The 144,179-nt window shown below is 36.6% G+C and overlaps 4 protein-coding genes and 1 pseudogene across 7 annotated transcripts in view; 1 reads left to right on the plus strand and 4 right to left on the minus strand.

The window, feature by feature from the left end:
- The first annotated feature begins 32,600 nt into the window (after positions 1–32,600).
- LOC149833930 (uncharacterized) lies at positions 32,601–44,440 on the plus strand. 3 transcript variants are annotated; one of them, XM_090011114.1, is made up of 4 exons: positions 32,601–32,707; positions 34,071–34,576; positions 42,918–42,961; positions 43,115–44,440. In XM_090011114.1, the coding sequence occupies exons 2-4, from the start codon at positions 34,225–34,227 to the stop codon at positions 44,051–44,053; spliced, it is 1,335 nt and encodes a 444-aa protein (XP_089867240.1). In that variant the 5' UTR covers positions 32,601–32,707; positions 34,071–34,224; the 3' UTR covers positions 44,054–44,440. The 3 variants fall into 3 exon arrangements, with proteins under 3 accessions (XP_089867240.1, XP_089867241.1, XP_089867242.1); XM_090011115.1 differs by lacking the exon at positions 32,601–32,707 and adding an exon at positions 32,844–33,079; XM_090011116.1 differs by lacking the exons at positions 32,601–32,707; positions 34,071–34,576 and adding an exon at positions 41,227–41,527.
- A 3,792-nt stretch (positions 44,441–48,232) lies between these two features.
- LOC149833931 (uncharacterized) lies at positions 48,233–52,686 on the minus strand. The gene is made up of 5 exons (XM_090009902.1): positions 52,649–52,686; positions 51,006–51,194; positions 50,548–50,828; positions 50,080–50,385; positions 48,233–49,672 (listed from the first exon to the last, which is right to left on the minus strand). Exons 2-5 carry the CDS (start codon positions 51,172–51,174, stop codon positions 48,566–48,568), a joined length of 1,863 nt encoding a protein of 620 aa, XP_089866028.1. The 5' UTR covers positions 51,175–51,194; positions 52,649–52,686; the 3' UTR covers positions 48,233–48,565.
- Positions 52,687–65,137: 12,451 nt separating this feature from the next.
- Positions 65,138–80,693, minus strand: LOC149833932 (NAD(P)-binding Rossmann-fold superfamily protein). Its single transcript, XM_090011118.1, has 8 exons — positions 80,396–80,693; positions 77,703–77,795; positions 72,083–72,197; positions 71,900–71,981; positions 67,335–67,374; positions 67,104–67,238; positions 66,209–66,346; positions 65,138–65,626 (listed from the first exon to the last, which is right to left on the minus strand). The coding sequence occupies exons 1-8, from the start codon at positions 80,614–80,616 to the stop codon at positions 65,350–65,352; spliced, it is 1,101 nt and encodes a 366-aa protein (XP_089867244.1). The 5' UTR covers positions 80,617–80,693; the 3' UTR covers positions 65,138–65,349.
- A 2,303-nt stretch (positions 80,694–82,996) lies between these two features.
- On the minus strand, positions 82,997–83,541 carry LOC149833933 (peroxidase 2 pseudogene; annotated as a pseudogene).
- A 9,277-nt stretch (positions 83,542–92,818) lies between these two features.
- The window catches only part of LOC149833934 (25.3 kDa vesicle transport protein SEC22-1), a 52,804-nt gene continuing 1,443 nt past the window's right edge, over positions 92,819–144,179 (minus strand). The window contains exons 2-6 of one of the 2 annotated variants that reach the window (XM_090011119.1): positions 142,206–142,470; positions 124,839–124,999; positions 124,591–124,737; positions 123,216–123,292; positions 92,819–93,218 (exon numbers count right to left, since the gene is read on the minus strand). In XM_090011119.1, coding sequence (XP_089867245.1) covers positions 93,135–93,218; positions 123,216–123,292; positions 124,591–124,737; positions 124,839–124,999; positions 142,206–142,393 — 657 coding nt within the window. In that variant the 5' untranslated portion in view covers positions 142,394–142,470 and the 3' untranslated portion in view covers positions 92,819–93,134. Of the gene's footprint in view, positions 93,219–123,215; positions 123,293–124,590; positions 124,738–124,838; positions 125,000–142,205; positions 142,480–144,179 lie in introns of both variants that reach the window. The other variant, XM_090011120.1, reaches the window with a different exon arrangement.

The raw sequence follows: 144,179 nt of genomic DNA on the forward strand, positions 1-144,179 counted from the left end.
GAGTAGAGTAGTGATTTATAATAGAAATTAGATAAGTGAGTAGTGATTTACAACAGAAATTAGATCAGAGAATAGTGATTTATAGTAGAAATCAAATCAAAGAGTAGCGATTTACAGTAGAAATCAAATCAGAGAGTAATGATTTATAATAGAAATCAGATCAAAGTGTAGCAATTTACAATATAAATCAGATCAGAGAGTAGCGATCTACAATAAAAATCAGATCAAAGAGTAACGATTTACAATAGAAATCAGATCAGAGAGTAGCGATTTACAGTAGAAATCAAAACAGAGAGTAGCGATTTACAGTACAAATCAGATCATCATTCGATTTGCAACATCCTTCAGCAAATTGTTGTTTGACTTGCTATTTTCTTTAGCAAATCGCTATTTCAATTTGTGGTATCCTTCGACAAATCATCATTGTGATTTGTAGTCCTCTTTAGCAAATCATCATTCGATTTGCGACATTCTTCAATAAATCGCAATTGCGATTTATAATTTTCTTTAGGAAATCACAATTGTGATTTATTGTGTCTCTTAGTAAATCGTTGGGCGATTTATAATTGTCTTCAGTAAATCACTATTGTGATTTACAATGCCTTCGATAAATTGCTATTGCAATTTACAGTGTCTTCAGTAAATCGCTATTGTGATTTACAGTGTCTTCAACAAATCATTATTGCGACTTATGGTGTTATTCAGCAAATCGCTATTCAAATCAGGGCCAACTTGCCGGAGGCGTATCTCCCTAACTAGAGATCGTATTTTTGATCCATAAAAAGTGGTGCCTTTATAATTAAATCTAGTTTATTTATGCCAATTTGCAGTTATTTCTATGATCATTTCATGCCTATTTTGATTAAAAATCAGACCCCTATCATTCTACATTATTTATATTGCATAAATTTTAGTCCATTTTCCCAGAGTCATATCTCCTCAATGAGAGATCATTTTCCAGATCTGTAAAAAGGGTTGTCTTTCTTTATGCGTCTAGTTTATTCCTGCCAATTTTTATAAATTTTTATATCTATTTGTTATTTTAATTCTGTTTAAAATCAGAACTGCTTACAGAACTTTAGGTTCTGTAATAGGTTCATTTCCTGAAATAGAACGATGACTTCTCGAAGTCACCATTTCTAAACCAAAACTGATTTTCCCATTTTATAACTTGAAAAAGTTTTCTAATCATGTTAGAAAACTTTTCCCACAAATTTGGTATAATTTGAATTCGTATGGCCTCTAAAACATTTAAATTACAGAAGTTTGTTCACTTTTTCTCAATTTCCTGTTTTTGACAAAAGGCCTTCAATTTCGAATTTTCCTTCCATGATTTCTCAAAAATCTTCAATCTTAAATGGTTTTAAGATAAGTCCAAAGTCTTCATAACGATTATGAATATTTTGATACATCATTTATTTCATTTTGCTTAATTTTCCTTATTTTGGAGCTCGAAAGGCCTATTCTGGATGATTTCCTTCAATTTTCCAATACAACAAACAACAACAACTACGCCTTCATCCCAAAACAATTGAGGTCGGCGATATGAACCAAAAAAGAAAATCATTTTGGGTCTTCCACATGAATCCTTCTCCTCCAATCATTTCTATCCAATGCCATATCCTCGGTGAGGTTTAAAGCATTCATATCCTTTCCTATCACCTCCATCCATGTCTTCCTAGGCCTAACCCGACCTCTTTTAACTAATATATTTCCCCATTTCTCCATCCTTCTAACTGGAGCATCATTAGGCCTTCGCCGAATATGTCCAAACCACCGTAAACGATTCTCTCGCATCTTATTTTCAATGGGTGCAATGTCTACCTTCTTACGTATCTCCTCGTTCTGAATCTTATCTTTTATTGTATTTCCAGACATCCATCTCAGCATACGCATCTCAGCTACACTCATTTTTTGAATATGATGTCTCTTGGCAGCCCAACATTTCGTACCATATAGTAAAGCGGGCCTAATAGTCGTCCTATAAAACTTTCCCTTCAACCGCAATGGCATTCTACGATCGCACAATACTCCAGTTGCACTTTTCCATTTCATCCACCCAACCTTTATCCTATGATTTACATCTCCATCAATTTCTCCATACTTTTGAATGATAGATCTCAAATATTTGAAACAATCATCCACCGGTATTTCTTGCTCACCAAGCTTCACTACGCTCCCATCACTACTTCGTTGCTTACTAAACCGACATTCCCTATATTTTGTCTTACTCTTACTCAACTTAAAACCTCTTGCTTCCAATGTCTGTCTCCATAATTCTAACTTAGCATTAACTCCGGCTCTAGACTCATCAATCAAAATAATATCATCAGCAAACAACATACACCACGGCACATTTTCTTGAATTGATCTCGTAAGTTCATCCATCACTATAGCAAATAGGAAAGGGCTTAAAGTAGATCCTTGATGTAACTCAACCGTTATAGGAAAATTGGTTGTCACCCCTCCACAAGTGCGGACATTGGTTACTACTCCTTCAAACATATCCTTAATTATACTAATGTACTTGAGAGAAACACCTTTCTTCATCATTGTTCACCAGAGAACGTCCCTAGGTACTCTATCGTATGCCTTCTCCAAATCAATAAAAACCATATGCAAATCTTTGTTCCTCTCTCTATTTCTCTCAATAAGTTGTCTAAGAAGATGTATAGCTTCCATAGTTGATCTTTCAGGCATAAAACCAAATTGATTCTTCGATATCATGATAATCTTTCTCAACCTAGACTCAATCACCCTCTCCCAAAGTTTCATAGTATGACTCATGAGTTTTATACTACGATAGTTTGTGCAATCGTGTATATCACCCTTATTCTTATATAGAGGCACCAAAGTACTCTTCCTCCACTCATTAGGCATCTTATTTGTCCGCCAAATCTTGTTAAAAAGATTTGTCAACCATTCTAAACCTTTCTCTCTCAAGCATTTCCAAGCCTCGATAGGTATACCATCTGGGCCAACTGCCCTACTTGATTTCATTTTCTTCAAAGCCTCTGCAATTTCTTTCTTTTGAATCTTGCGCATGAAGTCACGATTCATCTCATGAAAAGGAATGGACAAGTCTCTAAGATCTTGAGCATGACTTTCATTAAAAAGCTTATCAAAATAATCTTTTCATCTCTCCTTAATCTCCTCGTCTTTGACTAAAACCCTTTACGTTTCATCTTTGATACATCTAACCATACCCAGATCCCTCGATTTCCTATCTCTCATCTTTGCAAGCCTATAAATATCCTTCTCGCCCTCTTTGGCATCCAATTCGTCATAAATCTCCTTATATACCTTATCCCTCGCATTCCGAACTACTTTTTTAGCTTCCTTATTTGCTATCACATACTTCTTCAAATTCTCATTATCACGACTCTTACTTAGATTTCTATAACACTCTCTTTTAACCTTAATAGCTAATTTGACATCCTCATTCCACCACAATGTATCCTTACCTAGCGGTGCACCGCCTTTAGACTCACCCAATACCTCCTTAGCCACCTTTCTCATGCCACCCGCTATCTTATTCCACATTGATTCTGAATCCTCCTCAAGACACCAATCAGCTTCCTTAACTACCTGCTCTACAAACATTCTTTGTTTGGCTCCTTTAAGTGCCCACCACTTAATTCTAGGATCTATCTTATGTCTATCCCTTTTGTGGCATTGTCTAATTCTAAGATCTAAAATTAAGACTCTATGTTGTGTAGCTACACTTTCTCCCGGTATAACCTTGCAATCAATACAACAACAACTATCTCTCTTTCTAAGTAGGAAAAAATCTATCTGACTCGTATTAACCCCACTTTTAAATGTTACTAGGTAAGACTCTCTCTTCCTAAACCAAGTATTTGCTAAGATCATATCATAGGACAAACCAAAATCTAAAATTCTTTCTCCACTTTCGTTTCTTTCTCCTATACCATAGCCTCCATGGATACTCTGAAATCCGTCCCCACTAATGCCTACATGCCCATTAAGGTCACCGCCGATGAAAAGCCTTTCTCCATAAGATATCTCTTGTACTACTCCATCTAAATTTTCCCAAAATTGACGCTTAATGGAATCATCTAAACCTACTTGAGGTGCATCAACACTAATAATATTAATAATCTTTGAACCTAATACTAATTTAATAAGTAAAATCCTATCACCCTTCCTACGGACCTCAACTACATTATCTATAAACTCACGACTCATAACAATCCCTACTCCATTCCTATTCCTATTTATTATTGTATACCAAATCTTATATCCCCAAGGTTCTATCACTTTTGCTTTCTCACCTACCCATTTGGCCTCTTGTAAACATAAAATATCAATCTTTCTCCTACACATAACATCTACTAACTCTACCAACTTACCAGTTAAAGATCCTATGTTTCAAGTGGCTAACCTAATTTTATGGTCTTGGACTAACTTCTTTACCCCCACCCCTCCAACAAAGTAAGGGAATGTGTATTTGACACCACACCCGGGCGCCGATGTGACGCGTCGCTTCTGGGCGACGACCTAGCAACCCTTGCCCATTTATCACTGCCTCCGGGCCTATAGAGTACAACGCGTTGCTCAGTAAGGAACGCCCCAACGAAATTCTCATATTGGTTCATATTCATAGGGTATGACTAAGTTTTTATGCTGGCTGTCACAGGCCTACTGCAACCCTCCTTTATCTGGGCTTGGGACCAGCCGTGGATAACTAAACAGTTATACACAGGCGGAGTTTTCCTTCAATTTTTCAATATTGAAGGAAAATCCGACTAGGCCTACATTTATTACTAATATGTTTGCTCAATTTTGCAGGTATTTTATTTTCTTTATTATTTTTCTTTTCAGTTATTGTATTCAATTTGAGGGTTATAATTAAATACTCAATGAGAATTTTTACTTTATGCTTAGTTTAGGAATGAATGACCATTTAGTTTAAGCTTAATTTCATGATTACCTTGTTTCATTTCTTTTTTTTTCAAATATACAATGGAAAAACATGAATGACACGCGCACCATTCTAATAAGAGGTAAATAACCCTAAGTAAGCGATTCACATTTATGGCCATAGTCAAAATGTGAACAATACTTAGGATTTTTATCTTTCATGGGATAAAATTTGACCTCCACTTCAGGTCGCTTTTTGAAAATCATCATACTTCTCTAAAAAAAATTTTCTTTTCTTCCTCTATCAGAGTTTAAGATATAAATTAATTTGAGATATATTTGTGGCTATAGTCATAAATATATTCAAAATTGATTTTGTTTTAAATCTTATAAAGGCCCAAAATTTTATTTTATTCTTTGTTAGAATTCAAATGAAGATTAGACAACAATATATTTGGTGACCACAGTCATGAATATATTGAAATTTAATATTTGTTTTTAATTCTATTAAAGAATGAAATTTGTTTTTAATTCTAATTTTAAATAAATTCTTTTAATGCATTCATAAATTAAGATAGAATTACATCATTATTTTTCATCTTTTTCAAATTATTTCAAGTTATTTTAAAATTTCCAAGTGATTTTCGAAATAAGTTTTCAAAAACAATTTCCATTTCTAAATTCAAAGTCATTTTTTATTTCCAATTATAAATTCAATTTTGTCTTTTTATTTCATTTTTCAATTTCATTCAATTTGAAATCTTATTTCAAATATCTATTTTTCAATTTCCAAAATTTTGACTTTATTTCTAAATTTTATATTCCAATAATAAATTCAATTCTTTATTTCTTTCAAAATTCTAAAATTTAAATTCTATTTTCATTTTAAATCCAATTTTAAAATTTCAAATTTAAATTCTGAATTTAATTCTAAAATTCAATTTTGAATTTCACTTTGAATTTCAAATTCCAAATTCAATATCATTTTCGAATCTCAATTTTGATTTTTTATTCCCAGTTTAATTTTCAAAGTTCAATTCCATTTTCAATTATAAATTTTCATTTCAAATTTCTAGATTAATTCCAAATTCTATTTCAAATTCAAGTTTCAATTTCAAAAATTCATTTCAATTTCCAATTTTTAGATTTCAATTCCAAATTTTATTTCATTCTTTATTTTAGATTCTAAACTTCAATTTTCAAAACAATTTCAAAATTCAAAATAAAAAATAAATTCAATTCAGTATTAAACTCCAATTTCAATTCTAAAGTTCAAATTCGATTTTCAAACTTCAATTTTGATTTCAAGTCAATTTCAACTCTGATTTCAAGTTTCGAATTCAATTCTAATTTTTAAAATTCAAGATTTTCATCTTAAATTCAAATTTTAAACTTTGATTTCTAAGTTTGAAGTTTAAGTTCAATTTCACATTTCAAACCCAATTCTGATTTTCAACTTCAAAATCCTAAAAATTCTAAATACAATTTCAAAATTCCAAGTCGTATTTCCAAATTCAATTCTCAACCAAACTCCAATTTCGATTTTTCTTCTTTCAAATCAATTCAGATTTCAAAATTTTAAAACTTAACTTTGAATTCAATTTCAAAATCTTCAATTTCAAACTTTCAACTCAAATTCATTTCAAGTTTTGATTTTTCAAATCAAAATTGATTTCTAAAGTCATTTCTTAAAAAGATATTTTCAAATCTATTTCAGAATCACTTGGAAAACACTAAATTTCTGAAGCATTTCCAAAAGCATACATATTTTTAAGTTCAAAATCATAGCACAAGCCTCATTCAATGTGCATTTAGGACTTTGAATAATCACTTAGATAAATTTAGGTAAAGCAAAGACATGAATTCGATTCTTGGTCCAATTATCCCTGGTAAAGGTGCCAAGAATGGTTGAGTCTTGTACCGACGAGGGAATCCCGTCTCTCTATTTTTCCCACAAAATTTCAAAATGAATGTGAGTAATTTCAAAACATCTTTTTCAAAAGGTCAAGTGAGACCTTGCAAAGAGTTTCTCTTCTCTCTTCTGCTTTTTCCCCTAAAAATGAAAAGGAAGAAAGGGAAAACGGAAAATTTTTGCAACGATCACGACTTGGAATTTTGAAATTGTATTTAAAATTTTTAGGATTTTGAAGTTAAAAATCAAAATTCGGTTTGAAATGTGAAATTGAACTTAAACTTCAAACTTAGAATTCGAAGTTTAAATTTTGAATTTAAGATGGAAATCTTGAATTTTAAAAATTAGAATTGAATTTAAAACTTGAAATTAGAGTTAAAATTGACTTGAAATTAGAATTGAAGTTTGAAAATCAAATTTGAACTTTAGAATTGAAATTAGAATTTAATACTGAATTGAATTCGATTTTTATTTTGAATTTTGAAATTGTTTTGAAAATTGATATTTAGAATCTAAAATAAAGAATTAAATGGAATTTGGAATTAAAATCTAAAAATTGGAAATTGAAATGAATTTTTGAAATTCAAACTTGAATTTGAAATAGAATTTAGAATTAATCTAGAAATTTGAAATGAAAATTTAGAATTGAACTTTGAAAATTAAATTGGGAATCAAAAGTCAGAATTGAGATTCGAAAATGATATTGAATTTGGAATTTGAAATTCAAAGTGAAATTCGAAATTAAATTTTAGAATTAAATTCAAAATTTAAATTTGAATTTTTAAAATTGTATTTGATATGAAAATAGAATTCGAAATTTAGAATTTTGAAAAAAATAAAGAATTGAATTCAATATTGGAAATGAAATTCAAAATTGGAATATGAAATTTGAAAAATGAGAAATTTAAAAATAAAGTCAAAAATTTGGAAATTGAAAAACAGATATTTGAAATAAGATTTTAAATTGAATGAAATTGAAAATGAAATTGAAAAATGAAATAAAAAGATAAATTTGAATTTATAATTGGAAATAAAAAATGACTTTGAATTTAGAAATAAAAATTGTTTTTGGAAACTTATTTCGAAAATCACTTGGAAATTTGAAAATAACTTGAAATAATTTGAAAAGGATGGAAAATAATTATGCAATTCTATCTTAATTGATGAATGCGTTAAAAGAATTTATTTGAAATTAGAATTAAAAACAAATTTCATTCTTTAATAGAATTAAAAATAAAAATTAAATTTCAATATATTCATGACTATGGTCACCAAATATATTCTAGTCTAATCTTCATTTGAATTCTAACAAAGAATAAAATAAATTTTTGGGCTTTTATAGGATTTAAAACAAAATTAATTTTCAATATATTCATGACTATGGCCACAAATATATCTCAAATTAATTTATATATTGAATTCTGATAGAGGAAGAAAAGAAAATTTATTTTAGAGAAGTATGATGATTTTCAAAAAGCGACCTGAAGTGGAGGTCAAATTTTATCCCATGAAAGATAAAAATCCTAAGTATTGTTCACATTTTGACTATGGCCATAAATTTGAATCCTTTACTTAGAGTTATTTACCTCTTATTAGAATGGTGCACGTGTCATTCATGTTTTTTCATTATGTATTTGAAATAAAATAAAAAGAAATGGAACAAGGTAATCATGAAATTAAGCTTAAACTAAATGTTCATTCATTCTTAAACTAAGCATAAAGTAAAATATCTTATTGAGTATTTAATTACAAACCTTGAATTGAATATGACTGAAAAAAAAAATAACAAAGAAAATAAAATACCTGCAAAATTGAGCAAACATATTAGTAATAAATGTAGGCTTAGTTGGATTTTTTTTCAATATTGGAAAATTGAAAGAAATCATCCAAAATAGACCTTTCAAGCTCCAAAATAAGGAAATCTAAGCAAAATAAAATAAATGATGTATCAAAATACTCATAATCATTATGAAGACTCTGGACTTATCTTAAATCCATTTAAGATTGAAGATTTTTGAGAAATTATGGAAGAAAAACTCAAAATTGAAGGCTTTTTGTCAAAAACAGGAATTTAAGAAAAAGTGAACAGACTTCTGTAATTTAGATGTTTCAGAGGTCATACAAATTCAAATTATACCAAATTTGTGGGAGAAGTTTTCTAACATGATTAGAAAACTTTCTCAAGTTATAGAATGAGAAAATCAGTTCTGGTTTATAAATGGTGACTTCGGGAAGTCACCATTCTGTTTCAGGAAATGAACATATTACTGAACCTAAAGTTCTGTAACCAGTTCTGATTTTTAACAAAATTAAAATAATAAATAGATATAAAAATTTATAAAAAATTGCAGAAATAAACTAGACACATAAAGAAAGACAACCTTTTTTACAGATTTGGAAAATGATCTCCCATTTGGGAGATATGACTCTGGGAAAATGGACTAAAATTTGTGCAATATAAATAATGTAGAATAATAGAGGTCTAGTTTTTAATCAAAATAGGGCATGAAATGGTCATAGAAATCACTGCAAATTGGCATAAATAAACTAGATTCAATCACAAAGACACCACTTTTTACGTATCAGAAATACGATCTTCGGTTAGGGAGATATGCCTCCGACAAGTTGTCCCTGATTTGAATAGTGATTTACTGAATAACATCATAAATCGCAATAGCGATTTGCTGAAGACACTGTAAATCACAATAGTGATTTACTGAAGACACTGTAAATCGCAATAGCGATTTATCGAAGATACTGTAAATTGCAATAGCGATTTACTAAAGACAATTGTAAATCGCACAATGATTTACTAAGAGACACTGTAAATCGCAATTGCGATTTACTAAAGAAAACTATAAATTCCAATTGCGATTTATTGAAGAATGTTGATTTATCGAAGGACACTATAAATTAAAATAGCGATTTGCTAAAAAAAGTAGCAAGTCGAACAACGATTTGTTGAAGGACACTACAAATCGAACAACAATTTGCTGAAGAATGTTGCAAATCAAATGACGATCTGATTTATACTATAAATCGCTACTCTTTGATTTGATTTCGATTGTAAATCGCTACTCTCTGATCTAATTTATATTATAAATTGTTACTCTCTGATCTAATTTATATTATAAATTGTTACTCTCTGATCTAATTTCTATTATAAATTGTTACTCTCTGATCTAATTTCTATTATAAATTGCTACCCTCTGTTCTGATTTCTATTGTAAATTGCTACTCTCTGATCTGATTTCTATTGTAAATCGTTACTCTCTGATTTGATTTCTACTGTAAATCGTTACTCTCTTATCTAATTTCTATTGTAAATCATTACTCTCTAATTTTATTTCTATTGTAAATCACTACTCTCTGATTTGATTTCTATTATAAATCGCTCTTTTCAATAAAGAGAATAAAAAAAATCATGACCGCTCAGAGAGAAATCTTATTGCTCTTTTCAACAGTTGCAAAAGAGAAAGAAAAGAAAAAATTTATACAAGGCAAAGGCGACAACCCTAAACCTAAACAAGTTGGGTCTGATCCATAAGAATTGAGTCTCAAACATAAGCCCAGAAAAAAATCTTCTGGGGGGGCGCTGCCCCCCACGACTCCCCCTAGACCCCCTCTTGCTTACCGCGCAGCAGGACCCGCGCTAAGGGGAACCCTCAAACTCCCTTTCTGTAAGAGAAAAAACTATGAATCAGGCTCTACAACTCATTAGGCAGGAACGAGAATGCGGCCATGTGTTGTAACACAAGCTAAAAACAACGGTGAAACATGCAAATCTATTTACGGGGAGTGAGAGGACATTTTCATCAAACGCATATCTATCTTACAGGAGGACATTTCCGTCAAAAGCATATCTACCTTTTATATGTTATTTTATTATAAAGTCATCATGGGCAACATTGGCATATGAATTATCACGGTTTCCAAGATATTCCTTCGTACACACAGGAACACGCGAATTTGTGTTTCGGGGAGAACACACACCACCCTCTCATCATCCAACGACCGCAAAACTTGTATGAGCATGAGTACCATGTGATTGGTTGCCATCCATATCAATGATGGATTATGACCCATCCTAATGATAATTCTATGGAGGCAGAGGCATTTGTTTCATTCCCTTTCTTGTGAAAGGGACCTTTCTTTTCTAGAAAAAAAAAATCTGTCTTGTGTGGCTGAAAGCAAACATGTTCATGAAAAAATATGTAGTGAAACCTACACAATAAATGCAAAAATATCCTTATCAGTGTGTGTGGTGTGGGGTGGGGGGGGGGGGGATAACAAATGCTCATTATGGTTCTTCGGAAGGTGGTGGAACCCCATCTTACTCAGGATCAATTCTCCTAAAGTTAGACCGATGGTTTGCCGAGTGGGTGTTCTTTGTGAGCTAGGGCACTCACTCGGGGTTTTCTGTGTAGAAGGGAGGCCCATTGGATACTAGTTGCTTAGCTTGTCGTCTATTCTCCATCATCGCAGTCCGTACGCACTCACATGCAGAGACACACATGAACTAATATGCCTAGATATGATTTATCTCGAATCCTTAGTAAAATTAGGGTTTCTAAGGTTTTCTTCTCTTTATTTTACATGTTAAATGAATGAATTGTGAGTGATTTTTTTTTCTTTTAATTTTGTATTATTTTCTTGTTTTTAGTAGTTTCTTAGTTTTATAGCTGTGCTATGATGCCAATTCCGAGTTCAGGTACAATCCTACTGTCCACTGCATCATAAATGAAGTCAAATCTCGCCTCCATACAAAGTCAGATTCAGAGGGTATATTTTACTGGAGATGTGATGACATGAAACTGAATCTGATTTGATTAATCAATCTTTTCACCAAGTCTGAATAAATGATTCTGCTATGTCAGATATTCAACCCAAATCCGTACTGTTTACCTTTGTTGGCTCGATCATTCTCCGAGATACTATCCTATAAAAGACAATTTCTGAGATCCCCAAGTATGGATTTTGATCCTTCTAACTAAAGCTGTCTGCCTAGATTATGTATATAATAACATTTGTAGTACACATACCACATGATTTTCCATGCTACTCAACGTAATTCACTGAGATCTGACAGTTGGTGATGTATGCAATTTTGTTATTTTTGTTGGACCCACTTGTTTATGTGGCTGATTGTAACCATAATCACAAATACCGTTTATTTTTTGAAAATCTCGGCGTCCTTTAAAAACCGATATAATTAAAAAAAATTGATATTTTCAAAATATCTCACATTATGAAAATATTTTTGTAGTGCGATATTGGCATGGCACTAATATATATATATATATATATATATATATATATATATATATATTAATGTTTTTACTTATATTTTGATATAATTTTAAATTTTAAATATGTCAGGATTTCTTAAAAATACAAAGATTCTTCAATTTATCACAAGATTTTCCTTATACCAATAAAATCCCGACAATGAGATTTCTGACTATCGTTCTACTCATGTATTTGGAGTTCCCTGTAGACTAGGGGTATCAACGGATTAGGTTTGGTTCGGACCCAGGTAGAACCATATTTTCGTGTATGGTATCAGGTCCAGACTAGTGTCTACTATAAGAAAAACCATACCCAGACCCAATAATAAGTACATGAACCTGACCCGGACCATACCCGGTAATTAAAATAATATTTTTTTATCATTTTTACATTGAAAATTTGTGAGTCTTAATTGGAACTCTGGACGGGCCCGAGTCTGGTATAAAATTTCACAAACTATACCCGGATCCATGTATTAATCAGACCTTTGGGGTCCAGACCTGGGTCTTAATCGGGTCTTCTTATTTATCACCATAGCCAAACACTAGAGGATTTGGTCCGGGTTGGGTCTGGGTAAACCCGACCCATTGACACCCCTAGTGTAAACCCACAACATTGGGTTGGGAGTCCAAGAGTAAGAAAATGCTCCCTAGCTTTGTCACCATGCAGAACCAATTTGCTTCCATAGCACTACATTTTGTTGTGTGCCCATGTGGAGTCTGAGTTCTTGAGGGAAAACCAGATGGAGCATATGCATTGTGAGCCAGCTAAGCTGACCTGATTAGTGAGTTGGCTCGGGTCAGAAATTCGACCTACTTGAATCCATGGAACTACAGGGCGGATCAGGTGCAATCACATTTCACAAAAAAAATGATACCTTGTAGAATGAGTAACACGTGTTTGATACGTTTCATGGAACTGCTTGGTGGGATTAGGAGTGAGATTTGATTAAGTTGGATTAGATTAGAGTCCTGCTGCCTGGATCGTGGACTCGGGCTCCTTGTTCCAATCCAACAACTTCAGATCCTATTAGTACGGATTTGTTATGCATAGGACTAGACCAGGTCTAACCTGTTTGCACACTTAGAAGCAAAGGAGGGTACTTTCATGGGGGAGCATCATCTTGGCAGCACTTTGTTGTTGAGAAGATCCATATCGTAGGCGTTCGGATCCGGGAGGCCGAGTTTCAGGTCCTTTTTTCATAGATGACCTGATCTGATCTTTGTTTATGGTATAAACGTGCACACAATTGAACACAATTTGAATAAACCTCTTCCTAAATGCGCCCGAATTTCGCTTGAACCTATGCTACAGATTTTGGTGAAGTTTTAAACTTTGTGATTTTATCGTGATAAATTCACAAAATGTAAAATCCCCGTAGCGTCAGAATAACTTCAAAGGATCATCTCCTTTCAGCATTGGTGCAAATTTATCACTGTTTTAATGGGTTTTAATTTATTTATTTATTTTGAATTTTCCAATATTTTTTTTATATTTTCTCAAGAGAAATAAAAATTTTCATTTCATGACAAGTTGTTTCTTTCCTGACAAAATACCAATACAATATATGCAACCATGGCTTGAGCTTCTTAATCAAAACTTGAGGAAAGGATTTGTTTTCCAAGATGATTGAACATGTTTGGAAGTGAGAAAATGGTAGGAAAATGCAAGTAGAAAAGAAAATTGGCTACTTTTTCAACCGTTCCAAACGAGAGAATTTTTTAATTTAAGTTTTTCTAAAAAGTTTGATTTTTTATAGGAAAATTTCCTTCACCTAGACGGGTGAAAGAATTTTTTCTATCAAAAAATCTTTTTGCATTAGGACAAACGTTCACAATACACCTCATTCTATGGGATTTCTACAAGAAGAGTTCTGTTCATCTCGATCTTCCTCCTGCCCACCACCATTTTCAGATCTCTCTCTCTCTCTCTCTCTCTCTCTCTCTCTCTGGGTCAAACTTCCTTTCTCTAAGAGCTGCCCATGCCTATCTCACTCTGAGAAGGGGCTGATCGACCCTCTCTCCCTCCCTCTCTTATTTTTTACATTTTTTCACTCTGTTTTTTCTCATTCTACACAAACAAGTGAAAACTTTTCATTTAGAAAAGTTATCATATCAAAACATCTCAGGCAAATTATTTTATGAGAGTTTTTCTTGCTTCAAAACGTTGGTGGGGAAGGAAATGGCCCACCACTATAGCAGCAGGTTTTCATTGCCTAAGTAAAGCTGTTAACTTGACTATCCCCAGCCTACTTTTCTTGGTCTTTTTGTCTAGAAGAAGGAAGAAAAACTTGCCAGATTTTGACTTTGACTCGGTGGGCGCAACATTCTTGACTAGATTATGTTTTTTTCTCATATTTGACTTTACTTGCTAGTACTCCACCTTTGATGCCTTTGAGTCAAGGTTTGAATCTTTTTGGGCGCCTATATAAAGTTAAAAATAGATTGGATATGGATCTGACAAGGATATGGATCTGACAAGGTTTGGCCAACATCCATATACCTCTTGATTGAAAGTACCATGACATCTTTATATGAATTCAGCTTTGAGTTGGGTATATTTGATCATCAAATGCTAGATCTAGATCTTTAGAGGCATTTAACATGGTTTATTGGCAATTTATGCCATAGAATTGACCCAAGTAGATTTTGTCAGCCATTTTACAAGCAGTGTTGCACCAATGCGAACACTCCTTAAATCACAAGGTCCCCTGTCTTTTATCTAACCTATCAAAATAGCAGCAAGCTAGAAACATAATAAGCAGAACAAGATGAATACATCCAAAAGGTTATATTTGGCATAATATTATACCCAATCAACTGAAGTGCATGATAATTAGGTATTATGTATTGATATCATAGTATGGGGTAAATATTTGGCACTAATGAAGGTACTATTGAGATAAAAAAATTATTGAGATGAAAATTATAGGTGCAAGATGTATGAATGCAATATGATCACATAGATGTCTTCAACATTATTTGTTTATTAAGAATTGGAACTTGGGTCATATTTTGCTGTCATGAAGTTTTACATTGTGGGTTATTGATTTTTAAAACTCAAACATACAGAATCACATTGTTCAAAGCATTTTTCTTACTAAAAACAACCGTGTACATCACATTTGCAGGGTTTGATTTAAAAAATAAAATAAATAAAAAGCGTCAAAAGTAAATGGCTTATTTCAGGTTCATACCCCATAATATAATGAGATAGCATTTGCTACCCTCGGGGGTAAGGAACCCCTTTTGGAACTCATAGGGGAGGTTATTTTGACCAAATCCGACTACATGGATGTGTTCAGCATAGTTAAAATACTATAATTCGTCTCTTGGGTCATGCTTTTTTTCATGTAATTTTTTTTTTGAGGTCTGAAAATTTGATTCATTGTGTAGGCAGTTGATCTTTCAACATTCATGAAAACATGTACTTCAGAAAAACATGATCTAAAGTTCAATTTCTATTAAATTTAATATGTAGATCACATATGAAGGGTGAGATGTGCTAAAAACTGAAAAAAAAATATTACATTTTTCACTAGGGTCTTCTTACCCGCGAGGGTACCAAACATTACCCTTAATATAATGGGTCAGATTTGGTAGAGTTCCATTACAGCATAGTCATAAACATTACTGGTAGTTTGAAAATATTGTGATGTTACGAGGATATCCTCAAAAGATGATATTACAGCAAAAAAAAAATACTTTTAACATATCGCCTATTCTAAAAATATCATATTTCTAACTTGATATTAATGCAATAAAAAACCTATTTTGCATAGCTTTTATATTGTTCATATGATCCGCTTTTTATATTTTATATATTGATACGATATTTTTCAATAAAACATGACTTTTTGAAATATCATGATATTTTCTTTGTTGACATTCTCTATAGAGCGAGATTTGTGAATATGCTCTAGGGGTGCTCAGAGAGAGTGTATTAAGGTTAGGCTTAACTTGCTTCTTCTTTCTTTGTTACCTTTTTTTTTTGAAAAATAACAGTGTTGTACGACAAAATGATATATTTTTCCAAATGTCTCAAAAAAATTTAATCCTCAAGAAGATTTGCAAATATGTGGCTGTCTACGTAAATTTTTTGCATGTGAATTTTCGTACATTCGCTTGCTTGTTAAATCATATATAAAGCCTTCTTTTCATTTTGTTTTTTTCGTTTATTTTTACAAAAAAACCCTAACCATTTTTCCTTTATAACTCTCAACATTTTCTCTCTCAAACCCTTTTTGTGAGATACCTATGATTTATATGAAATATTTTTTCTATATTTTGATGAGGTTGTGGTATCCTTCTCATCGACTTCCCTGATTAAGTTGAAAGGTGAGATCCATGCAAATAATATATATGCATAGTATTTTATTTCATTATGAACTTTTTTTTGTAAATATAAGCATTTAATAGCCCCATGTGTATTTGTGTTTGGTTGTTGTTGTAGATATTTTTTGTATTTTTTTTATTTTATTTAATATTTGTCATCAGATTTATCATTTAGGGTTTATTATGTTTAAGGTTTTTTTATAAATATATATTTGTTTCTTTTGTAGATGGTTTATGTTTGTTTGTTTATCTTTTAGTAAATATTTGGTATTTTCATGTTGGAGTAACAGGGCTAGTGTTGACTGTGCACAAGCATTAAATAAGGGTTAAGAGTTATTGTGGATAGTTGGTTTTTAGAATGGTTGTTGTAGATAATTATGTTAATTGATTGTATGAAGTGTATATGGAAGAACTTTTCTCACATGTTATTTTTGTTAGATGAATTATATGTGTGGTTGTTGTAGACGGTTAATGATGGCCTCTTAAAGGGTTAAAATATATTATCGTAGCACAGATCACCCTACTTGAAGATCTATAGTGGTCTTTAAAAACAATAGCTATAAGAAATGTATAGCTTTGATGTCCCATAAAACCAGATATGCGAAAGAGACAATGATCCACTGGTATAGTTGTTCTCCAAAATTAGATGGTCAATATATATTGATAGATGTATTTAATGATAATGATATAGAATTGTTGTTATTTAATATCGACATTTATGTAGTTGCTCGTAAAGTTCAACAAGAAGTTGTTACTTGTGAAGTTGAACAAGCAATTGGAAGTGATGGATAAGAAGCAATTGATGAATGAAATGATGAAAATTCTATAAAGAATGTTCATCTATCTTAGGCACCATGATCAAGCTTAGTCCTTTGGTGAACATCCAACTGTCCCAAACTATGAACAATATTGATATCCCAAACATTAAGTTCAAGCACGTAAAGGGCATGCAGTTGCCTGAACCAACTAGAGATATAGATGTTCGATGTACATGCAATGAAGAGCTTTCACGAATAATTAATACTATATATGATCAAAGGATCACTGCAATGAATGCAGAACTACATGAAAAAACCAGTGACTAATTTTTATCACAGTAATATTGTGGATGACATCCAACCTTCTAGGGCAGATAACAAAATTAGGTATAAGTTGTTTGACTTTATAATTTATGCTTGAGATGCAAGTGCGATGATGGATATTATATTTTTATGGTTAATCTTGAAAGTTGAAAATGCATGAATGTTGCATGCATATAAACAAAGGAAGTGATAGATACGATACATTTCGATTTAGTTTATACAATGAAACATTCAATTAAACGTAGCATTGATGATATAGGCAGTGGAGAATCGAATGATATCGATAATGATGATTATATCATGTTTGTTGTATCAGACTCAGAAACTATAGGAGAGAACCAAGACACTAATGACATGGGATAAATAATGGTGAGTGAAAATGATGCATAAATGACAATTGCGCAGTCGAACTCTTGGTATGTTGTATAAGTTATATGAGCATTTATTAGTGTAGACACCCAAAATTTCTCCTTTGTCCCATGTATCTGACCACCTCTAATCTAATGTAACAATCTGGATGGTGGATGTTTTGTCGTGCCCCCCCACCCCCCACCCCCCACCCCCCCAACACCCCAACACACACACACACACATACACACACACACACACACACACACTATTTTTGCCCTCTGGTCGGAACCTAGACGGTGGAACACTCATCATCTGGCCCATTCTGTGGACCCAGATGACAAATGTTCTATCATCTGGGTCCCCCCCTATTGCCCTCTATCTGGGACCAGGATGGTAGAACACCTGTTGTTTGACCTATTTTATGGGACCCAAATGACAAATCTTCTGTCATCCATGCCCCCTTTTACCCTCTGTCTGAGACCTGGATGGTGGAATACCGGTCGTCCAGCCTATTTTGTGGGACAAGGACAACAAATATTTCATCGTCCAGCCCTCCCCCCCTTTTTCCCATTTGTCTGAGACCTGGATGGTGAAACTTTTGGCCTCCCTTAGTCCTTTTTTTATGGGACACGAGCGGCGGTACTCCATTGTCCAGTCCCTATTTGGCCCCATATCAAGGACTCGAACAACGGGTCCTCACGTCATCATGTCTTCCTTTGTCCCTTGTTCTGTCTATTCCCTACAGTCATGCCCAGGGACAACAATACCTGACATCATCTCCATCTCGGGATGATGGTTGGTCTGGCCGTCCCACTTCTAGGATGAAAGTGTGTTTGATTGTCTGTGTTAGGGATGACCAAACTATTTCATTGCCTCACCCATCGAAGGAGAGGATAATCCATTTGGCTTGTCCTCATCTTATCTATTCCAACCTTCTCTCCTTCCTGCACGATTTTCAGGAGAGGGGACACTTCTTAGATAAGACTTCCAAGAATGAGGACTCTTTTGGATGAGTCATATCTTCATTAGGGATAGACTTTGATTCATTTGAACCGGATCCAAACTCAGAAAATCTAGTGATCCATATCTCACTCAAAAAACTATAAATAAGGCTCCATACCTATAGTCTGATCATCTGAAAATCCCATGTCGGATTGTTGGCCCAAGAGAGAATGATCCCTAGCCCTGTCATACCCTTTTCTCTTGAGTCGTCATACATATGCAAAAGTGTTGCTAAAGTGATTGAAGAAAACTCATACCTGTGTGAAGGTACTGTCAAACAAAAAAAATGAGCCTAAAAGCTTAACGGACCCTCAAGTCTAAAAAATATAATTTTTAAATTATTTTTTAACTCAATTTTTATTATTTTAAGAATAAATACTAATACACTTTGATCTTATTTGCATACTTGAATCTGCGATGGTGCGCTTCGAAATACGGAGATCGAGAAACTGGTCTAGGCTTTACCTTTCTGTCCAACGAAGGACGATCGAGATCTATATACAATGTCCCCATAATTTCTCAAAAGCACTTCAACTAATCCGGGTAAGTCCATCCTTCCCTTATTCGAAAAACTTTTATTAATAGTTTTGGCAATCACAGTGGGACATCGTAGTTGTTTCTTTGATTTTCTATAGTTAGAAAAGCATCTTAGGATTCAAAAAGTTTATTTTTTTACTCAAATGGCCAAACCCTATGACTGTCTGCCTTTATTGTTCGGACCCCGCTGTCTAGACTTCTGAAGTCTATTGTTGCTCTATCTACGAGATTTGTCATTTGAACCAACTGTTTGATCCTATTATCATCTAGATTTTTGCCATTCAGACCGCATTATCTAAATACCCTCTTATCTGGACTCACTATCCAGCCCTCCATTGTCCCAGGCTTGGTCCTTTGACCCGAGTTCCTCAAGACCCACCGTCTGATCTTGTTGTCGTTCGGCCTCTATCGTCTGGAGTTTTGCCATCTGACCCTTTGCCATCCCAGACTCGGCCATCTGGCATAAGCTTTGCTGCCCTTCACCCTCTCTAGAACTCTATCATCCGGCAACCCTGCTAGACTTGCTATTCAACAAGATTTTGTTGTGCATCTTCTGTTGTCGAGACACCTGCCTGTCTAGACCCACCGTCCAAGGCTCAACCCTTTGACCCAAGTTCCACAAGACCCACTGTCTGACCCTGTGGTTGTTGGAACCTCTATTTTTTGGACTCCTGTCGTCCAGGACCCCTGTCATCCAGAGTTCTGCTGTCTAGGCCCCCTGCTATCCGGAACCTTGCTACGGAATTCCACATCCACTCCACTTTGTTGTTTTAGTGATTTTCTTAATAGTTATTTTTATTATGTTTTAACACCATTTTTCTTTTTCATCACCTTATGTATAGGTTCTTTGTATTAGTTGCATTCGTTCATAATATGACTATGTTTTATAACATTGTTTAAAAAACCCTTACTGAAGAATATCCTGTCATATAAAATTTAGAAAAATATCACCTCATGTAAGTCAGGATTTTTGCGGTGAAACATTATTTAATTTCTTTTGTGTGCTTTTGATTTTTATCCATCGTTTAGGAATTGCACCCTTTTTTAAAAAACAAAATTTTAAAAATCATATCCTATCATTTGGATCTCTAAATCCCCACACTAGTACTCTTAAGCAGTGAGCTTGAGTATATCAGTGGTGGTACCTTTTGAAGCCGGATAATTCATCTATCAATATCTTTAAGTAGTTAGCTTAGGTATATTGATAGTGAATCCGAAAGGGAGCGCTTATCTGTAGAACCCGAAGAGACCTCTCAGATCACGAAGAGAATTAGAGTACTCACTGATTTTAAAATCTATCATTACTTGTTTGGCATTGTTGAACCATTGTTTGGGGTATCATGAATACCCGATCAAAAACCTATAAATTCAAACCTTCATCCATTCTAATGGACTCATTCTTGAAAAATCCTACCTATGAGATGCCATCTATGGAAAATTTTATGTACAGGATGCCATCCCATATGATGTTGAATACCCTCTTTAATGTGGATCCTGAAGATGAAACCCACATGGATATTCTTGATGAACCTAAGCGAGATCCAAGGAAATGAAAAGGACCTAAGATCCTGAAACCTCACTTCAGAAGGACTTCATGTCATTCTTACAAGGATCCTCCAACAGATTATGAAACGGATGCCTGCAGCTCATATGGGTCCACAAGAAGGAGAGCTTCAAGGATCCCTTATATCAGATCTCTAGTCATAGGAAAAGATCTTTGGGCATAGATGAGACAATATATGGAAAGGATGAATGCAAAAATGATAGAAACTCAATAAAGGAAAGAGTATGAATAGGCCCAGGCTACAAAGGACATTCGCAAAAGAGTAGAGTATGGACAAATTCGAGCAACGGATATAGACAAAAAGGTTAGGCAGGACCAAGAGCAAGAGTATAGCCAACACGGTGAATTGCAAGCCTCGAATTGGAAAAGAATAGTTCGTAGACTTCGGTTAACCCATCCAATCCAAATAGTGTCATTTAAGTCAGATCAAAAATTAAAGACCCAAATTAAAGGCCCTGGAAGACATGGTCCAAAGCCTCAGCACCAGAATAAGGTATATGAATATGGATTGTAGGGAATACTCCTTAAAAGATTTTTTACCTTAAAGGTATGATGATGAGGATGATACTCCCCCTAGGTTTTAAAAATTTAATGAAAAGGGGAATCAAATAACTCATATGGCTCTATTTATGGGAAGTATATTCAAATATAGAAACAATGATAGAAGCCTAATTAACTAGTTCTTCTGGAGTCTGAAGGGAGAGGTATTGGAATGGTTTTCCACCATGGACCTCCAAGGTGTTAGGAAATTTAAACAAATCATCAACTACTTCATGGATCGATTATGATCAACCTTGAGGCCCTTTCTACCATCAGTTAGTTATACGACTTGAAGCAAAAGAAAGAAGAAAGTGCTTATGAGTTTATTAATAGATGAAGGTCTATAGCCAACAGAATGAAGAAACCAATTTCTGACTCTTATACACTAGTCATGATAATAGATAATTTCTCTCAACCCTTGAGGAGCCTGATCAACATGGCTCAGGTAAAGACATGTGCCAAACTCATCAAAAAGGTTGTCTCCTTTTAAGTATGCATCAAAAGAGGAGCGTATGATGGGTTCCTGATGCACAAAAGGGATAATAGCATCTACAAAAAGTCAGACTCGTCCATGGGTCAAGTCAATGTTGTTTGAGCCTCAAGGCAAGGTCACCAAAAGCAGAGCAATTAGGGACAGAAGGTGAGCAACCAAAGAACCACCCCAAAGAAGGCAAACTCAAATGAAAATGGATATGGTGGAAACCCAAAATAGACAAGGGACTGAACAATTTTAAAGTTTAAATAAGCCCAATCACAAGTCCTTGATCTTCTACTAAAGGATGGCCTAATGAAGTTGCTTGAAGTATTGGATCCACCACAGATGAAGGGTAAAGATCTATCCAAATATTGTCTATATCATTGGGCGGTGGGTCATGATACTGAAGAATATGTCATTCTCGAACACATTATATAATACCATATCGAGAGTGATGAGTTGTTGGTTGACGAGGAACCACAGAACTAGAGCGACAATGACCTGAGCATTTTTCTAGAACCTTTCTCTAATCATATTGCAGAAGAAGGGGTCCAAGCCTGCGAATCAAAAGAAAATTGGTTTTCAGAAAAGGTTATAGAGTACATATCACCTGCCAACTCAGTGATATGCCTTCCTCAAACCCTCATATACAATGCTGGTTTTTGTCAACTACCGATGGCACATCAAGTCTACTATTAAGGAGGCATGAGGGTACAAGAGAGGCATGCTCCGGAGAATCGAAAAATTCTAATAGAGTTCCGTCAAATAAGTGTGATTTGTTTGAACCATCCAAACAATAATCACACCAAGGTTCCTCTTCTGACGTTAATCATAAAAAAGGATGGTCTCCCTATACAGTCTCCATTGTCCAAATCTAAGGGACAAATAAACATATCTACAGTTCGAACGAAGGAGAAAACGATCTCATCATCTAGTTCAATCGTGAATGTGGCATCGTACAGTTCAGGCCAAGTGTCAGTTAGAGATCTCTCCAAAAGGACCAAGGCTTTTAGGTCCAAAAGACGAATAGATGACTCACACCTCAAGAGTCATCACATGTATCAATATGTGCAAAAATGTGATAATGAATAGAAGATCACTTTGTACATGGGGTATCAAACTTTTGAAGGGTTGAAAAAAGGAAACAAGGCATAAGAGAGTCTCACACCTCAAGAGTCATCACATGTATCAATATGTGCAAAAATGTGATAATGAATAGAAGATCACTTTGTACATGGGGTATCAAACTTTTGAAGGGTTGAAAAAAGGAAACAAGGCATAAGGAGAAAACGATCTCATCATCTAGTTCAATCGTGAATGTGGCATCGTACAGTTCAGGCCAAGTGTCAGTTAGAGATCTCTCCAAAAGGACCAAGGCTTTTAGGTCCAAAAGACGAATAGATGACTCACACCTCAAGAGTCATCACATGTATCAATATGTGCAAAAATGTGATAATGAATAGAAGATCACTTTGTACATGGGGTATCAAACTTTTGAAGGGTTGAAAAAAGGAAACAAGGCATAAGAGAGTCTCTCTTAACAGTATCAAAAGTAAAAACCCAAGGTCTAGGATACAAAAGACCTAAACAGAAAAAGGGCAACTAGGAAAAGCTCACGTGGGTCTTGAAGGAGCATTTAAAAAAGGGGTCCACAATCATCAGTTCAATAAAGAGTCTGGTTGCATCTTAGAACACAAGACTAACACTTCCTCTACATCAACTCAATCTATGCCTATAAAAGTCAAACAACCCCTCAAGCCCTTCCATCTCTCATTCTAAAAAAGATCAGCATGTTCAGAGAAAGGCCACACAGGTCAGGGCAAAGTCACAATGGTATTTAAAAAAAGGGTGTCACGTATGAATTATCATCCCACGGCCATAGGTAAGACTTCAAAACCTGGATCTTGTAAAATAGTTTTTTGAAAAAAAAACCCACAATCCCAAAAAAATTAAAAAGTTTTAAAAATCCAAAAAAATGAGAAAAGCCAAGAAAATCTAAAAATATTTTATTTGCCTAAGTCTAATATATCTTCTTCATTGCAAGAGCATGTCATTTCTGTTAACAAGACTAAGGAAACCTTTGTCAAACCCTTCTTTATTTTCAAATCATTCTCAATGATGTCTTTTGTCAAAATCATGTGGAGGCATGTTAAAGGAGTTTGAACCAATCTAAAACTCAAGCATAGTTCATCATAAAGTCATCCAAAGTCCAAATCTTTTAGAAAAAAAGGAACCGCTAACAACTAAAGATACAAATCTCAAATCAACTCATCTTAGAAGCCTGGTTTACCCCTGGACACTGGCACATCATCATTCAATAGGAACCACATCATTCTCCACATCCCAAATGTCCTTAAAATGGTTCAACCTCGTTTAGCAACACCCAAAATGGTCTTGACAGTCTAGTTCACCTTTACTCCAACAATCATAGGAGGAGGATATAGCTTCATTATTACACAAGGCATATCATTGAAAATTTATTAAAGGTCAAGAATCATGTTCCAAAACGGATCTAGCTCTCTTTAAAATGTTTTCTCTGCCAAGCATATCCCTGCACCCGAAAGTCTACCACATAAGACATTCAAGTCTTAAGGAAAGATAGGAAAATATCATAGTGAGGCTAAAGCACTTTAATCTGATGCTTCTAGCCCATGAGCCTATAAGAATGAATTATAAGGGCATGAGATCATTATCAATGCATAAGTGTAAAACTTGTGGGACCCACCTAGGCAACCAACTCTCCAAAAAAAGAGTTAGTTGTTGAAAACATTTGGTTCAAATCTACTTCATAGATTGGCCCCATATGGAGTCTTTTTTTTTATATCGATAAGGAATGACATTGAAAGAGCATGAAAAAAATAAAAAAGAAAAAAAGTATAAAAAGGTAAAAAAAGAAAATAAAGTACAAAAAAGAGCAATCCATTTAAGCTAACACCTACCCTAAGTCCATGGCGAGGTGGCAGGCTTTGATTATAAGACTATCTTAGGGGTAGAGGTTAGAATAAAAAGGTGTGTGCTAGGAGAAAGTCAATACTTACCTTTAGACCTATTAGAATATGACAAACTTCGATCATATGGCCTTTTGTAGCAGAAGTTGTCTAGCTAGAGGCATCCCTCCTAGACCAAGAAGTCGTGAGACCCATGGTTGTCAGGTCTCAAGTCAAAGGATGACAAAAGTGAGAAATAAAACTCATAAGCTAAAAATAAAGACTCCAAAAAACTTACGTAGGGGCAGAAGATGCATTTGAAAGTATTTTCATAAAGCCTCAGTCCTTTAAAGTTTAAGCTTTAGTGTGGACTATTAGACCTAACATGAATGCCTTGAGACCTAATCTCATGTCCCTATAACTAGTCACTTAAAAACCAAGGCAGAATTAGAGGATAAATTTTCTAATGAAGCTAAGTGTCGCTATATTATACCAACCTAAGAGGAGGAAAGTTTAAAGTGTAGGAATCTCAATTGCAAAAATTAACTTGTTAGAAATATTCTAATTTTCAAAAAAAAAATAAAAGAGCAAAAATATATGACCTTATATGATCAATCATTCATATTTATCATAAGCTACTCACTCTACTACAAATACATGAGTCCCATTGAATATCATAAAAGATAATTGCATGCATTAAATATTATAGTCATATAGATCCTGAGTCTGAGGAGTACATATGAAGATCTACTCTTTCTTCAGTGCCATCAGACCAAAGTATGTCTGACTTCCATCATTAGGGCAGGAAGTTTCATTTCTAAATTGATTGTCTTAGAAAGGGTACCTTTGCCCTAAGACCTTACTGGGACAATTTTACCCTATTCATGAACCTGCAAGTGGTGTAAGACTAGTGGTATTTGCACCTATAAATTCTCAAAAAGAAGATCATCAAAAGACATTTAAAATCAAAATGGGCCTAAAAAGTATGAAAGGGCGCTACATTCCTCTTGTTCTACCCCTGCCTGAAGCCCAACATTTTTTCTCTGTACTACAAATAAAGTATTTCTCGAACTGGCCAAACTTCATTCGGTGAGACCAAACGGTCTCCATATTTCAATTATTTCTCTTTTTTACACTGGCATTGACCTCATTCGGTGAGGCTACCAATTGGTCTTAGCAATCTAATTGTCCCTGCATTGGTACCGACCTCGCTCGACAAGACCACCAAACAATATTAGTAATCTAGTTATCCTTAGGTTTACCTATCCTCGTTCGATGAGATCCATAATGGTCTCAACGGTCCAACTCCCATGTTCAGATGTTGGCCTGACCTCGTTTGGCAAGACAAAGCACGGTCTCGGTAACCCAATTTTCTATGGAAAAAATATTTGATTGATCTCGTTTAGTGGGACCTAAATGGTCTCCAAAACCGAGTGATCTTCAAACTGACCAGACCATATTTGGCGAGACTAAGCACAATCTCAATAACCCAGTTTTTTTCTAAAAAACACTAGCCTGACCTTGTTTGGCGAGACTCGAACTCGATAACTCAGTGGTTTTCAAACTGGTCTGACCTTGTTCGGGGAGACCAATCACAGTCTTGGCAACCCAGTTTTCTCCTAAAACACACTTGTCTGGCCTCGTTCGGTGAGACTCAATCTCGACAACCTAGAGATTTAAAAAAAAATGTGTCAAGGTCTAAAGTAATGTTTTCTATATATGACCTATATATCATGTTGGATATTACATAAAGCACTTGACAAAGAACTTTACTAAGAAATTTTATTCAGCAATCAATGATCTTTGGTAGATTGCAACTCGAACATACACAAAATAATAATGCACTTATTTTCTTAAAAAAAAACTTGGTGCAAGACTTAGCCACTTGCAATTATGTTATCATTAACATGAAACTGAAATATTGGACTAACAGTCACTTTGCAACAAAAAAATATGAGTTTTTAACATCTAATATAGCAAAAAGCTTCAAATCATAGATTTTTGTCATATATGATAAGCCTTTAATTTATCTTATTGAATGACTTCATCTCATGGTGACAAATTTTTTTATAAAAAAAAAGAATATTGTGCAAAAAATGTCAGGCATTGTGGTGCTTCCGATAAAAGAAAAGCTAGAGAAAATAAAGAGAAATACATAACAACTATGTATGCAAGTAGTACATTGCCACCAATACCGGTACAAATCTCGTGATTGATCTCACAATTACAATTTTGTTGTTGAGAAGTAGTTATGATCTTGTGAAGAGTGTCAGATTATCGAGATTTTATACGATTACATGCATTTTGTATGAAGGCAAGCTACCAAAGGATTATTGTGATAATTTCTTCACAATTGGATCTATTTAGTCTCATATAATACATATTCATTTCTTCTAATGGCCTATAATGTCTTATACATCACTCTATCTACTCTTATGCTTGTCTATCTACCCAAAGTAGTTCGTAAAATAGGGTGACCTAAGGTAAAGAGACAGAGAACAAAACATAAGGATGTTATATCATACAAGTGCAGTTATTGTGCTAAGGTTAACCACAACAGGCAAAAGCACAATTAATAGTAAGTTTGAATACATGTGTTTTGTAAATATGTATTTGTTAAGAGTTGTTTAATGAATTACTTCTTTATATTTATCTATTATTTTTTAATAAACGACTTTAATGTCTTATGCCTTATATTTATATCTTAGGCATTTTACTTATATACATAAAAGAAAACGTGACAACAGAAAGGAAACCAAACCCTCACCCCCACCCTAAGCGATTTTTCTCTTAAATATGTAATTTTTTTCTTAAATAAGCTAATTATTATATTTTATGCATGTCCTTGTTATAGAACAATAAACCTAAAATGAAGTTAAAAATACAAAATTTGCATAACTTCTATCTATTTAAAGTGCATACAAAATTTATAAAACATAATTACATAACATCAAATATTTAAAGTATTAAAAATTTAATTCATAATTTATAAAATAATTCTATCATATTTATATCCAATGTTTGACAATTCTGTCAAATTTATAATAGTAATCAAATTGTGGTTCCTAAGGTATAATGAATATCTCGAGTGAAGTGTGTATGCAACCAGTGATACTAGCATTTACGTGTTTATATTCAACTTTAATTGGTGATGAAAACAAGTTAATGAGAATGAAAAAGATGTACAACAACTAAAAGAGCCAAAAGAGCATGAATTTTATGATGAAACTATGTTGGCAATTGACGTAAGTGTTATATTTGTATGTTTATTTGTTTATTCATTTGTCATGTTTATATAAAGACTCATTTAAATCTAACATAAATGTATCACATATTTTGAATATATACTATTTAGTAATATTCATAGAAAAACTTCAAATATCTCACAATAAAGACATGGCAACATAAGCAAAACTGCCAATGATTGTTTACCTTACCTTGTATTTCTCTGTGTCTCAAAAGTGATGTTTCTATTATTTTTTACTCGACTAGTAAAAAATAATTATTCATAGCAAATAGTCAAAACTAAAGTGATGCAAGATGGAGCTCATGGATGCTTGGAGAACGGTGAATTGCCATATCCTTTCTTTGAATATGACAAGGTATCTGTTGGACAACTTTGCATACTTACAAAACATAAATTTTCATGTACACAATGACCTTAAACTCGATTTATGTTGTATATCTTAATTTCTATCAATTAGAGCAATCAACAGAGTTCTTTGAAAAATTAATATGAATGTGAGGGAATTCAAGTTATATAATTCGATGAAGTCCACAACTAATACAAATAAGAATATTAGAGCACTAATATGATAACATTATTTATTCAATAATATGCATATTGTGCTCTCATACTTGGTAGGTTTCATGTTGTATTACAGGGTTTTTTTTGTAGAGTGGTTTGGCTACAACTGTTATACCGATTGGATGGCCTGTCCCATATAGAAAATTCTTCAACAAGAGAATGAGTAATTATTTTATATATGTTTGTTAACTTAATTCGTACATAGACATATTCTTGACTTGGTATATGATTGTTATAAGTATGATTATAGTATATATGTTATACTATGTATGCAGTACTTTGGGCAAAAATACAAAATTGAACTTCAAGTAAGTACGTGTTTATATATCATGTTTTGTTGTATTTTTTTTATGTAAGATATAGTTAATTGTTTACTATATCTTTTTTTTATAATAATGTAACCGATTACAAAAAGTGTATGATCAAATTCTATAAACACATGAGGAGAAAACAATTTTAAAGGATGTCAAAGAGAAGACTGAAGAGAAAACAAAGAACAAAAAAGGATTATAGCATAACACAAAAGGTTAAAAGGCCAAACAAAAGGCGAAGGATGAGGTGACATTGAACAATGAGTTGTCAAATGGCAAGATATTGAAAGTTGAGCTATGAACAATTATAGAAAGTATAGGAAAATCATATATTTAAGGTGAAATCACATATTTAAGAAAAAAACACATATTTAAGATAAAATTTATATATTTATAAGGAAAATCACATATTTAGGAGGAAACCCACATATTTTTTGTTATAAAAGTTCTGAATATCCTTATGTTTCACAAATATTGGTCATTGTTCACAAATTTTTTTTGCAGACTTTTTCATCCTTGCAAATCTTAGTCATTATTTGCTTACCTCCTTACGTAAAGTTGATTAACTTTAACCATAGTGTGTGAAGTTATATGTAACATTAAAATTTATAATTCAATAGATATACAATTCACCTATAAAATTTAAATTTATATTGGGTAACATTCAAATGTATAGTAGATACACAATTACCTATATCAATCAAATTCACTTATAATGTTCAAAATTACATCGAGTAACATTCAAATTTACCGTAAATATACAATCCACCTATAAAATTCAAATTTATATAAGGTAACATTCAAATTTACAACAAATACACAATACCTGTAACATTTAAATTCACCTGTAATATTCAAATTTAAAGCATATACACAATTCACCTGTTATATCAAATACAAAATCATATATATTCATTCACAATTCAAAGTTAAGTTGTTACAATCACACATGCATATACAATTCAAACTTGACATACATTCAAACTATTTAAATTGTTATAGATATTTAAATACAAAACTATATACATTCATTCACAACTTAAAGTTAAATTGTTAAACACAAAATCAATTACAATTATATTTACAATTATTTACAAAACAATAAAAAATATAAGTCATTATTTTGGATGCGTCAGGCATGCTCGTAGCTCCTCAATGATCTTATTATCAACGATAAGGTCAACTTGAGTTTGTATAATAGTCTCTTTGCTTGAAACAACTCTTAGCACATGCAATTTTCAGCCAGTGCAAGAGTGAACTTTGCATCCCCTCCACTTATAGTCTTTTTATTCTTTGGACTCCTCATCCCAAGTTCCTCCTCCTTAGTGCTCCTCTTTGTGGAGGGACTGCTTACAAACTATATGTTGTTTGTAGCTACATTATCATGCTTGCATGTATGAACCATAGATGACAAACTAATGTCTTTGTCATTATTTTGTCACTCTTCAAGTTTAGAGAGAAACATCATGGGGTAATCCTTCATTCGATCCTTTATTGTGCTTGAAATAGTTCTGCTAATTGCGCGAGGGACACATGATGGTTGTTGACCTGCCATGGATTGTGTAACCAAATGTCACTTGTTAAAGATTGGGTTTAAGTCAACTTGTCTATTGAAATAATATTAATATTAATATAAATATTAATATTATTAATAATAATAATATATTTGGTTAGAGAATATGAATTTTAGTTCAAAGGTTTTGTCATGAAGCTTGAATTCGGCTTAGCTAGGTACGAGCCCCCACATCCAATGGTAAATGAGTTGAATCCTATGTCACAATGATACACCAAAAAAAGACATGAGATACATCATTTTGTGGATTTCTTCATTGAAAATAGTATAAAAGTAGAGTATCCGTGTGACATAGGCTGAGTCTGAACAGCATGTGTTTGCATCATTCAATTTGTTTACCTGCCATGGATTGTGTAACATATTAACCTATAGTACCTATAATACCGCAAACTAGTTGAATATAGATCGGATCTGAATCTAGTTAAGATCCAAATCTAAAACCACATTGGTATGACAAGACGCTGGCTTTCCTTTTTTTCATATGAGTGTTAAATATGCACCCCAATCCATATCTTTATAAAGCATATATTGGCATGGTGGGTCCAAAGTCCCACCCGTATAGTGCTGTCATGCCCAAGGATGAAAATGGTTAGTTATGGATCAGGAAAAATTTACTGGTTTCTAGCTAAAAAATGTAAAATGAGGTTTAGACTCGATTTTGACCTGATTTGATTGCTAATTCGTACCCGATTCTGACCCAGATCCAAATCGTCCAAACCAAGATCTGATTTGGAATCAAATAGCATTTTACTATATGAATCGGATCCTCCCACCCGTTTGTAATTACGAGGGTATTTTCGTCATTTCCAAAGTAAAACGATTTGCGCGTCGTCCTTTTCTCTCCCCCAAAATTCGGTGAGGTCAATTATTTACTTGTTGGGGGCATTTTGATAATTTCTTTGAAAAATAGAAATTTTACTTAGTTTTGTAGTAAGAAACACATTATTGGACTTGACTGCAGGTATCCGTAAAATTTTCGTAATTCCCAAACTACCCCTTCACTAGAGACCAAGATTTGGTTTGACGGTTGACTAACATCATGTGGTCCCTTTGACTTGTTTGGACTTGCACCTTTCTGTCCGTTAGATGACCAAAGAAGCATAGTACGAATAGACCCACTGGGTTCAGCCTGTCTTTCGGTGGGCTCGGACAACTAGGGGCCATTTCTAACGGTTAGCCAATCTTGTCAATAGCTTGACTGGCTGAACCCAGTTAGAATGTGGATCTACGATTAATGATTTGTGTACATTACATTACACACTCCAACCTGGCTAAATTGGCTTGACTCGGTTAGACCGCTGATGGCCTAAGCTGGGACCGGTCACAGGCATAGTCAAGCTCAAAGGCCTTTGTCTGGTACAAGCATAGTCTTTGGAACCTTCTAAGCGTGAAGACGGACCGGTTCAGATCCAACCCATTTGTTTCCAAAATCTATCATAAACCAGTCAAACCGTGATAGGGTTATACAAGTCTAGAAATATTAAACCGAGTCCAGTCTGAACGAGCAACCGGATCCTGTTGACCTTACTTGATCAGCTTACGTGGGCCCAAATAACAAGGTCAAAACCGAACAGAGCGATCCCAGAAAAGAAAAGAATCTTTAATTTAATTTAGAAGCCCATTTTAGTAATTTTATGAATCCATAGTTTTATATGTAAATTTTATTTCCGACGTGGCACGACGCCGCTACTTCCAAGCATACCACGTACGCTTCCATCAACTCCGTCTAACGGACGGTTAACGATGTTGGTGCCATGGATCGAATTTTCGGTCCAAATGCGACACGAAACATAAGCTCCAAAATTGTATTCGGATCGCATTCAGAGTTCCAGAGTTCAGACTTACATTTTCGGGCCTTCTCCGGGTCTGGACCAGTGTTTTTCCATCATGTGATCAAGAACAAATTGCTTCTCCGGATTTGGACCATTGCTTTTCCCATCTGCTCTTTTTATTACAAGTAAAATCTCTTGTTTTTAACTGTTTTTTTTATCGGCTCCTGGGTAGTAATCTAGAGAGAGAGAGAGAGAGAGAGGGAGAGGGAGATTTTGTTCTGGTGTTCTCTTACTCGCCGCTTCCTTCTTCCCCCACTTTCCGAAACCCTAAGAGAGAGACAGAGAGGTAAGTGTCAAATTCCTCCTCGATCTCTCTTTTCTTCTTCGATTTTCTTCCTCTTTGTATTTTTTTTTTGTTCGGTTGATTTTTCATGCTTCGTCTTTCGACGAAGATACGGTTGCTATGCGATCGTCTTTGGTCGATTTCTTTTTTATTGGTTTCGCGTTGAAAATCGGTGGATTTTTCGCCTGACTTGAAAACCCTAGTTTTGGTTGTTTGGGGTTTGGATTCGACATCGGTATCTTTTAGCTAGGGCTTTCTTCTTCGGCGAAATTCTTGCTTTTCGTGGGGTTTCGATCGCCTTCTGAACGTCGAGGGGCAATTTCTGATGTGAGGCTCTGATGGTCTGCTTGGGGTGTTGTCGCGCCGTGTTGAAAGGTTGTGTCTTGAATTCATCAGGGGATGAGTTTCGAATGGATTTCCAGAGCTGCGTTTTTCTTGGATTTTTGGATTACTAGTGTCAAAGTTAGGATTTTGATGTAAAAATATGTAGTCCAATATTTGAGTGCAAAAGGATTTTGAGGGTGATGGGATGAGTTTCGGTTGGATTTCTAGAACTCTTATTTTCCTGGATTTTTGGATTGTTAGTGTGAAAATCAGGTTTTGATGTAAAAATATAGTCGGATATTGGATGAAGGAAGAAATTTGGGGCTTACAGGCTTATGTTCTTCTTCTTCTTCTAGGTTGAGTGTCTTTTCCTTCATAAAAATAGTGTTTTTGGGTGCATAATATGGGAAATTTTAGGAATGAGAATTATTTAGGGTTTTGATGTGAATTTTGGCTAAGGAACAAATTTAGGGAGTATGTTTTTTTTTTATCGTTAGATTTCGTCCATCGAGGGTTTCTCCTGAACCTGATTTTTAGTGTGATTGATTTTCTTTCACTTCTTTTTTAATGAACATTATATTTTTGAGATTTTTTTGGCTTTCTTCGTACTTTTCTTTTATCATTTCTGATGATCAGATGTTTATTGGGCTCTTCGAATAAAAAGGAAGTGTTTCTTTTTTCATTTCTGTATTAGAATTTATTTGCTTTATTGAATTAGTATGGAATTTAGTTCTTTACGCGATACTTCCTATCATGTATTTGATGTGACTGCATGTCGATCCAGTAACTTGAACGGTAAGTTGTTCTTGTTTCTATGTTGGTCATCATATAAAATTCGCCAAAAAAGAATTTTCCCTTTTTTTGGGTGGTGGGGATGTTTATATGTTTTTGCTTTAGGTTTCGGTTTCTCTAGGATGGTTGTTTCCCAAACAGTATCTTAGTTATTTGGTTCTGCTGTTCAGTGTAACAATAATTGTAGAAGAGTTCCATTCTTGAGCCTCTGTTTGGGATTCTGCTTTAAAAGGTTTTGGTCTATTTGCAGGCGGTTAGATACTACTGGATGAGGTATTAATAGGAGGACATGTCGATTTTAGAAGGGATGGCTTTTCAGTGCTGTCTGTTCTAAGAATCGACCAGCCTTGGCAGAAACAAGGGTTTTCCTATGATCTGGGTAGATTGTTCTTTGATAACTAATCATGGGTTCAGTTTGTTGCGTTGCTGCCAGAGAGAAAACTGTACCTCATGGAGAAAATACTGGATCCTCTCTTCGTCATGCATATTCACATAGGAATGCCATATACTCACCCTCATGGAGCTTCCGGTGGGATAGCAGATCACACATGGAGAATAGCATAGATAGTTCTCTACAGTTCCATCATGATCTCTCCTTGAGCAATAGTGGGAACACGGTTGGAGAAAGCAAGGGAGGTTTTGCAATCGATACTCTATCAAATGGGGGAAGCCCAATGGAAAATTTTCAGACACCCACTTGGCCAAAGTCCCCCATTTTCTCTGATACTGTTGAGGATTTTGCTGCTGGCTGTCCGGGTAAGTGTCTGATGCATGACATGGTTATCTTGGTACTGCACTTTTGGATTTTTTTAATCAATGATTATGTGGCATTCTTTGGTGATGCTCTTAGTGCTTTTTCATGGAATGTCAGTTCACCTTTATAAGGGCTTCATCTTAGAACAATTTTCTCCCCGTAGAACCATAATCTCATATGGAAGTTACTAGATGCAGTTTTTTTTGGGGAAATTTTACTTTAGGGGCAATTTTCTCAAGTACTGGGACTGGTATTGGTACTCATGTTGACATGATACAACACGGTACTGGTATTGGTAATATTGTTGTTTCCAGTCTGACCTGATCCAGTTCCAACCTGTAATATGGAAATATTTTCATCCATTTTGATGCACATAATGTGTCGTTCTTGTTCATGTATATATATATATATATATATATATATATATATATATATATATATATATCACTGTCACCAATATCAGCGATATTTTGAAAATATCATGAGAAATACCGATAATTTAAGGTAGCAGATATTAAAGGGAATATCTCACGATATTTTCAAAATATCGTGATATTATCACGATAATATCACAATAATTTTTTAGAAAAAACATTTTTTTAAGTTTGTATTTCCTATTTTTTTGTTTCTTTTATATTTTAAAACCTTTAATACATGTTTCTTTATAGTTTTGGAAGAAAAGTAATGCAAAACGTATTATTTTCTTATCCTTTTTGTTGTTATTTATATTTTTTTTTCAATTTTTTAAACTCCCAAGATTTTCAACTTTTGAAAATCTATCGCAGAAACATCATCGCCAGGAAAGGGGACCGTCCAACTAAGGGAAGGTCCAAAATCTATAACCAACATGATCAGATGCTCCCCTTGTCCAATGCTTGAGCATCTCATCAATCAGACCTCATATATTTGTTCTTTATAATTTATTGAGTAAGAACCAAGGTTGTAAGTAGTGTATCATTACTCGTATCGGTTGGGCCCATAGTTAGATACGTATCGTAGTGTATCGTAGCGCATCGTAAATATCAAAAGTTTTTAATAAAAAAAATTCTAAAATTTTCAAAAAAAAATAATAGCAAAGATTCTAAAAAAATCATTACACATGAAACAATGATGAATTGCACAAAATACAACTATGAAATCACATATGTATGTCTCTATATGCTGCATAAGACATTATTAAGCATCAACTAATATAGATAATATTGCATGCATATCTCACAAGAACAATGCAAAATATTAAATATCTTATCATTAAGAACATGGCACAAGACTCATACTTTTATATTACATAAACAAAAACAAAATAGCCAAGTTTATGAACACTTAAGTGTTAAATAATCAACTTTTTTAAAACTATAACCTCAATCATTATCATCATCATTATTTTTTTCTTCTTCTCCTGATGTTATACTAGGGACTTTAGGATCAGAAGTAGGGTGTTCATCTTCGTCATACACATCCTCCTAGGGTTGTGCATACCCCATTTTTGCATTTTTCTTATTTTTTTTCAGACCAGTGATTAATTGTTGGCATTGCCATTTCACGGCATCCGACAAATCCCTTGACATGCAAGGGGCAACATTGTGATTTGCTCCAGCTAAATGATGCTTCTACCAAGAGATACCACCTGAAACAATATGAGTGCAATAGTTGCACTCATTTTTTAATCGGTTTTCACTCACTACTTGAGTGCTCTATTGCCATGTCGAGTCATTTGATGTCACCTTCCCCCAAAACAATTCAATGAGAATCAAAGAGTACGAATTTGTTACCTTAGCCTATTCCTTTGAGTGAAAAAATGATGAAAATCCATTCTTACGTGAAAAATCCGCAAAAGCTCTCTCCCTTGCACACAAATCAGCTCCCAAATCACTCTCATGCCTCTTAGGGTCCTTGGATTCTCCTCTAAAAGCCTCTACACAAATGAGAGAATCGGCCCTAGGAAAATATTCAAAACCCAAAATTAAAAAAGTTGAGTTTCGGCAATTTAAAGTACACCAAATACATGTACGGTACACCCTGTATTGTACATTACGGTACGATACATGGTTTATCGTATAATACAACCAATACGAATACGATACACACTCATATCGTGATACGAGTGTGTATTGTATCGTGTTAGGCCATAGTTACGATATGTACCTTATTGTACAATACGATATGGTACTTACAACATTGGTAAGAACTATGCTTTACATAAAGACTTTACGACATATAGACATGTTTTTCGAAACGTAAAAAATCGATGACTCACAATGTATTTAAAACTTTACAATACAAAGTCTTGTGGGTAGGGATGGCAGTGGACTGGGGGAAAGCGAGGCCCCGCCCCGCCCCGCCTCGCCTTGCCCCGTTTGGACCGGGGATGAAGGGTATGAAACGGGGATTGAGGCGGGGACGAAGGTTAAAATCCATCCCCGTTCGGGGATGAAGGCGGGGATGGACTGACACTTCTCCCCGCCCCGCCCCATCCCCAATCCTTCTAAAGGATGGCAATAGACTACGAGGAAACGGGGCCCCGCCTCATCCCCGTTTGAACCGGGGATGGAGGACATGAAACGGGGATGAAGGTGGGGGTGGAGGTTAAAATCCATCCCCGTGCGGGGATGGAGGTTCTAATCTTGAGACGGGGCGGGGGTGGAGACCCTATCCCCTGCCCCGGTCCATTGCCATCCCTACTTGTGGGCTGTTGATTTTTAGCACTTTAAAAAGCACATCTAAACATCGAAAATTCATATTCCAAAATATGACACTAAATAAATGATAAAAATCCAATATGTAAAGTCTGATCGATGAAAAACTCAATCGTTAGAGAAGGAACACTGTCGATTATAATCAGTTATAGATTTTGGACCTTCCCTTGGTCGGTCCCCCTTCCCTAAGAAAAGGTCCAACCAAGGGAAGGTCCAAAATCTACAACCAATGATGATTGGACAAGTCTCCTCCAAAGTTTGAGCATTTCATCAATCGGATCTTATATATTTGTTCTTTATAATTTATTTAATAAAAAATATTCTTTGCATGAAGATTTTACAACATCGAGATATGTTTTCAGAACATGAAAAGTCAATAGCACAAATAGATTCAAAGTTTTACAATACAAAGTATCGTGGGCCGTTAGTTTTTAGCACTTTAAGAAACATGTCTAAAAATCGAAAAATCACAATCTAGAACATGTTTTTTACTAAATAAATTATAAAAATCTAACATGTAGAGTCCCATCAATGAAAAGTTCAATTGTTAGAGAAGGAACACTACCTTTGGTTGGATGGTCCTCCTATATATATAGGATTAATATTTGTTCCATTTGAAGGCACCAAATTATATGGAACTATTGAGCTAAAAATCATAGGTTCAAGCCTTCTCAACTCAATTCAGGAAGGTTTGTTTGCTAAGGATCAAGCCTTGGATTGTGTTATTTTGATCCAAAAAATTGATTTAGACCATTCATTTTTGAAGCTCTTATATGATTCAAAATTCATTTCCCACTAAACAAACATTGTAGATCACATCCATAAGATTTAATTTGCAAAAAACACTAAAAATTATGATTTTCAGCTCAATAGTTCCATATAATTTGGTGCCTTGAAAGGCATCATATATATATATATATATATATATAGAGAGAGAGAGAGAGAGATTATCAATGTGGCACAGGAGTGGAACCATCTTTATAAAGTAGAGTAATGATCCTGTCTAAAGTTCTTTAGGCAGAGAGGGGTGGTTCTTTAAGCAACAACAACCTTCTTTAAAGAAGTGATTAAACTTTATATTTTGAATCTCCCAAAAGCAAGTTTTGAGGCTTAAGCAACCTGTTTTTGTCAGGAATAATGATGTGGGTGTATAGTCTGTGACAAACCCTAGTAGCTATTCCCTGTACACTTGTTTGTTTAAAGACTCCTTGAGGAAACATTGTTAACTTTAGATGGATAAAGCTTCCATCTTTTCACAGTATTTACTGATAAGATGATTTAGGTGGTTGCAGATTGACTATTTTACTGAGAGTTTTTCATAGTCTAACCCATGTTCCTGTTTTTATGTATTTTGCCAGGGGACATAACAAATATCTCTTTGTTCCATCAGCTCTTAGTTTTTCTGTGAATACCTGTTCCATCAATAGCCATGCTTTTGGAGGTTGAGATACCATTTCCTGAGTTCATTTTTTGTAGACTGCTTTAATTACTTTTAGAATATCAATTCTCCACTTTATCGAATTGGCTGCCCAATTGAACGGTTGCCATTTGCAAAATTGCTTCAGTTCAAAATTAAGAACATGAGTGAGGAAATTTTACTTGAGGGGCAATTTTCTCAACTAGATACCCTGTTCCATTTGATCTGACTGCACTCTTTTGAAGGCTACTCTCATAATTTGTGAGCACAGGTGACCTTATCTGTAGCTGATAAAACTCATTAAAACACATGAATGTGTTTTTCAATTATATTCTTTGAATGCTAAATGCTAAATGCATTTTCAGGCAAGCTTTTATTTATTGTGGTCAGAATCCCTTCTGTGAATGAGGAATTAAAAATATACATTCCACTGGTGGCAACATTTAGCCACTGATTTTGTATTTGGAGTTAATTTTCCAAGGGGATGGCATGGTTTCTCACTGGATCATAATAATATCATTCTTGCTCATCTATTTCTCTTTGGCTAGGCTAAAGTAAAACCTGGTTCTTATCAGCCACAACCTGGATAGTTGTGAACCCAGCTGATTCTAGAGTAGACTCCACTGATAAAAAACTTTGAGGTCCAGCGTGTCCCTTGATGTTGCTGTATTTTTTCTTTCAAAAGGAGAGGAACATTTGGTGAATCAGAAAATCTGAAGGGGACAAGCAATCACCATTCATTGGAGTTGCTAAGGCTCAGAAGAAGTACAATATGAGCTGATCCAGCAAGGATCTGAATTTGGATATCTAATAGAGGCACAAAAACAAATCTCTGACTGAAGCTGCTTATGTAATACTAGAAAATGGGAAGATTTGGCCTGGAATAGTCTATTGTTCCTCTCAAGCCAAGTAAACCATCACATAGTCATGATCCACCACTTCTACACCATCTTCCACCCCTTTAACCTTCTGAAAGACTTAGGTCCCAGCAGAAAGTCTCTGATGTCTCTAATGCAGGAAACTTCTGTTACTCAATTCGTAAATTGGGTCAAGAGAGCCTGAATAACCACTGAAAGATTTTGCAATACTATAGAAGGTGGCCAGCTGACTCCTCAACCTCATAACACATGTAACATCTGCTAATAATTTGAATCCCTTTGGATTTCAAAGTGAGTTCATTGTTTATCTTGACAAGTGACAAAAACCGTGCTAAGGTTCTCACTCTGTGCTAAGGGGCCCAACTGTTAAAATACATTGTATACATCTGATATACATATATCAGAGGCATTTTGGTCTTTTACTGTCCTGTAATAAATACAGTCCAATAGGGACTGTATTGTCTTTTTATTTTATTAATTTTTCTGTTTTTATATGTTAGTCAAAGATGACTGTTGACTGCCTCCTCGTTTTGTATGTATGTCTCTATTTCTTGTACAGTAAGCTCCTTACAAGCTTTTTGTGAAGTAATATAAAAATATTTTGTTTTTATATTGTTGTTGTGATAGTGTGATATTGTGTCTCCTTAGTAAGATTGTACTTGATTCATTTGAGATCCTTTTGTGATTGTGCACTTGTGTAGCCCTTTGTTGGCATTGTAATTGTGCACATCTTGTTTTCATTTCACCAACCCCACCAAATATAGTTAGGATGCTACGTATGGTTCAAGCAGAATCTATAAAAATATGCTACCATAAGAGCCATAACACTGGAACACATCCAGATTACCTAGTCTTTGCCATCTATTGGCTGAAATAGACTGATTGGATGAGGGCTATCCTCAATAAGGTCCTTGCAGAGTATGATAGCCTAACTGACACCTTTATAGCATTAGTGGTCCTTAACTTCTGGATTGGGAGCCAGCTTGAAGATGGATGAAAGGTGAATGAAAGGGAGACAGCTTGAAGATGGATGAAAGGTGAATGAAATGGACTGATCACCACCACACCATGGGTCCAGTCAAAAGGACAGCTGATCTCCCCTCCCAGTCTAACCATATCCCAAACCACACCTCCATTTTGTGTTTGGCTTCCATTGCCAAGGTCATCCCACTAAATAGTACGTACGTTTCATAAGCTGTCTCCATGACTTTTCCTCCACACATAGTGACCACCACCACTTTCCCAAGAGGGCATGGTTAAATGCATAAGTCTCTTGATTCCCAAACCCCTTGAATCCCATGCTGCTCTGATGAGGTCCCACTTAACCAGAATTTCTATGGTAATTGGCTCCCCAAAGAAAGGCCTTCATTAGTCTACTGAGGCACCTCCCAATCTTCTTGGGAAACTTGAAAGGAGAAAGGTAAGGGATAACGTCCAATGCATGTTGTACCAAAGTGACTGTTGTTGTGAAGGAGAGATAGCAGCTGATCCATGATTGAAGTTTCTTTGACATTCGGCTCTCAACATCAGTCCATGGAGAGTCCCTTGAATATCCCTTAAATGCTTTCATGCCTAGGTATTTTAAGAGGAGGCTACTTTTCTTACAACCAAAAATGGATTCTGATGTATTTGTCAGCACCTTGTCTGCATGGAAAACAATAGGTCCTGATCATCTGTGTCAGTAAGGCTTCACCAAACATAAGAATGTTATCTGTGAATTGCAGTATGCTGATGATTCCTCTTCCATGCGCAACAGCCCTGGCAGGATGTGAAGGTCTTTCACCTTATTGAAAAGGGCAACTAGCCTTTCGTTGGCTATGTTAAAGAGGGGAAAGAGGGGGCACACCATTGTCGAAGTCTTGTCACGAAGCTAAATCATTTCCGCACTTCCCGTTGTCCTTAACCACTAGTAAGTGGTTGTGATGAGCTCCTGGATCCAAGAGGGAATTTCCACCGATTCTGGTACACTTCAGTCTATTAAAAAGGAACTCCTAGTTTATTTAGTCAAATACTTTGTAGTGTCCACTTCAATTAGTCAAACTGATGGAATGCAAATTCATTTGCTATGATACCACATTTTGTAATCCTCTGTGCTTCCGTGAAAGCGCATTGGGTTGTGGATATAGACTTGGAAACTTCTTTTTAGTCTTGTGGCAAGCACCTTAGTGATGATTTTGTATAATGATCCTAACAAAGAGATTGACCTGAACCATGATATATCATTTGTCCGTCCTCCTTGGGTATGAGGTTCAAATAGGTTTTATTGAGTTTCTTCAGGAGTGAGCCATTTGCATGGGATTCCTGTATGAAATCCACCTTTCCAGTTCTTCCAAGACTACAGAAATTGGGTGGTAGTCCTGCCTTGCATTTAGATACAGTCCAGACTGCATCCTTTTGTATCCTCTTTGCCTTCACGTGGTCCAAGGTTGCAAGGTTGCTCACCCAGAACAGCCTCGGTCCCCGCACAAGCCTGAAATGTGATTTGTAATGTCAGTTATGGACTGCACAACCTTGACCCCTTGTACGACAAAATCCCTGATTTTTTGATATGTGATTAGATTCACCCTGCATCTCTAGGATCTATTTGGTGAAAGTATCTGGTATTGGAGTCTCCATCTCTTGGCTAGTTGATTGGAGACTGTTGTGTGTATTTGGTTTATTTGTGGGCGCAGACCTGAAATGTGATTTGTAATGTCAATTATGGACTGCACAACCTCATTCCCTTGTACAAAAGAATCCATAATTTTTTGGAGATGTCATTAGATTCACCTTGCATGTGTAGGAGCTATTTGGTGAAAGTATCTGGTATTGGAGTCTTTTCTTGGCTAGTTGATTGGAAACTGTTGTCTATGTTTGGTTTATTTGTGGGTCTTTCAATCTTCGATTTTCTTTATCAGAGCCTGCATTTTCCCATCCACTTGAGGCGGGGCATCCTGCTACTGTGAAGTCCACAAACTATGTCACTCAGCTCATCTTCCCAGCCTTCAATCGTACTGAATTCAGCGTGCCCCTCCTCCCTGATCCATTGGTTAAATATTCCTGTATGAACTGGTTCTTTAGTTTTTGTTGTTAGTTCTTTAGGGTGTTTCATTAATTATATGTTTCTTTAACCCTACTTAGCTAGATTCCATAATCTACTAGTCTTGCAACCCCGTAGTTGATGTTCACTCCATATTTCAAAAATTTTCACCAGATTTATCTCCTGATCAGAATGTTACTTTTAGTTGTCATCTAAGTTGTCTTTTCTTTTTGGATGTTATCAATTCTTATTATTTTCACCTAATCCGTTCTCAATCCTGAATTCCCTGTTTAATACTGTATGGTTCATCTGACATTCCGGTGTATGTGACAGATTTACTTTCAAGCCCATGTGCATCAAACAAAGTGTCCACTGAGGTGAGCTCAACCTGGTCAGGTGGATTTGGTTTGTTCTACCAACACCAGTGTATCCCTGTCTTCTTTTCCTTTTTTTTTTCTGTTTTAGCTTATTAACTTTTTAGATTTAAGCTCTGCCAGGAACTTTAATGTGCTTGTCTTATATATTTATAGGTAAAGAATTTTGTAAAACCATCAGGAGTTGAGGACAAATTGGAGTTGAATACTGTACCTTCAGGTTCTTCATTAAAGCCTAAGAATGATCCATCAACTTCTCGTAGCCCAGCTTTTGCTTCCAATTCAACTCCTTCAAGGCAAACACGACGGTCACCTGGGCACCCACTTTCTAGACAAATTTCAGACGGTCGGATCTTGGCACTGAAATCCTTTGAAAGTTCTACATCCGAAGGAAGGCCATCATTTGTTTTATCTGTTTGTAGCAATGATCCAACCTTGGGATCACAGGGTGGCTCGTCCGATGGTTGGTCCATGCGCACTTTCTCTGAGCTTGTTGCCTCTTCTCAAAGAGAGAGGTGGTCTTTCGATAGTGAGAACTTGAGCTCCAACCCTGGTAAGATAACAAGATCTAACAGCATGCAGTTCCCTTCTTCCTCCATGGATTTGCAAACGTGTGGACTCTGCTTGAAGAACGTGGTGGATAGGTCTCCCTGGTTAAGTGGTAGTAATGTTTCTGTAGTTGCAGTTCTGGTCTGTGGACATGTATACCATGCTGAGTGTCTTGAAAGCACAACATCAGAAACTGAGAGGTATGACCCTTGCTGTCCTGTCTGCACATCCAGTCAGAAGTTGCCTCTGAAAATACCTCCAGGAAAGGCATTGAGGGTTGAATTAGATTCAAGGGGTAGAAACAAGATCTCAAGAATTGGAGTCGCAGATGGTGATCTTGAACAGGTCTCTTTCTCTGGGCCTATCAAAGGCTCAAGGCGCGAAGGTAAAGGTCCAAAGATGGCAGCAAGCTCCAGCACAAGGGGTTCTTTTGCAAAGCCTTTTTTGAAAAGACACTTTTCAATTGGATCAAGACCATCTCGGTCACTGTCAGAGAATGATTCTACCCGGAGGAAGGGGTTCTGGGCAAGGTATTTCAAGGAATAATCTTCTCCCACCAAGGAAAATATGGTGAGAAGCTCTGTTTCTTTACAGATTGCTTTAGGCCATATATAAATATATTGTTGGAAAATATCTTTCTTGAGATAATAAATCCAGTATATACACGTCCAATATGTGCTCGAACTCTAGAAATCTTATAGTTCAAAGCTCATTCAATCTGAAAATATGGATTCCACACTGTTTCTTGGGAATTTAATCTTGTAGTATCATGCCTGCTTGTGTATCCAGTTGTAATTGTTCTCTCTGCTACACTGCAGACCCATAGATGCCAATGAAATTCTGTATCACCAGGGATCTCTGAAACTTCATTGTATGCTGAAACGAGATCAGCATGGGTGATTTTGGTTATTCATTCGATGTTTTGGTCAATGGTACATATTGCTGGAAGATAGTAAGTGTTCATAGAATTGTCATTTCTTGTTCTATCTTGCTTGAGATTGAAATGAAGCCGTTTTGTGCTGTTGAAGTTTATGCACTTCATGCTTTACATGATTCATTCATGCCCCCATTTCACTATAATAATTGTTCTGTACCGCGTGTGCTCGGAGTGCAATTTATTGTTATTCCCTTCATCCAGATAAGTGGATCGATCCAATGATATCACTGAATAGGGCTGGGAAATGAGCGGAGCTTGAGGTGCTCAAGCTTTGTTTGTTCTTGCAGCGTGCTGAACTGAACTTGAGCTCGGAGAGAGAGAGAGAGAGAGAGAGAGAGAGAGAGAGAGAGAGAGAGAGAGATCATGTGCGAGTATGTCATGACGTGCACACGTGTGTGAGGGCATATCCAGTTTTATTAACGGCCATGAGCCTCACTTAATTTATGGTTGCATAGCAGTGCTTTATTTAACCCCTCATCACCTCATCGTATTGGATCTTAACAAATTCAAGGCTTTTGATTGGGGGAATAGGTGCTTCAGAGGCGGCCTCTTCACTTGTATATATATAGAGAGTAATGTGTAGCTTTCAGACCAGTCCATTTATCTCTCGGACGCTCTTAGACCCTTTTAAAAATCATACTTTCATGTGTTTTTTGTTTAATCCAAACCTGTAACTCCATGCTTTATTTAGTGGAAAATATGTATTAGTTAATTTGCTTGACCTTCTTAAGTGCACCAACCCCAATCTTACTTCTCTCCCTCTAAATGCCTTTCTCGCGTAAATCTCTCTGTACATAAAAGACACAAGAGTTGGGATCCAAGCCTAGAATGTATTATGTGGCAATCTCTCGGTTTTGAACTTAATAATTGAGAAGGGGGATAGTCCTACTACCCCTTTTTTCTCCTCTCTCTCTCTCTCCTTTAGCCAAATCTCTCTTTTATAACCAGTTTATCATCCACATTCAATTCATTCCATTAATTTCCTCATTGATGAGAAGCTTATTTGTAGAGATTCAGTGATATCCGTGCCCAATGACAGTCAAAGTTTTGCAATATATTATGAGAGGTCTTGAATTTTGGACCCTGCTTCGATCCATAACCCAATCTGTCAGATTTTGATCACTGCACAATAGGAAATTCCAATCAAGTTTATGGAGGTAGCAAAGGGCTTGGGTCGATAGGCCCAAGGTCCAAGCTTGAAGCCCACCACAAAGTTCTCCCCGGAGTGTAGGGGTAGAGCCTTTGCAGTATGAATGTGCCTTATTTTATAGTTTTTCCTTATTTACCAGCTAGGGTTTTGTTCTCTTTTTCATATATGTAGCTGCCTTCTTTTGAACTTAGATATCAATGAAGTAATATTAATAAGTTAATTAAATATATAACATAAACTAACCTTATGGCAATGATGGACAAGGCAGAGCGGGAGGGATTTATGTCTGGCATTCGCATTCATGGTGCCCAGCCTTTGCTTATTCAGCAATTTGCAGACATCTTAATTTATGGTGTTGCATCTTTGCATCAACTAGACCTGGTTCATCCTTCATGCATTTTCGGCGCTCTGGTATGCATATAAATGAAGCTAAATGCAGCCTAGTAATGTTCAATGTCGTTGATGATCTGAAGGCAGCTGCAGAGTGCATCTTTGGGTGTAAAAATGAGTCGCTTCCAATTCTATTTCAAGCCTGGAAGAGTAAAGTATGCTCGGCCAAAGGTTGGGATGGGGATGAAGGTTGGGTTATTCAATTCAAACGTCCAGTTACACGCCTGAGATTCAAGAGTGGACATTATTGCTGACTATTCTTCAAACTCAATACTTGTCTTCATCTTCGAACATTGTAACCTGGTCAGTCAACCAAAAAGGTAAGTTCACAGTCCATTCATCAAAGCATTCAGTCAAGCTGGTCCGAGTCCCTTCCCCGTTCACCCGATTCATGAAATTGGGTCATCAAGGCTTTCGCCTGGCTTGTTTCTCTGGAAAGAGTCAATGCCCAGCTGCATCTAAAAGCCGAAGGACTCACTTGGGGGGGGCTGCAGAGGCGTCCACTATGCATATTTTTGCGCACCCTCCAGCCTTTCGTAGTCTTCTTCAATTATCCTGGCCTGATTATTCCTTCTGTACATTATGGTTTGAGATATCTGATTACTGGCTCTCCATCACTGCTGCGGGGAGGAAAATGGCGTCTTATATGGCATCGGTGTCTCTATTTCCGCATGGTGGTATGTGTGGTTGGAACGCAACAATCGCTTGCTTTCAAGTACCCATTCTGTTCTCTTAAAACACACTTTTGTATTCAGGGTGATATACCATCATGCACAGCATTTAAATGACCTAAATCGGATATAGACTGGATCGGAAAATCAAGATTGGTGTTGTATTGGTTCTTTGTTTTTTTTATCTTCGTTTCTGTTTCTTTACCCCTCTACCTTTCTCTTTTGTCCCTTTGCTGGGGTGATCCCTCACCACCCCCTTCTGAGTAAAATTTACTTTTATTAAAAAAAAAATCAATTTAGCTTGTTATTCAAGTTCAATGCCAAAAAAGCAGATCCCGTTTCTCTTGTTTCACACTTTGGTAGATGTCCATAACTTGGTTTTACCTATCAGACTTACAGAATGACATGCTAAGAGAATATCATTGATCCAACAAACAAAGTGAAGCACGGCCACCATTCAGAGCGTAGTAGGCACATACATTCAACTTCAACACATGTTAAGGTACGTCCTAAATCTGGAAGGATGGCCCCTAGTGGCATTCAAACTAGACCTCTCACTTAGGACAATGTAACTAGGCTCATCCAGCTATCACATTCCACCTTTGGAACTTTTGCACATAATGACATATCCAGCCCTTAAACTTTGGTGAACTTGGTGCAATGGATAGTTAATTTTTCCTAGATTGAAAAAATATCACTGCGAATTCTTGAGTGAAAAAGCATTGACATGCCAACACAAAAAACCATAACTTGCTCATCTTCAGTTAGAGTGCTTGGTCCATGTAAACAGCTTTGGGGATTCAACTTTTCAAATTCTTCGAAAAGCCCCAAGGGAGGTTGGTGTAGTGGGGTGGGGCCTGACTGCTAGATGGGCAGTCAAGTTTTGATTCTCATGGACGTCAACCCTCTGTGCAAGCCAATGCATAGCGTAGGCCCCGGTGGCAAGGATTCTAGCCTCGGAGTTTTACACGACCAGCATGACAACCGTAGGTATGGCAGGCTGAGCTAGTGCGACCAGGTCTTCGTGCCGGGTGAGGTTTCTTTGGGTTATAAATTCCCAAAAAAAATCATTTAAAAAATGCCAACGGGCCTGAACCATGCGATGCAGAAATCATCAATAACCCTACCATAGTTCAAACAATCACAACAATTCTGTAGAGCATTTTTGAGTGAGAGAGAGAGAGAGAGATTTAATACCTCTTTTCTTTTCTTTTCTTTTCTATTTACAAAAAGTTAAACCAAAAAAAAACTAAACCAAGCACGACTCTCTGACATAGCTGCGACATCAACCATATGCAGAGGATGGGTTTGGTGGTACCCGGAGGCCGGTTCGACGACCACACAAGCTAACTCTCACACTTGGTAACACACTCGGTTTGCACACCACAAAGAGCTCCATCCATGTACAAGGTACACCTCTCACCTCTCTCTCTTCATTTTTTATTCTTAATGGGGAGGACCAATGTACAAGTTATGTAATTAGTAGATGACTGTACCTAGTAGCACTGGTCGATCATGAGTAATATAGAAGCAGACACTGACACGAGGGTAAGTTGTAGTAACCCTGCAAATAGATGAGAAACTAAAACAACCTCTGCAGGAAAACTGTAAAATAGATGAGAATCCAAAACAACCCTCTGCAGGAAAACTGTAAGCACCCAACTGGTAATAGGTGTCAACAACAACCTAGCAGCAGAGACTGCCCAACCCACTGGCAGCAGAAACTAAGCAACGGATTAGCAAACTGTGAATGGCACCAAGCAGCATCTGTGATACCAGAAGTACTAACAAGTTCCTGCTTGCAGCTACCATGCAAAGGAAACAAGAGTTAGCCCCATCAGCAAACTATCAAGCACCACCGTGGTGAATTAGATCAACGAATCCAAAAAGAATGAATAACTCCAGCCCTCCTACAAATTGAGAGTGGATGTTCCTTTGACATGGAGGCATATGTTACACAGGAGAAAAGAGACCAGCAGCAGTGAGGTCCCAAGGATGCAGGCAGCTGGGAACAGCCTACTCAAACCGATTGAGAGGTATCGCTGTAGATGAACCATGAAGCCACAAACTCCACCTCGGGCCTGCTCGCAATCAGTAGTGTTGCTTGCAGGGTTTTCATTCTTGCTTGATAAGAAAGATGATATCCATCTCTGAGCAGGACCAGAAACAGAGGCTGGACCTGTGGATTTCAAGCTAACTGCTGCTTTCACGCATTCATTTGGCATGGATTTTTCATTCTTTGATACTTCTTTTGATGCAGATTTAGTGCCACCTGCAGCTGTGGTGAGACCTGAATCAGTATCTGAGGTGTTCCATTTGCTTTTAGTTTCAGATCGGCCAGTGCTGAAGTTTTCCACCAGAAGCAGTTGCTCCTGAAGTCCGTAATCTGAATCGTCATGTTCATTAAGAACTCTGACGGATGGATCTTTGTATGTGCAGGTTTCCACTGTTCCACTTGCAGCTGATTCCATCTTATGGATCTGCAATCTGATCCTCTGATCTATAAACTCTTTCGGCAACTCATAATTGCTTCTCCGGATCAGAATTCCAGTCTCATTGTTATCAAAGATGCTATTTGTAGTTATTGGATCCACTGCCAGCAGTATGTCATCATAGCCAAAATCAGATAGAGAAACACCATCGTCCATTGATGGATAGCTCAGGGGCTGTCCTGTGGCAGCCATGTGTGTTTCTTCAAGATTCTGCCTGTCATATGCAGAATCAATTTTGGAATAATTTTCAACATGGAATTCAGTAGGGTTCTCGAGGTTGCTAACGATGCTGGATTTTATTTCCTGGTATGCAGACTCAGCAGCAAGCTCGTGATTGGAGGTTGCAGCAGCAGCCAAGTCATCCATCTTTGGAAGGTCAAGGTCGAGCTGCCAAAGCGTAGTGTGATTCTCAAGGTTGCTAAAGAAGCTGGATTCTGATTCCTGGTATGCAGATTTGACAGCAAGCTCTTGATTGGAAGTTGCAACAGCAACCCAGTCCTCCATCTTTGGAGAGTCAATGCCGACCTGAAAAAGTGGTGTAAATTACCAGTCATCAACTATTTATATATACTGCTCCCCAGAATGGAACCACTCCTACCCTAATACTAGGGATGTCAATGGATCGGATTTTATCCGATAACCGACTGAATCCGACTTAGTTTAGCCAGACCGAAACAATACCTAATTATAATCGGATGCAGATATGGTTTTGGTTGTTTGCTACAGAATCCAACGGATATGCAGATTTGATGGATATCCTAATCCAATTACATGAAAAAAGTGGATCTTGTATGAGATTTTCACCATCTGAATTTGAATTCAAATCTGTTTCTGGTATTGACCACATCCAATCTGAATCCAAACCGTTTACATCCCTACCTAATACCGCTACTAAATATGCTAAAGCTTGAGACAGAATGGGTGGAGCATACCATGAGTTCACTTTCACCGTTTTCCAAGTAAGAAGCTGCCCATGGGTCATGATCATCAACAATTGAGTTCAGGAACTCCTCAAGTGAGGCTTCAGTGAACCCATCTACCCAATCAGATGAAGAAGTTACAGGTGCTGTCTGTACTACCCCTTTAGCAGACCCCTCTTCCGCTCCCAGTTCACACTGTGGAACACTTGAAGTTTCTGCTGAAAAGCAACTGTTTGTTTCAGTCTCTACAACATGATCATCTTTGTGACGTGAATCCAACCCATTTTTCTTTGAAATGCGACAGAGGACATAAGAATCCTGTTCCATGGAAAACAATTAGAAAAGATCCACCCCTGAAAGAAACAAAGCTTCTATAAGCAGAGTGGCACGATAATAAGTGCCTACTAGAGAGAAAAGTTTATATTTGCAGTAAAAGAATAAGCAAACTAATGGAAAGAAGTCGATAAAGAAAAACCATACATGTATGCCAGGTACTACAGCTTGACATTCTTTCTCATTGAGATGGTACTCATGCATGACCCAATCTGTACGCTTTCCTTGAGGAGCACGGCCTTCATGGAACACTAACGTTTTCTTGGTCCCTACAACACACTTAGCATCACAGACGTTTCTGTCCTTTCCAGTAGCTTTCCAGTAACCAGCTTCAGTTGCCCTGTTCTTACGAGAACCATTTTGATACTTTCTATCCCTCGGGCTGAAGAAATGCCACTCGCAATCTCTGCTAGGAATCTTGCATTTTCCTGAAAGTAATACCCGTTGAATGTTCAAAACAGCAAGGTCTTAAAGATGTTTTAAAAGGAATTCATGCCTGCATTGATCCAAAGTATAGAAACAGTGAAATGCATATTCATGCACGGATGAGTATTTCAAAGCAAATGAAACGCAACAGCAATATACTTCTGCGAAAGAGTAAATACCTGGTAGATCCCAAGGTTCGTATTTATACAGGTTGATTTCTTGTATGACCTCGAGGCCTTTCAGCTTTTCACCCAGGATTTTCCCCTTTAGATAATAAGAAACTAGTTGAGCATCTGTTGGATGGAACCCAAAACCAGGAGGCAGTGACAGAATGTCTACCATAGCCATGATTTGAAAGATCTTTAAGACTGAAACAATGGACAAACAAAACGTGTTAACAAACGAGTTCTGAAGCAAGAAAAACCCCATACCGATGATACAAGAAAAGCTACAGGTTCAGATGATAAACATGACAGGTGCAATGAAGGAACATTATTTGAGTATAAAAAATCTCAGGAACCACCAACACTAGGAAAACTACCACTAGTGCAAATCTTTACCCGAATCTTTAACCCTGAATCGCAGCTCCTGAGATATTAAACCCCAAGAGCGTTTTAATGTCACAGCACACTGAAATAAAACATATAAACACTCACTTGCGCGCACACACAAAGAAGCACACGCTGTTAACTTGTGAAGGCCTATAAAATTTAGCACCAAGTAAACATGCCCATTGAGAAAGCCAAGAGAGACATCAATATGAGTTGGGCTTGAACCATTCAATGCAAAAGAAAAAAAACATGAACTACATTCAGAAAATGGATATTGAAATTCAAGAAAACTACCACTAATATATCAAGTTGGTTGGCACGAATCTGTCTATATTGAGCGAAACATTACAACCCTGTATAATGTTGGCATAAAATTGTCAAAAATCATTCATTCAAAAGAATTATATGCAACTCCTATGCCTGATCAAAATACTAGCTACCAAAAAAAGAAGAATCTAGGCCAATCATACCAACAAGTATATAAAATCGCCATTTTTACCGTCAAAAGCACAATATTACACAACCAACGGGCTTGTGGCCCAGCAAAAATCAAAATTTTGAAAACCTCATAACAGATCGAACCAGTAAACAATCAAAGGATAGCCAACAGACATGTTTCAAACCCCAACCTTTCTACAAGAACAAAAAATTCATAGCTACACAAGATTGTCCAGCAAAACCTACTTAAAGTTCAAAATTTTCGAACCAGAATGCAACAATTTCCGATACAGATGAAAAACAGCAGGGCAAAGCAATATAGACAAAAAGGAACTACAGCACGTAACCTAATCTATCCGATTTTCATGCATCAAAATCCAACTTTTTCAAGCAGTACATCAAGAACTCGAAGTTTCCCCAGACTTTCGAGCAAAAAACCGAGAAAATTTTTGAAAAAAAAATCCTGCCAAAAGCCCCACATAAAACCACACAACTCGCCGAAGCAATCCTCGTCTGACTTTTCATTATAACGATCACCATAAAACGAAGGTCCCCTCATTCTTTGAGAAATTAAACACAAATATTTTTTCTGAAAATCAATACTAGATCCCAAAAGACACAAAATCAAACTCAGGCCTTCAATTCCCAACCGAATCAGCGAAAAAAAATCATTCATCTACTAAATTCAACTACTTCCCAAACCCCCGATCAGGGCAAAAGGCGGGAAACCCCCAAGAGAGATCCCCAAAAAATCGCGACATAAAACGAGAAATCCAAACTCCCCAAGAAATCGAAACCAAAAACAATAAGGAAGAAAGAAGAGGAAAGCTCACCAGAGGGTAAGGCGATAATCAGAGGAGGAGGGGGAGGGGGAGGAGGAGGAAGAGATACTCAGAGCTGCAACCCGATTTTAATGACCAAAACCGCGTTTCCGTACCATTTCCTCGTATTTCCATTTTGTTCTATAAATTTACAAAATGACATCCAATTTATATAGATAGTCAGGTTGCTGCACAGATTTTAGATTATTACAATTAACTGCCTATCTTTTTAATCCCCTTGTCACAAAAAATATATTGGATATATTGGGTTGCCGTTCATCACAACGGATGAACGGCTGCCTTTGATCTGATCCTGTCGAAAAAAAAATGGGAATATAAGATGGCTCAAAGGTATGTTATGCTACATGAAAAAAGAGGTTAAACGTAATAATGAAAGATTAAGGACATTTTTGCGAATTCTGCTTTTTTCTAATTTACTCCAATTTTCACAAAGGGAACGTCATTCTTGGGAACGTCATTCTTATGGAAGCTTCGTTCCATCATCAGCAGTGACGCCATGGTCAGTGGCCAGTGGGACTGAGCCACGTCGTCATATTGATGTCATCTCTCAATCATTTATGGAAACCCCATAGGGATGGCAGTGGACTGACGGGAAACGGTTTGAACCCCGTTTGAATGGGAGATTGTAGGACATCAAACAAAGATGGAAGGGAGGATAAAGGTTAAAATCAAAACCCGTGCAAAAATGAAGTTGGGGATGGACTTACTCTTTCTTCCGTTCCACCCTATTCTCGTCCTGATCCCCGCCTTGTTTTGTCCTACTCCCACCTCACCTCACCTCACCCATCCCTAATCTTTCTTTAGGGATGGCAGTAGACCGAAGGAAAATGAGGCCCCAAACCATTTAGCTCCGTTTGGATCAAAGATAGAGGACATGAGGCAGGAATGGAAGGGAGCATTTTGAGATGGAACGGAGGCAGAGACCTTGTACCCTGCCCCGCCTCGGTCCAAGGCCATCCCTAAAACCCTTTTCATTATTAAAAAGAAAATCTAATCTATCCTTCCAAATGGCTTTTTAGCTTAAATCATCGTCACAAGCCAATATATCAGTAACTTATCGTGTTTATCGGTTATATATAGGATCCCAAGCCCGAATAAAAGAGGAGGGTTGTGGTAGGCCAGTGATAGCCAACATAAAAACTTAGTCACACCCTATGAATATGAACCAATATGAGAATTTTGTTGGGGCGTTTCCTACTGAGCGACACGCTGTACTCTATAGGCTCGGAGGCAGTGATAAATGGGCAAGGGTTGCTAGGTCATCGCCCAGAAGCAACGCGTCACACCGGCGCCCGAGTGTGGTGTCAAATAGGCAAGGGTTTCCTTACTTTGTTGGACGGGTAGGGGTAAAGAAGATAGTTCAAGACCATAAAATTATGGTTAGTCACTTGGAACATAAGGTCTTTAACTGGTAAGTTGGTAGAGTTAGTAAATGTTATGTGTAGGAGAAAGATGAATATTTTATGTCTACAAGAGACCAAATAGGTAGGTAAGAAAGCAAAAGTGATAGAACCTTGGGGATATAAGATTTGGTATACAAGAATAAATAGGATCCTACAGGATATCGCAGGATAGTGGGGATCTTCAATATCTCACTTTTACTCGCCCTGATATTGTCTATTCAGTCAATCAGGTATCTCAGTTTATGCATGAACCGCGTATTGGACATATGGAAGCTGTTAAACGCATTCTTTGATATTTGAAGGGAACTATTGAAGATGGTCTTTTGTACAAAAAGAGTATGAATGAACATAATATGCATGAACTTCTTGTTTACACAGATGCAGACTGAGCAGGAGATACAGATGAGCGTAGGTTAGTGTCAGGATACTGTATTTTCGTTGGCCTAAATCTTGTATCTTGGAGCAGTAGAAAACAAAGGGATATTGCCAGATCAAGCACAAAAGCTGAATACAGATCAATGGCAGCTGCTACAGCTGAAGTAACATGGATTAAACATTTGTTGACATAAGTAGGAGAATCAATATCTAAATGTATTCTCCTATGTGACAATCAAAGTGCCATCAACATGTCATTCAATCCTATCTACCACAGTCGTGCCAAGCATATTGAAATTGATCAACATTTTGTAAGACAGAAAGTCGAAGAGAAAGAAATTGAACCAAAATTTGTTCGGACTACTGATCAAGTTGCTGACTTGTTTACCAAAGGACTTATCAAGGACCGATTCTGGATGTTGAAAGGCAAGTTGTTCATGGTTCAAAACCATGTACAACTTGAGGGAGGATGAAAAGGAGTGTGTACACACGACTGGGTTTGGATCTTATCCAAACCCAATCTGAGTTCATCCAACTAGCACTCTAATTAGCACATGTTCATTAAAGTCACTAATGACATTTTGTAATTTACATTTCTTGTATGATGGGTATTTTCGTACCCTAGTAATTGTAACAACATGTATTTATAGTGAAGCCCAATACCACAGTCGTGTGATTCATTTTGGGGAAAATCCTGCAGCTTTCTCTTCTCTCTCTCTCCCATTCGACTGCTCTTGTGTATGAAACAGAGAACCACGATTTCTATCAAAACCAAGAGTATACACAAGTTACTTATTAAATTAGTATTAGGTATGAATATTATTAGTGTTTATGCACCTCAAGTAGGTTTAGATGATTTCATTAAGCATCAATTTTGGGAAGATTTAGTTGGAGTAGTACAAGGGATATCTTATGGAGAAAAGATTTTCATCGGCGGTGACCTTAATGGATATGTAGGCATTAGTAGGGATGAATTTGAGAGTATCCATGGAGGCTATGGTATAAGAGAAAGAATTTTAGATTTTGGTTTGTCCTATGATATGATCTTAGCAAACACTTGGTTTAGGAAGAGGGAGTCTCACCTAGTAACATTTAAAAGTGAGGTTAATACGAGTTAGATAGATTTTTTCTTACTTAGAAAAAGAGATAGGGGTTACATCGATTATAAGGTTATACCGGAAGAAAGTGTAGCTACACAACATAGAGTCTTAATTTTAGATTTTAGAATTAGAAAATGCCGCAAACGGGATAGACATAGGATAGATCCTACAATTAAGTGGTGGGCACTGAAAGGAGCTAAACAAGGAATGTTTCTAGAGCAGGTAGTTAAGGAAGTTGATTGGTGTCTCAAGGAGGATTCAGAATCAATATGGAATAAGATAACGGGTGGCATGAGAAATTTGGCTAAGGAGGTATTGGGTGAGTCTAAAGGTGGTGCACCGCTAGGTAAGGATACATCATGGTGGAACGAGGATGTCAAATTAGCTATTAAGGTTAAAATAAAGTGTTATAGAAATCTAAGTAAGAGTCGTGATAATAAGAATTTAGAGAAGTATATGATGGCAAAGAAAAAAGCTAAAAAAGTAGTTTGAAACGTGAGGGATAAGGTATATAAGGAGGTTTATGATAAGTTGGATACCAAAGAGGGCGAGAAGGATATTTATAGACTTGCAAAGATGAGAAATAGGAAATCGAGGGATCTGGGTATGGTTAGATGTATCAAAGATGAAACACAAAGGGTTTTAGTTAATGATGAGGAGATTAAGAAGATATGGAAAGATTATTTTGATAAGCTATTTAATGGAAGTCATGCTCAGGATCTTGGAGACTTCTCCATTCCTTTTCATGAGATGAATCGTGACTTCATGCGCAAGATTAAAAAGAAAGAAATTGCAGAGGCTTTGAAGAAAATGAAATCAAGAATGGCAGTTGGCCCAGATGGTATACCTATCGAGGCTTGAAAATGCTTGGGTGAGAAAGGTTTAGAATGGTTGACAAATCTTTTTAACAAGATTTGGCGGACAAATAAGATGCCTAATGAGTGAAGGAAAAGTACTTTGATGCCTCTATATAAGAATAAAGGTGATATACAAGATTGCGCAAACTATCGTGGTATAAAACTCATGAGTCATACTATGAAACTTTGGGAGTGGGTGATTGAGGAAGGTTGTCATGATATCGGAGAATCAATTTGGTTTTATACTTGAAAGATCAACTATGAAAGCTATACATCTTCTTAGACAACTTATTGAGAGATATAGAGAGAGAAACAAAGATTTGCATATGGTTTTTATTACCTAGGGATGTTCTCTGGCGGGTAATGATGAAGAAAGGTGTTTCTCTCAAGTACATTAGTATAATTAAAGATATATACGAAAGAGTAGTAACCAATGTCCGCACTTGTAGAGGGGTGACAACCAATTTTCCTATAACGGTTGGGTTACATCAAGGATCTGCATTAAGCCCTTTCCTATTTGCTATAGTGATGGATGAGCTTACGAGATCAAGTCAAGAAAATTTGTCGTGGCGTATGTTGTTTGTTGATGATATTGTTTTGATTGATGAGTCTAGAGTTGGGGTTAATGCTAAGTTAGAATTATGGAGACAGACAATGGAAGCAAGAGGTTTCAAGTTGAGTAAGAGTAAGACAGAATATATGGAATGTCGGTTTAGTAAGCAACGAAGTAGTGATGGGAGTGTAGTGAAGCTTGGTGAGTAAGAAATATCAGTGGATGACTGTTTCAAATATTTGAGATCTATCATTCAAAAGTATGGAGAAATTGATGGAGATGTAAATCATAAGATAAAGGTTGGGTGGATGAAATAGAAAGATGCAACTGAAGTGTGGTGCGATCGTAGAATGCCATTACGGTTGAAGTAAAAGTTTTATAGGACGACAGTTAGGCCCGCTTTACTATATGGTATAGAATGTTGGGCTGCCAAGAGACATCATATTAAAAAAATGAGTGTAGCTGAGATGCGTATGCTTAGATGGATGTGTGGAAATACAATATAGATAAGATTCGAAACAAGGAGATACATAAGAAAGTAGGCGTTGCATCCATTGAAAATAAGATGAAAGAGAATCATTTACGGTGGTTTGGACATATTCGGCAAAGGCATAATGATGCTCAAGTTAGAAGGATGGAGAAATGGAAAAATATATTAGTTAAAAGAGGTCGGGGTATGCCTAAGAAGACTTGGATGAAGATGATAGGAAATTAAGGATATGAATGCTTTGAACCTCACCGAGGACAGAGGACATGGCATTGGATAGAAATGATTGGAGGAGAAGGATTCATGTGGAAGACCCATAATGATTTTCTTTTTTGGTTCATATCGCTGACCCCAATTATTTTGGGATGAAGGTGTAGTTGTTGTTGTTGTATACTACTATTAAAATTTAAATGATTTTGATTAGCTAAATCAATTTCAGTGGCTAAAACTATCATTTAATCTTAAGAAAAACACATAAAATAGAGAATGTTTGTAATAAAAGTTTCACATAAAAGCTAAATGAGTTGAATTTTTTACGGAATTGTAGATCAAAACAAATCATTGGTATCAAATTCTGATGCATAAATTCTATGTAGTCTTTTGAAAAAAAAATCTGATAAGTAGACCGAGAAAGAATGTCGTGTACAGTTTTCTCTGCAACTAATTAATAGTTCAGTCAACCGTAAAACTGCCATATACAAACTATGCTCAAGTAGTGTAATTAAATAGTTAAATTTTCACAAAAAGAATGAAATAAAAGGGAAAAAAAAAGTGACTACTGTTCCAAGCGCAATTCAGAGTATTCTAGAATTCAACCATTTTTTGCCAAGGCCCCACCCACTAGGCAAACCTCCCTTATTGGGATCTCCTATTACATTGGAATTTGTTTTATTAAGTCCAACCCATCCCTATTTTTCTATTCGATTAGTATTTTGATAAAATGGAAAAATAAAGAGTGAGTTGTACGTATAAAAGTTTAGATGTTATAATGCATGGGCCCCTCCCTGGTTAAACTCATCAAATCAGCCTTATTGCATCTCAAAGATGCTAGGCTAGTGGGTACAAACGGCCAATTCTTTGATAGACACATTTTAATTATTTAGACAATTGAGTTGTTGACCAAGGCAGACGGACCATAGATGAACGAAGAACTTAACGTTTAGAAATAAGAAGCAAACCATGGATAAATTCAAGTAACACTTAAGAATAATCTCAACTTTCAATCTCACAAGCCCAAAGCCCTTGAAAAATAATTATAATTATGAAAATGTATAGCTACTTCTAAGTCACTACATGTTTTTGATATTTAAAAAAAAAAGGTCAAGCACAATTTTTAAAAGTAAGGTATTTTATAATATAAATTTAAAAATAAAAATAACTCTTTTACCTTATATATATATATATATATATATATATATATATAAGAAAATGAAAAATCCTCCCAAACCTCTTCAATGGATGTTTTATTGTATCTTTTGTATTTTTTTCAAAATTACTTAATTTATATGCTTGCTTTTATAGGAGTCAGTTCTTGGAGCATTGGATTTCAATGCATGGATAGGTTTTTATAAGTTTCAAAATCAATGGCGTGTAATTTTTATAAATTTTTGAGGCTCCAAATACTATTTTTTTTATTCAAAAATCATGATCCAAGTGATAATTTGTAGTAAATCAATCATGTTGAACACATCAGAATTTAAAAAAGAGCACAAAAAAAAAATCATTGGGAGGGTTTCCATTGGGGAGGTTTTCATTGCATATATAGAGTAATGGGTAGGTGTTAAATGAAATATGCTAAATGATATGTGGTAAATGAGTTTTTCAAGGTTTTTTTCATTTTAGTTTTAAATTCTATGTACTTGATTTTATAGGGATCAGCTATTGAATTCCGACACATGGGTGGGTTTTCATAATGTTCAAAAAATCAACTGTTCAAAAATCTTTGTAAATTTTTGAGGTTCCAAATATCTTTTTTTTTCATCGAAAACATATGATCCACTGTGGATTCCTCGTAAATCAACCATGCCCAACACATTTATTTTTGTTTAACTGTTATTAATTTAAGCAGGCTAATAAATGCATAGTCACTTCTTAAGGTAAAAAAAGTCGCACAATTACTTTTAACATTAAAAATACATAAATAATTTTCCTAACAAAAGACAGTCAATTAAGAGCCTCTCAGTCCACCTAAACTCTGCCGACCTTTGGATGCAAGAAAGATGCAGGAAAAGTAATGTAAAATAGAAAATCAGTATGTATTTTGGGTACTTCCAAACAAGAGAGACTTTTTTGTTGAAAGAGTTTTTCTAAAAGGTACACTTTTTTTATAGAAAAGGGATGGAAGAATGTTTCCTAGAAGTGGTATCCTATGTGAGCCCTATGCCAAGTTGAAGGTCTAGGTTCGAATCCCTCTGCCACATGGGGCTTAAGAGATATCTCGTAGGGGTCTCCCTAACCCCAGCTTGACTATATATATATATATATATATATATATATATATATATATATATATATATATATATATATATATATACTTGTTTTTTCACTCCCCATTACCCACCATCTCACCATCACCCTCCTCCTCTTCTCATTTTTTCACATTTTTCTACTCTATTTTTCTCTTTAGAAAACTTCTCGTATCAAAAACTCTCATAGGCAAAACGTTCTTTTTGTGTAATAGTTTTTACTCCCTTCCTATTTCAAATGATGGGATCCGTGTTCTACATGGTGGTGCCCACATGCATAAGTTGGACAACTTTTCTTGGCATGGACTCAGGGGGGCCACCTTGTCCCCTAAAAGATTTTCCCTCTTTTTTTCAACTTAAAACATTCTCGTTGGTGGACAATTCTAGAGAAAAATAAGCTAAATTGAAGGCGGGCAATGGCATCTTCAAAGATTTACATTGTAACACGGCAGACCTACACTTGACTCATCTTACACCATTCATCTACCAGATAAACGGTGGGTATTGAAACTTGAAATTCTTCTTCTAGAATGTTCATGAAAGCATACATCCATAATAGTAACCTTGACTAAGGTAGTGCCAAAAATTCAAACATGCTATTGTTCAGACTCTTGATGTGAATGATGAAGAGTAAGCTATATAAGAAGAAGCAGTAATGCATATAGGATGGTGTTGCTATTTTAATTTATTTGGCGTCAAAATATTAGAAGAATTTAAGTGTTAAATATATTACATGCATCTATCTACTCTTTAGTTTCAAGATTTGTGCCCCTTACACCAACTTTGTTCTCAGTGGGGACTCCTCGTGGGGTCTGGCACAATGTGGTGTATCAAACGCTTTACTCCTGTCCTGAATAAGTTATTTTTTTAATAAACATAAAATATTTAAAAGTATTTTTAATATTATTTTAATTGCTTTAACACGTGTCATGTTCTAATTGACACATAATATTTAAAAAAAAAAAAAAGTTGACCGATTCACGTGAGGTCTCTGTTTGACCACAAGATTTTTAAAACGATAATTTCTCGCAAGATTTTTTAAATATTGCAAGATTTATGAAAAAACATAAGTACCACGATTTAAATGTGATATTTACCTTTTAAACGGCTATTTATCATAAAAATCATGTATTTTTATTTTTAAATATTTTTTATTACCGAGATTTTGCCAAAAAAATAAGCGAGATTTATGATTTTTTTTTTAATTCTCATGAGTTTTTGAAAAATGAGATTTTACCGTTTTTAACGTTTGTCACTATGATGCTAATGAACCTCCGATTTGGATCAAGCATTTTATTTCTAAATAGGGATCTTAAGGGAGTACAAATAGGCGACACCGGTCCGGCCATTTCCGGACCGGTGGCTGGCTGAAAAATTGTCAGCCTTATTATTTATTTATTTCTTTTATTTTTTTAGTTTTTGATGACCAAAACCTTAAACTGGGATTTTGGTCACCCAAACAACCCTAAACGTTTAGGTTTTGGCAAACCAAAAACTTGGTTTTTAAGCAAAACCCTGTATTCGGCAAATCAAATTTTGCTCGATGTCATCCAAACAGGGCTAGGAAGGAGTTTTTTTCTGGCATAGCTGAACAAGACAAAAGCCTATTTTTGTCTTAGTAAAAAAAAAATCTGATTATGACTGCACATTTAAGCGGTCAAGTATTTGCCACTAGGGATGACAACGGGTCGGATCTAAGCATTACCGAATCCGACCTAATCAGATTCGGATTTGAATTGATGAAAAAAAGAAAAAAATGAATCCGAGTCCAACTAGTCTAAAACCCTCTATTTACACTTGATCGGATTGGGTTTTAATCATATTCAGATTCAGATTTTAATAAAAAAATAATACCAAATCCAACTAATTGGATTAAGATTCGGGGCGGATGTCAGGTTACATCCGACCAGTTATCCCTCTTTGCCACCGCTTCAAACTATGTTACAGAGGTACCTCATTTTTTGTACGTATCCCGTATGATACGGTTTGACACGAGATCCGTTTGAACACGATCAGGACACGTTGTTGACCATCTCTCTCTCTCTCTCTCTCTCTCTCTCTCTCTCTCTCTCTCTCTCTCTCTCTCACCTATTAATTTATTATGAAAATTCCATCACCTAAGCTCCTAAAGTAAATTTTAACTATAATATATTACAAAATTTATATACACCGGGTTTTATTTTTATAAAATTTATGAATTTGTGATTCATATGCCAGCCATGTACGTGTATGTGTTCGTGTCTTTGTGACATAAGAGTTCAAAGTCTACGCAGTTGATTGCAAAAATGGAATTATTACTCTTTTTTTAAAGGCAAAAAATGGAATAATTACTCAAGACGGTGAATGTGTAGTTACTTTTTAAAGGTAAAAAGAGGCTATCGTTTTTCATAATAAGGGATTATTACAAAAAACACCCCTCACTTTCTTAAACGTGCATTATTTAAGAATTTCTTTTTCCTTACAAAACAAGTGACCTGAGATTAGGGGGCGGGGCGGGGCGGGACGGGGGCGGGGGCGGGGGGGCCGTCTCAAGATTGGAACCTCCATCCCTGCACGGGGATGGATTTTAATCTCCACCCCAGCCTTCATCCTCGTTTCATGTCCTCCATCCCCGGTTCAAATGGGGATGAGGCAGGGCGGGGTGGGGCCCCGTTTGCCATCCTTTAGAAGGACTGGGGGCGGGGAAGGGCGGGGCTAGGCGAGGATTGTGGCAGGGACGGGATGGGGCGGGGCGGGGAAAAGTGTAAGTCCATCCCTGCCTCCATCCCCGAACGGGGATGGATTTTAACCTTCGTCCCTGCCTCCATCCCCGTTTCATACCCTTCATCCCGGGTCCAAACGGGGGGAGGCGGGGCAGGCCCCGCTTTCCCCCGGTCCACTGTCATCCCTACCTGAGATACCCCTAGAAGAAATTATATGTTTTTTTTATATATTTAGCACAGTCTACTTGAACCAAACAACCTTTGTTCAATATCATGTTTCAAAAAAAGAAAAAGAAAACATTTGTTAAATATTGACTTTTTGGCATAATGACATCATCATTGAGCTGGACTGAGCCAATTGCCAGCCCTAAAAGAGTGGAAATTGATCAGGAAGACTTGATAAGACTTGATTTTGTAAATGCAGGGTGGCTTTTATCATTTTATGGCATTGGCCTCTTAGAGGAGAATCTGCATCCTGGTCAATCTCAGTCCACCCAGCCCAACTCTAGTGTGAATAGGGATGGCAGTGGACCGGGTCGGGGGACAAGGTCTCCATCCCCACACGGATCTTGATTTTAACCTCCATCCTCGCCTCTATCCCCGTTTCATATCCTCTATCCCCGGTTCAAACGAGGAGAGGTGGGGCAGGGCAAGACGGGGATTGGACATGGGGACGGGGCGGGGTGGAGAAAAGCATAAGTCCATCCCCACCTCCATCGATCCCCACATGGGCTTTGATTTTAACCTCCATCCCCATTTCATGTCCTCCATCCCCGATCCAAATGAGGTGAGGTGGGGCTAGGCCCGGTTTTCCCCCGGGTGCCCACATGCATGATAGCACCATGTCTTGGCATGGACTCATGGGGTCCACCTTGGCCCTAAAGAATTTCAATTTTCCAGTTGTATTTTTTTTTTCAACGCAATTACAAGGGTATGTCTTTATGGCATAAACAAAGTTTTCATTATGTACAATTCGAGGGAACAATAAACTAAATTGGAGGGCAGCATTGGCATTTTCAATGATTTTACATCCTAACAAAGTAGACCGAACATCTGTCTCATCTTGCACCATTCATCTGCGAGATAAACAGTGGATATTAAAACTTGAAATTCTACCATTATACATGCTTATGAAAAAACATACATCCACAAGAACTTTTGACTGCTTATGAAAAAGCATACATCCATAAGAACTTTGACTAAGGTGCGAAAGATCCAAACATGGTACAAATCATACTCTTGATATGGACGACGAAAGGTACATTTAACATACAAATTATCATAGTGATGTATTCCACTCAATTTTATAAGTAACTGAATAAATAACATAATTTATGATTTCAATAGAGAATATGGCCTTGATTATCGTTTATAAATTTCTGCTTGGTTCCTCATTGTAGAGCCCTCGAATCTGGGTCCCACATTGGCTGCTGGAACAATGATTATTTTCCATGCAACAGTACCTGAAAAGCCCTTTTGCTTCGGTTTTAAGCAAACGATGAAGATTGAGCACCACCCTGCTCTTAAGTTTCATGGTTGGTATTTTAATAGCTTTACTTGCACCGACCATGTTATGGTGGGGGACTCCTTGTGGGGTCTGGCATCGACTCCAAACTCCTTTCCTGAAGTTCTAGAAGCCTCTTATCTCTTGGCTGTCTATAAACCAAAGTTTGTTTGTTTTTTTCAGAGAGAGCTGGGTTAGGCAGATCCCTACCAGTTATACAACCATACCACTGGGATTCGAACTAGCAACGTACCAAAACAAGGTGACGTGCCCAGACAAGCACAGTCCCCGCTGGTCTATAAATCAAAGTTACGAAAACACCAAGATGAGATTTTTTTTACCAAGATGACTTTTTTAGTAGATCAGACCTCACAGATGTGATCTAAGGGTACGTTTGGAAGAAAGAAAAACCCTCATAAGAAAAGAAAGTTTTGCCTATGAGAGTTTTTGATACGAGAAGTTTTCCAAAAGAAAGCTTTTTGTCTGTTTGTATAGCATGGGAAAAACAGAGTGGAAAATGTGAAAAAATGAGAGAGAAGGGTGGTGGTGATGATGAGATGGTGGGTGGTGGTGGTGGTGAGATGTGGTGGGGAGTCTAAAAATAAATTCTCTTGATAGGAAACATTTCTCCACCACCCCCATGGAGGAATGTTTCCTATCAAAAAGTGTACTTTTTAGAAAACTCTTTCAGTGAAAGTCTCTCTCATTTGGAAGGGTCGGAAAATCCATATGGATTTTTCATTTTGCATAGCTTTTTCTACATCTTTTTCGCTTCCAAACATGCCCTACATGTTTTATCGTAAGAAATAGGTTTTGAATCATGGGATTGTGACATGTAAACAGTTTTTTCAAAGACTTCACAAATTGACAGCCTACTTGGCGACTGAAATAATGTACTTACATTGGAAAAACATGAACCAAGGTCTGATCCTTAGCAAATAAATTAAGTGTCGAAGAGCGATATGGTTAGATTGAATTGTTACAACTTCACATCTATAATACATGAAGTGGGTATAGAGCTTTTTAAAATCCAATGAGTGAGGAATATAGTAACAAAATCACTAATAGTCGCCATTATATACATGTATAGAACCACCCTTCTGCTCCATACCCGTACAGTCAAATAAATGGACCAATAGCTACCCTCCCCCTGGTATGTGCTCGTGCACACACAGACACACAGAGTTTCATGTGCGAATGTACTTGAATGCGTGAATGTACTTGAATGCATGCAGTGCACAGCCAGCTATCTAAATTGACACTCCATGGTTTGAGCAATGTTTTTTAGACCAGACCTGTAACTTGGATGCAAAAGATCGACCCCCAGTTCAATCTTCATACGGGTGTTGGACACTAGCTTTTCTGCAATATGCTCTCCTCTCTGGAGATGTAGATTCACAGGGTCAGCTGCAATACTTCCATGATCCAGCTTCCCCGGCCATCTTTGCATGATCAGGGCATGTGCATAGGAGAAAACTTCTGAACGTGGTGCGGGGTCATCATCGACGATATTAAAAATTTTCCTGCAATGTGCAAGAAAGGAATTTGTAAAGGATGCTTACCATGAACCCAAAAGTTCTTCAGTGCCAGCAAATTTTAAACAGAGATGAGATCAATCATCCGCTGGTTATTTCATTGAAAAAAAAAATGCATTGGCATTTGGACTTGTGCAAACAAATTCCACTATCTAAAATTAGAAACAATAAGGGGGCGTTTGGCTGATGCTCAAAATGGTGTGTTGGGAATCAATTTTTCTCAAAACACCATTTTGGACGTGTTTGAAAATGTTGTTTTGGTATTCCAAAACGATATTTCCAAAAACAAGGGGCGATTGGCAAAGGGAACATTTGAGCTCGAGAATCCTTCTCCAATAGGCCCTGCATGGCTGGTTTCCTTTATCATCCAAAAACAAAAGTCCTAAGAACATACTGGCCAGTTTGTGGCTTATGAATGATTGAGAATACTGTAAAAACCATCTCTAACCAAGGGTTTCATATTGATTAGCCAAATCCACGCGTCCCAAACTAATGACCTAAAACAAAAGCCTGACTAAAATTAAATGCTAAAACAAAAGTAAGCAAAGGCTAACTAAAAGAGAAACATACCTAGTTGATGGTCTGCTCATACTGGCTCTGATTGCTTGACACACATCAGCGACATGAATACGTGCTGTGTAACGCCTATGCTGCCGTATCTGCTGATCTTTTGACAAAGGCCTTTGTTTAATTATGGTATCCAAGGCACTGCAAGAAAATGAATTTTATTCATGATAAGATGGAGCCAACAAAGCAGACAATCCAAATGCAAGCTTTACCAAACTAACAGTCTTAGCTCGACATCAAAATAAACCAAAGTCAATAAAGACAAACCAAATGTACCATAGAAGAATAGTCAGACTGGTGAGTAGGTATACAAAGGCATGAAGCTTGACAAAAGCACAGTTAACTTTGTAAGTGCAACAATTAATTGACAAATGGATATCATGTACAACCACAGGAGCCTTTCTATGAAAACCTTTTACGTTCAGATAGCACATTATTTAGCTCCAACTATCCATCTGGTACTGGATGTGATTATTGACAATGGCCGATAGGAATAAGTGATGATCATTAGCATTATGCTCTTGTAATTTTAAAAAAAAAATGTGAACATCCTATAACAAGCAAAGGCCGTGAAGATAGCAGCAAGGAAAATGAAAAATCAATTATATTTAAAGAAATAAATATCCAAAATCTCTGGAAAACGCCACAAACTTAACAGTTGCTCTCTCTTAAAGTTGTTCATTTTGCATTAAATGCAATATGAAGTGGATTTAGCAATTCTCCAGATCCAATGAATATGTAATACTTCCACTTGTGACCATGAAAGGAGTTTGCATAAAAACTGATTGAACTTCCAGAGGATTACACACTGAATCAATGTCAACCATCACTTTAGGAATAGGATAAACATGCAGACATAGTGAAGCCTAAAATAAGACATAAGGCACACAAGTCAGACCTCCTCCCAGGGCCATAAACTCCTCCAAGCCGAAACACATACACAAGCACACCGATATCACAACCAAACCTGAGCCATGCATTCTCTGCGTCCAACCTTGCAACAGCCAACTCATTCTCAGGCTTCGGAGGGAAACTGAGAAAAACCATGAATAGAAACATAATGTTATGTATGTTCGACCTAAGATAGACAATGGCAAGAGAAGCATGCCTTAATGTACATGAGCCTTACTCCTCATCAACCCAAGAACCACCATGATCTCCATAAACACCTAAAAACATTAAACACATTCATTAATGGAAATGCCAAATATTCTTGGGATGTGCAAACAGTACACTTTTTTTTTTCTGTAACACATGATTATGAATGAAGATACCATGTACTCACTATTAGATAGTAGTAAAGTAAAACACTGGTATGCTCAATGCATTTAAGGAGAAGCTTTGGATTCAGTTCAGTTATTAAAACTAATCACGTGATGGACATATCAAACTGCTTGCAAAGCAGGCACTTGAACTATGTAGCATCATCAAGTCACTTTAATTTAATTAGCAGATAAGGAAAATGCAGAGACATGTTTAGTCATAAGCAGTAAGTCCAAAATCCTACTATATGACCATGGGAAATCCACAAATTTTGGTTCAAACAGAGATGGCAAAAATAAAAGCATGTAATACTAAGGAAAAGTGGTAGAAAGGAACACACTTCTAGTCAACACTCTCAGATGACAACAGCACTGATGACCTACTTGAGAAAAACTCAGGATTGTAAAAGTTAAGACTATAATGTCCTTAAACATTGTTGAAGAGAATAGAGAGTAAAGAACAAGAGGAAAAAATATGCAAGATACACCTGGAGAAAAAAACAACATCAAGTAATCAGCATCAGTTGGGTTGTCAAGTTTAAATAGAGAAAACAAGACTGCGCGCTAAACACCAAGAACAAATATATCAATTCTCAAATCAATGAGGAACAAACACTCCTATATCACCTAAAAGGAAAAATAAATTTGAAATACAATATCTAATCTCATAAGCATCTTTTGCTAACTATCTAAAACTTTAGAAAGTATGTACCATATCTAGTTTCTCTAATGAAAGATGGCTATGATATCCATATTATCAAATAAAAAAAGCAAACTCAGAAATATGAATGCATGGTCACATTATCATCTAAAGATTAAGGCCCTGACATCTTACCAAGTGGTGTCAGTTTCAAACTCAACAGTAGCTAATTAGAAAAGTAACACATTGAAAAAGGAATCAACATTAATGTGTTCAGTATTTACAACAACAACAATAACTACGCCTTCATCCCAAAACTTGGGGTCGGCGATATGAACCAAAAAAGAAAATCATTTTGGGTCTTCCACATGAATCCTTCTCCTCCAATCATTTTTATCCAATGCCATGTCCTCGGTGAGGTTCAAAGCATTCATATCCTTTCCTATCACCTCCATCCATGTCTTCCTAGGCCTACCCCGACCTCTTTTAACTAATATATTTTCCCATTTCTCCATCCTTCTAACTTGAGCATCATTAGGCCTTCGCCGAATATGTCCAAACCACCGTAAACGATTCTCTCTCATCTTATTTTCAATGGGTGCAACGCCTACCTTCTTACGTATCTCCTCGTTCCGAATCTTATCTTTTATTGTATTTTCACACATCCATCTCAGCATACGCATCTCAGCTACACTCATTTTTTGAATATGATGTCTCTTGGCAGCCCAACATTCCGTACCATATAGTAAAGCGGGCCTAATAGTCGTCCTATAAAACTTTTCCTTCAACCGCAATGGCATTCTACGATCGCACAACACTCCAGTTGCACTTTTCCATTTCATCCACCCAACCTTTATCCTATGATTTACATCTCCATCAATTTCTCCATACTTTTGAATGATAGATCCCAAATATTTGAAACAATCATCCACCGGTATTTCTTGCTCACCAAGCTTCACTACACTCCCATCACTACTTCGTTGCTTACTAAACCGACATTCCATGTATTCTGTCTTACTCTTACTCAACTTAAAACCTCTTGCTTCCAATGTCTGTTTCCATAATTCTAACTTAACATTAACCTCAGCTTTAGACTCATCAATCAAAACAATATCATCAGCAAACAACATACACCACGGCACGTTTTCTTGAATTGATCTCGTAAGCTCATCCAATACTATAGCAAATAGGAAAGGTCTTAAAGCAGATCCTTGATGTAACCCAACCGTTATAGGAAAATTGGATGTCACCCCTCCACAAGTGCGGACATTGGTTACTACTCCTTCATACATATCCTTAATTATACTAATGTACTTGAGAGAAACACATTTCTTCATCATTGTCCACCAGATAACGTCCCTAGGTACTCTATCATATGCCTTCTCCAAATCAATAAAAACCATATGCAAATCTTTGTTCATCTCTCTATTTCTCTCAATAAGTTGTCTAAGAAGATGTATAGCTTCCATAGTTGATCTTCCAGGCATAAAACCAAATTGATTCTCCGATATCATGACAACCTTCCTCAACCTAAACTCAATCACCCTCTCCCAAAGTTTCATAGTATGACTCATGAGTTTTATACCACGATAGTTTGTGCAATCTTGTATATCACCCTTATTCTCATATAGAGGCACCAAAGTACTCTTCCTCCACTCATTAGGCATCTTATTTGACCGCCAAATCTTGTTAAAAAGATTTGTTAACCATTCTAAATCTTTCTCTCCCAAGCATTTCCAAGCCTCGATAGGTATACCATCTGGGCCAACTGCCATTCTTGATTTCATTTTATTCAAAGCCTCTGCAATTTCTTTCTTTTGAATCTTGCGCATGAAGTCACGATTCATCTCATGAAAAGGAATGGAGAAGTCTCCAAGATCTTGAGCATGACTTTCATTAAATAGCTTATCAAAATAATCTTTCCATCTCTCCTTAATCTCCTCATCTTTGACTAAAACCCTTTGTGTTTCATCTTTGATACATCTAACCATACCCAGATCACTCGATTTCCTATCTCTCATCTTTGCAAGCCTATAAATATCATTCTCGCCCTCTTTGGTATCCAACTTGTCATACACCTCCTTATATACCTTATCCCTCGCGTTCCGAACTACTTTTTTAGCTTCCTTCTTTGCTATCATATACTTCTCCAAATTCTCATTATCACGACTCTTACTTAGATTTCTATAACACTCTCTTTTAACCTTAATAGCTAATTTGACATCCTCGTTCCACCACGATGTATCCTTACCTAGCGGTGCACCGCCTTTAGACTCACCCAATACCTCCTTAGCCACCTTTCTCATGCCACCCGCTATCTTATTCCACATTGATTTTGAATCCTCCTCGAGACACCAATCAGCTTCCTTAACTACCTGCTCTACAAACATTCCTTGTTTAGCTCCTTTCAATGCCCACCACTTAATTCTAGGATTTATCCTATGTCTATCCCTTTTGCGGCATTGTCTAATTCTAAGATCTAAAATTAAGACTCTATGTTGTGTAGCTACACTTTCTCCCGGTATAACTTTACAATCGATGCAACAAACCCTATCTCTTTTTCTAAGTAGGAAAAAATCTATCTGACTCGTATTAACCCCACTTTTAAATGTTACTAGGTGAGACTCCCTCTTCCTAAACCAAGTGTTTGCTAAGATCATATCATAGGACAAACCAAAATCTAAAATCCTTTCTTCACTTTTGTTTCTTTCTCCTATACCATAGCCTCCATGTATACTCTCAAATCCATCCCTACTAATGCCTACATGCCCATTAAGGTCACCGCCGATGAAAAGCCTTTCTCCATAAGATATCCCTTGTACTACTCCATCTAAATCTTTCCAAAATTGACATTTAATGGAATCACTAAACCTACTTGAGGTGCATAAACACTAATAATATTAATAATATCCGAACCTAATACTAATTTAATAAGTAAAATCCTATCACCCTTCCTATGGACCTCAACTACATTATCTATAAACTCATGACTCATAACAATCCCTACTCCATTCCTATTCTTATTTATTCCTGCATACCAAATCTTATATCCCCAAGGTTCTATCACTTTTGCTTTCTCACCTACCCATTTGGTCTCTTGTAGACATAAAATATCAATCTTTCTCCTACACATAACATCTACTAACTCTACCAACTTACCAGTTAAAGATCCTACGTTCCAAGTGTTCAGTATTTAGCTCGCAAAAAAAGATATGCAACATAGACATGTTCTAAGCAAGGAGAAGTCACAAAAGAATTTACTTCCCAACCTCAGAAACAGTTATATGTACATAGTCATTTAATAAAAAGGCATCATTCTGAAGATTTCCATAGCCACAGATATGAAAGGAGCTGAAAGGGGATCAAAGCACATGGGAATGAAAGATGCAAACGCTTCTGAGACTCAAGTAGTAGGAGCTTGTGCATCTTACGTATGGGGAACATTTTGACCACATTTAAGCTTGAAAGACCAGGACAGCATAGTGCTGAGCAAGCATTGCCTGCACCTAAGTGAGCATCTACTTGTAACAGCCTCCAATTGTATACAAATATGCCTTTTAAAAGCTTCCCTACCTAATGAATAACTAATCAAGTTGAAGAAACTAGTTTTGCAGCAATGAATGAAATTATTTTGCATATGCTTTAACAGTAAATGCACAGTCAATAACATTAACATTCAGGATAACCTTTTCGGCTATTCCTGTAGAACCAAATGATCATGAAAGAAAACCTTAATGAAAGAGATCTTAAAAGCATACACCAGTCAGATCAAGGATCTGTGCAGATACATACCAGTTGAGGATAAGTAGCACAACCAGCGAAGGTTGCCACTGCCTAATTTATCCAATACGAGGTCCTGATGAAAGTGCAACACCTTCATAATAGAAACAAAAATCATGAAAAACAATATTCTCAAGCAACTATTCCCAAAAAGGAGAAAGATGTAGAAGGATGGATAAGATCTTATTAGCTCACAGGATCCCCAAGGATCACGGAGGGAGGGATGGAAACCAGGAGGTGTGTTGCATCACGCAAACTGTGCAAGCTTCTGTGTTGATGAAGAAAGCAAGATGACGTTGCACTTGAAGTACTACAGATGAGAAATGAGTTAAAATAAATGAGCAAAGAATCAGAGAGAAGAAGCATCATAACTAAAACAAAAGCTGCCCATTAGTTAATGCCATCATCAAAGTATGCAAAATTCCCTCCATTAGTATCCCCATGCATGCTGACAATATCACTTGGTGAAATTGTCAGTTTTCACTGTTAAAACAACCAAGCAGAATTAAGAGAACATAACTCTCACAGTGGAAAGTTATCCTAACAATAGATATCACCAATGATTGGTAAAAGACAATCAACTGATCAATTACGCTGACCGTAAGTACGGCAGGCAGAGCCAGCACGGCTAGGTTTCTGATCTTGGGGTGGTTTCTCCATGTAAATATCAAAAACTTACACCTAAGTACACACCTAAGCCATTGGGAACACATTTTCTTGTTTCAGGCAAACAAGTTCTAGATACTCGTACAAAACCAGTTTCATGTACTGCCATGTATCTTTCGCAAGGACAAGAAACTGTTATTCGGTATCAAAACCTAGAAATATGAGAGAGAAAAGGAAGAAGGAAGAACAGGTAGAAGAAGATGGAAGGAGTAAGCTGCAGCATGACCACTTTCACTATTCATTAGGTGAGGGGAACACCTCTAAAAAGATTCATTTATACTACTTCACATTAGGGTATATAACAAATAAGCCTGCATTTTAATTAATATTACAAAGATGCCATTGGGTGTTGCATATGATCTACAATGACTAATATTACAAGAATTACACCAATTATAACCTGAAAGATTGAATTGCGTCAAGTATGGGTTGCCATTGTGTGTGTGTGTATCATCATATGGAAAGTATTTGCTAGCCTTGTGGATAAGGAACTCCTTGGTTGAAAATCATAAAGGAGGTTGTTTTGACCAAATCTGTCCTCATGGATGCATTCAACATGGTCAAAATAATAAGAATCAACCCTTCAATAGTATCTTTTCAATGTCAAAATACAAGTTTTTGAGGATTGAAAATTTGTATATCATAGGCCATTGATTTTTCAATCCCCAGAAAATCCGACACACACATCAGAAGAACATGATGCAATGCTGATTTCCCTTTGTACCTGTGTCCTATGTCACACAGGTAGTCCATTTTGTCCCTGTATCATGTCCCCTTCTATACTAGTCATGTTGAAAACTTCATAAAAATGGCCATATCCTCATATCCGCAGCCATATTCATGTGACATAACCAACAACTCATCTCCACTTCCACCATTACAGTCATTGCCACCACCAACTAGATTCCAACTCCACCACCACTACCACCATTCAACCATCAGCCTTGCTTTCATGGACACTACCACTTCATAGCTTAATGCCATCATCACCACCACCAATCAAATCTGGTGAACCAGCATCATCCCCTCCTTGGCTTCCCTTTTTTCTTCATTTCATTCTCCCCCTTCAGCCTCATGGGCTACCATTATTACCTTCAAATAGCAACATGCATGATGACATTCATGTCCAGCAGCAGCTAACTAAAGCAAGAAGGCCACGCATGTTTTATTCAATGTCTTGGGTAACCAATTCAAGCAATTCATCCATGTTTTTAGTTGAAAGAGTTTATACATCCAAACAACAAAAATTTTGCTTTTAATCTTTAAAACTATTTATAGACAAAAAAATGGGGAGACCTTTTTTTATATATTTCTATTTTTCTAATAAAGAGCATGATTTTTCCCTTCACGACATGTTTTTCTTGAGGTACCCTCAAAACGAGGCTATGCATCAATGAGATGGACTCTGAAATGTTGTCAAAGAGGTAGTTTCATCCAAATCCAGCTACCGAGCTCGTTTGCCTGAGCCAGTGAAGTTTAGGAGCTTACATTGACTAAACTCCAATGCAACCTAGAACTTCTTTCGGACGGAGGCCACCTTGGAGTGTTGCTCTAGCTTGCTTCTAGTTGAAGAGGCCGTAAGGGAATAAATTCTTGTTCAGAATTTTTGGATGTCAAAGAATTGTCGATGGAAAAGGAAAAGGGTTGTAGAGGTGGTTGATGGACTATGTAACATGAACACATCTAAAAGGTCGATGCACCTGTGTTGCACTCACGTCCAAGTGGGTGCAACACTTGGACATGGCTTTCACAGTGTCAAGTGTCAGGTGCGGTCAGCTACACCGCAGTCGATTTCTGTCCAAAACCGGACTCAGTTAACCCTAACCAAGTTCAATTTTATCTATAGTATATAGTATATAGTATAGACATAAATATGTATATGTTAAAATAGGTATATTTTTAATCATATATATGTACTTATATATGTACTTATATATATATATATATATATATATATATATATATCAAGTACATTCAACCCTGTGATTGGTAATGCCCATCAGAGGCATTTTTTTCTTTTCACAGCATTGTAATAGGTTGTGCCCATTAGAGGGCACAATAGTGTTTTTAATTTCTTTTTTATTTTTTATTGTATTATAATGTCCTTTAGCTTAAAGCTAAAGGGTATTAATGTAGTTGATCTTAGAGTCGTTGGGACTAAGGGTGTCAACGGGTTGGGTTTGGTTCGGACCCAGGTGGGACCAGACTTGGATCAGATTTCGGGTATGGTATCGGGTCCATACCCAGGTCTAATCAGGTCTACTATAAGAGAAACCATACCCGGACCCGATAAAAACTACATGAACCAGACCCTGACCACACCCAGTAAAATAATATTTTTTATCATTTTTACATTGAAAATTTGTGGGTCTTAATCGAAACTTAGGTCGGGTTCGGGTCTGGTATAAAATTTTACAAACTATACCTGAGTTCATGTATTAATCGGACCTTCGGGTCCAGACCCAGGTCTTAATCAGGTTTTCTTATTTATCACCATACCCATACCCTATAGGGTTTGGTCCGGGTCGGGTCCGGGTAAAATAGGCCCATTGACACCCCTACTTAGGACCTCCCAAACTACTCTATTTCTAGCCATTGGGGATGGTCCCAAGATTCTAAGTTTTTGTGTCTGGTGTATATATAGGGGTGAAACCATGGTTGGCATTCTCGGGACTCAGTATCGGATCGGCCACAAACAACTTGTTGACTCGGATGAGAAAACTCGATAACTCAGGCGAGTCAAGAATTTTTATTTAATTTATTAAAAAATAAATAACAAAAATAAAAAATAACATATTGGGTGTGATTTATTATATAGAGTAATAAACATAACTTAAAAAACTATAATAATATATTAGTTAAAATATTAAAAAAATGGTATTTTCACTAATTGAATTAAAAAAGTGTGTTATTTGCAAAATATCATAATGTACTTGATAAAATGTAAATATCACATTGTAATCATGATATTTTATATTCTAAACATAATTTGTTTTGAGAGGAAACATTTCTTTTTTGAAAATTTTCAGAAAATATAAATAATTGCATGAGAGTTAATTAGATGCATTAAAATAGTTATTTTGGTCAAATACCTGTTTATTACCATTATTTCACTATCAAATATTATCACTTAATTCTCTCTCTCTCTCTCTCTCTCTCTCTCTCTCTCTCTCTCTCTCTCTCTCTCTCTCTCTCTCTCTCTCTCTCTCTCTCATAAATTTTCATCTACGTACCCGCACTAAATGCAACTTTGAAACTTGAAAGTAAAAATATTTTCAAAGTGACCCTATATATATATATATATGGAAAATATTTGCTACTAATGAAGGTACAGAACTAATAAGCTAGAAATCATAGGCGCAAGTTGTAATGTGTTCAACATGGTTTGTTTGCTAAGGATCAAGCCTTGGATCATGTGTTCAGCATGGTTATGAAGTTTTGGCACATTGTGGGCTGTTGATTTTTGGACCCCTTTAAAAACCTAATTACTTGTCATAATCACATGATTCAATACAAGTTTCCTACTAAACAAATCATGTAGATCACATCTGTATCATTTGATTTACAAAAAATTAAAAGTTTTTGAAGAAAAGAGTGATTTTTACTCATTAGTTCCTTACCTTCATTAGTAGCCACTATTTGCCCATATATATATATATATATATATATATATAGGAAAAGTGGTAGCGTCCTACCACTTTTCTGGCATACCACCAGCGAACAGGCATTTTTGAATTGTTTGTCATAAATCTGACCCTGCAAATGTGTTCGACATGGTCGATTTGCTAGGAAATGGCACACTTGGATCATGTTTTTTGGATAAAAAACATGATTTTTTAAGCCTTGAATATTTATAAAAATTTTAGACTGCCAATTTTTAAATCTCATAAAAACCTATCTACATGTCAGAATCAGATGATCCAAAAGTTGATTCCTATAAAATCAAGCATGCAGAAAACATCTATATGGTAAGATTTAGGCACTGTTTGGGAGCCCACAGTCAGAGAGGAAGTGGGGAAAACCTAACATCTATCATTGTTTGGAGATGAGAAAAAAGGTAATTAAGGGTGTTTAGAGAGAATTTGTCAACACCATTTCCATAAATGGACTGCCACCACAGGGAGGTGGTAGTTTGCAACTACCATGCTGATCCCATCTTTGATGGCCTTCTGATTGTCTTTGGCACTCCTGCCAGCCATAAAGAAAACTTTGAACACGCTATTGGTCACAGTAAAGACACAGGAAGAGTGCTTGAAAATGTTATTGGTCACATTAAAGGCATAAAAAGGCTGTTTGAAAAACTTTTTTTTTAAGGATTTGAAAATGTTATTGGTGTCCCAAATAGCTTCCACTAGATTTGGTGAATACCTGGCCCAACTTTTTAAGGTGCTCCCAAACAACCTAAGATGAAACGGGGTTTCCTTACTCCTTGTGGATTCTAGAGTTGCTCAACCAGCTACCTTCGACGACCGGCTCCCAAACAGAGCATTAAGGAAAACATAAAAAACTCTTCAAAAGCCCAATAGGCTGGCAGTAGGCCAGAAAACTATATATATATATATATATATATATATATAGAGAGAGAGAGAGAGAGAGAGAGTAGGTGGTAGCCGCCTACCGGTTTTCTGGCCTACTGCCAGCCTATTGGGCTTTTGAAGAGTTTTTTATGTGTGTGTGTATATATATATATATACACACACGCGCACTCCCACATCCAAGGATTTTGAACTTGTCATGCCGTACCCTTCGCACCCACACTTACATGACATAGTTGATGGAGAGGAAGAGACACCCAATGCTCAACAAGATGGTAGCATCTCCTACAGACTTTTAGTGACTGAAGATCTCTCAAACCAAGTTGGGGATGTTATGGAGGCCATTGAGGTAACTGCCAATTTATCATTATAAATAGCATTGCATCCAAAATTTGTTGTGGTTCACCAATGCTAACAAACAGCCATTTATAAATTTTGTTTTTTCATTGTTTATAAAAATAAACAAAAATACATTTAAATAGGGCCTAAGAATATAAAGATCATTACTAATGAACTGTCATTGGTAGTGTAAGATATGAAACAAAGAATGACTGTATAAGGCTCCACATAAGCACAAAAGGATCAAAAAATAAATTTATATGATATACTCTTACTCATTATCTTCTGCATTGTAAACGAATATCTCAAATCCGCTTCCCTCAAGCTTTTTCTTTTTAGTCTCATCCGAGCATGTCCCTGAAACTTTCCTGAATTTGAAAAAGTAACAGTCATCCTTTTAATTGAAGAGTAGAGCACAGTTAATTAAATTGAAATCTAAAATAGTATCTGAAAATATTTGAGAAAGCAAGTGCCATCGTCCTCGGCATGAACAAATTGTATTTTCATCAGGCACTAAATACCAAATTGTTTAACAAATATTTCCCAAAAAAATAGCTAGATATATATGAAACACTAAAAAATTAGACCCAGTAGAGCTTGTGGATACTACGTTACACCTCTTTAACAATGAAAAGTTATTGAGCTCTTAGACAAAAATTTTCAGCATTCTATCAAAATAATGAAAAATGAGTGTAGCTGAGATGTGTATGCTTAGATGGATGTGTGGAAATACAATAAAAGATAAGATTCGAAACGAGGAAATACGTAAGAAGATAGGCGTTGCATCCATTGAAAATAATATGAGAGAGAATCGTTTACGGTGGTTTGGACATATTCGGCGAAGGCCTAATGATGCTCCAGTTAGAAGGATGGAGAAATGGGAAAATATATTAGTTAAAAGAGGTCAGGGTAGGCCTAAGAAGACTTGGATGGAGATGATAGGAAAGGATATAAATGCTTTGAACCTCACCGAGGACATGGCATTGGATAGAATTGATTGGAGGAGAAGGATTCATGTGGAAGACCCAGAATGTTTTTCTTTTTTGGTTCATATCGCCGACCCCAATTGTTTTGCGATGAAGGCGTAGTTGTTGTTGTAATGAAAAATTAAATGACAAAAATGAAAGATAAATGAATAACTAAGAAGCTTTGTGTAACTCGCTGGCACCATATAGACAAAAGCCTTCATAGTTTTTTTTTTCTTTTCGATAGGCAAGCTGGGGTTAGGCAGACCCCCACCAGTTATACAACTGCACCATTGGGTTTTGAACTTAAAACGTCCAAACACAAGTTGACGTGCACTAACAGCTCCTACCAAACAAGTGGAGCCCCGCATTGGACAAAAAAAAAACTTCATAGTTGGACAAGAGATACTTCACAAAAGCAACCAACTGTACTAGAAATCATCACCGGCCAGTCATAATGGAGGAAACAGCTTAGAAAATATCGGTTGGCAGAGACAATCTTGACATGTTCAGAAGAACCATGAGTCTAATCCATACTTTACGGCAGCGGTACAAAGAAATTCCGTCCAGTGAGAAAAGCAGAACCAAAAAGCAAGAAGTCAAAGCTTATTCAACTAAATGAAATGCAGACAGGTAAGGTGACAGTGCAATCCAACGACTTTGGTGCAGAAGCAATGCAAAAGAAAGACAAGCTCTAAATCTGTAGGATGTTAGGAAAACGCGAAACCTCACTACCTCTCTCTCCAGCAGCAGTTTCATAGATTAGCTACTGGTAGGCAATTTCTACAAATTTATCAGTAGACAAATTCTACAGTAAATAGAAGGAACAATAAAAAGATTACAGCAAAATCCCTAAATTGAAATGTCTTCAAGTTTGATGATAAGCATATGATGGTTGAATGGTAGAGCTGCAACTACCTAGCCAAGGGATGATGGATTGGCAGTTGCAAAAGAAGTTCATATTCACGTTCTGCTGTATGAAATGAAGTTGACTTGTAAGTCTACCATTAGTAAGAGAAAGACAACAAAATCACCTTCTGAAATCAATGTTGTTGATTGCTAAGTGAAAGTAAAAAGATCTGACCCTTTGAATCAACGCATTAACATATGGGGCTACATTATATCCCATTATTCATGCTCCTTAGATATAAATGCAAATTATACAAGGGAAGAAAAACATACCTACGGCTATTCTCCCAGATCCAATTGATTATAGATAGTAGTTCTCTATATTTTTGCAGTAGTATACTTCTACCACACTGACTATGAAGCAATTTGCTAGTTTACACGCCCAGAGCCATCTAATCAATTCCCTACATCAGGGATTATCTTTGTTTCAGAAACGCACCAATGGGCTCAAATTTCTGTGGAAACAGAAAATGCCAATACTGAAGATGACTCAGCTAGTTTCTGAAAAAACAACCATGCTAAGTAGCTCCGCAGATCAAATTTCAAAACTATATCTAGGAAGAGAAGCGACAAAAGGGAGAAAAATAATTTCCGGAAGGATCATCTCAACCCTAGTTCAATTTCACCAAGAACTAACATTCTAACGACCTTCTCTAAACCCTAGCTCCTATTACAGAAGCATCCCCCGCGAAATGAAATAAAACCACAACAATCGAAAACCAGAAACAAAAGAATTCACGCTCAGATCAACAATTTGTCGATTTGTTTAACCCCAAGCTTGCATACAACACAAGGCCCTATTAGGTTGGTCTTCGAAAGCTAAATTCACGACCAGTAGAATAAAAACGGAAAAATAACTCCAGTTTTTCATCCTAATCTACCTTGAACTGAACGATCCACACGTCATGAAAGAAGAACCCATAAAACGGATCATTAAACATATAAAACCATGACCGAAGAGAATAAAAAGAACAAGCAAAACTACAGATTTTTCAGCATAATCTGCCCTAGAATACAACGATCCATGGACAACAAAATGGAAAGCGCGGGAAGGTGGAAACGTCAAAAGAAGATAAATTAGGGGCAAAGTTTACCATCCGTCGTCCTTCAATTGTCGAGCCAAGAATTGGCCGACGAATCCCATCCCTAAAATGAATATGTGATTCTTGCTTTCCTTCTCAGATCTCGATCCGGCCGCGTCGCACCGTAAGTTCGGAGGACGCCGAGCACGGAATCGAAAAGCATTAGGGTTCAGAAGAGGAAGAAGTCGATCCGCACCGATCCTCGTTACGCCGGAGACGACGAGACTCGACATTCCTTCTGCAGGAATTCGAGGGTTTCCTCTTTCCCGGCGGGAGAGAAGAGGAAGACAGCGAGGGCGACCAGAGAGTATCTCAGTTCCTTCCCACGCGCCCTCGCTCGCTCGCTCGCGAGTAGATCGGGTTCCACTCGACCCGGTCCGAATCCAACCATTTACCCTACTTGGGTTCGGATTCGGAGTCTTCGGACCCGCACAAGGCTGGTTTCTACCAAACCAAATATGTAAATCAGATCGGGAGGGTCAGACCTAATTAAAAAAAATAAACAAGAAAAAAAGAAGCTTCTCACTCATGGGTTTGTGCAGCCAACATTTTTCCGTGGGCTAAAAGAGAATAGTTAAGGTCATATTGTATATAGCCAATGGTAACCATATACAGGAAAATATATTGGCTATACTCTTATGTTCTGAACCCCTTAGTTTAAAGTTACAGAAGTAGGTCCTTTTGACCAAATTTGAACATAGTAAAAAAATAGAAGGAATATTCAATCCTTAGATCATACTTTTTTTTATGTACAAATATAATTTTTGTTGGTTGAAAATGTTAGAAAAGTTTCAAAATATAGCACATTTTGTAAAGTTTTTGTGCTTTATTGTTTTTCATCAAAAGTGCTTTGAAAATATTTAGTCTTATATCTAAGAGAGAAATTTTTCTGGTGGTTTAAATAGGTTTGTTCTCTATTCTTTACTTTAGTTAATTTTGTATGTTAGGGTGACTTGCGGACGTTGTTGCTCTTCTCGTAGGAACGAACGTTGCATACGCACGCACGTGTGTGAGCAAGGGCGTCTGAGGCGCAATGTGACATTTTAATGAAGCACTTTGCAGAGGTGCGTGTGAGGTGCTGAGGTCCACTTTGATCAAGCCATCTTTGACTTTTTGTTTTCTCGAATAGCTTATGAGAGGCTGTATGACTGTTGAATGGTTTTGAAAGTCCTTGATCGTTAGTCAAAGGCAAGTGATTGTTCAAGATCATTTTTGTTCAATTTTCAAAGTGTTGGATTTATGACCTTTAATTTCATTTGTCACAAAAATGTCTTAGCCTTCTTAAAATCTATAAATTTCTTCATTTTCATTTTTTGGTTCATCAGATTTTTTTTATTCTCAAGTTTTCTTTCTTTCTATCCTTTTGTTTTTTATTTGGCTTGCCAAGTTCAAGTGTGAGAGAAGTCACTTGATCTTGTGAAGAAGTGACACTCTTGAGGTTCAAGCCTAGTTGTATCTCGAGAATTCAATCGTCAATAAAGCCTTTTCATATCTTTAGAAATCTCAAAGTAGAGCAATTAAAGTTTTAAAAATAACGATCTTAAGAATGTGCCTCTAGGCTTGGGATCTTGATTCTCCTAAATCTTACTTTTAGTCACCATTTGTTTCAACAACAAATTTTGAATATTGTAGGCTCTACAAAAAAAATCAAACATATATACTGGTCAAAAAATGATTAAAAGGCCAATTTCTGCTAAACCAACCATGTAGATTACATTTGGAGGGTTGGATATGCAAAAACAAACAAATTAATTAATTAATTAAAATTTTCACTAGTAATTTTAAAACGCACGTGTAGCTAATATGTTCAATCCCCACCAAACCTCTCACTTAGAAATCGTGAGGTCTCGTGCACATCTCGGAGATGTGCAGTGGTGATGGAATGTAACATCTCATTCATTATGATGGTACTATTCTTGCTTAAAAGATGAGTCCTGATTTGAAAATGTCCTGAGCCTTGTGAGATTGGAACCCCAGACAGGATTTGCTGGTACTCAGCTCAACTAGCTCATATGAGCAGACCTGAAATTGTGCTCATGCAAGCTCAAGCCTAACACGAACTGGCTCGTTTAAAAGAAAAAATCCCTTTTCTTACATGTCAGAATTGAACTACTCATGACTGCAAGTTTAGCTGAATACCAATCCAACCAATTGAATTTTCTTATTGTTTTTGACATGCAACGTACATAAAGTTTATATAAAACTCATCTAAACAAGCTGAGATGAGGCGAAACACTCATTGTTCATACTGGGCTCATTTGCGCTATATGAGTTGCTTGTAGCTCGACTCACCAAGCTCATTTGACTAATTTGAACTGGCTTTTGGTGAGCTTAAAGAAGCTCGAAGCTTGTAGATGCCCTTTGTGCACTTGGTAAGCAAAGAACAATACATGAAACATGACATACTACAAGTTTTGTTGTAATAATCAAATTATAAATCGTACCATTATTTGCAATGCATGCTCACAAATTATGAATATTACAAAATGTTCACTTTAGAAACATTTAGTAAAGAACATACACAATCACCACTCTAACCCCTGTGGACCTGACAACTTAGTCTGATCTTGCTGATGTTTCATTTGAGAAATGAAGTAAAAAAAAATGAGGGTTTCATAAATTCACAGCATAGCACCTCTTCCTTATCTCACCATGGTGCCCAGTCTTCACTTCAATCTCTCCCAATCTGATCATGGATTTGATGAACTTTTTCTTCCACAGGTTAGGCTTATGGGCAAAGGACTCTACTAGCTTCTTTGTTGATTTACTAGTAAGAAGTGCTGCATCAGATGTGAACAACAGAGCAACACCCACATAGTATTTATTGTCCAAGACAAGTGGAGTGAATGGCTCCATCGCAACAAGTGAGTCTGTCTTGCTTTCGGGTGGGCATTCTTTCCTTAGACTTGCTGCAAGCTTGGGATCAAGGGTGGGGTCAGGTTTCCCGGTGTTGTTGAAGTTACTGTGCCTCCCTCTAATAGCGGAACAGTGGGAAACTCCAAGGGAGTGGGCACCTAAAGAGAGAGAGAGAGAGATTGTTTCTTCAAGTCGTATATACCTGAAAGAATAACCATATCCTTAGCAGAGAGCCCTTTGACAGCAAAGAAATTGATGAGAGCACTGATATCCTCTAACTTTGTAGCGTGGAAATTTAGCATCCTGGTAGTGGGCAAGCAAAACAGAAAAATCAGCTCCTAACATATATCCAAATAGTACGTGCCACCGGCGGATCTAGGTAAGGGTCAGGGCGGGACCACCCTGACCCAAAATTCCCCAATAGAGGCATTTGGGTATTACACTGCATATCAAAAAAATACTTTCTACCACTGTACAACAATTGTGTGAATGGTAGAATGGTTTACACAGGTTGGTTGGAAGGTTCTTTGTTATCTTGTATTTCAAGTTTAAACCTTTTTAGTAGAGAGGGTGGTGTATGTTCACCCCCGATGATTCACTGAATCCCACGTCCGTGTTCGGGGGTCCCAAAAAGCACCACGTATATAAGCACATGGGGCTCGTATTCCCGTGTATGTTGACATCACTCAGGATTGGAGTCTTGGTTCGGTTGCAAAGACTTAAGTACCCTTTCTTGTTATTCTTGCCATAAAACGACAGTTTGAGAAAATGAAAAAAATGTCCTTCATTCAAAAAAGGAAAACAAACGGTTCAAAAAAAGAACAAACATGTCCTTCATCCAGAAAGTCGAGGATGATGTTGACTCTTCAAAGTCTACGCAGTGAAACGAACCTTAGTCGATGATCCGATGGTGATCCGGCGAAACAATGGTGAGTCGACGATCCGATGGTGAGTCGGCGATCCGATGGTCATCCGGCGAAACGAACCTGAGCCATCAAAATTGTCTGTTTGAACTTTTCATCGTCATCTTCTTCTTCTTCCTTCTCCGTAAAACACTGTAACCCCCCCCCCCCCCTCTCTCTCTCTAGAGAAGAAATCAAGGGAGACACAGAGTTCTCCCTAGAGAAGGCCATGAACATCAACCATCTCACTCTCTCTCCCTTCTCTTTCTACTTCTGTGCACATCCAGCAGACGATCCTACATTGCTCCATCAAACACCGACTGACCTGCACACTGACTGTAGCATCGTTCAACTTGATTCGTTATGGAGCCTGATTCACAGTTTTTGCCCTTACAAGAGGGGGGTTTGGGGGCTCCTCCCAGCGTGGGTAGCATCGTTCAATTTGATTCGTTGTGGAGCCTGATTTAGAGTTTTTGCCCTTACAGGAAAGGGGTCTGGGGGCTCTCCCCTGGCGCAGGTTCCGACAATACTACAAATCGTTGTTGGAAGACCGAACAACACTATAAATCGTTGTGGGGCTCGTTGGAGACCGGACAACACTAAAAATCATTGTAGAGGAGTCATTGAAAAAATCGTGGAAAAGAAACAGAAAAAGAAAAATAGAAAAATCGTGAGAAGGGGTGTTACGAAAACTTCGAGCAAGAAACAACTGAAGGAAACATATGCCCCACGATTAAACAAAACGCTTTATTGCTCTTTTTCGATAGTTAAAAAAGGAAAAGAAAATAAAAAATTTATACAAGGCCCCCAAAAAATTTAGCCCCCCGCCAGGGGCGGCCCCCCTGGACCCCTGACCGCGCAACGGGACCCGCGTCGGAGGGGAGCCTCCGGACCCCCCTCCTGTAAGGGCAAAAACTCTAAATCAAGCTCCACAACGAACCAAGTTGAACGATGCTACCCACGCTGGGAGGAGCCCCCAAACCCCCCTTTTGTAAAGGCAAAAACTCTTAATTAGGCTCCACAACGAATCAAGTTGAAGGATGCAATCCACGCTGAGAGGAGCCCCCAAACCCTCCTCCTATAAGGGCAAAAACTCTGAATCAAGCTTCACAACTCATCAAGTTGAATGATGCTACCCACGCTGGGAGGAGCCCTCGGACCCTTCTTCTGTAAGGGTAAAAACTCTGAATCAGGCTTCACAACTCTTCAAGTTGAATGATGCTACCCACGCTGGGAGGAGCCCCCAGACCCCTCTCCTGTATGGGTAAAAACTCTGAATCAGGATCCACAACTTATTTAGTTGAATGATGCTACCCACGCTGGGAGGAGCCCCCAAACCTTCCTCTTGTAAGGGAAAAAACTATGAATCAGGCTACACAACAATTAATGTGCAGGTCAGTCGGTGCTTGATGCAGCAATGTAGGATCTTCTGCTGGATGTGCACAGAAGCAGAAAGAAAAGGGAGAGAGAGAGTGAGAGGGTTGATGTTCATTTATATATATATATATATATATATATATATATATATATATATATATATATATATATATATATATATATATATATATATAATGTGAGTGTAAGTGTGTGTGTGTGTGTGTGCGTGTGCATGTTCAACATGGTGAATTTGCTATGAATCAATTCTTTGATCAGGCATTTTTAATGAAAAAATGTAATTTTTAGATGCTTGAATATTTATGAAGATTATGAGCCGTCAATTTTAAAGCTTTAAAAAATCTTGTTTACAATCGTTTGTACATACAAACAACTTAGCAAATTTAATTATTATTCTTTTGTTCAGGTGACCCCAAGGATTTGATCTATATGTTGTATACCAGGAACAAGCTTTTGAACCATAGAGATCCAAACGGTGTATAGGATTTTCTAGTGCTGCAAAAATGGAGGGTTGTAAATGTATCATTTTTTAACTTTAAAAACATGTGTTTTGCACCAAAAAACATGATCCTAGGATCATTTCCTACTATATTGAGCATGCTAAACACATCTACATGGTTTGATTGAGTCAAAGCTATTTGTATTATGAGATTCAAACTAGATTGTACCTATAATGAAAGAAATTACCTCTTTACTGGCGTGACTCATATGTGTGTCACTAATGACACAAATTATTCTCGCACCAATAAAGAGTTATGTAATACTGGTACGATATACATTGCGCCAGTATAATACCTTTACTGGCTCGAAATATTTTAGCACTAGTAAAGTAAACACCTTTACTAGTGTGAACATATTTCACGCATGTAAAGGTTAATACTTAAAATTGTAAAAAAAAAATCCTAAATTGGTTCCAAATATGCTTGCACCTGGTGCAAAACTAAATCGTGCTAGTAAAGGCTAATACTAAACAAAAAATCTTAAATATATTTTTTTAGCCTTTACTAGCATGACATTTTTTTATGCCAGTAAAATCATCATCATCAAACATTAAGAAAAAAAGGGTTCGAGAGACGCGAGAAGGTCGCATCTCTCGAACCTTCTGGTCTCTCTCTCTCTCTCTCTCTCTCTCTCTCTCTCTCTCTCTCTCTCTCTCTCTCTCTCTCTTCCCCATCTCTTCTCTCTCTCCCATCCTCTCTCTCTCTCTCTCTCTCTCTCTCTCTCTCTCTCTCTCTCTCTCTCTCTCTCTCTCTCTCTCTCTTGCTTAGATTTTAAAGGTTTTGTGTATTATTTGTCTATTTTGTGATTTATTTATTGAATGTGTGCTAAGTGTATTTTTTTCATATATGATTTAGATTTTAGGAATTTTATATATTAATTATGTATTTATTTATTTATTAAATACATAATAATGTATTTTTTGTTTAATATATGACTTAGATTTTAGGGGTTTTACCTATTAATTTCTTTTTTTATGATTTATTTATTAAATACATGCTAAATGTATTTTCTTTATATATGATTTTGATTTTAGGGGTTTTACATTTTAATTATTTATTTTCTGATTGATTTATTGAATACATGCTAAATATTTTTAATATATGATTTAAATTTTAAGGGTTTTACATTTTAATTCTCTATTTTATGATTTATTTATTGAATGCATATTAAATATATTTGTTTCATATATGATTTAAATTTTAAGGGTTTTATATTTTAATTTTTTATTTTATAATTTAATTATTGAATGCATGCCAAGTGTATTTTTTTCTCATATATGACTTATATTTTATGAGTTTTATATATTAATTTCATATTTTATAATTGATTTATTGAATGCATGCTAAATATGTTTTTTTAATTATATAATTTAGCTTTTAAGGGTTTTAGATTTTAATTTTCTATTTTATGACTTATTTATTAATACATGCTATATATATATTTTTATATATGATTTAGATTTGTAGGGTTTTACATATTAATTACTTATTTTATAATTTATTTATTAAATACATGCTAAATATATTTTTTTCATATATAACTTAAATTTTAAAAATTTTACATATTAATTGTCTATTTTGTGATTTATTTATTGAATGCATGCTAAATGTATTTTTTTCATATGTGACTGAGATTTTAGGATTTTTATATATTAATTGTCTATTTTATAATTTATTTATTTAATTCATGCTAAATATATTATTTTTATATATGATTTAGATTTGGGGGGTTTTATTGAATGCATGCTAAATGTATATCTGTATATAGTAGTTTAAGAATTTTAAAGGTTGTAGATTTTTTTTCTCAAATTAAGCAAATATATGTATATAGTAGTTAAATATTTGTACACAATACCTAGGTAGGCAATAATCTTTGAACTTATGCATAATTGAAGAAGTGTGCAGACATTATGGATGACAGAAGTTGGATCCAAATTTAGAAGATAATTTTAAGTATTTTTTTGAGTTGCCTTATATGCAAGTCTGATTTCTACTATAAATTGTTACTCTCTAATCTAATCTTTTTTGTAAATTGTTGTTCTCTATCTACTCAGTTCGACATTGGCACCATTATCTCTTCTCTAAATCACTATTTTTTGTCTACTTAGTTTGACGCTTGCACCCTGGTATCATGATGAACAATAGACAGAATGTTGATTCCTCTGGTAGTTCAATTATTTCTCACGAGCAGACAACGATAAAGGGTGTTCTGACGATAATAGACGATGACAAAGGATGCTCTGTCGGCAACAGATGATGGCAAAGGGTGCTTCAGCGGCAGCAGACAATGACAAAGGGTGCTTCGACGATAGCAAACAATGACAAAGGGTGCGTCGTCAAAAGGAGTTCATGTTACAGCAGATGGTGCGTTGTCAAAGGGTGATCCAGAACATTCATTGTCGAGTTCATTTCCTGCTGCAAAGCAATTCTATATATAGTTGATGATACATCATCTCCAAGCAAACAAGCTCATTACTAATGGCAACCCACTAGACCATTTTCCTCGAATTGAGGCTGATTCTCAAAGACTCTAGTAATGGTGTACTCTTGAGAATATGCTTCACAAACTTTAGTTCAGGCATTGTCCCTTTGAAGGAGCCGGTGGGCTCCGACTCAGGCGATGATAAGAGTCGTGGGAATGTATAAAGCTATTTACGAGAAAACATTTTCGTCAAACGAATATCTATTTTATGGGAAGACATTTTAGTCAAATGCATATCTACCTTTTTTTATGTTATTTTATTATAAAATCATCATGGGTAACATTGGCATATGAATTATAGTGAGTCCCAAGATATTCCTTTGTATGTACCAAAATACGCGAATTTATCTTTGAGGGAGAACACACAACACCCTCCCGATGGGTGTAGTGTAGATCTATCACAGGGAAATTTTGGTGGTGTATATTGATGAGATAAGCTTGGATACGTGAACGTGGACACTGACACATATAGATATTATTTTATTGTTGTTTATTATTTATTATTATTTTAAAGGTTTATTTTAATAAAATACATTTTTTAACATTAAAATAAAAAATTTATTTTTTATTAATTAAAAACTTTAAAAAATTGTATCCTCATGTCTTATTTTTCAAAACATTTTCAAACTTACAAGTAGAACCTGCTCATGCATCCTCACATCGAGGACATGTCTTTCTAACATAATTTGAGATAAATGGTCATCGGAGTAGAGTCGTATGCTAAGCATGCAGTACCATTGCAAAAAAAATGAACTTGTTTGGTTAACCCGATGTCGTCCCACGACACTTCGAAAATATCACCAGAAAAACACAACATTTTAGTGATGTTTAAACAATCAAAATATCATGATACTTTCAACAAATCGTGATATTACCATTCAAATGGAAGTACGGATGTTGATGGATCAGGTTTTATCTGACATCCCACCAAATGGAATTCAACTCCGTTTGGTCGAATTTCGTAAGCCAAAACCACATCCAATTATAATTAGATTCGGATATAGTTTTAAATTTTACTACCGAATCCAATAGATATCTGGATTTGATGAATATCCTTATCCAAATACATGCAAAAGTTCAGATACAGTATTAGGTTTTCTCCATCTCAATTTGGTTTCGACACGGATTAACTGATATTTGATTAGTTGGATACGGTATTAGTTACATCTGACCCGAATTCAAGCCGTTTACATCCCTAGATGGAAGGCAGAGTGATCAATATCTGATCAGAATAAGGTCAACCATAAAAATCTTTCATTAGGTACTCAATCATATTGTGATTTTATTGTGGGGGTAAATATTGGCTGCTAATGAAGGTATGGAACTAATGAGCTAGAAATTGTAAGTTCAAGTTGTATCAACTCAATCTAATCACATAGATACATATATGTTTTTTTTTTCAGCATGGTTTGTTTGCTAAGGATCAATCTTCCTGGTGTAAAAATGTTATCTTTTGAGTTGACACATTGTAGGCCATTGCTTTTTGGAACTCTTTAAAAACCTAATTACTTGTCATAACCACATGATTCAAAACAAGTTTCCTACTAAACAAACCATGTAGATCACATGGGTAACATTTGATATGCAAAAAATTTAAAAAAAAATGAAGAAAAAAGTAATTTTTACTCATTAGTTCCTTATCTTCGCCAGTTATTGTGATATTTGCATTTACAATGGCATAGTAACGTTTAATATACTGACTATTTTACTTTTTCATATTATTCAAAATTTTACATTTTATTTTGAATTTATTTATTTTCTTGAGATTTTAATGATAAAAAATCTGAAAAAACAAACAAAAAGGTTAAAGGAAAGTTTTCAAAAAGGCACCTAAGTTTTGAAAATTTTTAAAAATGCACCTAAAAAATATCGTGGTTAACAAGTTTTCAGTTTAAATGTGATGTAGAATTACCATTTGACCCCAATATCATATTTTCAAAAAATGCACCTAAAAAGAGGAAGAAAGACTTTGAAGGGTTAATTAGTAAATTAACTCTCTTAACTCTTCTTGGGTTAGTGTTAACCTAGGTTAAATGGATAAAAGTTTGTTTTTTATTAAGGGTGCACAAATTTAAGTGCCTTTTTTAAAAAAATCAAAACTTAGGTGTCCTTTTTTTTTAATGCCCGAACTTTAAGTGCATTTTAGAAAAATTTTGTTAAAATATCACGATTTTTTCACAGCTGTTAAGTTGTCCTATAATATGTTAGTCTCTATGCTCTCAATTGGGCTTGTCAACAATTGGGACCGGATCTGAACCCTAGATTTCAGGTTCACGTTCAATAAAATGGATATGAAAATAATAGGGTCAGATCTAAGATATCCAATCATAGATGGAACTGGGTTTTGTTTAGAGGTTTATAAATCAGACCCTAGTTTGATTAAGATCTAACTTTTCATAATCTAAAATAATAGCGTTTGATAAATCAGACCCTTGGTTTTCCGCGCTTGAGAGAGGGTTCTTTGTCATAACAAAAAAGCTTTTTACAAATTGGAGCCTGCATTATAGCCCATTTGCAAAATAGTCTCTGCCTTATGCCATTTTACAAATGGGTTTGTAAACTGTGAATAAGGTAGGGAATAGGGACTAATTTGTAAAAAAACTAATACACAAACAACTATTTGATGAAGGGCATTTTAGTGACCAGCTAACCATGGTCAAACTAACAGCTGTTGTCAGAAGGGTCAGTTTGTAATAACAGTGAGAAACGTGAGGACTGATTTACAAAATGACATAAGGTAGGGACTATTTTGCAAATGGGCAAAAAGGCGGGGATCAATTTTCAAAGAACCTTAATAATAAATTACATAGTTTCTTGATCTGGTCTTAGTATCCAAACCCGAACCCAGATTTCTTACAGACTATGCCAGATCTGGTCAGATCTGGATGTGGGCCCGGTGTTAGTTATTCAATGTTGGATCTAAGTCCAGACTTAGTGGACCCACTTTAGAGGTGGCAATATAAAATTGCGGTAACTTGTACTAAGTTGACTTCGTAACATGCAACTATATTTTGTTTTCTTTATTTTATTTTTTGTGTTACTTTGTTAGGTTATTTTTATTTTGTTAAGTTAACGGGGTCAACATGATCATGGGCGAAACACTAAACTATCAAATTGCAAAACTTGTTTCCAAAGTAGAAGTTCGAACATTTTTGTGTCTTTTTTACATTTTGTTAAAAATTTAAAGATATTTTTTGTGTTTTAATAATTTAGAGTTTAGACTAGTTTGCATATTCATACTTGAGCTATTTGAACCTTAATAAATATATGTTTATATACAAAATACTAAAGAAACTTGATTCTTATAATTTAAATACTAAAAATGCTTGCTCAAGGGGGGTTGGCATAGTGGGGTGGTGCCTTGGCTGCTAGGTGGGCAGTCAAGGTTTGATTCTCATGGGTGTCGCCCCTCCCTAAGAGTTTTATGCTGCCAGCACGACGACCATAGGTATGGCAGGCTGAGCCAGCGCGACCAGGTCATGGGTTATAAATTAAAAAAAAAATACTAAAAATGCTTGTCGTCATGTCATTTTTTTAAATATGGTATAATTGTGTCTCATGACCATATCAAATCTGTCTTGATTTTTGGCTAGGAGAATTCCTACCCTCTTGGTAGGATCAAAAGAGAAGAAAACCCTAAAATTCAACAAGAATGAGACCACACAAACTGGCTCAGTATAAGAGGCATGCAGTAATCCTATAGCCTGAATGTAGGCTCAGGAAATAAAAAACTGACTGCACTCAGTAAACAACTATGGTTAATCATATCTAAGTGCATGAACTTAAACCAACCTCATCATTTCATGTCTGATGATCAACCTGCCATATATTGCGAAGGATATATTAGTTACCACCGTTGACTGCATGTGCAATCGACCTAAGAACTCATAGTTGCAAATTGTCTTGACTCAATTCAGCATGGTTGATTTATTGGAGACCGACCCTTAAACCACATTTTTAACGAAAAAATGTTTTATTTCAAGTCTTGAAATTTTGATGTATTCACAGTTATCCATCTTTTAATAGCCAGAAAAACCAGTACACGTCAGAATCTGGTAATTCAAAAGCTGATCCCCAAACTTGACCATCTAGATCACACCTGTAGGGTTAGATTTACTAAAAAAGACCAAAAAAAGGTCATGGGTCAAGCACACCGAAACAAATATATCCTATTACTAACAAAGCAAATTCTAAATTCATTATAGTTGCTTGAGAAAAATAAGTACAAGCATCTCCATAAACTTCAGTATTAGGAAAGAATGATCAAAAGAAATCCTTGTTAAGAAAATCACAGATCCCATAGGAAAAAACATTCATGGATTCACAGTTTTTACTCTTGTTCAGCACGCCGAAAGTGAACTTGATGTTCATCACAAAAAGAATATAGGTCTAACATTTACCATTTATGTGTGTAAAGCTACAAAATAACTCATGAGATACAAACTTGTCCAAACTGCAAAATTTTGGTGCCAACAGTCACTTCAGAAGCATCATCATCTCTCACCCAATCAGATCCTCTGCAAGAACTTGCTGCACCAATTCTGTGTTGAAAACCCAGCTTGCTCATGGATATCAAATGTTTGAGTGCCTGATTCTGCACTTGCTAAAAAATTGAATCACCATAATTTGTTGCGCACCCAAAGAAGCAGGAAGACTACTCCTAACACAACAGCAACAGGAGCCCACTTGCGGATCAAAGCCTGCAGTTAGCATTATGGAGTTAGCTTTTTGAGTATAGGAAATTGACTGAAAGACCCAATTATTATTCCAATTCGGCTGATGAAGCCAGAACCATTGTTTTCACTAAATCTAACCTCATAGATGTGTTCAGCATGCTCGATTTAGTAAGAATCAACTCTTGGATCATCTATGGTGTTAGATCTGAGAAAAAAAAACAAAAAAGGGGCCCCAACACTTTGCTAAGTCGATTGCACATACAATAGATTGTAGCAAATAATATTCCTCTCTCTCTCTCTCTCTCTCTCTCTCTCTCTCTCTCTCTCTCTCTCTCTCTCTCTCTCTCTCTCTCTCTCTATATATATATATATATATATATATATATATTAAAGTTATTTTTAGGTTATGTTTTCAGTCGAAATTTTTTCTTTTGTTCAAAGAAAAAAGACTTGTCCTTGCACATGCAAAAGGGGCCCCAACACTTTGCTAAGTCGATTGCACATACAATAGATTGTAGCAAATAATATTCCTCATATATATATATAGTGAATTTATTTTTAGGTTATATATATAGTAAAGTTATTTTTAGGTTATGTTTTCAGTCGAAATTTTTTCTTTTGTTCAAAGAAAAAAGACTTGTCCTTGCACATGCATGCCAACAGCATGAAACCAAATACTTTGTTTCTTAATTTCCTATTATGCCTCCTGTATGCACCAGCATGCACAAAACACAGTTAACACGCATGTTTGTTTGCATTTGCTTGCATCAGTGATAAGTATGCATTTCCCCAGACTCATGAGCTTCCAGTTGCATCCAAACATATGCATTAGCTACGTGAGGGAGGCACATTCTTAAAGCAGAAAAGTTGGCAACAAAGTTGATGTTAGGTAGCTATATGGCTCATCATTTAGTAGTCATATTAATTGCAGGAGCACAATGAAATGGTATAAAACATTCTGATCGTACTAAGAAGCGCAATTTGCATGAAGCTAATAATGTGATTCAGGCCACATTAGCTCAAATAAAAGGCATGTCGCTCTAATACTAACACCGCAGCATCAACTGAATTTACTATTGATAGGAATTATCTTCTTGAGACCCTATGAATCAATTGAAACCTCAGATTCCTACTAGAACCACAATGATTCAACAAAGAACAAAACAGAACAAAAAAGTTCTCTGAGTAAGAATCCGTTCTTTTGATCATCACTTCATTTATTCAATGAACAGATATAATAACTAAGAATCCATAGAAATATTTGTCATGTCCCTCGTCAGCTCAAACTAAGCATGAAGGTAAGAATGAAATCACTAAGCTTCACAAGCATCAGTTCTCAAACCATGTTGACACTCACTGTTGTGCAACTTGTTATGTAGCATGACCTAGATACCATTCCTCCAAACTCTCACAACCCCATAACACCCCAGAAAAGCAGGAAGTGGGACAACCATGAGTCTATTACATATTTACTGTTGGGAAGGGCATATTCTAGGTATGAGATTGTTTGAACCTTCATAAATCTATTACCATCTAAAGTTGGCATTCTAAAAGCAATGATAGTTCTGTTAATTCACAAAACCACAACAGGAAATGTTATGAGATTCAAGTACTTGAGATTAATAACCTTGCAGCCCATCATCATTATTTACATGGAGCACTTTCTGTTTTTCATTTAACGGGTGGGCCATTGGTCGGGCCTGGTTCAGGATGGCCTATGGACAGATGCCAGCTTACTGTCCACCCATTAGGCTTATGGGTCTAATTGATTCTGGCCTAGCCTAGGCCCAGTTTTGGCCAACCAGGCTGCTGTGCCATTTGACCCATTGCTAAACCCCTAATTTTTATGATATTTTTCTCACTGACTTCTGCGTTAAAGTTGTATTTCATGTATCCTACTTTTATTCCAACAATTCTTGAACCATTTTTCTCTAATGTGTTCCTCTAAATTTTAGTGTATTCTGTGCAGCTTCTCTATATTGACTAACAAGCACTATGTCATCTACAGAGAGCATACACCCTAGGTCATTCTCCTAGATAGGGGATGATACTTTGTCTATGATTAACGCAAAAAGATACGGGCTTGAACCCCTAATTTTTTTGATATTTTTCTCACTAACTTCTGCATTAAAGTTGCATTTCATGTATCCTACTTTTATTCCATCTATTCTTGAACCATTTTTCTCTAATGTGTTCCTCTAAATTTTAGTGTATTCTGTGCATCTTCTCTATATTGACTAACAAGCACTATGTCATCTACAGAGAGCATACACCCTGGGTCATTCTCCTAGATATGGGATGATACTTTGTCTATGATTAACGCAAAAATATACAGGCTTAAATTGGATCCTTGGTGTAACCTAACTCTAATTGGGAATATACTAGTCTCTCTACACATTCCCTTAACAATAGTTTACAGTTCCCTCATACAGATCTGGAGCACGAGATGTTCAGTCACTATTTCACCATCAAGGCATCTTGAAAGTGATTTGAGTGAAAATTAGAATGAAGGACTTTCAGAAATTTTCAATATGTTGCTTTAGTAAAAATATAGTTTTTATTGTCCATCTTCATGGCATGAAACCAAATTTAATTCTCCAATATATATGACTCTCTTCTCAAATGTTGCAGTATTATTCTCTCCCAGAACTTCATGATGTGACTCATAAGTTTAATACTTTTACAATTAGAGAATTTTTAAATACTACCTTTATTCTTATATATACGAACCAAAATACTCTTTCTCCATTCACTTAGTATTTTTTCTATATATAAGATACTATTAAACAATTTTGTTAACCATTTAATCCTAATCTTACTCATCCACATCCAAAAGACAAACAGAGACATTATCTAAACCTAATGCTTTATTTTTTCATCTTTTTTATTGTTATTTATACTTTATTAATTCTATTGATCATTCCCTAGTTAGGTTTCCCTTCTTGTTCTACTTCATTTTTCTATTCTTCATTTAGCAAGCGACAATAATACTTTCTCCATCTCTTCTAAATTCGGTCATCATTGTAATACCGGGAAAATTTAAAGCGGTTCTATATGATTTGGGCTTAGGATCCGTTACCCGAATCCATAAGAAACCTACAAATATGTATTAAAGTATATATAATAAATAACTAATATTAATTATTGTAAGAAAAATATTAATTAAAATTGGGTATGATGGATCGAATCCACAGTTGGAATCAAATAGATCCAACTATGGATCCGTCGATCCATTCATTTTTCGACCTGGATCCACGCTAAAGGTGGATCCAGCGTCGCGGGTCACGGTTCGGACCCAGATCCGAACCCGGGCCGCGACTCGTGTAGCGATAAAGAAGCAAAGGCCGTGGTTAGGGTTCTGAAGGAACCCTAACACGAGTCTGGCAAAGGAGAGGGGCGCGCAGCCGCCGTGGTGGGGGTAGCGGCCCTTCCATTTCGGGGGCCACCATCCTACAAATCCCCTATCCTCTCTCTTCCTCACACTCTCCTCTTCCTCTCATCTCTCTCACCCTGCGCTCTTCCTCTCTCGCCTCCCTCTCGGCTCTGCACTCCTTGCGTGCGACTGAGCCGGCGCTGGACCTTCTCTCTCTCAGCGTGCGATGTTGGTCGATGGCAGTGCCGCCTCCCTCTCTCCATCGATGTCGTCGCCAACGACCTCCCAACAACCTGAGCCGTTGTCCTCTGCAACTTTTCCCCTTTGCGAGCTCCGATGACATCGCCGCCACCTTCGCTTCCCCTTTCTCCGGCAACACCACCCGACGACGACTCTCCTCTCGTTCCCTTCCATTCTGACACTCGTCGGTGAACATGAGTTCGGCTGCACCCAGATTCATGGCAGAACAAGAGGGGAAATCATCAAACAAGGTAGGATTTACTGTTGTTTTCCTTGTTTGGTATGTCTTGGTTCGAGCATGCTGTGTGGGTAGCCAAAAATCCCTAACGGAAAGAGGATTTTGGGCTTACAGAAATCCCAAATCGATTGAGTTGGGGATTTCGGATACCTGAAAGAGGGATTCAATCGAGCTAATGCCTTTCATGTTGAGATTTTTTGTGTAAGTCAATAATACGATAGATGACACCGTGTGTTAAATCGATGCTAGGTTTAGATTGATCGTGTGTTTTAGTCTGTGGTAATCTGTGTTGAAACTTGAAACCCCCGTCCTTTGAATTTGATTGGGTATAATTGCATAGTTCGTTTGATATCATTTTTTTGTTTAAATGTCGCTACCTATGAGCAGGACCATATAACAGTAAACACTCGGGTGCACTAAGCCTTTGGAAATAATCAAAGGATAGGAGAAAAATAAATAAATAAATAGGTAATTTAATTCGGGCCGGCAAGAGAAGGGAATCTAACCTGTATCTTCATTTGTATTTTTGTAAGTCTGGTGGGTTAATTTTTTTTGTATCAGTTTCTCTAACAGAAACAGTTTGTGTTACTATATGCCTTGTAGATTCAACTTTTGCATGCTCTAGCTTTGGATGTAATGTTAGCTCTACTATTTACTAATATGTATGCTTAATACGGAAATTCGGTCATAGTATTGTCTCAGTTCTGATAGGGTAGGGGTGAGTGTTGCTATTAATATTAGGGGTTGAACTGGCATCGTTATATACATAGTAACTTATACAGACTGCTCCTGACAGAAAAATCATAGGTTGTCATATTATACTTTATGCTGTGGAAAAAAAAAGATTAGTCATTGGCATAGCTTGTCTGCGATATTCAAATATAGATATATATATTTATATATACCTCTGCATATTGAATTCTGCTAATAAAGGAAATTTACTTTGGAATGATTACCAGTGGGGCATATTGTGGTGATGCAATTCAGATGAACCATAGTGGTGCAATATTTCTATTGAAATGTCATGATAGCTCAGAATTTTGTTGACTTTTTTATGTAATTAAGCAACAATAAGTTCTTTGATATATGTGTGCTAAGTGTGGCTCTAAAAATGTAGACTTATCTTAATTGTTAATTCTTGTAAAATGGTCCTACTAGCTATATTATTATTGGACCTCAAAGGAGGATCAATGTTAATCTATTTTGTTGTTTCATCATAGGATTCTGGAAATTTAGTTTGACTAGCCCTGTATGTGATATCAGTGATATCTGTTAAATGAAATCTATAGGTTCATAACATCATGTGATAGGATTAGGAATCAACATGCTTATTTTATGGGATCGTTAAAATTGTTTGGAAATGGATTGAAACATTTGCTATTTCTGAATATACATACCTGGTAATCTGTTGTGGGAAAAATCTTGGAAGCATGTATAAATGAGAAGCTAGTTTGATTCATGTTAAGTTGAAATTTAAGTTAACATTTACCTGCATATTCAGTTGATATGCAAATTCCTATTTAGATGCCTATAGGTGGATGCGCGGTTCCATATGAAGCTGCATATTAGTTAGATGCTCAATGCCTATGTAACTGCATAGTAAGTGTATGTTCAACTTCGTACAAAGCTGCATATCAAGCTGATATTCAATGCAAACTTAATTGCATATTAGGTTGTTATTCACTGTTACATGAAGTTGTATATTAAACTAATGCTCAAATGCATATTTAGTTGCATGGTAAAATGATATTCAATTTTATATACTAAGTTGCATAATTTAGTATGTTCAAATGCATATTTCTTAAAATGATCAAAATGCACATTAAGTGTATATCTTTTCGAATGTTCGAATGCGAATGTGTTGGGACATCACAAGTCAAAACCTAATGGTACGTTGTGGCAATTTGCTATTGAAAAATAATTAAATAATAATAATGAAGATGAATGATGATCCGATAACCGAACCTATGGGTCAGTTTGTTGTGGACATATGAATGTCAAGCCAGTGTGTTGAGGGTCATGCATAGACCATCGAAGTTATGATGTGAAATCACATGAAAATGAGAATATAATATTATTGTCTGACTGGTTTAAAGGCACCGGGGCATTCGTGCTTGACTGGTTTAAAGGCACCGAAGTACTCTGAGTGGGTTTGTACAATCAATATGAAAAAAATTTGTGATGTGTATGCCTTGGTAAAATGACTAAGGTTGGGGACCTACTACTAAGATAGTAGGAGGTAGTTTGGGGGAAACGCTCCTCTACTTTGGATAATTTAAATAAATGAAAGAATTAACTCACTCAGATTCGGGCTTACCTTGGAGAGGGTAGGTGGTACAAAACTCTGGGGACATGTGTTTAACTGTTTCGAGCTAAAGTGACTCGTTGGTCCTCAGTCCTCAGAGTTGGGGGGCCTAGACTACCAATATGTCCTAGGTGGTAGTTCTTTGTTCTTCTGCAGAAGTTAGGGATGCATTCTGTTTTAGTTTCGGCCTTTGGGAGGCTCTCTCGGTCACTGGTCGCTCCCTTAGGATTTACAGTTTTGGTTAGAACGTTCGGGTTAATAAAACACCCATGAATAATAAACATCAATTAGAACATTTTAGGTATCACGCTGAGTTGAATTACTGGATTGCAGTTTCACACTTAAATAGTTGTTTCAGAATGTATTTCTTTACTCTTAGCATACTTTAAAAATTGTAACATTGAGATGTTTGAATCTTGTTGATGTGTATTTGTTAGCTAAATGTTATCCATGTTAATGTTGTGGTTGTGAGTTAAATGATATACATGTTACTGTTGTTGTGTAATTTCTTTATTTGATCTTGTATATGCTGAAAATCACCCACGACATCAACATCACATACTTGACACATGATATACCTGCAAGAAAATTTACAGTAATTCCTACTTAAACAGTTGTAGTCTAATTTCAATCAATTTACTATTTTTCAGGTAAAGAATAGGGTTTATGAGCGGTTGCGGGATGAGGCATCGGATCGAGATTTTTTGATTTATTGTTTCAGGGATAGTTTGAGTTCCTTTTATGTTTTAAAACTCTGATATTGTTATTCATTGATAGTGAAATGAAATAAACGTTTTGGCTTTCTCTCCACTGTAATGTTCCAGAATGTTTAACCCCATAATATTACTTGTTTCCGCTGTTATAAAAAAAAAAATCTTAAATTTGGGTTAAAATTTTGGGGCGTTACAATCATTACCTAAGACTATTTTCTTCATTTCCAATACACCTTACTAGATTCAAATATCTAGTTTTTACATCTTTACTTTTGGCTAACATTTACCCATACACGCCTTTGGAACAGATTTCATTTTGAGCGATTTGAAAATGCATTATCTCATTGAAAGGCTCTATACTCCTCAACACATTTCTTTAGACAAAGATTCCATTTTCTTTGCGGATGTAAATATTTCTCAGAACATGGAGTGTGAATCAACCCCATGTTTGAATTGAAACTGACATACTAATGCAAGTTCTTTTCTCAATCACATAGATTCACATTTTAAAGAGGTTGAGATTTCTATAAGTTATACGTTTTGTCACCACTTTGTGAAAAATCATTAGGTATGTATATGTCAGATAGATTGTGACTCGATTGGAGAAATAGTATCTCTCCGAAAAATCACTTTTTAACGATGCACAAAGAAAAAATCTTGTTGTGGATCAAAGAGATATGAAAGAATTGTCCATATATAATATCATAATTATCGATACAAGTTTTTTTCTGCATAAAAAGGGAATCTTTTGTTAGAATAGAAGCAATAGTGATGTGGATTATTCAATAATCAAAGTAGATTTGCTTTATCAAAAGAAGATAGCAATGAGCTTCTATGAAATCGTTTCATAGGATTCAGCCAATTGTCGTGAGATATCATTGAGAAATAGCAATAGGTGTTATCAAGAATTTCCAGTGATTATTCCTAGTATGAAGTGATTCAATCATCCATTTTGGTATCTCATTATCTTATTGAACCAAAATGCTGATATTATTCCTCCATCAATCAAGAATTTTGATCTTTAGGAAGTATCATGACCATCCAATAAGAAAGGTTTCACTTTATTCAAATGAACGATTTGAACTGTTAACTTGTATACATTATGTATATATGTGTTGATATACATATACATGTATATATATATTTTCTTAGGGTTTCTATGTATTTTCTTTTACTTTGTATTTGTAATGGGTCGTGCCCATTAAGGGCATTTTTGTCTTTTTCTTTTTGTAATAGATCATGCCCATAAGCGGCACTTTTGTTTTTAACTTTTTAATTTTTGAATCTTTTCTAGCCATTGGGACTAGCCCAACTAGCTGTTGGACTAGTCCAATGGCTTGTCAAACTAGCCGAACTAGTCGTTGGACTAGCCCTCTTGCTCCCTCTATTCTCTATATATATGGGATTTCTCCCATATATTTTGCATGCTTTTCCTAAGCATTTTGCAGTGAATAAAATATTAATTTTTTATATTGTATGTGGTCTTTTGGGTGCCATTGTGAGTTATTGTCAATGTGCCCTAGTGGTCTTGTATTTGCCCATTGGTGGCTAGTGTATTGCCTTTGTGGTCTTGTGCTTGAGCACTTTCTTGTATGCACTTAGTAGCATTGTGAGTGTATTTTTGTTTGTGATTTCATTACATTGAACACCTACTGATTATAACTGATTGCAGAGTCAATCATTCAACCTTTCATTTCATACATGTTTTATCTCAGATCTATGAATGGGGATATTCCCAATACTCACAAAGAAAAAAGTAATGACATCGGTGTAAGAATGTGCCCAGCGTCGTTGGTTTGGTGCAAAGAAGGGAGAAGACGCCTGTGAGAGAGAGGGAGGCTGCGGCAATGAGTGGTGTGATCCTTAACAGTAGGATCGTGCCCTATATGTTATACTTATATTAAAATTAGATTGTGTCTGGATATTACATTATGTTACATTAGATCCAGACCCAATACAAACAATAGAATAAATACATGGACTTCGGGTCCAGGTCCAAACCCATAATAGGTACAATGATACAATGATCCAGTCAGTCTGAATATCCTCCCTCAAGTTGTGCATGGTCATGCACCATGGACAACTTGCTCTTCAAGAACCAAAATTGTATGTTGGTAAGACCTTTAGTGAACAAATCCGCCACCTGATCAGTCGTCCGAATATAAGCAGGTTCAACTTCCCTGTCTTCTACTTTTTGCCGAATAAAATGTTGATCAATCTCTATATGCTTTGTACGGCTGTGATGAATGGGATTAAAGGAAATCTGGATGGCACTCTAATTATCACACAAAAGAGTAGTGGGTAAAATGGTTTCTCCTAATTCTATCAAAAGATAGATCAGCCATGTAACCTCTGTTGTAGCTGCTGCCATAGACCTATACTCAGCCTTTGTACTGGATCGTGCAATTGCACGTTGTTTCTTGCTACTCCATGCTATTAAGTTTTCATCAATAAAAACACAATAACCAGACACTGACCTTCTGTCATCTGGATCTCCAGCCCAGTCAGCATCTGCATACACAATTAGTCTATGTTGCTCTCTTTTGGTCTTAGATTGATGATAAACTAAGCCATCCCCAAGTGTTCCCTTTAAGTACCGAAGAATTCTCTTGACAGCATTCATATGTTCTGTGCGTGGATCATGCAAGAATTACGAAACTTGATTCACTGCATACACAATATCAGGTCTAGTGAAAGTGAGATATTGAAGCATACCCACGAGGCTGCGATATTGTCTGGGATCTCCATATGCCTCCCCATCTAGAGCACTGAGTTTATGATTCAATACACTAGGAGTGGACAGAGGTTTACAATCCTTCATACCTGCCTTATCCAGTAAATCCAAGGTATATTTGTGTTGAGTTAGCGAAAGATATTTATCCCGACGGTCTACTTCAACCCCCAAGAAATAACGCAGAACCCCCAAATCTTTCATCTTGAACTTTCGACTCAAGAGAGTCTTTGTAGCTTCTATATGTTCATCAGAATTCCAAGTGATAATAATATCATCTACATATATGAGAAGTAAAGTACTGACCTGACGATCTCGAAAAATGAATAAGGAATGATCGAGATAAGATCGAATGAATCCATGTCGTTGAACTTCGACAGAGAAGCTATCGAACCAAGAACGAGAGGCCTGCTTTAGCCCATAGATGGCTCTTCGTAATTTACAAACATGAGTGTTGGGACTGCATTCTGCATAACCAGGGGGTTTCTCCATATACACTTCTTCTTTCAGACTGCCATGCAAAAATGCATTTTTGACATTGAGCTGACGGAGAGTCCAACCATACTGAACCGACAAAGATAAAATTAATCGAATTGTTCCCATCTTGACCACTGGGCTAAAGGTCTCATCATAGTCTTGCCCATATTCTTGAGCAAAGTCTTTGGCTACAAGTCTCGCCTTGTAGCGTTCAATGGATCCATCAGGTTTGTACTTGATCTTATAGACCCATTTAGAACCAACAACATTTTTGTTTGAGGGTCTAGGGACAATCTCCCAAGTTCCACATTCATGTAAGGCTTCTATCTCCTCATTCATGGCTTCAATCCACTTGGTTGACATGTATGCATCCGAGAAGCTGACAGGTTCATCTTGCTTTTCAATCTGAGAAACAAATAATTGCAGATCTGTAGAGAAGTTGTTATAACTGACCCATCTCTCAATAGGATGGCGAATTCTTCCAGTTCGTTTGGGCTGCACATCAATTGGTTGATTATTATTCTTATTTCGTCGTACATAGACGATTCCTTGAAATTTTGCGGCATCTGAAGTAGATATGCTAGGAACCTGCGCATTTCTCAATTCTTCCATCTGAGGTTCAATACCGGTCTCACTCGGTTCAACAGGTGGCGTGGTCTGAGGTTCAATACCGGTCTCACTCGGTTCAACAGGTGGCATATGACATGAGGAAGCATCATATGTCTCTATCTGGTTAAGCAACTCAGTGGCAAGCCACGGCTGGTACCACTCAACGGCCTCGTTGTGTCCATCTACACTTCCTGGGTGTTGAACAATGGTTTCATCAAACACAACATTTCGTGAGACTCTGATGCGATGAGTGATGGGGTCATAGCATCGATACCCTTTGTATTGGTCAGCATATCCCACAAACTTGCACACACATGCCTTGTCCTGAAACTTATTTCGTTGAGAGCTATCAATATGAACGTAACATATACAACCAAACACTCGCAACTCATTATAATCGGGTTGAGTCCCAAAAAAGAGCAAAATAAGGGGATTGGTTCTTTCGCAATGTCATGGGTAGACGATTTATGATATACACAGCTGAGTGGAAGGCCTCAGTCCACAAACTCACGGGAACGTGAGTGTCATGCAACACACTCAAGGCACTTTCTACAATGTGCCGATGTTTTCTTTCCGCCACGAAGCGAAAAATGAACGAAAGAGTTTGAACACTTCAGATTTATGTTTCATAAAATAAATCCAAGTATATCTAGAGTAGCTATCAATAAAAGTTACGTAATAGCGACTTCCGGATAAAGAAGATCGTGGGGCAGGACCCCAAACATCAGAATACACAATTTCAAAAGGTACTGAAGCTCTTTGATTTATTGAATTAAAAGGAAGAACATGACTCTTGCATATTTGGCAACTGGAACAAAGTGAAGTATCACACTCAACACTCAGACTAGACTCTGGAACAAGTCCACTTGACACTAGTTTCTTAATGAAGAAACCATTACAATGACCTAAACGACGATGCCAAATCTCTGGCTTATTACACTGAGATAAACTAAAACAATCTTTAGACGACACTGGCTGGACTGGCTGAACGACGGATGAATTTGATGAAGCACTACGAACAGAAGAAGAAGAAAGTTCCTTGAGGATATACATGTTTCCTTGTCGTTCTCCTTCAACGAGCGTCTTCTTCGTGAGAAGATCCTTGACACATACAGAAGGAGTGAATTCAACAGAAGAATTAGTATCATCAACAAGTTTAGAGACAGAGACAATATTCTTGACAATACTTGGAGAATGATAGACATTGGACAAATTTAGAGAAGAATTAGGGAGAGGAAGGTTAACATTTCCAGTGTGAGATATAGAGTGAAGAGTACCATCTCCAGTTTTAATATGAAATTTTCCGCGATAAGGAACAGGTTTTAAAATCTTACCGACATCACCTGTCACATGCGCTGCAGCCCCAGAATCAATGTACCAGGTTCCTTGCTCATTCTGCTTGAAGCTTAAACTTGAAAGGGCAGATATCAGAAGATTCTTCACATTATCCTTTTCATCATCCTTCGAGTCTTCTCCTATTCTTCCTCTGTGAGAGGATCTTGCACCATTGAATTTTCCCTTGTTCTGTGGATTGAACCAATAATTAGCTTTGATGTGCCCCCTTTTGTTGCATTGAAAACATGTCGGTATTTTTTAGAGCTCTAATTCCTTGGGAAAGAATTAGGTGACACGTTGGGCGTGGGCAACAATCCTCATCCTCCTTGACTATTCCTTCCTTGTCCACGTCTACCTCGAAAGCCTCCACGTCCTCGTCCTGACATCACCCCTGTAATCAATACATCATGGTGACTGGAGTGCATCTCATTTCCTCGAATAGTAACTTCATATTGTAATAGCTTCGCGCGAATATCCTCAAAACTTGGTAAAGAAGGAATGCATAGGAGGGATGTGACCAGCATGTGATAATCAGATCCAAGACCATTTAGTGTCTGTTGAATTTTCTCTTTGTCAGGACTCTGTGACTGACAAGTTTTCCTTCTTTAAGAGCTGAAATTCTTTCTTCAAATGTAGGATTCTGGCCTCTGAAATCTGTGAATAGGTTTGCGCCAACCCCTGTCATAGCTCCATAGCGGAGCATTCATCGGGAATGCCCACTAATACCTCTTGGGAAAGAGAAGTAATATATGCCACAACCGCCTGATCCTTTCTCCCCCATACTGTGAATTCTGAATTACGAACCGATTTGTTGGAAACCTCCCCTTTATCATCTCTCTCCTCTTGCAAAACAAACTCTGGTGGTGTAGAGACAGATCCATCAAGATATCCAGAGAGATCCAAACTCCTAATAAAAGGCAATATTTGCCTCTTCCAAGTTAAGTAATTCGAGTGGGTGAGTTTCTCGGAAATAAGTTGACCAAGGAAGCTAGATGGAAGGGAAGGAGAATAAATGGAATTGAAGGACAAGAAATATATCAAGACAGTCCCACAAGTTAGAGAAACAATCGGTGTTCACGACCTTTTTTTTTTTTAGGAATGGGTCACTGCTTCTCGAATACCTTTAGTGGACTGCAGTCACTGCACAATTAGTACTGGTCAGAAGCTCCACAAATTATCGCAGACTCCAAAATGCAACGTCAGGCTTGACAAAATTGGGTATACAAATTTGAAAACCAATAGATGTTGGAAGATGAGAGTTCTGACGTGAAGAGTCAGAACTGATGTTAATGCAAGGTAGATACACCAATCAGATCTGATGCACCAATCAGATCCAGAAGCAGCGATGAAGGGGTAAAAGAATTTTTATTTTTTTTTGCAATAGAAAGACACGAACTCAGATCTGGAACAAAATCAGAGCCGGAACGAAATCAGGTCTGGAACAATAGAAGATGGAATGGAAATAAAGAATCGATGAGAAGAGAGGCAGATCTAAAAAAAATGTAAGAATAAAAAAAAATTGTTTTAATAGGAACAGACGAACTCAGATTTGGGACGAGAACAGATCTAGAACGAAATCAGATCTGGGACAAACACAGATCTGAAAACCCAAAGATTGAATAAAGAATCGGAAAAAAAAATTGCGTGGTTTTACTAACCTGGAACAGAAGATGAATCTCTCGAGTTATTTTCTGGAATCGGATTCGCGCCCTTGAACCGAAATCAGATGTGATCCCACTCTGATACCATGTAAGAATGTGCCCAGCGTCGTTGGTTTGGTGCAAAGAAGGGAGAAGACGCCTGTGAGAGAGAGGGAGGTTGCAGCAATGAGTGGTGCGATCCTTAACAATAGGATCGTTCCCTATATGTTATACTTATATTAAAATTAGATTGGGTCTGGATATTACATTATGTTACATTAGATCCAGACCCAATACAAACAATAGAATAAATACATGGACTTCGGGTCCAAACCCATAATAGGTACAATGATACAACAATCCAGTCAGTCTTAATAATCGGGTGTCATCCTACCCCCTTTTTCATTAACTACAAGGACTCCAAAAATTGTAGTTTTAGGTGTTTAATACCCAATCTAAACCAGTAGATGCATTTATCATTGTGTATTCAGTAGAGAAAATTTGATTAGGTATTTTTCATGCTCAGATCTATTTTTTGAAGAGATGTAAAAACAATAGTTGATATTGCACTACAATTTGAAGATAAAATATTCACATTCTTATGTGAAATCAATTTGAAAGTTTGTTTTTTAGTAAATAAACAATGATAAACACATCTAATAGTTCAAATCGGGCAAAAAACACCTAACTACAAGTTTTGGAGGATGACCTAAAAAAAGTGTAGGTTGAGCCCCTATAGAGGCTTGAAAATGCTTGGGAGAGAAAGGTTTAGAATGGTTGACAAATCTTTTTAACAAGATTTGGCGGACAAATAAGATGCCTAATGAGTGGAGGAAGAGTACTTTCGTGCCTCTATATAAGAATAAGGGTGATATACAAGATTGCACAAACAATCGTGGTATAAAACTCATGAGTCATACTATGAAACTTTGGGAGAGGGTGATGTAATGAAAAGAGGCGGAAGCACCAATAGAGCAAAAAGTCACTCCTTAAGAGTGACTACAAGAGCCAAGAACACAAACACCAAATGTGCACACACAAAACTCACAAATATAGGAAATGACTTAAAGTCATAAGTTGGATTTATTGAAGAAAGGAAGAGAAGGGTGTAAAAACCCATACATTTACAAGGGGGAACCTCCTCTTTAAATAGAGGAGGGAAGCACTAAAGAGGACCCATAAAGGGGGCTCCCTTCTAGTCGTTGGGAGCCCCAACGGTCATAAATATGACTGTTGGGGCCCCAACGACTAGATGGGTGGGGCCCCTTTATGATTCCAAAAGGCAAAAAGACAAAATAAAAAAGGAAAAAGAAAAAAGGGAAAAAGAGAAAAAGGTGAAAAAGAAAAAGGTACATTTGGGAATTACCAAAATACCCCTATCAGGTTTTTGGTTTATACAAAACAGAAAAAGAAAATATAATTATGTATATATACATATATACGTATATATACTTATATATATATATATATATATATATACTAATGTATATATATATAAGTATATGTATATATATATTTATATATACATAATTTAACATGCCCCCTCAAACTTTACGGGGAGAAGACCGAAAGTTTGCCAAGAAGAAACATGAATCGTGGAGTTGGGAGCGCCTTGGTGAAGAAGTCAGCTAGTTGATACTCTGAAGTGACATATGGCAATGTGATGGTCCCTTTGAGATATTCGTCTCGAACATAATGGCAATCCATTTCGATATGCTTGGTCCGCTCATGAAAGGTGTGATTGCTGGCAATGTATATCGCACTCTTGTTATCACAAGAGAGCTTGGTGGGAGTGGAAATGTTAACGCCCATGTCACTAAGAAGACTTTTGAGCCACACAATCTCCATAGTTGTCATTGCCATAGCCCGATATTTAGCTTCAGTAGATGATAAGGAGACCTTTTGCTGCTTCTTGCATCTCCACGAGATGAGAGATTCACCTAAAAAAATGCAAAGACCCGTAATTGAGATCCGATCATTGGGATTTCCTCCCCAGTCAGCATCAGTAAAAGCAGTTAATTCAAGAGATGAGGAAGAGGATAAGAAGAGTCCCTTGGAGATGGTATTTTTGATATATCGCACAATTCTCATTACGGCCGCCATATGAACCGTAGTAGGAGCGTGCTGAAATTGGCTCGCTGCATGAACCGCATGAGCTATATCTGGGCGTGTGATGGATAGATAGGTGAGGGATCCAATTAATTGGCGGTAGGGGGTTGGATCTTCAAGAAGAACACCATCTTCAAGTCTTAGTTTCGCATTGATAACTTCAGGAGTCTCCACTTTCTTTTCATCAGATATTCTTGATTTGGTACAAATTTCCGCAGCTAACTTCATTTGAGATAAGATGTACCCACGCGCTGAATAGGCCACTTCAATTCCTAAAAAATATCTCAAATAACCAAGGTCAGACATATCAAAAGTATCTTTTAATATAGACTTAACATCATTTACTCCCTTTTTGTCATTCCCAATGATGATCATATCATCAACATACAGCAGAAGCATAATAATGGAGTCACATGTTCTTTTGACAAAAAGAGCAGTGTCAGTATAACAAGAAGAAAAACCTAAATGATTAATACATTACTAAACCTGTCATAGCAAGCTTTAGGAGCTTGCTTAAGTCCATATAAAGCCTTTTTTAATTTTAAAACTTTTCTATTTAAATTCATACCTAGAGGTGGTTCCATATAAACTTCTTCATTTAAATTACCATTCAAGAAAGCATTTTTAACATCAAGTTGAAAGATGGGTCATTTTTTGACAGAAGCTATACAATAAGGGTTCGAACACTAGTCATTCGAGCAACTGGGGCAAAAGTTTCATCATAGTCTACCCCATACTCTTGGGCATAACCTTTGGCTACCAACCTAGCCTTATATCTTTCCAATGAACCATCACTCTTAGTTTTTACTTTAAACACCCATCTACATCCAATGGGTTTCTTGCCATTGGGAGGATCAATGATTTCCCAAGTTTGTGCCTTTTTAAGGGCATTAAATTCAAGCTCCATAGCTTCATTCCAATTATCATATTGTTTAGCATCATTGTAATGTGATGGTTCATGAAAGGAGTGAAGAGCAAGAAGACATGCTCGATAATTAGGGGGAAAAGAGTCATAAGAAACAAATCTATTTGGAATCTTAGGAATGCGATTTGATCTTCTTTGAGAGGTTTCTTCTATCGACTCATTTTGAAAAAATCTTTCAAGGGCACATGGAGGATTTCTTTCATTTCTTCTAGAGTAGACTTGTATTTGTCTTGAAGCATTTTCTTCTAAGTTTTGATCATTATTTGGATGTTCAACAAGATCTTCAAGAGGTTCATTAAGATCAATATGATCATCTATGATGTTTTCTTGAGGTAACAAGTCAAATAAAAAGGAATAGTCAATATTTTCATTTGGTTGATGCGAAAAACTATTTTCTTCTTCGAGGAATGTGACATCTTTTGAGATATAAAGTTTATTATTAAGGATGTCAAAACATCGATATCCTTTTTGTTTTTCGCCATATCCCAAAAAAATACATTCAATAGCCCTAGGAGAAAGTTTATCATTTTTGCGAGTTAAAACAAAGCATTTACATCCAAAAATTCTTAATCTTTTATAATCGGGAGACATATAGTAAAGTTTTTCAAATGGAGAAAGATTTTTCAAAGAGGATGAAGGGATTATATTGATGAGATATGTTGAAGTTAGAACCGCTTCGGCCCAAAAGGATTTTGGGATATTTTTTGAAATCAATAATGTTCTTATAGTTTCTATTATGTGCCTATGCTTTCTTTCCGCAAGACCATTTTGTTGCGGAGTGTTGGGACAAGAACGTTGATGACAAATTCCATTTTCTTTTAAGTAATTTTGAAAATCATTAGACATATATTCACCTCCCGAATCGGACCTAAGAATAGATAGATTTCCCAAAATTTGATTTTTAACCATTGCATGAAATTCTTTAAAGAACGAGAAGACTTCAGATTTGTGACTTAAGAAGTATATCAACGTAAATCTAGTGAAGTCATCAATAAAGACCACATAATACGAAAAACCTCCTTTAGATAAAATTGGGGAAGGTCCCCACACATCGGAATGAACAAGTTCAAATGGCCGAGTGGCAAAATAACTTCTTTGAGGAAACGGAATAGCTTTAGATTTCCCAAAAATGCAATCTTTACAAGTCATGTGATTGTCTTTACAAGTATTGTTCAAAAAAGGGAAAAGATACATTTTTACAAAATTTGGATGACCAAGTCTCTCATGCCAAATTCCAATACTTTTGTCTTTGACAAGATTGCAAGATGACTTAAATGGAAGCGTCAAAAAGTCCATAAAATAGAGATCACCCCTTCTATGACCTTGCCCAATCAGCTTCCCTGACTGGAGATCCTGCACGATGCAATCTTTAGGTGAGAAAGAGACTTGGCATCCATGGTCGGTGATTTGGGAAACGGAAAAAAGATTTAAATTAATTTTTGGAACAACTCTTACTTTAGGAACAAAAAAGTTTTGAGAATTTTTTAAGTCAAGTGTTCCAATACTTTCAATTTTTAAAGACATTCCATCGGCCGTTGAGACATAGGAGGACATAGGTTCGGAAAAAACATTGGAAAGGGAGTTTTTATGAGATGTCATATGGAAAGAAGCACCAGAGTCTAGTATCCACATACCTGGACGTGATGAAGAGTAGGCGATGGCGGCTCCGGATGTTGAAGGAGAAGACTTGAGAAGGTGTTGGAGAACTTCGGAGATATGATTAAGAGTTTCTTTGATATCTCCTTCTTTGGTACTTTCTTCCTACTTTGGAGAATTTTCTCCAACCGCGGCAACCTTTCCTTTAAGCTTAGGACAAACCGGTCTAATGTGTCCCGGTTCATTACAATAGTGGCATATGATTCCCTTTCTAGGCCCATTGATATTTTTGTTAAAAGTGGGGAGGTCTATATGCTTTAACATTTGAACCGGGCCTATTAACGGCCAAAACCTCATCATTCCTAATACTCAAGCCAAGTCGAGTTTCTTCTTGACATACCTCGGCAAGAGCATCTTCAATAGGTAGGGCTTTGCTTCTACGGAGAAGAGATGCCCTCACTTGTTCAAATTCCGGGCGAAGTCCATGAATGTAATAATCGCAAATTTTATAGAATTACCTAAAAAAATTGTGTATATACATATTTTTTTAGCATGATTTGGGCCTAGGATCCGTTACCCGAATCCAAAAAGAAAAAAAAATATGGGTATAATAGCAAATAAACTGGTCGAATCCAACGTTGGACCCAAGTGGATCCAACCCATGGATCCACTATTGTTCACACGACATAGATCCACATTTTTTTTTATTCCCCGGATCCAAATCGCTACCTGGTTCAGCGTTGCGGGTCGCGGTTCGGACCCGGACCCGGCCCACACCCTGTAAAAAAAGATACAGGGGCTGCCCGATAAACATAACAAGAGAGGAGTTGGGAGAACCCCTCCCCCCCCCCCCCGATATATCGGGTGTTAGGGTTCAGCTGAACCCTAACACGCAAAGAGATGGGGAGTTGGGGGAGCACCCCGCAGCCGCCGGAAAGGTAAGATTTCCTCCCTTTTCGGGAGGCCACCCACCTACATAGGGGGGGGGGACCCCGAACCCCTCTTTCCCTCTCTCTCGACATCCCATTCTCTCTCTCGATATCTCTCTCTCGATATCTCTCTCTCGTTCGAATCGCCCCCGAGCTCGGGCCTGCTGTCGAAGCTTTGTCAGGAGACGCAACCGACCTCCTCTCGTAGCTGCCGCAACAACTTCGCCGGAAAATGGTAGGATTCTGAAATTTTTCTTTTGGGTTTTGACTGTGTTCGGTCATGTTGAGGTGGGTTGTCCAAAACCCAGATGGGTCGACTTGCAAGGGGGGAAAATCTTTAATGTTGGGGTTGTCTGTCAACCCCAAACCGAAAACCCCAAATTTTTAATTTGGGGGTTTCGGATTTCTGTTTTTTTTAGGGATCGATCATGTGTGGGGGGGGGGGGGGGGTTCGGATTTTCTGTTTTTAGGAATCAAGCATTAGTATGTGTGAATACCCTGTACATTAGGTCCAGCATATACTTGCATGTTTGTTAGGTTGAAATCAACGACTTATCTGCGTGCGATTGTTTCTACTTATGGGGTATGTTATAATTAACGACCTAAGTGTGTGTGACACGTTGATTATGCTGCCATGTCAAGTTTTTTTTTTAGCCTCAGCAACATATACTGCTACTGCCTTTGTGCTGAAACGTTTACAATTGCTTGTGTTTCAGAATTTATAGTGAATAGTTGGTTGACTTTTTATAGTGATCTGCAGTTAAGTCAGTAGGGCTTTATCTACTTCAGCTTGCGCAATAACAGATAGTCGTCGGTTAGTAAGGACATTCTGTTTTATATAAAGTTGCACATGGATCTGATGCTACTGCCCATTAGGAGAATATACTGTTTTCATAAGAAGCTGCATATAAATTTGATGCCAATGTATCTGGACATTTAATAGGCATTTAAACTCATGATAGGCTGCATGATAACCCTATAAATTATGCCTGTATAGAAATAGATTAAGTGGTTATTGGAATTACTATTTTGCTGTGCATAAATTTTATATGAGTATAAAGTTAATTTAGATGTTTGTTAGGTTGGAATTAACGACCTATCTGCGTGTGATTGTTTCTACTTATGGGTTACATCATGCTGGTTATGTTATAATTAACGACCTAAGTGTGGGTGACACGTTGTTGATGCTGGCCGATTGGTACAGCTGTTGCTTTGTGATTATAAGTCTTCCCTGCTAATTCTGATCACCCACTTGATATTCTTGTTATTGCTCAATGTTGATGGTTTAGTCTGTGAAGTTATGCTGAACTTAGCATAGTTATAATTAGCCTATGTTGATTTAATTATTATGTAAATCCATGTTAAACATAACATAATTTATGTTGACTGATGCTAATGGTTTCATCCCGTAAAATATAGCATGTTTATGCTGGCCGATTGACACTATTCCATTATGTAAACCCTAACTTGTGTAGGTAAATTCCTGTTAGCTTATTTTGTCTATGTATTATGTTGGGAGATGTGGCATGCTTATGATAACTCATGTCAACTATTGAAGATACTGGTAGTTACCCTGTTTGTTGGAAATTGTCATAATGAGACCCTACATGATAATAAATTTTGCTGAGCATACATAGAAGTGGTTACATATTAGATGAACATATAACTTGGTGTACACTGAAATCTTTAGACATGTGCCTTGTCTAATGGGCAAGACAGATTGGACTACCCGATCCGGGTTAAGTACCTAACGAAGGTGTGTGGTCTGGTTCAAGTATGTTGGTAATGAAATTAAATAATAACTTGTGTGCTTGACTGGTTTAAAGGCACCGGAGCACTGTGGGTGGGTTATGTAATTAAAATGACTGAGACTGTTATATACACCTGGGTAGAATGACTAAGGTTGAGAATCCTACTACTATGATAATAGAAAGAAGTTGGGGAAATGCCCCATACTTCGGGAAATGAACTAATGAAAAGAGTAACCCACTCAGTTTCGGGCTTACCTTGGAGAGGGTAAGTGGTACAAAACTCTGGGGACATGTGTTTGGTTTCGAGCGTAAAGCGACTCGTTGGTCCCAGTCCTCAGAGTCGGGGGACCCAGATTACCAATTGTGTCCTAGGCGGCAGTTCCATGTTCTTCTGCAGAAGTTAGGGATGCATCCTGTTTTGGTTTTGGCCTTTGGGAGTTTCTCTCGGTCACTGGCCGCTCCCTTGGGGATTTCAGTCACAGTTAGAATGTTCGGGTAAATAATACAACCCTGAATAATATACCCCCGGACATTCTCTTCTGTGATGGTTGCCTTGGCCCGTGTGTACCCGCGGGATAAGAAAAGATAAACATTAATTAGAACAGTTAGGTATCACTATGTTGGAGTCATTAAAGAGACATTTGCATACTCTTTCATCATGCTTTATACTCGGTATTTATGATGAAGCGACATCCTAAACTGTGCATAGATTAGTTAAATGAATTCATATTAAGGATGTTATGTTGATGTTATTCATGTTAGTGTAAGTTCTGCTTTAATTGCTTAATACCTTACCTGCTTAATTGTTGTAGTCGCATAAACTGTTTCTTTGTGCTTAAGTATAACTGTTACATAATCTACCTTTCTATTTAGACATATGTCTGTTATTGCTGTTGCTTCGAATTCCTTAGGTGTTTAGGTTTAGACTGAAATTTAAATACGACACCCACATCACACACCTGACACATGATCTACTTGCAAGAATAATTACAGTTTTCCTACTTAGACGTGGTAGTCTAATTCCTATAATTTTTATTATTTTCAGGCACAGAGTAGTCTATGAGCGGAACGGGATGAGGCGCAGACCGAGACTTGATCCATTTGTTCCCTGGCGGTTCTGCTTACTTTCAGATTGAGATTTTTGTTTTGAGACTAAATGTGAAAACTCTGATGTTGGATTTTATTATTATTAAAGTGGAAATAAATGGTGTGGTTTGCTTTTACCTTCCTGTATCTTTCTGAAATGCTTAACCCGAGAATTATTAGTGTTTCCGCTTTTAAAAAAAAATCCCTAAAAATTTGGGTTAAATTTCGGGGCGTTACAATGAAGGAATTGAAAAAAGTGCTCCTTTTCAATTTGTTCCCTTCTTAGTTCAATGTCTTGTGGAGCAACCCATTTGGGCTCAAGAAGGGCAAGCTCATCCCAAAGAGGAGTTAGAGAGCTAAAATAGTCTCGGACACTCATATCCATTTGTTTGGTGGAACGAATTTTTTCTTGGCAAAAGAATTGCCGAGCAAGATCCTTTTGGGTATACATACCCTTAAGGAAAAACCAAGCCTCATTGGCTCTTCTAAACTTGGCAATATTGGCACAATTTTTAAGATCTACGTTGTTTATAAACCATGCCAAGATTTTGGCATGGTTACTTTCCCAATCCTCGATTTTGGATTGATGTTCATTAATGGCTTTGATGCGCTCATCGCCATCTAAAGCCTTTTCAACTTCATTTTCAATTTTGGTAAGAACAAGAGAGGGTTCGGGAGTAGTCCCCATAACAAAACCCCAAAGTTTCTTACCTCTTAGATGATTTTCCATAGCGGAGGCCCACATGAGATAGTTGGACCCATTTAGCTTGAAAGAGAGCTCCACTTTAGAGTCATGTTCCATCGGCACCAAATATTCTTCCTTTCTTCAAAACTTTGAGAGGCACGCTTTCCAAGATGACAAAAGAGAAGCCCAATCACCAACCTGGCTTTGATACCATGTAATGAAAAGAGGCAGAAGCACCAATAGAGCAAAAAGTCACTCCTTAAGAGTGACTACAAGAGCCAAGAACACAAACACCAAATGTGCACACACAAAACTCACAAATATAGGAAATGACTTAAAGTCATAAGTTGGATTTATTGAAGAAAGGAAGAGAAGGGTGTAAAAACCCATACATTTACAAGGGGGAACCTCCTCTTTAAATAGAGGAGGGAAGCACTAAAGAGGACCCATAAAGGGGGCTCCCTTCTAGTCGTTGGGAGCCCCAACGGTCATAAATATGACGGTTGGGGCCCCAACGACTAGATGGGTGGGGCCCCTTTATGATTCCAAAAAGCAAAAAGACAAAATAAAAAAGGAAAAAGAAAAAAGGGAAAAAGAGAAAAAAGTGAAAAAGAAAAAGGTACATTTGGGAATTACCAAAATACCCCTATCGGGTTTTTGGTTTATACAAAACAAAAAAAGAAAATATAATTATGTATATATACATATATACGTATATATACTTATATATATATATATATATACTTATATATATATATATATACTAATGTATATATATATAAGTATATGTATATATATATTTATACAACAACAACAACAACAACTACGCCTTCATCCCAAAACAATTGGGGTCAGCGATATGAACCAAAAAAGAAATTCATTTTGGGTCTTCCACATGAATCCTTTTCCTCCAATCATTTCTATCCAACGCCATGTCCTCGGTGAGGTTCAAAGCATTCATATCCTTTCCTATCATCTCCATCCAAGTCTTCCTAGGCCTACCCCGACCTCTTTTAACTAATATATTTTCCCATTTCTCCAACCTTCTAACTGGAGCATCATTAGGCCTTCGCCGAATATGTCCAAACCACCGTAAACGATTCTCTCGCATCTTATTTTCAATGGGTGCAACACCTACCTTCTTACGTATCTCTTCGTTTCGAATCTTATCTTTTATTGTATTTCCACACATCCATCTAAGCATCCGCATCTCAGCTACACTCATTTTTTGAATATGATGTCTCTTGGCAGCCCAACATTCCGTACCATATAGTAAAGCGGGTCTAATAGTCGTCCTATAAAACTTTTCCTTCAACCGCAATGGCATTCTACGATCGCACAGCACTCCAGTAGCACTTTTCCATTTCATCCACCCAACCTTTATCCTATGATTTACATATATATACATAATTTAACAGGTGATTGAGTCTAGGTTCAGGAAGATTGTCATGATATCGGAGAATCAATTTGGTTTTATGCCTGGAAGATCAACTATGGAAGCTATACATCTTCTTAGACAACTTATTGAGAGAAATAGAGAGAGGAACAAAGGTTTGGATATGGTTTTTATTGATTTGGAGAAAGCATACGATAGAGTACCTAGGGACGTTCTCTGGTGGACAATGATGAAGAAAGGTGTTTCTCTCAAGTACATTAGTATAATTAAGGATATGTATGAAGGAGTAGTAACCAATGTCCGCACTTGTGGAGGGGTGACAACCAATTTTCCTATAACGGTTGGGTTACATCAAGGATCTGCTTTAAGCCCTTTCCTATTTGCTATAGTGATGGATGAGCTTACGAGATCAATTCAAAAAAATGTGTCGTGGTGTATGTTGTTTGCTGATGATATTGTTTTGATTGATGAGTCTAGAGCAGGGGTTAATGCTAAGTTAGAATTATGGAAACAGACAGGTTTTAAGTTGATTAAGAGTAAGACAGAATATATGGAATGTCGGTTTAGTAAGCAACGAAGTAGTGATGGGAGTGTAGTGAAGCTTGGTGAGCAAGAAATACCGGTGGATGATTGTTTCAAATATTTGGGATCTATCATTCAAAAGTATGGAGAAATTGATGGAGATTTAAATCATAGGATAAAGGTTGGGTGCTATGTCACAGTGACTCGGCAAAACAGATGCTGCACCCGCGTCGACGCGACGCGATGCGGGATCATGTGCGGGTGCGGCACCGGGTGCGGTCAACACGACCCTGGGTGCGGTCAACGCACCCAGGGTCATTTTTGTCCACAATTTTGGGCGAAAAAAAAATTCCCCCCTTTGAAAAGGAGGAGGATTAGGGCAAAAAAAAAAATTCCCTAATCTCTCCTCTCTCTCCCCCTGAGCTCGAGCTCTCCCATCGCCGCCCCCAGCGCTGCCGCCCCCAGCTCCGCCTCCCAGACTCCTCCTCTCGGCTCATCCTCTCGGCTCCTCCTCTCCTTTCGCAGGTATGTCTCTCACTCTCTTCTTGGGTCGGGTGGGGAGGGGCCGAGCACCCCCCCCCTCTCGGTCTCTTGTTGGGTCGGCAAGGGACGGGTTGAGCCTCCCCTGCTCCCTCGTTTTTCGGCACAGGAGGGGCCGAGCCCCTCCCCCATCTAGCTGTCTCGGGTTGTTCTCTGGCTGTCTTTGGACTTGTGTCTGTGTGTGGTTGTGCTGCATGCATCAAGATTGCAGACTCCATGCGGGGGCTATCAATGGATCGGGTTACGGGATCAGATCCGTGGTTCTGTAGATGGGTCAAATGGGTTTGTTTTGGATCGGATCCGGATTAGGTCCTCATTGATCTTTTGTTGTGTCCCAAGTCCAAACAGGACAGGAGTGCTATTCGTGGTATGACATGTCTGCTCTGAATATCCGACAAGAATCTCAACGTACCACAAAAGTATCTGAAGTCCAAAACCGCCTGGGGATTTTCCACTATATTAGTCAGACTTGGGGAACCTATGGGGGTAGTCCCTGGGTCTGGGTACGGATCTGGTCTGTCGTGTCGTGACCCTGTATCCAACTGGGTCCGACCAGGAACGACCCGATCACCTAACCATGTTTAGCCGGACTAGAGGTCCAGAGATTTCAGATCCACAGATCCCTAGGATCTGTAATTGCGTGGAAACGCACAGTAAGAGAATGTGCATCATCCATTTCTTACATCAAGGTGAGGGTGGTTAATGACATTTGAGGATAAATTCCATTACCCCACTTTGTGCACCAACGATTTAGTGAATGGGAGAATGACCAAGAAATTGGCAGGTCCAGAGTTGAATTCCAAAGGAATCAAGGATCAACCATTTTTTTTTCTTTTCGATTGCCTGGACAAGAGAGAAAACATCTTGTTGTTTATTCAATAATTTCTGATCTCTAATGAACCTCTTGGTATGAAAAGGTGTATATCATATGCTGGAGAGTCTATTCTGATTGATATTTAGGTCGATTTATGTAATTGCTTTACTTATTTGATTGATAATTTGATATTTAGGTTGATATACTGCATGCATGATGAATCATATTATGAGTTTATGACAATGTTTACTGTTAAATGTTAAACTGTTAAAACTTCAAAATTATATATATATATTTTTTTTTTTTGCATTTTTGCCCCTGCCGCACCCCCGCACCCGGGTTTTTTGGAAGTGCCGAATCCCCGCACCCGCTCCCGCACCCATGTGACATAGGTTGGGTGGATGAAATGGAAAAGTGCAACTAGAGTGTTGTGCGATCGTAGAATGTCATTGTGGTTGAAGGGAAAGTTTTATAGGACGACTATTAGGCCCGCTTTACTATATAATATGAAATGTTGGGCTGCCAAGAGACATCATATTCAAAAAATGAGTGTAGTTGAGATGCGTATGCTTAGATGGATGTGTGGAAATACAATAAAAGATAAGATTCGGAACGAGGAGATACGTAAGAAGGTAGGCGTTGCACCCATTGAAAATAAGATGAGAGAGAATCGTTTACGGTGGTTTGGACATATTCGGCGAAGGCCTAATGATGCTCCAGTTAAAAGGATGGAGAAATGGGAAAATATATTAGTTAAAAGAAGTCGGGGTAGGCCTAGGAAGACTTGGATGGAGATGATAGGAAAGGATATGAATGCTTTGAACCTCACCGAGGACATGGCATTGGATAGAAATGATTGGAGGAGAAGGATTCATGTGGAAGACCCAGAATGATTTTCTTTGTTGGTTCATATCGCCGACCCCAATTGTTTTGGGATGAAGGCGTAGTTATTGTTGTTGTTGTTGTTGTTGTTGTTGAGCCCATATATATATGGTAATACATTTGTGCTAAATGGGGACGGTGCTAAATGAAACATGCTATTAGATTTTTGGTTTTTTTTCTAAATTATGGTCGTACAGATGTGATCTATAATGCTTGTTTTTATAGGAATAGGTTCTTGGAGCATTTGATTCCGATGCACGGATAGGTTTTTATAAGGTTTCAAAAATCAATGGCCTACAATTTTCATAAATTTCTGAGGCTCCGAATACCATTTTTTCCATCCAAAATGCATGATCCAAGTGTCGATTTCTAGTAAATCAATCATGTTGAACACATCTATTGGGTTGGAATTGCGAAAAAAACACCAGAAATCTAATAGCATGTTTCATTTAGCACAGATGTATTACCCTATATATATATATATATAGGGTAAGGCTTTGATATCAACGCCCATACGGTATCAATGAGTCGAAACACAGACGCAAGTTTTTTTTACTCAATCTGACACCATAGATGTGATCAACATGTTCGATTTAGTGGAGATAACCATTGGATCATGGTTTTTCAACAAAAAAATATATTTTTTAAGCCAAAAAATTCCAGCCGTTAAATTTTTTATTTGATGGTAAAACCTATTTATACATCAGAATCCAGTGATCCAAGGGCCGCTCTCCACTAAATCAATCACATAGATCACATCTACCGTACGGACGTTGACACCAAAGACTTATCATATATATGTATATATATAGCTAAATAAATTATGCCAAAGGAAACATGCTAAATGGGTTTTTTAGTCTTTGTTGTTTTACTTTGAAATTTTGACTGTAAAGATGTGATCTACATGCTTGATTTTTATAGGGGTCAGCTTTTGGAGCATCCTGTTCCAACACATGGATAGGGATTTTGGAAAATCAATGGCCCAAAATCTTTGCAAATTTTCAAGGCTCCAAATATTGTTACCATTGAGGGCATCATATATATGAATTGAGACGCGTGGTTGGTAGGAGCTGTCAGTGCACATCTCCCTGTGGTGGGACGTTGCAGGTTCGAAACCCCAATGGTACGATTGATAACTGGTGGGGGGTCTGCCTAACCCCAGCTTGCCTTTCCAATAAAAAAAACAGAAGGCTCTTGAGATGTAGTTGGAATAGATAAATCAATAGGGCATGCTATGGGCTATTCTTGCTTTTAGATGGGTTGGAACTCTTTATACATTATTTATTTAGAGTAATGCTCCGGTGCTCCGGGAGTACCTACTCCTACATACTAGAAATCATGGTTGTATGGTTGTAGGTTGTATCTTTTCAATTAAACCTTATGGATGTAATCAACATAGTTGATTTGACAGGGACCATGCTTTGGATCATGTTTTTTGGACATAAAAGTAGGATTTTTAGAGTCATTAAATTTTGATACATTGTGAGCAGTTGATTAAAAAACATACATATATGCTATAATCACATGATACAAAACTTGTTTTCTCCTAAATAATGCTTATAGATCATATCTATAGGGTCTGATCAACTAAAAAAGTTTAAGAAATTTGACAATCTAAAACTTCTATTAAGTGGGAGTAGGTACTCCCGGAGCACCGTATCATTACCAATTTATTTATAGGCAAACCTAGTAGATAATGATAGTTGTCTTCCAAAATAGCCACTTCTCAATTAATCATGTATGAAAACTTTCTCAACTAAAATGTGCATGTCATGGATAAAATTGTTTAGTAGCCAAAAATGAAAAGGCATGGTGGTCATGGAGCCTCACTCTGGGATTTTCTTGTTTCGACAAGGGTTCCTCATCATAAAAAAAACAATTAATAAAAGAGAAAGAGAGAGCGAGAGATTTACAGATAGGAAGTGGGAAAGACATTTTAGTAGGAAAAATGTTGGTAACTATTGGAAGAGAGGGAAAGAAAGAGTTATAAATGTATACTTGAAAAAATATTATGACACTTCCATGTAATACTTTTGGTTTTTTGGAAAAATACGTAGAGAAAGGCCAAACAAAATTTTAGTTAGATTGTCAACATACATGGCAAGAATGTTATTTCAAGAGATTTTTTTCACTTGTTACACTCACTTCTGCTATATTTAGGATTTAAGATAAGACTAGAATATAAATCATAAGATCCATGTATTGATTCCTAATAAGTCAACCATGCCAGGCACATCTATGGGGACAGAATTGAGAAAAAAGCACCTGAAACCCTGAAAACCCCATTTAGAATGTTTTCAACACTCTATGTATGTATGTATGTATGTATGTATGTATGTATGTATGTATGTATGTATGTATGTATGTATGTATGTATGTATGTATGTATGTATGTATGTATGTTTCCTTCTTTTATCTTTAACTTCATATGTATTTCATCATATGCATCATATTTAATTTTATGACTTTCTTTGCCACTTTCTTTCCAAACTTGTCAAAGGTGAAAAAAAAACAGTTTTACACCTCTATGGTTAGAAAATTTTGACTATCGTCTTTACTCGAATGAAAATTTGCTTTCTCAACTTATTTGGCAATTTTTCCTATAGGTAAAAAAGTATTATTCTTGATCCAAGTCTATAGATGCTAAATAATCATTGAATAAATGCACAGTGATTCAAAGCACCTACAGTCTAATGACAATGCTGGCACTTCAAGGGAACTGAAGTCATACCAACCATATCTTTGTTCCACTAAACACTTGTCACCATCCATGTGACGTTGCTCTCAATAATGGTTCTGTTTTCCATATGATTGTCTATGTTACAATAATTTTCAGCACTTAAAATGTCAAAAAGGAAAAGCAAAGGAAACAGAACATAAAATTCACTGATTAAGGAAAAGAACAGCAAACAGAACATAAAATTCACTAACCATATAATAATAACAATATGGCCCCTTAGAAGCAAACAAGAATGTTAGATCCACAAAAACATAAGAAAAAAGACAATGAACCAGAATAATATCCACCTTAATTACCAAGATCATATTAGCATGCTATTTTCAAATGACAGATTATGCAAGTAACATGCCTCTAATTATCAGTATGATAATCAAATGTATCTAACCTGTCGATTCAAGTCCTTGGCCTTTTCAGCATATATACGAGATTCCGATGTCAACCGGCTGGACATCTGACTGACCTCTGCAAAATGAAAGCCAAATGAAGGTGATTCTGAGAAACCATAAGAACCATGTGAATGAGAGAGAGAGAGAGAGAGAGAGAGAGTGTGTGTGTGTGTGTGTGTGTGTGTGTGTGTGTGTGTGTGTGTGTGTGAGTGGGATAAAGATTTTGTATAGTAAACAAGAACAAATCATCTTCATTCTGGGTACAAAGAGAACAAAAGTCTTTAAGAATGGGCAAAGAAATGCTTCCCAAGCATGAAACTCTTTAATAGCATGATAATCGTTACAAAGTATAATACTCTCAAAAAGATGGATATAGTGGACAAAATCCTAGCACAAACTCCCATTCACCCTACTGAATCATGGCAGCAAAAAAAGCTGTTTTTCTCACAGATAGGCACCATCTACGTAATGATAACTTCTAGGAAGGATCTACAATTTAAAAGCTTCAACTCTAAACATATTTAGAGTAGAAACAAGAGCATGAAGGCACAAAGTTCAATGATTGAAGCTTCTTCTCAGAAATAACACGTCTGGCAAGTGGTAACATTTCTAGTTCTTGAAAATTGCATCTTATCATTCTTTTCTCCAAGTTTCTTGATCAAGAAATTTGGTGACATAATCCTCTATGTGTGTGTGTGGAGTTGCTAACTGCCACAGCCTTTCATGGACATTAACAAGCTTAGTCCCCAATATATTCAGAAACAACACAGTGGTTTTGATGCATCAACTACACAAAGAATGCATCATAACTACTAGACCCTTTCTAAATTTGATTAAGGGTATAAATTTATGGTGGACTTGCTAATACGCACAAAAGGTTATGAAAATTAATAGCTCACACATGCATGCACACACACCAATCATAGATATTACTGATATTTTGAAAAAAAATTGTAATATAATAGAATATTAATTTAGCAGGCAAAAACATCATGATTCATAATATGAAACTTAGAATACCATGATAAAAATGTTAACTTTCTTGTTTTCTATGCTTTTATTATGACCTTTATGTTTAAACAAATTCTATATTTTCTTTACGTTTGTGCAAAAAGTATTTTTTAAATAATTTTGCATTTTTTATAGCAAGTGCTGATATTTTCCCAAGATTCATCAAAAAAGCCTATCATATCTGGAGATTTTCCTTGCCAAGATATAGCCAAGACTAGTGATGTATCAGTATCACACACTGTGCACAATTTGGAAACAAGTTTGAAATAATTACGTCACCAATCACTCCTGGTTTCCATTCTTTTTATTCAGTATCAATAAGAAAGATCATGGCAGAATACAAAGAGAAGAGAATTAACATACGGTCCAACTTTTCTCCAACTCCAAGAACTTCTTGAATATTGCGAGTCATTATTTGGTGGACTTCATACAGGTCATCGTTCAACTTGGCAAGATTGCGCTGTGTACGGGTGTCCAGGTACAGTTTCCGGGTCTTCTGAATGAATGCATCTTGAAAATAAAGAAAAAGAAATTTATTTTTATTAGCTAACAATTTAAAAGCATAAAATGAAGCATCCCTAAATCCAAATCAGAGAAAAAATCTAGCATACCAAATTTTATAAAAGCATATGGCCTTGCAGCAGTTTCAATTTGACTTCCATTAACCTTCTCAAATTCATTTTTGAGATCTTCAAGGTACTGAAAAGCAAGCTTCTTTGGATAAGAACGATCACACATTGTCAGATAACATACTCGGCCCTCAATTATGTAGCTGTAAAATTCGGTCAAGTTAAACAGATCACTCTAATAACTGAAACAAGTTCCCCATTAGATGTGAAGTGAATGGAACAATAGGACTTAAAAGAGTTCATTACAAAAAGATTGGTCAAGACACATCTACGATGTTCAGGGAATATATGTTAATTTTTTACACGCGAAATAAATATAAAACTACAGTGAGATGGAGATCATATAGCATTGACAACTGACATTGGGGCTGTGAAGGGGTCAGACCTGCACTACACCCAGGTCTGACTCTGAGGTGCTAGTACTAGGCCTTGGTCCAACGGAGCCTACCATAGGCAGAACCAGACATTGATCTGGATATATATAAGGAGGGGGATTGTCCTCCCACCTGTCCACACTTTCAAAAATGGTATTTAGAGATGATTTTCAAAAAAACTGACCATACAGATGTGATCTCATGGTCAAAAACCTAGAAACAGACTCTTGTATCAAATTTTTTGGTGTGTAAATAGGATTTTGTAACAGAAAATTTCAGAAATTTCAAAACGGTTGATTTTAGACCATTGTAAATCCTGTCTATTAAAAAAATTGACACAAGAGTGCGTTTATAGGTTTTCAACCATGGAGATCACATCCATATGGTCAAATTTGCTGAAAATCATCTCTAAATACCATTTTTGAAAGTGTGATCTGGTGGGTGGACCATTTAGTGGTATATATCTATATGTACATACATATATATAACATAACTATTTGATACAGTCGTGTGCACATACAATCTAGTATAAAACACCATTTTTTTCAACTTTTTTGCAATATGTTTGTGGATCTAACCTTATAGATGTGATCAACATAGTTTGTGTAGTAGAAAACTAGGTGACATGAACATGCATCCGCGCGTGTGTGTGTGAGAGAGAGAGAATCATCAAATTGTTGAAATAAGAACAAAATTGAGTATGATTGTCAATGCAAAATCTAGTTCAATAATAGAATTAAAATCTTGTAGACTCACACATTAAATTAGTAATAATAAATAGAAACTATGTTTTTTAAAAAATCTTATAAATATACATAAAGCAATCAGACAATATAATTTGAACATATAGAAATGGAAAACATAATATCAGAAAAAACGTTGCAATGAAATTGTGACAGTTCAAAAGAGATGGTATTATGAAGTGTCATATTTTCTTTAGGACTTCACCTTTTTTATAACTTGGAAAGTCCATATGCATTGAGCAGCTGAGTGGGCTTGAGTCTATATTAGATTTAGCTTGAATGATTGCCACCTTTAACCATGTTTTTCTTTCAAGCAAGGCCCCTCCAACCAAAGCCTTGTATGGTTGGACGTTGGACCAGTTTCTCCATTATAATAAAATATAATAAATATAATAAATAATTGCCAAGTTAATGTGAAGATGACCTCTGGAAAGCACTCCTGTAACCCACAGACAAGAGAGAAGAAAAGGAAGAGAAGATTCTTGAAAACTGCAAGGGACGTCTCACCCTGGCCTAACGTGGCATCTCATCTTTTATATTAATATATGAGAAATTACAATGTTGCCCTTATGTTGGAAGAACAAATACATCTCTACACACAATCGGTGGAGAACCATGGACATGCCCCCAGATCCAATCCTAGTACATTCTTAACACACCTCAAACTGAGCATGGTGGAGAACCTTTGTACAGTGGATTTCAAGTGTCAATGACAGATGACAGTAAGTGCTTTAGTGAATAAATCAGCCACTTGATCTTCTCCTTTAATGAACACCTGTTGGGTTTTTTTGGACTCTACATTTTCTCTGACAAAGTGCTGGTCAATTTCTACATGTTCCATTTTGCCATGTTGTACTGGACTAGTAGATATAGCCACGATACTACGATTATCGCAATACAACAACGAACTAAAAATATGTTGATGTAGACTGAAATATATGTGCTTGATCCATGCAACTTCAATAGTAACAACTGTCATGGCTCGATATTCTGCTTTTGTACTTGACCGGGCCACAATTTTCTGCTTACTACTGGCCCAAGACAACAGATGAGAGCCCAAATAAACACCATAACCAGTAACAAAAGGTCTCATAGAAGGCTCATGAGCCCAATCGGCATCAAAATATGCAACAACCTTAATAGAAACTTGGTTACTCACGGAAAGGGGCCTAACATATACAAGACCATCTGAAAGAGTACCTTTGATGTATCAGAGAATTCTTTTCACTACTTTCATATGCTTTATTTGGGGTTTATGCATGAATTGTGATACCTGATTCACTGAAAAAGTCAAGTCTGGGTGAGTGAAGGTCAAGCACTGTAGGGCTCCAACAATACTGCGATATTTTTCTGGTTCAGTCAGGTTGTCATCATCAGTAGAGACATCACCTAATTGAGTGTGAAGAGCCATAGGACCAACTGAAACAAATCTCATGTATTTGAGACTACCAAAGATAAGGCAATTCAAATTGTTTCCATCCGAACAACCGGGCTGAATGTTTTATTAAAATTCAGCCCAAGTTCTTGAGTGTAGCCCTTAGCTACTAACCTCGCTTTAAAATGTTCAATGCTACCACCAGATTTTCGTTTAACCTTATACACCCAGCGACATCCAACTACATTCTTATCAACATGTCTGGAAACTATTTCCTATGTATGGCACTGATGAAGAGTTGCAATCTCATTGGTCAATACTTCTATCCTATGTCACACAGACTCTTCTAACAGGGCACCGCACCCGCGTCGCACCCAGGCGGGTGCGACACTTGGACACAGCTTCTTTTGTGTTAGGTGAAGTCAACCACAATAAGGTTCATTTCTATCCAAGAGTAGATTCAGTTAACCCTAATCAAGTCCATTTTTATCTATATTATATATATAAATACATAAATGCACACACATACACATAGTGTTAACTTAAAACTGTTAAAAAATTTATATATATATATACCTTGCCCGCACCCAAGTTTTTTGAAGTGCCGCATCGCCGCATTCACACCCACACCTATGTGACATAGCTTCTATCCAATGTGGGTTTTGGATAGCTTTAGCAAAGGACTTTGACTCTTGGACATTATCGAGAGCAACAACATATATTTGAAAATCCAACGAAAAAAATTCATAACCCATATTTCAGGAGGATGTCTAATTCTGCTTGACCCCATGGTTGAATCAGTCTATCGTTGGTTGAGCTGACTGGTTTGGATAGCTTTAGCAAAGGACTTTGACTCTTGGACATTATCGAGTGTAAGAACCACAAATTTTACACTAAAAACTTAAGAATTATGTGGATTTGGGCCTAGGATCCGTTATTGGACCCAAAAGAAAATTTCGGATATTAGAATATTTTAGTAATATTATATAATTAAATATTTAAAGAAATTAAATACTTCAAATACTCGGTTCAGACCCAAGTGGATCCAACCTTTGGGTCCACTGCTGTTTAAGCGACCCGGACCCAAATCAAATTTGGGTCCAGCATTTCGGGTCGTGGTTCGGACCCGGACCCGATCCACTCCCCCCCCCCCCTGTTAAAAAAAAAAAAATTAAAGAGGGGTTAATAAGGGGGGGCAACCCGATATGGGTTGCCCGATAAAATGCTTTTGAGGGGAAACCCTCTCCCCTGCGATAACGAGTGTTAGGGTTCAGCCGAACCCTAACACCTAAAATGATGGGAGGTGGGGAAGCACCCCGCAGCCGCCGGGCTTCCTTCCTTTTTGGAAGGTCACCCACCTACAAAGGGGGACCCGAACCCTTTCTTCTCCCTCTCTCGCTGTCCCATTCTCTCTCTCACTCTTTTCTACCTTTCTAAACCTCGAAGCCCCTCCAATCCCAAGCCGCAGCTCGAGGCCTTGCAGTGAGGAGCCAACTTCGCAGGTGGTGGTGCTGTCCAAGCCGACCGACCCCTCTCGTGGATGCCGCAACAACCTCGCCGGATAATGGTAGGTTGCTGTTTTTTTCTGTGTAGGTAGCTCGCGTGCTCGGGGTGTGAGTGAGTGGGGAAAAGAACATCCCCAGATCACGAGTGGCGTGGGGACAGTTGGGGATTTCTACAAACGCAAAGTTCGTGAGTAGATCTCCCTGATGGTTTCTTGGGAGTTTGAGGTCAAGTATGAAGGGTGGTCCGATTAACCCCAAATCAACTAAATTGGGAGATCTCGATTGTTGAAAAAAAAAATATATATATATATATATATATAAATAAATAAAAAAAATAAAAAAATAAATGCCCAAATCTAAACTGGGAATCTGGGGTTTATCTTCTCAGATCTTTACATTGTTATGAAACCTGTATTCAGTGTTATGCAAATAGTTTTTTTTATTTGTATGATGTAATTTCGATTATGCTGAAAAGTAAAAAGAAAAATTCTGGAAATCCTTGTTACATGATTATTCTTTGAACTAAATTATGGTCTGAATATGTGTAACCTGTCGAAATGGGGCAGAATGGGTTATAATAGGGAAAAGTTGTAAATTATTCCCTTAGTATGATTCAGTTGTAGTTGGGTAAGAGAAATTAAGATTTCGTAACAATGGTTATCATATTTTCCTTCCGGTCATTTTCTCGATTAATATGCTGTTATTAAATGCTATTAAGACTGAATACCTATGTTTTAACTACCGGTAACCATACGTTATTCATTTTTATCAGAATTGAATTCCTCGGATTACATGTGTACAGTGATGACGTTTGTGTATCATTAAAGTAGGTATACTTCAGAAATTTCCGGGAATCATACATATAGTCAGGGTTTGAACTCTTAGGGTGTTCTATAGAAAATGGATTTGGGTCTTTCCTGAATAAATCGTATTAGGAACTGTGATAAATCACTGTGGAATGACTCATGTTTCCATCTTGTATATGCATGATTTATTGATCGGAATTGGGGACATGTTTTAAACAGTAAATGGTGAGTTTGCATGATTGACATATTAAAATAGTAAATTAGGAATGTGTGTTTGGTTGAAATAACAAATCTCTAAGTGTATGACAATATAGAGATGTTATGCTGGTTATAATACTAGAGCAATACGTAAATTTGGGGTTTTCTATTAAGTCCGTAGTTTTCTATTAGTTGTTAGATGTGATCAGATCTGAGAACTTGAAACCATGTATAAGAGTGTATAATTGTATGCATGATGTTGGGTGAAATTCTATATGTCACAGTCCCATAAGTTTTTTTTTTCTCATAGTTAAAGTATTCTGGAAAATGATGTTGAACTTAGCATTAGTTATAATTAGCCTATGTTGATTTAATTATTATGTAAATCTATGTTAAACATAACATAATTTATGTTGACTAATGCTAATGGTTTCATCCTGTAAAAATATAGCATGTTTATGCTGGCCGATTGACACTATTCCATTATGTAAACCCTAACTTGTGTAGGTAAATTCCTGTTAGTTTATTTTGTCTATGTATTATGTTGGGAGATGTGGCATGCTTATGATAACTCATGTCAACTATTGAAGATACTGGTAGTTACCCTGTTTGTTGGAAATTGTCATAATGAGACCCTACATGATAATAAATTTTGCTGAGCATACATAGAAGTGGTTACATATTAGATGTTGATTCAACACATAACTTGGTGTACACTGAAATCTTTAGACATGTGCCTTGCCTAATGGGCAAGACAGATTGGACTACCCGATCCGGGTTAAGTACCTAATGAAGGTGTGTGGTCTGGTTCAAGTATGTTGGTAATGAAATTAAATAATAACTTGTGTGCTTGACTGGTTTAAAGGCACCGGAGCACTGTGGGTGGGTTATGTAATTAAAATGACTGAGACTGTTATATACACCTAGGTAGAATGACTAAGGTTGAGAATCCTACTACTATGATAATAGAAAGAAGTTGGGGAAATGCCCCATACTTTGGGAAATTAACTAATGAAAAGAGTAACCCACTCAGTTTCGGGCTTACCTTGGAGAGGGTAAGTGGTACAAAACTCTGGGGACATGTGTTTGGTTTCGAGCGTAAAGCGACTCGTTGGTCCCAGTCCTCAGAGTCGGGGGACCCGGACTACCAATTGTGTCCTAGGCGGTAGTTCCATGTTCTTCTGCAGAAGTTAGGGATGCATCCTGTCTTGGTTTTGGCCTTTGGGAGTTTCTCTCGGTCACTAGCCGCTCCCTTGGGATTTCAGTCACAGTTAGAAGGTTCGGGTTAATAAAACAACCCTAAATAATATACCCCTGGACATTCTCTTCTGTGATGGTTGCCTTGGCCCGTGTGTACCCGCGGGATAAGAAAAGATAAACACTAACTAGAACAGTTAGGTATCACTGTGTGGGAGTCATTAAAGAGACAATTGCTTACTCTTTCATCATGTTTTATATTCGGTGCTTATGATGAAACGACATCATAATTTGTGTATTTATTAGTTAATTGAATTCATATTATGGATGTTGTTCATGTTAGTGTAAGTTCTGCCTTAATTGCTTAATACCTTACTTGCTCAATTGGTGAAGTTGCCTAAAATGTTTTTTGTGCTTAAGTATAGCTGTTACATAATTTACCTTTTTATATAGGTCTGTTATTGCTGTTACATCGAATTACTTATGTGTTTATATTTAGACTGAAATTCAACCACGACACCCACATCACACACCTGACACATGATCTACTTGCAAGAATAATTACAGTTTTCCTACTTAGACGTGGTAGTCTAATTCCTATAATTTTTATTATTTTTAGGCACAGAGTAGTCCATGAGCGAAACGGGATGAGGCGCAGACCGAGACTTGATCTATTTGTTCCCTGGCGGTTCTGCTTACTTTCAGATTGAGACTTTTGTTTTGAGATTGAATGTGAAAACTCTGATGTTGGATTTTATTATTATTGAAGTGGAAATAAATGGTGTGGTTTGCTTTTACCTTCCTGTATCGTTCTGAAATGCTTAACCCGAGAATTATTAGTTGTTTCCGCTTTAAAAAAAAAAAATCCTCAAAAATCTGGGTTAAAATTTCGGGGCGTTACAATCGAGAGCAACAACATATATTTGAAAATCCAACGAAAAAAATTCATAACCCATATTTCAGGAGGATATCTAATTCTGCTGGACCCCATGGTTGAATCAGTCTATCGTTGGTTGAGCTGACTGGTGATTGAACTATATCAAGATCAGTAGATGGATTGTGCTGAACTGCAGCAGCATCAAAGGCATGTGAATCCTGATTAGCAATAGATTTTGTTTAATGCTGCATCAATTCACTATTGTCGACAGCTGGTTAACTTTGTATTAGAGGCTGCATGTCTTTCCTTCTAGTATACACATGCTTGAAGAACTGAAAGGATGGCAGCACAGTTGGCTGAACACTATCGACTGAAGATGTGCTAGCTGAACTTGGCAATTCAGAGTAGAACTATTTTCAGCACACTGTACTCTTTGTGTTGAAGGCCAGAAAGACTGTAGCAGATTGCTATTGGAGGGCTGTAACATGCTGCCACACATATCTTCATGAAATATGACATGGCGTGAAACAATAAATTTATTGGCAGCATGATCCAAGCACATGTAACCCATATATTCCTCATCATACCCAATGAATTGGCACATGGTGGCCCTAAGAGATAACTTGTTTCTCAACGTATTGTCAATATGAACAAAGCACTGACAACCATATGCCCGTAACCGAGAATAATCAGAATGTGCTCCATTAAGCAAAAAATAGGAAGATTCTCCCCTAAGAGTGGATAGAGGCATCATATTTATTAAGTAAATTGTTGTATGAAATGCCTCTGACCGCAAACCAGATTTTAGATTTGCATCATACATTATTGTTAGGGTTGTTTCCACAATATGACGGTGTTGGGGTTAAGCAACTCCATTTTGTTGGGAAGTCCTAAGATAACTCAACTCACGCTAAATACCATTATCGTGTAAAAATTGTGTGAATTGATTTGATATATACTCACCACCACCATCACTCCGTAGGGCTAAATTTTTCTAGAAATTTGAGTTTTGACATACAATTTGAATCTACGAAAAATAGAAAGAACCTGGTCCTTGGATTTTAAAAAATATATCGAAGTGAAGCGAGTAAAGTCATCTACAAAAATCACATATTATTCGGATTTTGACAAAGACATAACGGGGGAAGGACTCCAAACATCCGAGTGAATAAGCTCAAATGAAAATGAAGCCCCTTTATTAGACCTGGAAAAAGAAAGTTCATGACTCTTACAAGTTCAACAACTAACACAAGAAGATAAAGAGCTTCTTCTCTTGACATTAATCAAATCTTTATTTGGTAAATTATTAAGAAAACTAGAATTGCAATGTTTCAATCTACGATGCCAAATATCAACTTCTTGATGAACTCCTGTACTTGACAACGCAAACAACGAGTGACTAGCTAGTGATGAAGAAGACTCTGGAGCTTCATCGAAGACATACAGGTTTCTGCATCTCCTTCCTTCGGCGAGTGTCTGATTTGTGTGAATTTTCTTAAAAGAAACATAAGACGAAGAAAAATAGACACATGAATTAGTATCATGACAAAGTTGTGAGACAAAAATAAGATTTTTATGAAGATTAGGAACAAGCAAGATATTATACAAGGAAAGGGGTCCTTCACTAGTAGGAATAACATCGGTGCTTACATGAGTAATGTGATGGTATTTTCCATCTTCGATTATCACACGTTCATTACCACGATAAGGTTCAGTATGAGAGAGTTTACATTAATTCCATGTAACATGATGTGCTGCCCCGAAGTCTACGAACCAGCCTTGAGAGGAAATAGCCGGATGATGTCCTGACATGTGAAGCATTCCTATTGAAGAGGAGGAATGCATATTCGTAGCCCACGGGTTTCCAATAAGATTATGACTCTACTGAAGATTAAGTCGTCTGAAACCCGCACTAAGAGTCTCTAAATCATGCGAGCCAACTACTGAAGGAGGATATGTATTGGTAGAAGTTGAACGTGTGGAGTAGAACTAGCCGATGGTGGAGCAGCAATAGCTAGTGCCCGAAAACAAGGAGGTATTGGTACCGTGGGTGGCCGGTATGTTGAAACATACCACCAATAGCAATTAGAACACGTGTGACCCTTCTTACTACACATCTGGCATATAACATTTGCTTGACTAGGCGAAGAAGGTGTAGGTAAAATACATGTCCCACGCCCACCAAAGCTACATCCACGACCACGTTCTCCCCCTTGAAAGGGGTAAAACATGTAAAACCTTGGGCAGCAACCATAACATCGTAATCCACCTCATCCTTCCAAGAGTCAGACAATATACCAAACATAGTTTAATGCAACAATTGTTAAAATGTAAGCTATATATATATAGAGAGAGAGAGAGATACATATATATATATATATATATATATATATATTATGTATCTATATACATATAAATATAGATATATGTATTTTTGTAATACCCGATAAAGGTAAAACGGTCATCTCCCTTTTTGCGCATATTCACCTTTTGAATATGATAGTATTCTTTTTCCTCTTTTTATTTTTTTTTTCATTTTTTATTTTTGTTTTTCCTTTATTACTAGCCATTGGGGGGGGGGGGGCACAACATAGACGTTGTGCCCCTCACCGTTGGAGGGGCTCCAACGTCTATGAGTAGAGCCCCTCCAAGGCCTCACTTCTTGTATAAATTGGGGTTCACACACACACACACACACACCCTTGTATTTTCTAAGCTTTGAGCCAAAGCACTCTCACTTCTTCAATAAAGATCCATATTTTTTATGCCTTTATGCATTTGTGTTCTCTTGAATGTGTTGTGCCTTTGTGCTCATTTGTTCCAAGTGATCTTATTTGTGCACATGTTTTTCATTAAGAACTTAGTGTTCTTATGTATGTTGTCTATTTGAAGACATTTTCACATGGTATCAAAGTTGGGTTTCTAATAGAATTGCTCGTGCATTACCTCATTTCGGTGGTTGCCTCGAAAAACATGCTCATATTTTCTCCTTATATTTTAGTGTGGAGAGCTTCTACATCTCATTTCTAGTGAAGCACACTACATCCAGTAAGCTTAAAAGACCCGTCGTGGTAAGCGCTTCAAGAATAATGAACTTAGAGCTTTTAGGAAAGCCAAAACTTGAGAATATCAAGATTTTCCCAACGGAAATAAATCAATAGGATATAGGTGGGTTTTCAAAGTTAAAACCAAGAGTAACGGGTCTCTTGAGAGATAAAAAGCCTGTCTTTTCGCCAAGGGGTATAGTCAAGAATATGGTATTGACTATAATAAAACTTTTGCCCCGGTTGCGAGAATGGTTACTGTTAGATGTCTAATTACAATTGCATCTATTAAAAAATAGAACATATATCAAATAGATGTTAAAAATGCTTTCTTAAATGGAGATTTACATGAAAAAGTTTATATGGATGCCCCTCCGGGTATGAATGTGCTTAAAGGTAAAATCCTTCACCTACGAAAAGCTCTCTATGGGTTGAAACAAGCTTCCAAGGCTTGGTATGATCGATTTACCAATATAATGGTAAAAAATGGTTTTGTTTCATGTTACACTAACACTGCTCTATTTGACAATAACTCTGATGCATGTATTGTAATTATGTTATTATATGTTGATGATATGTTGATCACAGATAAAGATGCAGTAGGAATTAAAAGTATCAATTCTACTCTAACTAAAAAATTTGAAATGTCGGACTTAGGTTTTCTGACATATTTTTTGGGCATTGAAGTTGCTTATTCTCACAGGGGTTACTTTTTGTCCCAAACTAAACTTGCTTACAAGGTTATTGACAGGTCAGGCATTTTAGATGAAAAAACTTGTGAAACTCCTGAAGTAGTAGGAACAAAAATGAAGATTGATGATGAGATTCCTCTAGAAAATCCTACTTCTTACAAGCAACACATTGGTTCATTGATCTATCTTAGCATCACCAGGCCAGATATCTCTCATGCAGTGCATGTTACAAGTCAATTTCAACATGCCCTTACTTCAGTTCATATGAGCGTTGTTCTTCGAATTATCAGATATGTGAAAGGGTCCATAAATAAGGAAGTATTTTTATCTTCATCTTCTGAGTTAAATTTAATTGCTTATACTGACTCTTATTGGGGAGGTGACCCAAATAACCGTCACTCCACCACTATTTTTTTATGTTTCTAGGTGAATCATTGGTTTCTTGGAGATACAAGAAACAACAGAAGGTGTCTTCATCTTCTACTGAGGTTGAGTACAGAGTCATAGCAACTACAACCATGAAAATAGTTTGGATTCAACGGTTGTTGAAAGATATGGGGGTTCGTGTTCAAGGGCCTACAAAGTTGTGCGGTGACAACAAAAGTACAATATATATTGCCAAGAATCACACATTTCATGAGCGAACAAAGCATACCGAAATGGACTGCCATTATGTTAGAGAAGAATATCTAAAGAAAGTCATTGATTTTCCTTACTTAACATCAGAATATCAGCTGGTTGACTTCTTTACTAAGGCATTGTTCCCCCATATTCAATTTCCTTCTTAGCAAACTTTTGGTCATCACACCGTAAGTTTGAGGGGGGCGGTGTTAAAATGTAAGTTATATATATATGTATCTATATACATATAAATATAGATATATGTATTTTTGTAATACCTGATAAGGGTAAAATGGTCATCTCTCTTTTTGCATATATTCACCTTTTGAATATGACTTCTTTTTTCCTTTTTTTATTTTTCATTTTTTATTTTTTATTTCTTTTATTCCTAGCCATTGGGGGGCTACAACGTCTATGAGTGGAGCCCCTCCAAGACCTCACTTCTTGTATAAATTGGGGTTCACCCCCCTTTGTATTCTCTAAGCTTTGAGCCAAAGCTCTATCACTTCTAAAATAAAGATCCATATTTTTTATGCCTTTATGCATTTGTGTTCTCTTGAATGTGTTGTGCCTTTGTGCACATTTGTGTGTTCTTATTTGTGCCTTTGTGCACGTGTTTCTCATTAAGAACTTAGTGTTCTTATGTATGTTGTTTCTTTGAAAACATTTTCACAACAATAACATGGTCAGTCAATCAAAAGGCGGATGTGATACTGTGTTGGTATAAACAGTGATGAACATATTATATTCTATTCCAAGCCATCTAATTGTTTTTGTGCGTACATCCTCATGACAAAGGAGATCCTATGACACCAAGCTGATCCATAAGGGTCTTGATCTTATTGAGGTATTCCACAACAAGAGAATCACCTCTTTTCGTATTAGCAAACTCAGCCTTCAGCTGGTAAATCTTCGGGGTAGAAATTTCTTCATACCACTGATGCAGAATGTCCCATAACTCCTTTGCGGGAACTCATAATGGAATATGCAAAAGGACTTCCCGGAAAAGAGTGGTTGTAGTAAATGCCACAATCGATTGATCATTCTTTCTCCACGCAACAAATTCTGGATTTATGACCATAGTCTTCAAGACCTTCTTTGTACTTCCATCATGGACTGAAGTTGATTGGGAAACAAATTTCAAAGGCACAAGAATCGACCCATCAAGGTGTCTCATTAAATTATGGCTGCAAAAGAAGGGTATGATATATTTCTTCCGGGTGATAAAATTTGAAGAATCAAGTTTCTCAGTAATTAAATGACTGATAAATGAGGCATTAATGGTGGCCATTGGAACCAACAAGAAGAAAGGTAGAGGAAAATAAAGAGAAACAAGGACAGGACTGTAAGAAAGTAAAGGAGAAGAAAGCACTCGACAGAAAACTGAATTGTCTTTTTTTCTTTGGATGATCATAAACTACAGATAAAGGGAAATATATGCTTTTAACTTAAGAGTCCAGACAGTATATATTCTCTCGAAATATAGATCCCTGACAAGATAAATAGAAACAAAGAGAACAATGAATTGATTTTTTTTTTGGAATATTTGGAGGAATAGCAAGAGAGAAAAAGGGATTGTCAGATCTGACCTGACGTGACGTAAAAGATTACAAGGTTATGATCAGATTTGAGATTAGATCTGATCAAAGAGAAAGAAAAGAGATCGAAAATATCAGATCAGATCTGATCTGTTTTTTTTTCTTTATATATCCGATAAGAGAAAGAAATATTCTCAGATCTGTAATGATTTCAGATCAGATCTGGAAACTTTAAGCAGAAATGCAGTAAATAAAGAATAAGGAAAGTTGAATTTTGAAAAGAAGGTTCTTTTTTTTTAGGAGTCACTAGGATAAGAAGGTTCTTTTTTGATCTAACATAAAGTAGATTTTTTTGTGTGTGAGAACAAGAAAACAGATTCTGATGGAGAGGAAAAGTTGCAGCCAAGGTCTAATGGGACTTGCCTCTTCTAGGCTTTAATACCATGTGAAGATGACCCCTGGAAAGCCGTCCTGCACAACCCACATACAAGAGAGAAGAAAAGGAAGAGAAGATTCTTGAAAACTGCAAGAGACGTCTCACCCTGGCCTAGGGCGACGTCTCATCTTTTATATTAATATATGAGAAATTACAATGTTGCCCTTATGTTGGAAGAACAAATACATCTCTACACACAATCGGTGTTGGATCTGGATCTAATCCAGATCTAATCCTAGTATATTTTTAACACTTAATTGGTTGATTTGTGAGTTATAGATGGTTTTTTGATCAAGGTGGATTGCCAAAGTTTTTTGAAAAAATAAAAGGGTTAGAAACTAAAACACTATGTAAAAAATGAAAAATCCTTTTTTCTGAACATGATAATAAATTCATTGAAATGCAAATATCATGATGTTCGTGATGTTTAAGCTGGTGATAAAATTTTCCACAAGGGCTCTTCACATGGCTAGTTGGGTTGACATTAAGACCTTCAAGCAGGACATCATCATCCCTTGCTGCAAGGCTGAAGCAGCAGGCTTCTTGGTGGGAGAAGGGGGCAGTGTCGAGGTTTCACCTTGTTGAGTATGGTGACAGTAGCTTGGCAGTACTTTCCAATATGGCAGGTCTCCCAACTTGATGATAGTTTTCACGTATAATAAAAAGAAAAATATTGGGCATTAACTTAGTTGTCAAAAGCGCTAGTCGGCGCCTAGGTGGACGACCCCAAATAGGACTAGTCGGGGCTTAGGCAGGACCAAGAAAACAAAATATCAAAAAAAGCATAAACATTACAATAGATAGTTAATTTTAGTAACAAAAATATTATTGTAATTATGAATTAAGCATTATCGCCGACCCCAATTGTTTTGGGATGAAGGCGTAGTTGTTGTTGTTGTTGTTGTATGAATTAAGCATACATGTGTAATTCAGTGTAAAATATCGTAAAAATCATAAAACTGCATAGTGTTGAACATAAAGCATATCAACAACAACAACAACAACAACTACGCCTTCATCCCAAAACAATTGGGATCGGCGATATGAAAAAAAAAATCATTATGGGTCTTCCACATGAATCCTTCTCCTCCAATCATTTTTATCCAATGTCATGTCCTCGGTGAGGTTCAAAGCATTCATATCCTTTCCTATCATCTCCATCCAAGTCTTCCTAAGCCTACCCCGACCTCTTTTAACTAATATATTTTCCCATTTCTCCATCCTTTTAACTGGAGCATCATTAGGCCTTCGCCGAATATGTCCAAACCACCGTAAATGATTCTCTCTCATCTTATTTTCAATGGGTGCAATGCCTACCTTCTTACGTATCTCCTCGTTCTGAATCTTATCTTTTATTGTATTTCCACACATCCATCTAAGCATATGCATCTCAGCTACACTCATTTTTTGAATATGATGTCTCTTGGCAGCCCAACATTCTGTACCATATAGTAAAGCGGGCCTAATAGTCGTCCTATAAAACTGTTCCTTCAACCGCAATGGCATTTTACGATCGCACAACACACCAGTTGCACTTTTCCATTTCATCCACCCAACCTTTATCCTATGATTTACATCTCCATCAATTTCTCTATACTTTTGAATGATAGATCTCAAATATTTGAAACAATCATCCACCGGTATTTCTTGCTCACCAAGCTTCACTACACTCCCATCACTACTTCGTTGCTTACTAAACCGACATTCCATATATTTTGTCTTACTCAACTTAAAACATCTTGCTTCCAATGTCTGTTTTCATAATTCTAACTTAGCATTAACCCCAGCTCTAGACTCATCAATCAAAACAATATCATCAGCAAACAACATACACCACGGCACATTTTCTTGAATTGATCTCGTAAGCTCGTCCATCACTATAGCAAATAGGAAAGGGCTTAAAGCAGATCCTTGATGTAACCCAACCGTTATAGGAAAATTGGTTGTCACCCCTCCACAAGTGCGGACATTGGTTACTACTCCTTCATATACCAGTGCGAACATAAAGCATATCTATATTGTATAATATATCTACGCACACACACACACACATATATATATAAGATAGACAACCCCCCCCCAACACGCACATGCACACATGCAATTTTTGAATTTACATGTGTGTGTGTGAAAAACATGGGCATACATGTGAGGAAAAAATAAAATAGAAGGAAAAAAGGAAGAAAAGAAGGGGTAAAACTTCTCTTCTTTTGTAAACCCATCAGCCTCCTCCTTCCATTTAGGAAAACAACACCGGAAACTATAAAACTCACGAAAGAACATATAAATAGTTAGGTTTTGAATCATATATTTGCCACACTTAAGCAGGTTTTTTAAGGGCTTAAAAATCAATGGCCTACAATGTGCCAAACTTTGATGAATGACAACAACAACAACTACGCCTTCATCCCAAAACAATTGGGGTCGGCGATATGAAAACTTTGATGAATAAAAAAAAATTACGTAATAAAAATATAATCCAAAGTATGTTTCCTAGCAAACAAAATATGTTGAACACATCTATAACGTCAAATTGAGTTGATACAACTTCCACCTATGACTTTTCAACTAGATTGTACATACCGTAGACAGCATATATATATATATATATATATATATATCATAGTCACAAATATTGGTATCAGCTATATCTCAATGAAGGCTACTTCTCGCAATATTATAGGTTTGGTGATATATCTCAAGAAAATCTCGGGGCTTAAAAAATATATAAAATATAAAAAATAACAAAAAATAAGTAAGTAAATATCATGTTTAGACAAAAAAATACATAAATAATAAAATAAATAAGTAAAAAATGTAAAAGAAAAAAAACATATTTAAAATGTAAAAAATAAATAAAAAACATTAAAACTAATTGATAATAGCACGATATTATCATGATAATATCGCGATATTATCAAATTGATGATATCGCGATATCATCAAATTGATGATATCGGGATATTATCAAATTGATGATATTTTACCTATATTAACGTTTGCTGAATTTACAGCGATAATATCATGATAGCAATAATATCATGATATTTTGAAAATATCGCTAATATCTATGACAATGATAAATATATATAGACAGAGAAAGAGAGAGACAGAGAAATTGTAATACCGTAGACAGCAGCAAATATTCTCTCTCTCTCTCTCTCTCTCTCTCTCTCTCTCTCTCTCTATATATATATATATATATATATATATATATATATATATATATATATATATATATAGAGAGAGAGAGAGAGAGAGAGAGACAACGAAAAGATAAAAAGCAATAAATCAAGGGTTCTATTTCACAGAGCACTAACAACAACATTAATGTACTATGATCACAAGTTTCCATGAGAACCCAACGTAAGTGAGAACCAGAAGTAACACAAACTATTCCATTTAATAGGAAAGATGGCCCGCATTGGATCTACTTTTCCTTTTTTATCCCAACAATGCCTTCTGAGTTCTGATGCTTCTGAATGTCTAATTCGGAGTAATGGCTACCACAATAATTTAAAATTTATGTTTTTTAAAACTATAACAACAAAAAACGATACCAGGGATGCCTAACATGATATTTGCAATTTATTACCATTTATAATGTATCAAATTTTTTTCCCCTCTAACCATGTTTCTAACTTTCTCGTTCCTTTTTTTTTTTGTACTTGTCATCTTTCAATTCCATTTTTTCCTCATTTCCAAATATGAGACATTTACAATACTTTAATACTTTAGTACTTCAAATGCTCTGGCCTACAAACTCTGATCACTTCAACTATATCTGAAACACTGCTTTAGCAAATCTCAACACAGATGCAGTACTTCCACACATGACAGGTTGTGTACAATGATTAATAGAAATCCACCAGGGGGGAAAGTAAAGTAGAGGACAACAAAAGTGGCTGTGCAATATTTATGGAAAATAAAATAAAAAGGATACTGGAAAATGTAAGGACCAGTCTCAATTGACATCCGTGAAGGATCATGCTGGCTATTTGATAGGTTTTTGAACAAAGACTTGGCCTGCTGCTTATAAAGTTCCACATTATTCACATCACGACCATCATCCAATCCCTCAGCCAGTGGTAGGCCATCAGTAACACGAGCTATCATTGTCAGCTTGACCATCTTTGATTTGCAGTTTCAACACCCAGCAATAACTGATGGAATGGGGCACCTCCAGAGTTGATAAGGTAGAAAAACTACTGCAAACGCTTACATGGCAATGAACCACAGGAAAGCAACACTCACTTAGAGATCAGAATAGGGCAATAAAAAAGAAAAGAGATACTTCAAATGATAACTGAACCTTAAACTCATGAACTAGTTTCCTCTTATAGAACCTTATTATCTTATAATGACCACCATAAATCTACATGCAATTAACTTTTACCATGCACCTAGGAGCAAGTAACTGGAATTCAACTAGCATGATAGGAACTTTGTCCAAAGCCTAAACTAAAACTGGAAAATATGATGGAGAAAAAAAGCCTCAGAAGTTGAAGAAAGATATTGAACATGTAAAGGACAAGACTAAATCCAAATCCAGATAACAGCAATGCCAAAAATGATTAGCATGAAACCACTTGGTGGTAAATCCAAATGGTAATGAAGGGTAATAATAAATGAGTGCTGCAAAGTATGCATCTCCATGACCAATTGGCTTAAGGCCCATTAGAACTAAAAAAAATAAGATAGTGGTAATAGACAAAGTAATAGTGGTAATAGTGGTAATAGTAGACTAAATCAGTTCCATGAAAATCTGCAGCCCTCATAAGTATATTCCAAAATGCTCTTCCTCAAAAAAAAATTAATTAAATAAATCCTCCATAACCATGGGATTAGACCTCTTGTTTTCCTTCTCTGTTCCAAAAAAAACTAGGTAGAACAAACGTTGCTTTGGTAAAAAAAAATTATAAGAATTGTTTCCAAAACCCTTTTGTTTTAATTTTCAATTATTTATATGTTAAGCTAACATTGCGGCAAAAGATACTTGTCCTAAATTCTAATTGATACAGAGGTCAAACCAGTCACAATATGCTGCTAGCTATCTTTCCTCACAATTCTTGCCTTTTTCTAGTTTCATGTTTAACAGTTGCAATAAGAAACAAGGTCCTTTTCCATTCCATGTTGGGGAGATTTTCATAAATATATTATAGGGATTAATAGTTAATGAAATCTCTCTCCTAAGTAAAATAAGTCGAAGTCAACAAGAGCAAGGTATGCATTTTTATTTTCATTTTGTATTAAATAACAACAAAATAATCCAAGTAGATTGTAATTCAACAAAATGAACATCAAATTGTTTTCTTTTACTTTATAATAATTATTTTACCTTTTTTACATCTCAGATTGCCTGACATGCTTTTTCTAAAATCTTTTGGTTTTATGAAAAAAATTGAAAGATAAAATGAGTGATTTCCTCACCTCCTCAGTTTTATACTGCCTTTTTATCTTGCATCTATTTAATTGTTTCTACATTACTTTCTGTATAGAAAAACAATTACAATAAGTCTTAATTTCAACTTAACACTATATTTTGCATTCTTTTTCACTGAGTTCAAAATATTTGATAAACTTTTAACTCATATAAAAATAGCAGTGAACAGCGCACGAGGTCTCAGCCTCTCCAGTTAGGGGTGACCATAGTTTGTCACCTGACATGGGATGACTATGGTTTGAAGCCTACAAGGGGCATCTCTTGCCACAAGGTCAAAGCTGGGTGTACTCCCAGGTGGGTAGAGGGGGCCTCAACGGTTTTAGTTCATCAAACAAACATATTATGGAAGAAAAGTAAGAATATAGTAAGTTCCATATAAAACTCTTCGACCATACCCCAAAAATGAGAACATCAATTTTTTCTTTTACCAATTTTCATTGCTCAAAACAAAAATACTGTGCAATAGGACAACAA

The sequence above is a fragment of the Nuphar pumila genome, chromosome 6 (assembly GCF_984573655.1).
Source record: "Nuphar pumila chromosome 6, dmNupPumi1.hap1.1, whole genome shotgun sequence".
Lineage (NCBI taxonomy): Eukaryota > Viridiplantae > Streptophyta > Magnoliopsida > Nymphaeales > Nymphaeaceae > Nuphar > Nuphar pumila.

Bases quoted from the DNA above. Each gene is read 5' to 3' on its own strand.
- LOC149833930 (XM_090011114.1), top strand. From the start codon at position 34,225: ATGGGTTCAGTTTGTTGCGTTGCTGCCAGAGAGAAAACTGTACCTCAT. The intron at 34,577-42,917 runs GTAAGTGTCTGA...TGTATGTGACAG, and splicing joins TTTTGCTGCTGGCTGTCCGG to ATTTACTTTCAAGCCCATGT. The intron at 42,962-43,114 runs GTGAGCTCAACC...ATATATTTATAG, and splicing joins CAAACAAAGTGTCCACTGAG to GTAAAGAATTTTGTAAAACC.
- LOC149833931 (XM_090009902.1), bottom strand. From the start codon at position 51,174: ATGGCTATGGTAGACATTCTGTCACTGCCTCCTGGTTTTGGGTTCCAT. The intron at 50,829-51,005 runs GTATTTACTCTT...TATTACTTTCAG, and splicing joins CGAACCTTGGGATCTACCAG to GAAAATGCAAGATTCCTAGC. The intron at 50,386-50,547 runs GTATGGTTTTTC...TCCATGGAACAG, and splicing joins CTGTAGTACCTGGCATACAT to GATTCTTATGTCCTCTGTCG.
- LOC149833932 (XM_090011118.1), bottom strand. From the start codon at position 80,616: ATGTCGAGTCTCGTCGTCTCCGGCGTAACGAGGATCGGTGCGGATCGA. The intron at 77,796-80,395 runs GTAAACTTTGCC...TTTCAAATTCAG, and splicing joins CAATTGAAGGACGACGGATG to GAAAGTTTCAGGGACATGCT. The intron at 65,627-66,208 runs GTATGTTTCTCT...TGCACATTGCAG, and splicing joins ATGAGCAGACCATCAACTAG to GAAAATTTTTAATATCGTCG.